The sequence below is a fragment of the Ornithorhynchus anatinus genome, chromosome 5 (genome assembly GCF_004115215.2).
Source record: "Ornithorhynchus anatinus isolate Pmale09 chromosome 5, mOrnAna1.pri.v4, whole genome shotgun sequence".
Taxonomy (NCBI): Eukaryota; Metazoa; Chordata; class Mammalia; order Monotremata; family Ornithorhynchidae; genus Ornithorhynchus; species Ornithorhynchus anatinus.
In genome coordinates this window covers 321,645-434,733 of record NC_041732.1, presented here as the reverse complement: position 1 = coordinate 434,733, position 113,089 = coordinate 321,645, and the positions used below count along the sequence as shown (strand labels likewise).

The window sequence follows — 113,089 nt, the reverse complement described above, 5'->3', positions numbered from 1 at the left end:
ATATGTACATAAATATTGTGGGGCTGAGGAAGGGGTGAATAAAGGGTGCAGATCCAAGGACAAGGGCAATGCAGAACTGGTCCCCAACCGGGGACAGAGTGCTGGGCTGAGCAGGGAAGCAGCATGGCCTAGTGGAAAGAGCACAAACCTGGGAGTCAAAGGACATGGGTTCTAATCCCAGATCTACCACATGCCTGCTGTGTGATCTTGGGCAAATCACTTCACTTTTCTGTGGGGGAATTAAAACTGTGAGTCCCATCTGAGACAAGGAGTGATGCCACCTGATTACTTTGTATCCCAGTGCTTAGAACAGTTCTTGGCACATAGTAAGTGCTTAACAAATACCACAATTATTATTATAACCTACTTTGGACAGAGCTCTGTAGTGGGTGCCTAAGCTCTGTAGTGGGTGCCTACTATGGACAGGGAGTTGTACTGGGTGCTTTACGAGGGCAGAATGCTTTACTAGGTGTCTACTGTGGGCAGAGTACTACGTGGTTGGGAGCATACAACAGAAGTGAAAGCTAGAATCTCTGCATTCAATAAGCAGGTGTAACGGTAACTGGCCTCCAGCCCCACCCCACCACTCCTCCGGAGGCTGTGGTTAGTTGTAGTTTTAGTATTATTCAAACAGTGGTATTTGTTGAGCACTTACTTTACTAAATCTTTGGGAGAGTGCGATAAAAGAGTTGGTAATAACAATAATAAAGTATTTGTTAAGCACTTACTATGGGCCAAATCCTGTATTAAGCACTGGGGTGAATACAAGCAAATCGGGTTGGACACAGTCCCTGTCCCACATAAGGCTCACAATCTCAATCTCCATTTTCCAGATGAGGTAACTGAGGCCCAGAGAAGTGATGTGACTTGCCCAAGGTCACACAGCAGACAAGTGGTAGATTAGCATCCATGACCTTCTGACTCCCAGGCCCATGCTCTATCCATTATGGTAGGCGTGGTCCCTGTCATCAAGGACAGGGAAGTAGCATGGCCTAGTGGCCAATCACTTGCTGTGTGACCTTGGGCAAGTCACTTCACTCCTCTTTACCTCAGTTCCCTCATCTGTAAAATGGAGATTAAATACCTGTTCTACCTCCTATTTAGATTATTAGCCCCATGCCGGGTAGGGACAGTGTCCAACCTAATTAACTTGTAACTACCCTAGCTCTTAAGACCAGTATTAGACACATAGTAAGTGATTAACAAATACCATGAAAAAGGATTTTACAGTTTGAAGAGGGAGACAGACCTTAAAATAAATTACAGACGGGAGAGGGAGCAGAATATAAGCAGTGTGAACACAGGTGCCTTGGGATTAGGGGACGAGTGAGCATGAAACTACATAAGGGCTATAGTATCGTTGTTATTATTATTATCTTCATCATCATAATCTCTATTATTGCTGAGGGACCTGGCTAGACCCATTTACGGGATGCAGGCTGGAGGAGGGGAGAAACCCCCGGGAATAGAGCATGGGCCTAGGAGTCCAAAAGACCTAGGTTCTTATCCCACCTTGGGTAAATCTCTTAACTTATCTGTGCCTCAGTTACATCATTTGTAAAATGGGAATTAAAACTGCGAGCCCCATGTGGGACAGGGACTCTGTCCAGTCTGGTTTCATCTATCCCAGGGTTTAGAACAGTACCTGGCAGATAGTAAGGCTTAACAAATACGATTTTTAAAAAAAGTTGGCTGGTGCCCGGATCATCTTTCTACAGAAACCCTCTGGGTATGTGACTCCCCTCCTCAAAAACCTCCAGTAGTTGCCTATCAACCTTCGCATGAAACAAAAACTCCTCACTCTCGGCTTCAGAGCTCTCCATCACCTTCCCCCTCCTACCTCACCTCCCTTCTCTCTTTCTATTGCCCACCCCATACACTCTGCTCCTCTGCCGACTCGGCTCCTCTGCCACTCACCTTCTCACGGTCCCTTATTGACATCTGTCCCGTCGTCGACCCTGGCCCACGTCCTACCGCTGTCCTGGAATGCCCTCCCTCCTCACATCCGCCAAACTAACTCTCTTCCCCTCTTCAAAGCCTTACTAAGAGCTCACTTCCTCCAGGAGGCCTTCCCAGAATGAGCCCCTCCCTTTCCCTCTGCTCCTCCTCCCCTCCCCATTCCCCCTTCCCCTCCCCACGGCACTTGTTCATACTTGCATATATTATTTATTACTCCATTTATTTTGTTAATGACGTGTATCTCTCTATGATTCTATCTGTCTTGCTGATATTGACGCCGGACTACTTGTTTTGTTTTGTTGTCTGTCTCCCCCGTTTAGACCGTGAGCCCGTTGTTGGGGAGGGATTGTCTCTGTGGCCGAATTGTACATTTCCAAGCGCTTAGTACAATGCTCTGCACGTAGTAAGCGCTCAATAAATGCCTTTGAATGAATGAATGAATGAATGCCATCGTCAGAGGAATGACATCAGGGGGCGGAGTCGAGGCGGGGCCGCAAGAAGGGACTCTTAAGCACCTGCCGGCTTGGGAGCCCGAGACCGGGGGACTTCGAGTCGCCTCCGCGGGGACCCGGACAGAGAGAGCGACGCTGGCGCAGCGCAGAGGCCGGGGGGCCCCGAGGGGGCTACAGCCTGAAGGTCGGAATTCCAGAGGTGAGTGACGAGTCAGGGCGGCAGAGGATTTCGTCCCATTACAGACCAAACGGCGGTGGGAGGAGGAGGGAGAATGTGTGTCGGGGGGTCCATTTGTTGTGAGGGAGGAGGGTGAGAGCGGAGGACAGAGTTGGGGATGAGGATTTAGGGAATATTGGCGAAGAAGGTTTGGGTGATGATTTAGGGGGAGGCTGAGGAGGTGGAGAGGATTCGGGTTGAGGCTGGGGTGTGATTTGTGGGGGGAGACTGAGGGGCCCGAGGGACCTGAGGCTGAGGAGGGGGTCATCTGGGGGGAGAATTTGGGGGTGAAGCTGAGGAGGGAGTGAGGCCGGGGAAAGGAATCCGGGGTGAGGCCGAGAAGGGGCTAGAGTTTGGGGTGAGGGTTTCAGGGTGAGGCAAGTAGGGGGTGAGGGTTTGGGGGTGAGGGTTTGGGGTTGAGGGTGTGGGGATGAAGCTGGGGCGGGGGGATGACGGGGGGATGACGGTGGGGAGAGGAGCGGGGTGGGGGAGGGGGAAAGCAGAGAGCCCAGGTCTCGGTTCGCCTCTTGGCCGGTCTTCCGAGTCAGGGTTCCCCCGGGTGGGGCTGCCGGCAGAAAGAGGGGGCTGCCCCAGGTCCCCATCAGGAGACCCCCCCGGGCGGGCAGTCCCCGCGGCCAGGGAAACCCCGGCTGAGAGCCACGAGCGGGGATTCCGCGAGGCCACGCGCCGCCGCCCGCCCCGCCCCGCCCCCGGGGAACCGGACACCTGGTGCGGGGCGGGCGAGGACAAGGAGAGGGAGGCGGTGTCGGAAGATTCCCCCGCGCGGGGCTGATGGCACCATGACGTCACCGCCTTCTTTCCGACCCCCTCCCCTTCCTCCTTCTCCTCCTCCTCACCCTTCCCCCGCCCGCCTCCGCCTTAACCCTCTCCCCGCCGGAGAAAAACGGGCCTCTCGGGCGGGGGGCGGGGCCCCGGCCTCCCCGGCTCTTCCGTTTCCACGACGGCAGGGAAAGAGGCATCACGGAGGAAACGGGGAGGCGCGGGGGAAAGCGCAGGAGGCGGGCGCGGCGCACGGAAGGACTGGCCCAGAGCGGGCCGTCCCGACGCCCTTTTTCCAGGCCGGAGGGAGCCGACTCCCCCGTCCCGCCTTCCCCCGAAAGACCTCGCCCCCAGAGGAGAGTCCTCCCTCCCTCCCTCTCTCCCTCTCTCCCTCTCTCTTTCCCTCCGTCCCTCCGTCCATCCCGCCTCCCCGCTTCTCTAATCCCGCGCCCTCCGTGCAGGCTGCAGGGCGGAGCGGAGCCCCTGTCCGTCTACGACGGTGAAGAAGCTTCTGGAGCAGCGCCGGCAGCAGATGGGAATCGACTATGACCCGGCGGCGCCGGTAAGGACCCGCTCCCCCGGAGCGCCTCGCCCGTCGGCCCCGTGGGAGCGGTCGAGGGGGGCGGTTTGGGAAAGAGGGAGCGGACTAAGGGAAGTCACCCCACCCTGGCCCCGGGGCGGCCTGGATTTTGAAACCAAAAATCCCGGGAAGGACAATTCATCCCTGGTATTTGTTGAGCGTGTACTGGCTGCAGAGCCCTGGATTACATACTCGGGAGAGTACCATACAGTAGAGTGGGTAATAGCAATACTATCAGCATTTATTAACCTCTTACTCTGTGCCAAGTACTGTTAATAATAATAATAATGTTGGTATTTGTTAAGCGCTTACTATGTGCCGAGCACTGTTCTAAGCGCTGGGGTAGACATAGGGGAATCAGGTTGTCCCACGTGGGGCTCACAGTCTTAATCCCCATTTTACAGATGAGGGAACTGAGGCACAGAGAAGTTAAGTGACTTGCCCACAGTCACACAGCTGACAAGTGGCAGAGCTGGGATTTGAACTCATGAGCCCTGACTCCAAAGCCCGTGCTCTTTCCACTGCGCCACGCTGCTTCTCCAAACGCTATGGGAGATATGAGGTAACCATGTCGAACACACAGCCCCTCTTACAGCTGTGTGACTGTGGGCAAGTCACTTCTCTCTGCCTCAGTTCCCTCATCTGTATTAAGACTGTGAGCCTCACGTGGGACAACCTGATGACCCTGTACCTACCCCAGCGCTTAGAACAGTGCTCTGCACATAGTAAGCGCTTAACAAATACCAACATTATTATTAAGTAGGAGGGAGAATAGGGACTGAATCCCCAGTTTACCGATGAGGAAACTGAGGCACAGAGACATTAAGTGACTTGCCCCAGGTCACACAGCATGCTAGTGGCAGAGCCGGAATTAGAACCCAGGTCCTCTGACTTCAAGATCCATGCACTTCCCACTAGGCCATGCTGCTTCTTGTAGTAGATATGATCGCTGCCCACAAGAAGCCTAAAATCTAGTGGGGGAGACAGACATTCAAATGTCCTGGCTGGATTATTGTGTCAGCCTTCTCTCTGATCTCCCTTGCTCCTGTCTCTCCCCACTCCAGTCTATTCTTCATTCCGCTGCCCGGATCATCTTCCTGCAGAAACGCTCTGGGCATGTCACTCCCCTCCTTAAAAATCTCCACTGGTTGCCTATCAACCTCCACACGAAACAAAAACTGCTCACTCTGGGCTTCAAGGCTCTCCATCACCTTGCCCTCTCCTACAGAGAAGCAGCGTGGCTCAGTGGAAAGAGCACGGGCTTTGGAGTCAGAGGTCATGAGTTTGAATCCCAGCTCTGCCACTTGTCAGCTGTGTGACTGTGGGCAGGTCACTTAACTTCTCTGTGCCTCAGTTACCTCATCTGTAAAATGGGGATTAAGACTGTGAGCCCCACGTGGGACAACCTGATTCCCCTGTGTCTATCCCAGCGCTTAGAACAGTGCTCGGCACATAGTAAGCGCTTAACAAATACCAACATTATTATTATTATTATTATCCTACCTCACCTCCCTTCTCTCTTTCTACTGCCCGCCCCACACGCTACGCTCCTCTGCTGCTCACCTCCTCACCATCCCCCTTTCACACCTATCCCGCTGTGGACCTCTGGCCCACGTCCTACCGCTGTCCTGGAATGCCCTCCCTCCTCAACTCCACCAAACTTTCTTCCCCTCTTCAAGGCCCTACTGAGAGCTCACCTCCACCAAGAGGCCTTCCAAGATTGACCTTCCCCTTTTCCCTCTGCTCCCTCTCTGCTCCCCCTCCACCCTCTGCTCCCTCCCCCTTTCCCCCTTTTCATTCAATAGTATTTACTGAGCGCTTACTGTGTGCAGAGCACTGTACTAAGTGCTTGGAATGGACAAATCGGCAATAGAGACAGTCCCTGCCCTTTGACGGGTTTACAGTCTAATCGCCTTCACCTCCCTTCAGCTAAGCCCCCTTTCCCTCTGCTCCTCCCTCTCTCCTTTTCCCCCCACAGCACTGGGCTCATTTGTATATATTTTTATTAACCTATTTATTTTGTTAATGAGGTCTACATCCCCTTGATTCTATTTATCGTGATTATGTTGTCTTGTTTTTGTCCATCTGTCTCCCCAGATTAGACTGTGAGCCCGTCATTGGGCAGGGATTGTCTCTATCTGTTGCTGAATTGTACATTCCAAGGGCTTAGTAAAGTGCTCTACACATAGTAAGAGCTCAATAAATACTATTGAATGAATGAATGACATAAATTAGAGACAAGGAAAGTGACAGAGTATAAAGATATGAACAAACTGCTTTCGGGCCGTGGGAGGGGTGAGTGTCAGCAAGGGTGATACAGAACAAAGGGAGAATAGGCTGGGGAAATGAGAGGTCAGTCGGGGTAGGCCTTCTGGAGATGTGATTTTAAGAGGGCTTTAAAGGTGGGGAGAACGGTGAACTGTCGGATATGAAGCGGAAGGAAGCTCCAGGCAGGAGGGAAGATGGGAGCAAGGGGTCCATGGTGAGAGACAGAAGCTCGAGGCCCAGTAAGTACGTCAGTGTTAGAGGGGTGAATTGTGCCAGTGGGAAAGGAGAAAAGTGAGCTAGAAGTGGAGAGCTGATGGAGTGCGCTAAATCCGAGGGTAAGGAGTTTCTGTTAAATGAGCAACCACTGGTAGATTCTGAGGCATGGAGAGATGTGTGAAGACTGACGATTTAGAAAAAATGATCCGGGCAGCAGAGTAAAGTGAGGACTGGAGTGGGGAGAGATAGGAGGCAGAGAGGTCAGTGAGGAGACTGATGCAGTAGTCAAGGGAGGACAAGATAAGTACTTGGATCAGGGTAGTAGCAGTTTGGACATAGAGGAAAGGGAGGATTCTAGTGATGTTGTGAAAGTAGAACCGACGGGATTTGGTGACAGTCCGAATAAGGCAGATTGAATGGGAGAGACGAGATGAGGCTAATGCCATGGTTGTGGATTTGTGAGACAAAGAGGATGGTGGTGTTGGGTGGAGGTTGGGGTTGGGTGAGCAGGGAAGGAGTTCTGTTTTGGTTGTGTTAACTTTGAGGTGACCGCAGGACATCCAGGAGGCCTTCCCAGATTGAGCCCTCCCTTTCCCTCTGCTCCTCCTCCCCTCTCCATTGCCCCTACTCCCTCCCTCTGCTCTACCCCTTCTCCCCACAACACTTGTGTATATTTGTACGTATTTATTACTCTATTTTATTAATGATGTGTATATATCTATGATGTTATTTATCTATTTTGATGGTATTGATGCCTGTCTACTTGTTTTGTTGTCTGTCTCCCCCTTCTAGACTGTGAGCCCATTGTTGGTTAGGGATTGTCTGTATCTGTTGCCAAACTGTACTTTCCAAGCACTTAGTAGAGTGTTCTGCACACAGTAAGTGCTCAATAAATATAAATGAATGACATCCAAGCAGAGATGTGGCAGGAGCAAATGCGAGACTGCAGAGAAGGAGAGAGGCCAGGACTGGAGAGGGAGATTTGGGAATCATCCTTGTGAAGATGGTAGTTGAAGCTGAGGGAGCAAATGAGAGAACTGAAGTGGCCCCAGAAATGAACCTTGAGGGACTCCTGCATTTTGGGGGTGGGAGGCAGAGGAGGAGCCAGAGACAGAGACTGTCTGGGAAGGAGAGACAGGACTAGAACCAGTGTTGGTGTGACTCAACTGGGGGCTGGAGATTTGGGGTGGGGGAGGGCAGATACAGAACCTCAGTTGGCTCATTTCTCATTCACCTTCCTCAAAGGGACCGATGCCGACTTCGTCTGGCAACACCACGGGAACAGGTGAGCATGACAGGACCTGGATCTTTCCTTCCCAACCTCGCACCCACCCCTCACCCCGCTTTCCCCAGCGCCCCATCCCTTCCGGCCACGCTGCGCCTCCCCCCTCCCCAACTCTTCTCTTTCCCCAGGCAACAGGCCGTTCTTAGACTCCGTGGAGGCCGCCGGAGAGAGTCTGGGGATGGGGCCTGGCCCCCCTCAGCTGCCTTCGTGGGACCCCGATTCCCACGCCACATACCCTGACTGCCACTACCACTGCTCCAGCTCTGCCCAGGCCTACTTCTCTGGCCCCGGTTCCGGACTCAGCCCCCTACCAGACCGTGGGGGCTACGGACCCCTCTTAGGCCCCCCTGAGGACCTGGAGGTGAGAACAGAAGTAGGGGGAGGGTGGGATGCAGCCACTGAAGCGTGCACGAGCGCGCCTGACTGGCCGGGGGTACAGGGTGGAAGAACCGTCGCCTTCACTGTGTCCCACCCCCACAGCTCCCAGCTGACTCTGCTGGCCTCTGCCTGGACCCCACTCCACCCTCCAGTTCCTGGGGAGGCTCTGGGCTGGGCCCCACACAGTTCTTCCAGGCCCCACCCCAGGACACAGGACCCGGCGGTCAGAGCCTGGAACAAGCCCGCGCGGAGGTGCGGGGCTTCGGACTAAGGCGGCTCCTGCAGCAGGATGAGGAGGGGGACACGTGAGTGGCTGCGTGGATGGAAGGGGTTGGGAAGGGGTCCCGCCTGGAGGAGTCCGGGAAAGGGGGTAGGAGGGAGGACCTGCCTAGGAGTGGGTGGGGTCGGAAGGGGGTTGGAGGGGGGATCCATCTGTTGGGGGTGCAGCAGCCGCTCATGCCCTCCGGCCCCTTGCCCCTCCCAGGCTCCTGCATCTCTTTGCAGCTCAGGGCCTGCGCTGGCTAGCATTTGCAGCGGCTGAAGTTTTGCAGAGCTGCGGCCAGTTGGACATCAGGGAGCACAAGGGCAAGGTAGGGGCTTGGCCGGGTCGGGTCGGTTCTGGGGAACGGGGGCCCGGCTCTGGCCTCTAATTGGTCTGCCCCCGCCAGACCCCACTGCTCGTGGCTGCAGCTGCCAACCAGCCACTGGTGGTGCTGGACCTGCTGCTCCTGGGAGCGGAGCCCAACGCCACGGACCAGCGCGGCCGCTCCGTCCTGCACATGGCAGCTGCCTATGGGCTCCCCGCCGTCCTCATGGTGAGAAGCATTCATTCATTCATTCATTCATTCATTCAATAGTATTTATTGAGAGCTTACTATGTGCAGAGCACTGTATTAAGTGATTGAAATGACCTGAAGGCTAGAGCTCAGGCCCGAGAGTCAGAGGGCCTGGGGTCTTGTCCCGGCTCGGCCACTTGTCAGCAGGGTGACCTTGGGCAATTCGCTTGACTTCTCTGGATCTCAGTTTCCTGATCTGTAAAATGGAGATTGACACTTGGAGCCCCACGAGGGTCACGGATCGGGTCCAACCTGGTTTAGACTGTGAGTCCTTCATTGGGCAGGGATTGCCCCTATCTGTTGCCGAATTGTACATTCCAAGTGCTTAGTACAGTGCTCTGCACATAGTAAACGCTCAATAAATACTATTGGATTAATTAATTAATTAGCTTCTATCTACCCCGGTGCTTAGTTCAGTGCCTGGCACAGAGTAAGCGCTTAACAAACACCATTAGAAAAAAGGGTGGGGCTGGGGGCGGGGCCGGGAGACCACCCCTTTCATCATGGCCCTTCCCCTAGGCTGTCTGCAACTCGGGGGTACCGGTCAACCTGGAGGCCCGAGACTTTGAGGGTGAGCTGGGGGGACGGGGGTCTCGTGCGGGGAAATGGGGTTATCGTGCAGTGGGGAGAGGGATCTTTCTTGAGGATGACCATTCCCAACGTCCGCCACACAGGCCTCACCCCCCTGCACACCGCCGTCCTCTCCCTCAACGCCGCCCTCTGCCCGCTGGATCCGCCAGCCGTGGCCCCGGGCCCCCTGCCCCCGCCGGCCCAGGACAGGCTGACCTGTGTCCAGATGTTGCTGCAGATGGGAGCCGACTCAACCAGCCAGGTGTGCAGGGTTTGGGGAGGGGTGGGGCCGGGATCCGGGGATTGGGGACGTGGTGGGCCGGGGCCTGGAGCCCGGGAGTCGGGGCCGGGCCTTAATTCCTCCCTCCCACACGGTCCCCGCAGGAGATCAAGAGCAACAAGACGGCCCTCCACCTGGCCGTTCAGGGGGGAAACCTGCCCCTGGTGCAGCTGCTCCTGGACCTGCCTGTGCCTGACCCGCCCGCCTTCGTCAACATGAAGGTGGGGGCCGGGGCCAACCGGGGAAGGGGCTCCCGTCGTCGGTCGGTCTGTCCGTCCGTCTGGGCGCGTGTGGGGGTCCGCGTGCGGGTGTGTGCGCGCCCCACCCCTCACCCCCGCCCCCTCCTCACTCCTCCGGTCCCCAGGCCCACGGCCACACGGCCCTGCACATGGCGGCCGCCCTGCCCCCCCAGGCCCCGCGGGAGCCCATCGTGCGGCGTCTTTTGGCGGCCGGCGCGGACCCAACGCTGCGGAACCTGGAGAACGAGCAGGCGGCCCATCTCCTGGGGCCCGGGCCCCAGGCCGAGCCGGTGAGGACCCCCCGCCCCCGCCCCCCGACGTCGCGTCCCGCTCCCTCGCCCCCTCCCCGCCCTCGCCCGCCCCGACGGCCGTCGCCTCACGGGCCGTGTCCTCTTTCCCAGCTGCGGCAGCTGCTGAAGCGGAGCCGGGGCCCGGCCCCCGTGTCCTCGTAGGACGTCGCCCTCAGACCCGGACTATTTTTTCTAGTCCCACTCGTTGCCTTCGTGGAAGGACACGGCGCTGGAACGGCCGTCCGGCGCCGGCTATTTAATATGCTAATTTATTCTAATTGAGCGGCCCTCTCCTTCCGCCTCCCCCTCCCTCCCCCCCCCCCCCCCCCCCCCCGCCGCCCTCGCCCCAACGGGCTCCGGTTCCGTTCGCCGGCCAGCCGGCGCTGTCCGGAGTCGGGGTGGGGGGACGGAGGGGACATCCCCAGGTCGGGGAGCGGCCTGAAGTACCCCAATATTTGGGCTCACCCCTATGTTTACTCCCTCCATGAGGAGGGGGTGATTTATTGACCGAGGACAAAAGAAGTGCTCGAGCTTCCTCAAGGGGCAGGCTGCTCGTGCCCCTAAAATGGAGGTCCCTGTCCCGGCTCCCAATTTCCTTCCGGTAAGGGGGGAGGGGCCCTTCCTGATTTCTGTGAAATTATGGCCCCTCCCCTTTTCTATCGTTTCTGTGAAACGGCCCCCTCCTCTCCTACCCCCTTTTTGGGCCGGGGCAGAGAAGTTCGCCCCCATCCCCGCCCCCGCCCCAGATAGGGGCAGCATTAAAAGAGTCACGGGTAAACAGCAGCCGGCCGCAGCCTGGAGTCTTTATTGGGGGAGAAGCAACAGCAGGAAGGGGGAGGGAAGAGGGGTCGACGGTCGGGGGGGAACTGCCAGGGCGGTGGGTGTGGGGAGGGGTCGGAGGGGAGGCGCCCACAGTTCAGCCGTTAACTCCTCACTGAGCCCCCCGCCCTCCTCCCTCCCCTCCAGTGCGGGCGCCTGGCTGGGCTGAGAGCGAAGGGAAGACGGGACGGATGGACTCGGGGAAGAGGCGGGACGAGGAGGCGGGACGAGGAGGGGGTTCCTCACTTACCCCCAAATTAATACAAATAAATTAAGAGCAATGAAGTGTGAGGAAGGGGGCGGGCCGACCGTGGGGGCGGGTGACGGAGGGCGGGTCCGGGCCGTTAGCCTCGCTCCTCCAGGCAGCGGTAGGTCGGGTTCTCGTAGCCGTGGGGCTGGAGAGCGCTCGGCTTCGGCTCCTCCAGGTTCAGAATCGGGTCCACCTGAGGACGGTGGTGAGACGGGGCCGGGGTGGGGGTTGGTTGAGGCAGAGGTATCTGGGGCCAGGTGGGGGAACTGCAGAAGGCGGGGGGAGGCTGGGTCAACTGGGAAAGACGGGGGGAGCTGGAGGGAGCCTGGGGCAACTGGGGAAGGCGGGGCAACTGGGAAAGGCTGGCGGAGCCTGGGGAAGGCGAGGAAGCTTGGGGGGAGCTGGGGAAGGCGGGGGAGCTGGAGGGAGGCTGGGGGAGCTGGGAAAGGCTGGCGGAGGCTGGGGAAGGCGAGGAAGCTGGGGGGAACTGGGGAAGGCGGGGGAAGCCGCGGAAGACTGGGGAAGGCCGGGGGAGGCCGGAGAGAACTGGAGGAGGCAGAGGGAGAGCTGGAGAAGCTGGGTGAAGCTGGGGAAGGGGGGGCCCACGCGGCTGACCTCCACCACGCCGTGACTGATGGCCCCGTAGGGTCTCCGCCGGCGCACCAGCAGCAGCGACAAGACGACACCGCCCACGGCCACAGCAACGACCAGGAGCCCGGCCAGCGCCCCCCGCGCCAGGCCCCCGCCCGGCCCCGGCTCCTGGAGGCAGACCACAAGTCCGGCGTCACTCCCGCTCCTCCGCCTCGGCCCCGCTGTCCCCCTACCCCCCCCGCCCCGTTCTCTCTCTGCCCACCCCCGCCTCTCTCCTCCCATCCCCGCTTCTCCCTCCGCCCCGTTCTCACCAGCTCGTCCCTCTGGATCTCGGGGGAACGGAAGGCGACCCCCCTCACGGCCCCCAACGATACATTCACCTGGGAGGGGGCATGGACCTTCAGGGGTGGGGAGAGGACGCGCCCAATTCCCAGCCCACCACAGGTCCCCCTCCCGGCTCCCCAAAATCTCACCTGTAGCTCCACCGAAGTGACTTCGCCCTCCGGAGGGGCCCCCTCTCCTCCCTCTCCTGCCGTCAACCCTACCCGCGGGAAGAGTCAGGGGCTCAGCCCAGCTGGGACGTTTCCCCTCGGGCTGGTCCCAGGTCGGGGACCACCACCCGCCCCCCGCCTCTGGTTGCCTCCAGGAGCCGGGGTTGGAGGGCGGGGCGAGGGAACACCAAGGGCAGATGGGGAACGGAGAAAGGGGGGCGCTGGGGGTGGGGAGTAGCCCTGAAGATGGGGGCGCTGAGCGGGAGGGAGAAAGTCAGGGGCACAGCTCAGCCCCCATGCTGGCACTTACCTTTTTCAGTGGCCGTTGCGGACTCTGCCATGGGGAGCGGGGAGAATTGAGGCGGAGACAGAGACGGAGAGAGACAGAGACAGACGAAGTTCCTTGGGAGGGGTCAGCAGCAGCAGGATGGGCCGGAAGCGAACCCAAGACACCGCCCCTCCCGAGTCACCCACGGGGTCACCTCTCCTCCCCCCCAGCCCTCCCCCAGCCCCGCACTCACCATCCTCAGGTTCTGGGAGACGGGAGCCCCCATCCTCGCTGCTGCCCCCCGAGGGGGTTAGTTCCTCTACACTGGGCAGTGCCCCCGGCCCCAGGCCTTCTGAGCGCAGGAGCTCTTCTGTGCGGGGGGAACCCGAACCCCCAAATGCCAGGTCAGGGGCGAGGGACAGGTCAGGGGAGTCATCGGGATGGACTCTGGGGGCTACCCTGCTGCCCTCCACCTGCTCTCCACTCCACCCTCTTCTTCCAGAAATCAGACCTACCAACCTTCCTTCCTTCCTTCTTTCCTTTCGTTTCCTTCTTCCCTTTTCTCTCTTGTCTCCTTTTTCTCTCCTCCCACCTTCTCCTTCCCTCCCTTTCCTCCCTCTCCCTCCCTTCCTTCCCTCTCTCAGGCACAGTCCCTGAGGGCCGCACACAGCTCGGCCGGGCGTCCCTTGTCCCGCATTCTTTTCCCCTCTCCCTCCTCCTGCTCCCGCTGATAGAAAGTGACTCGTGTCCGCCGCTCTCTCCGTTAGGTCGCGAGCTGCCCGCGGGCCGGCGATGGTGACTCCGAATTTTATTGTAGGGTTCCGGCCCGTACAGCGCTCTATCCACCGTCGTCCCGCTCCCCCCCCCGCGCCCCGACCTTGTATTGGGTGCTGGGGGAGGGGAGGGGGCGCGTTCGCTGGGGAGGAAGGACGTACGGACGTGAGGGTGAAGTCTCTGGGCGAGATGGCGGTTTTGGTAAAGCAGCCCCAAGCTCTGGTTCATCCGCTCTTCAATAACGCGCAGGTGAGTCTGAACCTGGGGGTGGGGAGGCAGGTGGGTCCGGGTGGAACCTCCCCTTCTTCCCCCTCCCCCAGACCGTGGGCAGAACAAGGGAAACGGGAAGTTGGGCGTTCTATCGACCCCACGCCCTCCCTCCTACCCCCCTTCCTATCCTCCTTTTCCCCTTATCCCCTCTCCCCAACTCCTTTTCCCCCTTCCCCATCCCAATCCTTCTTCCCCCCCCTTCCCTATCCTTCTTCCCCCCTCCCCTATCCTTCTTCCCCCCTCTCTCCTTCCTTGGTCCTTGGCCGCTCCCCATCCTCCTTCCCTCCCTCTCCGCCTGACCCCCGACCTTAACCCTTGCCCCGCCCGACTGCCGGTCTCCGAACCTGGAACCTCATCTGCTCGGCCTTCTCAGTGTCCACGGCCGCCACGTGCTGGTAATGGCGCAGCGTGTGTCTCTGATCCTTCCGCTCCGCCCGAAGGTAGCGCCGCAAGGCCTGCAGCACTCTCTCCGCCTGGTTGTGGGGGTTGAGAGGGGGGTATAATCGGCTCTCCCCCTCCGGGGTCGCGGCCCCGGAGCCCGCCCCCGCATCCCGCCCCTCCGACTCTCGGCTCCCTGACGGCCCTACCTGGGGCTGGGGTTCCTGCAAAGCAGCCAGGAAGGCCTCCAGGGTGGCTCGGCGATGGTCATTGAGGAGCGCGGCCACACGGGCCAGGTGTGTTTCCACCAGCCGCTGCCGCTCACCGGACACCTGCTCCTCCAGGGTCTGCAGGATCGACTGGAAGTGCTGGGAGGAGGGGGGCATCCCTGGGAGGGGGCTGGAGGTCTCCCCACCCGGAGTCGTCCTTGGGAGGGGGCTAGGGTCTGCCCACCTGGGCCCACCTGCCCACCGTCCCTGGGCAGGGTTGGAGGCTAGGCTGGGCCGGGACTCCTTGTTCCATCTTTGAGAGAGATTGGCCTGATCGGGAGTGGAGGGGGCCAGGATCCCCCTGCCCAGGGGTGGAGCAGATGTTCCTGAGAGGAAGTAGCTGGGGTCTCCCATCCCCCGGGGGTGGAGGGGGCGTCCTTGAGAGGAGGGGGGCGGACTCCCCCTGCCCGGGGGTGGAAAGAAGGACTCTCGCGGGGAGGAGGGCCGGCCTGGGAAAGAGGACTCACCTCGTTGAGGGCCTGTCTGTCAGCCTTGGGCAAACTTTTGGCCTGGTGGTCGGCCTCCGCCCACTCCTTCATTACCTGGGGGAAGGGCGGGGGGAAGCGAGCTGAAGCTTCTCTCCTCTTCCCTTCCCCTCACCCACCAACCCCTTTCTCCCTTCCCTCCTCTCCATCTCTCCTTCCCTCCCCATCCTTGCTCTTCCCTACCATCCCCTGCCTGCCACCTCACTCCCTCTCCATCCCGCCCTATCCCCGCCACCATTTTTCCATTCCCGCAGCCCGCGCCCCCAGGCACAGAGGGTGGGATGAAACAGGGGAGGGGCCCAAGGTGCGGGATCCGGGCCGGGAGCTGCTTGTCGGAGCGGAATTGGGCGTGGCGGACCCTACCTCGTTGATCTGCCGCATCCTTCGCTCCTCCAGATCCGTCTTAGCCTGCAGAAAGCCGGCGTGCTCCCCGCCGGCCCCCGGAGCCTCGAAGTAAACGTCCACCCCGTCAGTGGGCCGCGGCGTGGGTGTCACTGTGGGCACGGCGAGGGGCCGTGAGCGTCCAGGGGCGGCCTCCGTGCTAGCCGGACCAGGCTCCGCCTCCCGGCAGGACAGAGATGCCTCTGTGTCCGTTCCCCCCCCGACTCCCGCCCTCCCGCTCTCGCCCAGTGGGGCTGGGACTCCCTGTTCCGTGGGGCCGGGACTCCTTGTTCCGCGGGTCCCAGCTCCCTGTGCTTACCCTTGCTGACGCCTGAAGGGGGGTGAGTGCTGGGGTGCCGAGTTCCCTTCTTCTCCTCTTCCTCCTCCTCCTCCTCGGCTCCTGGCGGCTCCACAAAATAATCGTCCACTGGGGCGGGGAACTCTTCTCCCTCCTCGTCCTCTTCTTTCTCCTCTTCCCTCTCCGTTTCCCTGCCCGGGGTGGGCGCTAGGGTGGGGGTCTCGCTGGGGAGAGATCAGGGGGTTCTACTTGAAATCGCCCCCTTTGGACGGTAAGGTCTTTCAGGGCAGGGAATATCACTTTCATTTCCATCGTTGTCTCCTAAGCATTTAGTACAACGCTCTACACCCTGCAGGCTCTCTCTGAAGTGCCCTTCCACACCACAGGCGGTCCGCAGATTTCTGCACATAGCAGGATCCCGACAGGTGAGGTTCTAGTTGGGGCGGGGGGGTGTCCCCATATATTTGATTCTTATTATTATGTGGTATTCGTTAGCACTTACCTTATGCCAAGCACTGTTTTAAACGCTAGGGTAGATACAAGTTTGACGCCAGTGATGATGAAATGTACTCGCAGGTGGGAAATTCTGGCCTCTCCCCACAGACCTGGCCCTGGCCCCGGCCCCATCCTCCCAGCCCCACGCAACAGCCTCCCAGCTTCACCTGGGTCCGGGTTCCTGGGGGGTGGTAGGGGTCGGAGGTCCAGGAGGAGGACAGCAGACGTACTCGACGCCCCGGAACCGGCCGGGCCCACATGGCAGCAGCATCCCGGAATCTCGTAGTTCAAAACCCTCAGCACGACAAGCCTGGGGGAGGGAGAGCAACGGGTCGGGGCCGGGGGAAGCGGGGATTTTGGATTTTGGAGTGGAGGGGGACTGAAGAGAGGAGCCAAGGAGAATCGGCCGGGAAGTAAGGGGAGCTGGAGAGATGAGCCAGGGGAAACTAGAAATAATAATAATGGTATTTGTTAGCGCTTACTGTGTGCCAGGCACTGTACTAAGCGATGGGATAGATACGAGCAAATCGAGTTGGACACTGTCCCTGTCCCTGTGGGGCTCACAGACTCAATTCCTATTTTACAGATGAGGTAACTGAGGCACAGAGAAGTGAAGTGACTTGCTCAAAGTCACACAGCAGACAAATGTACAAATAGGGAAGCAGCGTGGCTTAGTGCAAAGAGCCCGGGCTTGGGGGTCAGAGGTCGTGGGTTCTAATCCCGGCTCCGCCCCTTGTCAGCTGTGTGACTTTGGGCAAGTCACTTCTCGTGTCCTCAGTTACCTCATCTGTAAAAGGGGAATTAAGACTGTGAGCCCCACGTGGGACAACCTGATTACCTTGTATCTACCCTGGCGCTTAGAACAGTGCTTGGTGCCTAGTAAGGGCTTAACAAATACCATCCTCATCATCCTCATCCAAGTGATGGAGCCGGGATGAGGGATGGAGTAGGGGGAGCTGGGGCAGAATGGATGGGTTGGACAGACGAGTCAGTGGGCACTGAAAGGTCGGGGGCAGTTGGGGGTAGGGGGGAGGCGCGCTGGGGGGCCAGGCATGGGGATGGGCCGGAGGGAGCTGGCGAGAGGTGTCCGGGCTGGGAAGAGCGAGAGTCCCTCACCTCCTGGGCCTGGCGCTGCCGATGGGCGGAGCTCTCACACTCCGCCATGCGCTCCTGATGCCCGAACCTGCAGTGCTCCGGCACAAGCAGCGCGTCGCTCACGAACTCGCCCGCTGCGGGGGTGGCGGGGTGCGGGGGAGGGGGGAGACACATCGTATAGCCTCAACCCAGCCCTGCTACCCGTCCTCCTGCTCCCACTCTTTGTAAATAACTGTTGTCTGTCTGTCTCTTCTTTTAGATTGTAAACTCCTGGTGGGGGCGGGAACGTGCGTTTTCCTTCTGCTGGGCTCCCCCCGGCGGTTAGGGCAGTGACTGGAACTCGCTAGGTGTTCAGTAGTAGCCACTGATAATGACTTCGGGTCCGGCCGCGTCCCTGGAGCCCGTCCCCCTTTCCCAGATCCACGTTCCCCGCCCCTCTCTCTACCCACCCCCGGCGCCGGCTCCCCCGCGCCCCCTACTCACGCAGGCAACGGTAGGGGACGATGACGTGGTGCGGACAGCGCTCCCCCGGGGCCCCCCGGCACCAGCGAGCCATGGGAATCGGCTCAGCCGCCTCCACCCGTCCCACCCGCAGCTCCGGGTACATCTGGGGACAGAGACGGCGCGGAGGTGGGTGCGCGCATGTGAGAAGGTGGAGCACGAAGAGGATGAGGGATGTTTCAGGGGAGGGGTCCAGGTCGAAGGTGGGTGGACCAAGGGGGACGTTGGGAAGGGCACAGTTTGAGACAGGAGGAACATTTAGTTACACGGGGAGGGGACACTGTGCCCCCCCGCCCGACGGGGTGGAAGGTGAGGGGGTTAGGTGCGGGTACCTACGGGTATGGGGGGAGGTGGCGTTATAGCGTCACCCTAGGTCGGAAGGGGGCGGGGTTAGGTGCGGGGTGGTCCGAAGCGTGTGCGGCCCGCTCCGTGTACCTGCTGGCAGTAGGCCAAGACTTGGTGAGGGCCCCGGAAGCAGCCGTGGGAGCGCTGGGGGTCCGGCTGCCACTGGCCCGTCCGCAGGTCCCGGTGCAGGGACAGCGTCCCGCAGCCCAGAGCCACCTGGGGGTCCCCCACAGCCTGGGACAGAGGGACAGGGACACGGGGGGAGGAGATGGCCAGCAGAGCCTCGCCCCCATCGCCCTAGCAACCCAACCAACCCAGGCATCCCGGATCCCACCCCCCACGCACCCCCGGACATCGGGGCCCCGCCCCCCTCTCCGTCGCCGCGGAGACGTTCGTTGCCACGGGAACCGCTCCCCGGTGGGGTTGCCCCAGCTCTCTCGTCTCCATGGCGACCGGGCCCCTGGTGGAAAGCGCAGCATCTCCTCCTCGTCGCCGCGGCGACGGGTCCCCGGCCTGTTGGACCCCCCCCCCCGCCCAACACACACACACACACACACACACCCCGCCCCATCCTCCGCGTCGAGTCCCTCCTCCTGGTCTTTGCTGGCCGGCGGGAGAGAGAGGAAGGGCAGAAAGCGGGACAAGGGGCTGAGGGGAGGTGTGTGTGTGTTGGTGGGGGGGGGGGGGGCGGGTATTCCGGTATCCTGGACCCAGCCTCCTAACCCCGATCCCCGACCCAAGCGACCCGGCTCCTCGCCCCGGTCTCCACCGCCCTCCCGCCCCCGCCGCCCGCTGACAGGACACGTGGGGAGCCGCCCACACCTCCGCGCCCCCTCCCTTAGATAGATCGGGGCGTGGGTCGGGATTAGAGGCTCGAATCCGCTTCTGCAGTCGGTCCGGGGGGTCGGAGAGGAAAAGGGTGGTGCTCCGAGAGGGCCCCGACCCCCCAACCTCGGCATCTGGGAGCTGGGGGAAGGTCGAGGCCCCCGAAGCCTGGGTCCCGCAATCTCCGGCTGTGTCACTCCGGTCCCTTTCCCGTGGCGACGGCGGTATCCGAAGGGGGTCCCCGCCCCTCTCCCGCCGCCGCCCCCCTCCCTTGCCTCCCCTCCCGGCCTCACCTCCCCGGCGGCGCTGGTGGCGGTGGCTCCGGCCGGAGCTCGGCTCCCGGGCCCCGGCGGTAGGAGCAGCAGCAGCAGCGGCGGGAACGGGAGAGGGAACGGGAGCGGGAGACGAAGGCGGCGGCGGCGGCGGCGGAGGGTGGGGGCGGCGGCGGCGGCGGCCGGAGAGAGTCCCATGGTTGAGCTGTGGCCGCGGCGGGCGGGCCCCGGTCCCGGTTTCGGTCCCGGTTCCGGCCCCGGTCCCGGCCCCTGTTCCTGGCGCTTCGGCTGGGCTCCCCGGCGCGACCTACGGCTCCGGCTGCGTGTCGGGTGTCCCCGCTGGCCGGCCCGGGCCTGGCGGTGACAGGAGCTCCCAGCGCCGCCGCCGCCGCCGCCGCCTCCTGCTCCCCCCGGCCCGGCTCCCCCGGCTCCCCCTGCCTGCGCCGGCGCCGCCCCCGCCCCGCCCCGCCCCGCCCCGCCCCGCCCCCGGCCCGGACAATAGCGGCGGCGACGGCGATGGCGCGGGCCCTCCTGGCCCAGACCCGGCCCCTTCCCTCCTCCCCTCCCTCCCTCCCTCCCTCTCTCCGCACCCCCAGTCCGGCCCCCTCCCCTCCTCCAACCCGACTGCGGGCCCCTTCCCACTCCATCTTCCACCCGCACCCCGGCCTCTTCCCTCCTCCCTCCCCATCTTCAATCCAACCCCCCCGACCCCTTTCCTCCTCCCCCTCTATCTTCACCTCCGCCCCCGGCCCCTTCCTTCTCCCATCTTCATCTTCAACCCGTTCCCCGTCCCTTCCCTCCTCCCCATCTTCAACCCGGCCCCAGGCCCCTTCCTCCTCCCCATCTTCAACCAGGCCCCCGGCCCCTCCCTCCTCCCCATCTTCAACCCGGTCCCCATCCCTTCCCTCCTCCCTCCCCATTTCAACCCGGCCCCTTCCTTCCCAGCCGGTCCCCATCTTCCCCGCCCCAAGCTCCCCTGCGGAGATTGAGGTTCATTCAGCGGGGAGGGGGGGAGGGGGAGGGGAACGGGCTCTGCAGATTCTCTGCTGACTTTTGTGGGTTTTTTTTTAATTAAATATAAATACAGTAGTTCAATCCCGCGATGTACAATTTGGAAACGATTCTTACGGTTAAACCACAGCCAACACCCCCTCTCCCCGCCTCCACTCGTTCCCAGCCCGATTGTTCAAGTCCCGAGAGCGAGAGCGTGGTAGAGTGGGGAGGGGCTGGTGCTCGGGGGCCCAAGGCAGTGACCCCTCCTCCTCCCACTGGCTGAGTTCCTTGTCCATTGTTTTCCCAGAGTCCCTGGGAAGCGGCTCAGTGGTCTCAGGGCCACAGAGAGGGGGAGATAAGGCAGAGACTCCCCCTCGCCCCGGCCGAGATCCCCCTGCCTCTCTCCTCCTGGCTCAGTGGGAGGAGGGTTGGTCAACCGGGATCCACCACCACGAAGGATCTCTCTTTCTGGACCAAGTGCCAGTTGATCAACCAGAGAGGAGGCACTTGGGGCCCTCTGGTGACCATCTATTCGGGCTGATGGCCAATGAATGGGGGTGGGGGAGGTCATGGAGACTACCCTCATCTCAACACTGCTCTGCTCCCTTCTACTATGTGTGACATCTGCCCGCTAACCCGGAGGGAAGAGCAGTCCAACTCATCCACCATCTTGGATCCCATTGGCATGAGGCAACTGATCCGAGGTTGGGCACCGTGTCTCGGCCAGGCTGCTCATTGACTAAGTCAGCTGTCCGTTGCTCCCCCCAAGGTGGGATGACCGCCCTCCTTAGCACCCCACACCTGTCTGCAGATCGATGGACTGTCACCAGGTGCTGTGCCGAGGCCCACCCCATACCCAGCACTTCTGCAAACTGGCCTCACCCGCTAGCGGCCAAACTCACTCTCATGCTCACCAAGAGGGAGGAAGGGTGGCACAGGAAGGGGTGGGAGCATGGGGCTGGCATAGTCAGCCATCATGATGCCGTTCGACCTTTCATTGGCTGACCCACCTCCCCTTTGGCCAGGGGAGAGGAACCTAGAGCAACTCACACGTGGGTCTGGAGCCGCTGGTGACCCCCCCAGCCCCCGTCCAGGCGGGGGAGAGTCGCATAGGAAAAGCGGGGGGCAGGGGGCCGGTGGGCACAGGTGGTGAAGGCGTGGCTGTAGGGTGTTGTGAGGTAGAGGCCACTGGGTGGGATGAGGGCTGGGGGAGGGGAAAAGCGTACGGTGGAGTGGTGGAGCTGGGACTCAGGGGCAAAGAGTGGGGAGGGTGGGGGGGGAGGGTACAGGGTCCGGGGTCCCACAGGGAATGGCCCCGGGAGGTCCTTGCTGACACCGCGAACCTTGTAGTAGCCATTGGTGGGGTCCTGTGGCACCGGGAGAAAGAGAGAGAGACATGGTTGGGGAAGTGAGGTGGCATAGACTTAGGAGAGGTAAGGGAGTAAGTGAGTGGGAGCCCAGAAGGAGAGGTGGCGTTCTGAACTCATCCCAGCCCCCATGATTTCCATCCCTCTCCCCACTCACTTTAAGCTCTGCCCCCAACTCCTCCTCCAGGATCTCACTCCTCTCTGTGTGGGACGTCCCAGGGGACTCGCTGCTGGGGCCCTGGAGGTGGGGACAGAGCCAACGCGGAGCCATTGGAGGACTCTGGCCGACCTCTGCTCCGGGGACCCCTCCTCTCTCCCAACAGGTGCCCCCTGGGCCGCCCAAGGACAGGGACTACACCTCCCAAGAGCCCCTAAGAAGCTCAAGAACAGACACAGAGCCCCTCAGGGCTTATGGGAGTTGTGGTCCTCTACCTCCCTGGAGGGAGTTTGGGCAGGGCTGGGGGCCTGGGCCGTACCCGGGCCTCTTTGGTCTCCTCCTCGTCAGGACCGGGGGCGCTGGAGCCACTGTCGCTGGCCTGGATCTGCACTAGGACATCCGGCTTGTTGAGGCGGCCGCGGGAACCTGAGAGGCAGAGGGGGCGGAGTCAACCCAGTGAAAGGGGACAGGGGGTGGGGTAACTGACAGGAGAAGCCAATGAGGAGTCGGGGTCCACAGAGAGGACCCACTGGAGGGAGAGGAATGGTGTGACGGAAGCGGGGGAGTTGGCAAAGGGAAGATGAGCAAGAAGCGACAGATCGGAGGAGGGGGCGGGTGGGGGAACAAGGCTAGGGGAAGGAAAAGGTCGACATCGTAAAAGGGCTCGGGATCATAGGTGAGGGGGAAGGAGCCGCCAGCCTCTTTCTCTGTCCCTGAAGTGTGCAACCTCTCACTCCCTCTCAACTGTCACCTTCGGCCTGTTGCTAAATCCTGCAGGCTTTCCTCCACAACATTTCCCCGATCCTCTCCTTCTTGAGAGAAGAAGCGTGGTCTAGTGGATAGAGCCCAGGCCTGGGGGTCAGAAGGACCTAGGTTCTAATCCAGGCTCTGCCACTTATCTGCCATGTGGCCTTGAACAAATCCCTTCACTTCTGTGTGTCTCGGTTACCTCATTTGTAAAATGGGGATGAAAACATTGCTAAAATTATCTTTCCTTTCCATCCAAACTGCTACTATGCTGATCCAAGCACTTATCCTATCCCGCCTTGACTACTGCATCTGCCTCCTCTCCTTCCCAGCCCTCAATCTTTCTCCACTCCAAAACATATTTCACTCTGCTGCACGAATTATTTATCACCAACAGTGTTCAGTTCATGTCTCTTCACTTCTCAAGAACTTCCAATAGCTGCCCATTCACCTCCACATCAAACAGACATTCCTCACCACTGACGTTAAAGCAATCAATCAGCTTGCCCCATCCTACCTCACCTCACTAATCTACTCCAGCCCGGTCTGCACACTCCGCTCCTCTAGTGCCACCTTACTCACTGTGCCCCAATCTCGTCTATCTTGCCACCGACCACTTTCCCACTTCCTCCTCCTAGCCTGGAACTCCTTCCCCCTGCATATATGCCAGACCATCACTCTCTCAACATTCAAATCATTACTAGGGTTACATCTCCTCCAAGAGGCCTTCCCCGATTTTCCCCGGCTCACTCTCCCTTCTGCTTCGTCTATGCACTTTGATCTGTGACCTTTGGACATTTGATATCACCCCATCCCCAACCCCACAGCGCTTATGTATATATTTTTTAATTATATATTATAAATTACTGAGTTATTCATATAAATGCCTGCCTCCCCCTCTAGACTGTAAGCCCATTGTGGACAGGGAACGTATTTGCTAATTCTGTTGTATTGTGCTCTCCCAAGTGCTTAGAACGGTGCTCTGCACATAGTCAGTGCTCAATAAATATGATTGATTGATTAAGACGGTGAACCCCTTGTGGGTCATTAGCTTATATATACCCCAGCACTTAGTACACTGTCTGGAGCATAGTTAGTGCTTAACAAATACCATTAAATAAAAACAAAAAACAGTCAACCCACTAGTCCAGACCCTTGTCCTGTTCCAGCTTGGCTATCGCATCACCCTCCTCATTGACCTTCCTGCCTCCGGTCTCTCCCCTCTCCAGTCCATAGTTCCCTCTGCTGCCAGGATCATTTTCTAAATCATCATTCTGCACACGTCTCCCCCTCCTTAAAATCCTCCAGTGGTTGCCCATTCCTCTTTGCATCAACCAGAGACTCCTGACTGTTGGCTTGAACTCACTCAGCTCTCCCCCTCCTACTTGTCCTCGCTCCTCTCCCACTCTACCCCAGCTCACGCATGCTTTGCTCCTCTCAAATTAATTTATTCTCTTTTTCTCATTCTTGACTTACCTGCCTTGAGCCTCTTGCTCCCATTCTGGACCCTTCCAGAACTCCCTTCCATTTCACATCTAGCAAACCACTGCTCTCCCCATCTTCAAAACACTTCTGAAGCCCCACCTCTTCCAGGACACCTTCCCTGATCCATTTTTTGTCTCCCCAGGTTACACCCTCTCACCTTCCATCTTGCAGCATTTCTGTGTCGAATGCACTTAGGCCCTCATAATCACCTTTGGCCCTTCTCTACTCATCAGTTTATGTCCATTTCTTTTTAAATTCTAACTCGTGATATCCCCTTTGGGTTTCTCCTATCTGTAAATAATTTCAGGGCCTGTCCCCTGCACTGATCTGTAAACTCCCTGGGAGCAGGGATTGTGCCTTCTTCTTCTCAAGTTCTGCACACAGTGGGCATTCAGTAAATGCTATTGGTGGATGGAATGCAGTGACCAGGCCACAGAAAGGATGGAAGAAGGTCAAACCACTGTGGGGAGAAAGGTGAGGGCGGGGCCAAGGGAAATGAGAGGGTGAGGATGGACGGGGCCCAGGTAAGCAAGTGGGGTGGGGAAGATCGCAGGTAAGCAAAAGGTGCGGGGAGGGAGTTGGGTCCAGGGAAGTGAGTGGGGCTGGAGTGGGGAGGGACGGGGCCCAGGGAAGCAAGTGGGGCCCCAGGAAGTGAGAGGGGTGGGTCCTCGGAGCGCACCTTGTCCTGGGGTCCAGCAGCAGAGGGTCCCACCCACCGTGGCCAGAAGCAAGATCGTGAGGCCCACGGCAGCTCCGGCTGCGGTCAGCAGCACAGGCAGGGTCTCTGTGAGGGAGAGGTTCTGGGTCAGACGGAAGAAGCTGGCCGCCCACGGGGTGCTCATAGTTCAGAGGATGATCCTCCCCCCTGGGGCTCCCCGTGCCACCCTCCCCACTTTACCCTGGCGGCGCAGAGTGGTCTGGGCCATGGCCTCCCCCAGGCGGTTGCGAGCAGTGCAGTTGAAGTCGTGAGCGAAGTCCGTGGCGTGTGTGGCGGAAATCCGCAGCACCGACAGCAGGGCCTGCTGCCCCTCCGTCTCGGGAGCCGGTCCAGTCTCCACCAGGTAGCGGCCCCGTGCCCCAGAGCCCAGTTCCTCCTCTCCCCAGGACCAGACCTGGAGGAAAGACAGAGGCAGGTGGAGCTAGCGGTCAGGAAGGGATCCCAGATCTAGGGTCAGGGGTCACAAAGGGAGAAACAGCATAGCTTAATGGAAAGAGCCCAGGGTCTGCGAGTCAGAAGGACCTGGGTTCTAATGCTGGTTCCACCACTTGTCTGCTCTGTGACCTTGAGCAAATCACTTGACTTCACTGGGCCTCAGTTTGCTCACCTGTCAAATGGGGATTAATAATAATGTTGGTATTTGTTAAGCGCTTACTATGTGCACAGCACTGTTCTAAGTGCTGGGGTAGATACAGGGTAATCAGGTTGTCCCACATGAGGCTCACAGTTAATCCCCATTTTACAGATGAGGTAACTGAGGCACCAAGAAGTTAAGTGATTTGCCCACAGTCACACAGCTGACAAGTGGCAGAACCGGGATTCGAACCCATGACCTCTGACTCCCAAGGCCGGGCTCTTTCCACTGAGCCAGTCTGCTTCTCTAAGACTGTGAGCCCCATGTGGGACAGGGACTGTGTCCAACCCAATTACCTTGCATCTACCCCAGGGCTTAACACAGTGCCTGGCACATACTAAGTGCTTAATAAATACCACAATTATTATTAGTAGTAGTATTAGGAAGGATGATTGGCAATAAGGAAGGACCAATTAGATGGAAAGGTGAGGGATGGGGTGGGAGAAGATGAGAGTTAAAGGGGAAATTATGAGCCCTTTGTTGGGTAGGGATTGTCTCTATCTGTTGCCTAGTTGTACTTTCCAAGCCTTTAGTAGAGTGCTCTGCACACAGTAAGCACTCAATAAATATGATTGAATGAATAAATGAACGAAACAGGGAAATGAGGGTGATGGGGAGGGCAGAGAGGTCGTTGGTCTCCTTACCACCGTGTCAGGCGTTGGGGAGCCGTGAACTAGACACTGTAGTTGGGCTGGGGCCCCCAGGGTGACCGGTGGTGGGAGAAGGGTGATGACCACAGGGGGACCTGATCCAGGATGGGGACAGTCAGGGAGGAAGCCTCGTGGCCCAGAGGCCTCTCAGCCCACCCCTCCTTTGCCACTTTCCCAGGCCCTGCCCCTCCTTCTCGACCCTGCCCCTCACCATGCACAGTCAGTTGAGCTTCCCGCTGGGCCAGGCCCCTCCCTCCAGGCCCCGTCTCCGCCTGGCACACGTAGCTCCCAGCATCCTCTGCGGTCACCTCGAGTAGCCGCAGAATCGGTCCCGTGCCCAAAACCTGCAAGGTGAGGGTCTTTAGACCGGGATCCCCGATCTCCATCTGGCCACGTCCCTGCCCGGCCCCTTGGCACCCCGCCTCCTGACCTGAGCTTCCCCTCGGCGCATCCAGGACACCCTGGGGGCCGGGTTTCCCCTCCAGTGGCAAGCGAAGGTGGCATCAGTCCCTGCGTCCACGGCTACTGAGTCCGGGGGCGTCAGGAGGAGCGGCCCGACTTGGGGGGGGGTGCAGTGGGGTCAGAGCCCGGACATACCACACCCCACTCCCCACCCAGCCCTCCCCTTAGCTACCCCCTCACATCACACACATGCTCCCCCCCACCAATCACTGCCCGGACAGGGGGGCTCAACCCCGCCACCCACCCCCCAGCAGGGCCCCGGCGACCGTCCCCCCCACCGCCCCCTGCCACTCACAATGCACATCCAGCACTGTGCTGAGGTTAGCGCTGCCCACAGGGTTGGTGACTTCGCAGGACACAGGCTCCGTCAGGAAGGAGGGGTCGGCCACAACTTCCAGTAGGGGACCCCGAGCGGCGGGGAGCAGCTCCCCACCCTTCGCCCACCTGCCGACCAAGGCGGGGTTAACGGCGGGTCCGTGGGCTGAAGGAGGGTCGGAGGGGTCCGACGGGTGGGGAGGAAGGGTCTGGCGGGGGCGGCCAGAAGGCAGCAGGGTCTGGCGGGGGCGGGCAGGGGGAGGTCAGGAGGTGGCAGGGTCCGGTGGGGGCAGCAGAGGAGAAAATCCAGTTTTTCCCCCTGCGGCCGCCAGGGGGCAGCGTAGGCTAAACTGAGGCCGGCGGCGGGGGCGAGGACGGGGGGCGGGGGGCGGGGACGGGGGGCGGGGGGTGGGCTCTCACCTGTAGCCGGTGACCGGGGGGTTGGCCGTGGCCCCGCACAGGAAGCTGACCCTGCCGCCGGCTGGCACCGTCTGGGGCTGCACCGACAGAGTCACTACAGGGGGATCTGCGGGGCCGAACGCAAGGTCGGGGCGTGGGCCCGTGCGCTCCCCCTCCCACAGTGCGCCCCTTCCCCTCTCCTCCCGCCCCTCGCCCCCCGCCCCGCCGCCGCCGCTCACACTGCAGGCTGACGGAGACGGCGGTGCTCCGGCCCTGGGGCAGGGCGGGACTCTGGGCCCGGCAGCTGAACGTCGCTCCGTCGTCCTGGGCCGAGGGCGTGAAGGGCAGGGAGCTCTGAGCCGCCTCCCGCACCCCGTCGGCCAGCACCATCTGCGGGCAGAGCGGCCAGCCAGGGTTCAGACCCGGCCCTCTGCCCCTTACCCGCAGCCCCCGGCCGGGCGCGTAGAAAAAGGGGGGACATTGTGGCCGCGCAGCTCCGCCCCCTCCCCACCCCCTCCGAGACAAGGCTCAGTGCGGGTCCCAGCGGGGGACAGAAAAATCCTAGGGGAGGCGGGGCCCGAGAGAGTTTGGGGAGGTCAAAGGGAGGCACCGAGGAAGGTGCGGCTAGAGGGTTTCAGGTCAGACCTCGACCTCTCTGCTGAGAGGGAGCCCACCGATGGGGGCCGGGGCTGGGAGGCAGGGGGAGGGACGGGTTGACCGCTCACCTTGCTGTAGGAGGCTCCCTCCAGCCGTACACCTCCCCGGAACCACGACAGCTCCGGAGCCGGTTTGGCGCCGTGACTGAGGCAGGTCAGGTTAGTCCGGGCTCCAGCGACCAGGGCCAGGACCGGGCCCCCTATCACCTCGGGAGCTTCGGGGGGAACTGAAGGGCGAGGGGAATCAGGCAGGCAGTCAGCTCCCTCAGGGCCTGGCTGACGCTACCGGGGAAGGGATGGCAGAGATGGGGAAAGGGGAGAGGGGCCGGGCCAGGGCTGCGAGGGATGGAGGGGCTCCCGGAGAAATGGGACCGAAAAGATTAGAGAGAAGTGTTGGAGGGGTTGGGGGGGGGGGGTGGCGGTCACTTACTGAGGACGCGCAACCGGGCGGGGCGGGAGCGCAAGGCGGCCTGTGTAGCTTGACACTCGTACTCCGCCTCGTCTCCCAACTCGACCCCCGCGATGTGCAGGTCGTGCCGCCCACCCGCTCCGTCCCCCGCGATCCAGTAGCGGGACCAGCCTTCGGAGGGGAGAGGAGGAAAGAGGGAGAGGGAGCCTCAGACAAACCCCTGCCGAGACTCGAAACCCCTCCCCTGGCAACCCCTCCCCTGGCAAGTCCCTTCTCCAGTCTCCCCCTCAATCAAACTCTGTTATATTTATTGAGCGCTTATTGTGTACAGAACACTGTACTGAGGGATGCCTGCCCGCCGCCCCCCGCCAGCTTCCCCGTCCCCAGTCACTACCCCTTTACCTGGCAGGTCCCGTTCACCGCCCAGCGCCAGTCCATCCTTTGTCCACTGTACCAAGCCCTTGTAGCCGTCCAGAGCGCAGCGCAGCGCCACGGCCTCCCCGAGGACCACCGTCCTGTCCTGCGGTTGTTGAATGAAGTGCGGGGCCCCGCCTGAGGCGGTGGCTGGGCAGGGGAAGATAGAGGGGACTGATGGTCAGAATCGCAGCGAAGCCCCCGACAGAAAATCCTAGAACCGCCCCCCCCCACACACACACACACCTCAGGGTCCCCACACTCTCCGTCCTCCCTTTCCCCGCCTCGCCCGGTGGGAGCCGCAGCAGAGGGAGGCGACACTGATGGATTCTTCGCCCTGGGGGACTCTTCCCCCTCCCTTACAAGAAGGCCGGATGCCTGCTAGAGGGCCTAGGCGTCAGAGTTCTGGGTAGAGGGCTAGGAGCTGGGTGGGGTGGGGGGAGGATGTTCCTGGGAGGATGCTAAGGTGGGGGGGGTCTGGATCCCCGGGGCTGGGGGGGTGCTCTGGAAAGGGCTAGGGGCTGGGGAGGTGCTCTGGGGAGAAGCTAGGGGCGGCTAGGCACCTGGGTTCCGGGTGGGGGGCTAGGGGCGAGAGGAGGCGGCCCCTGGACTAAACCCTTCAGGTACAGTGAAGCGGGCCTGGCATGCGGGAAACAGGCGGAGGGAAGAAGCGGGGACCGACTTTATGACCGGAACCACCCCGCCCTCTCTCCCCTCCCCAAATCCCTCTTCTCCCACCACAGCCCGCCCCCTTCCCCCACCCCCATACCTGCGCCCACCGCACCGCAGCCGAAGAGTAAGAGAATCTGTAGCATGGTGGGAACCGGGATCCCCCAGACCCAAACTTCTTTGTCGATACCGATTCTTCCCAAGGAGGCCTCCCTTTCTCTTCACGCCGAGGCTCTCGACCCCTGTGACCCCTCCGGCTGCCCTGGACTCTGACTGCTGCTCCCCTCCCCTCGGCTACTTGGCGAGCCCCAGAGGGGAACCCTGGGCTGGACTCTCCCTTCCCTGCTCTCCCGGCTCCGACTGTCGTCCCTCCGCCCGGCTGCCTCTACTCTGTCCCCAGGGCCCGGCCAAGTCACTTACGAGGACGAAGACACGCCCCGCCCCGCTCCCGGCCCCGCCGCGCTCCCCGCCCAGCGCCCGGCACCATTGAGAAAAGCGCTGAGGGCGCCTGGTGGGCCGCACGGCCGGGGGAGGTGGGGGGCGGGATCCAGGCAGGGGAGAAGGGGAGAAAGAGGAGGAGGAGAGAGGGCCCCACCCCGGCCGCGAGGACCGCGGTGGGGGGCGTAGCGGGGAGCGAAGCGGGCACCGAATCAATGGAACAAACGAGCTCAGCCGCCCCGGGGGGCAGGAAGCGAGAGGTGCCCCCGGGGGCTCCGAATGGAAAAGGAGATTGAGGCGGCCGCAGAGGACTGTTGCGTCACGGTGTTTGCTCGGGGGCCCCCAGGGACCCTGGCACTATTCTTGGCTCCGGTCGGGGCGGGGTCAGCCGGGGGTCAACCCGCCGGGGCGGACTCCTGCGCCTCGACCCTTGGGCGGGACCGCCGATTTTCCGCAGGTCCTGGACCCCTCGTCCTACGCTCCCGCGCCCTCGCCAAGCGAGGTCCCTGGGCCCCCCGCTCCCTGTCACCCAAGATTTCCTTCGTTCAATCATATTTACTGAGCGCTTATAGTATGCAGAGCCCTGTACTAAGTACAATATCAAGTCAATATCAATATAAGAGTGTGAGCCCTATGCAGGACAGGGACTGTTTCCAACCTGACTACCTTGTATCTACCCATGCTTGAACAGTGCTTGGTACATAGTAAGCGCTTAACAAGTACCGTAATAATCATTATTATTATTATCTTCACAATAAACAGACACATTCCCTGGCCACAACGAGCTTAAAGTCTAGAGGCCAGGGGTTCACTGACGAGGGGAGAGGGACGCTTTCCTAGCCCCCAGAAGCGGTATAGGGGATGCCCGCTGAAGGGTTGGCTTTCCCAAGGGCAGCGGGGCCCTTGTTCGCCCTTCGGCTCTGGACTCCCACGATGGGGGTTGTTAGTGGTTACAGTTTGCTGGAGGGGAAGAGGAGGAAGAAAGGGAGGAAGAAGGGAGGGAGGGGAGAGGTGGAGAGGCAGGGGGGAGGCGGGTCTCGGGGCAGGGTTAGGAGAGCCCCAGGGAGGAGTGGCGTGGCTGGGATATCAGTCCGCTGGGCCTGGACATTTAACCCCGGATTTTCCGAGCCCCCCGCTCGGGACCGGATCCAGGGAGCAGGGGGGATCGGTGGCGGGCCCTGGAGACAGCCCCCACCCTGCCCCGTTCCCACCTGCCGGGCCCAGCTGCCCCAGCGGCGTCCCCACAGGATCCTGCGTGGGAACCAGCCAGGCTGCAGCCGCTTTGAGCCGTCAGCACAAGCTGCTTCGTTCCCAGCCGCGCCGACCCCTGTCCGGGGCGTCTCCCAGGAGACGGGGGCGGGGCCCGGGGCCCGGAGGCGGGAACAGACCGGCGGGAAGCTGGTTCTGCAGGGCTAGCTTTGGGGGTCGGGGGTCGGTGTCCGGCCGGGGGCTGGGGCCGGGAGTCTGGTACCGGGGGCCTGGGACCGAGGGCTGGGGACGGGGGTGCTGAGATTGAGGACTAGGCCCGAAGGCTGGGGCCGGGGGCAGGGTCTCAGGGTTGGGGCCCGGAGAGGGCTGACTGCTCGACTCCTGGGCTCCTCACTTTCCAGTCTCCCTCCCCTCCGGGCCGAGCCGCTCTCAGAACGGAAAGAGGAGGCGGGGAATTTGGGGACCGTGGCCGGCGCCGTCACCCGGGAGCAGAAAAGGGAGGCGAGAGAAGAGGAGGGGAGGGAAGAGGGCGGGGAGCCGGAGCGCGTTAAAGGCCTCGGGCTATGAGGATCAGCGCGACCCCGGGAGCTTGTCCGGCTGTTTGCTCAGGACTGGGCCGGCGCTGGGACTACTGATGTTGGGCGCTGAGGGTTGAGTCCTGGGGCCTGAGGCTGGTGCTGGGCTCTTAGGGATTGAGGCTAGGGATTGGGGGCTGGAGGCTGAGGTTGAGGCTGGGAGTTGGGGACTTGAGGCTGGGGTTTGGGGACTAGAGGCTGAGGTTGAGGTGGGGAGTTGGGGGCTAAGGCTGAGGTTGAGACTGGGGATTGAGGACAGGAGGCTGAGGTTGAGAGTTGGAGGCTGGAAGGTGGGCATTCCGGGTTAGGGCTGGGTGTATGAGGTTGGGGACTTGAAACTGGATTTAGGGGCCATGGGCTGGAGCTGAAAGCTGGGGACTGGACTTGAACTCTGGAAACAGGGGCTTGGGACTTGGAGGTTGAAGGCTGGGGTTGTGGGCTGGAAGCTGGGGTCATGGGCTAGGGCTGGACTCTAAAGGCTGGAAGCTGGGGGCTAGGAGCTGGACTGGGGCTGGACTTTGGGGACTGGGGGTTGAGGTCTGGGGTTGTGCAATGGATTCTGGGGCTAAAAGTGGGGGGTGGGGTTGTGGGCTGGGGTTGGACACTAGAGGCTGAGGGCTAAGAGATGGGCTGGGAGCTGGGACTGGACTTTGGGGACTGGAGCCTGGGCCTGGGGCTTGGGGCTTGGAAGTGGGGACTCACAAGCTGTTAGTACAGTGTTCTGCCCATAGTAAGCACTAAATAAATACGATTGATTGGGTCCGGAGCCTGGGGGCTGGGGCTGGGGCTTGGGGTTAGCAAGAGAAAATCATCCATGAGTGTCCAGCTGGACCTCTTCCACTCCACCTGGGCCAGACTCCAGCAGCCAGATCGTCAGTTATCTCATTCTGCTTCCCTTTCCCTCCTGGAGACAAGAGACGGTAGGCTTGCCCCAATCAGGACTGTGTAATAATAATAATAATGTTGGTATTTGTTTAGTGCTTACTATGTGCAGAGCACTGTTCTAAGTGCTGGGGTAGATAGAGGGTAATCAGGTAGTCTCCATATTCTCCCGGACGACGGGCCCCAGTGCCTGTCACCTGTTCCTCCCCCGGCTTCGGCCCCCAACATGCCTTTGGACTCTGCCCAGATCCACCTCCCCAGCCCTGATCCCTCAGCCCATCTTGCCTTGGCCGCCAGGACGTCTCCACCAGAGGGCGCCCACCCGCCAGCCCTGCAAACTCAACCGCTCCAAATCTGACTCAACTTCCCTCTTCAACCTCTCTCCTCCTCCCAACTTTCCCGTGTCCGTTGACATCCCCGTCACCCTCTCAAGCCCCCAACTTTAGTACCCCCTTGTCTCCTCACCCGTTGTGACTTCACCTCCAACCTACTGCCAAAACTGCACACTTTTTCTTAAATTTTGCAGACCCTTACACACATACACACACACAGATCCTCCCCACCCACATAGCCACCACCCTGGTTCAAGTGCTTGCCAGAGCACAAATGGACTATTGCCTCGGCTTCCTCACCCACCTCCCTGCCTCCACACCTGGCTCCCTGGCTCCACCCTCTCCCCTGTTCCGTCCATACTCCACGTTGCCTACTGGATCATCTTGCTGAAACTTTGCTCAGCACACGTCTCCTATAACAATAATAATAATAGTATTTGTTAAGCACTTACTAGGTGCCAAGCACTGTATTAAGCACTAGGGTAGATTCAAGATAATCAGGTCCCACATGGAGCTCACAGTCTAAGTAGGAGGGAGAACAGGAATGGAATCCTCATTTTGCAGATTGAGGGAACTGAATCGCAGAGAAGTTAAGTGACTTTGCCCAAGGTCACGCAGCAGACATAGTGATGGACCAGGGATTCGAACCAGGGCCTCTGATTCCCAGGCCTGGGCTCTTTCCATTAAGCCCTGCTGCTTCTCCTCAGGCCTTGCAGTGGTTGCCCTTTTTCCCCTCTCCCCTCCAACATCCAGCGCAGGCTCCTGCCCATCAGCCTCAAGGCTTTCTGCCAACACTGTTCATTTTACCTAAAGGTTCTCCATTCTCCTCAGCTATTGCCCCCTGGCTTGCACTCCCTATTCCTCCCAAACCCTCCCTCTAGCTGTTATTTATTCATTCATCATATTTATTGAGCCCTTACTCTGTGCAGAGTACCATACTAGCACTTGGGAAAGTACAGTACAAACATAAACAGTGACATTCCCTTCCCACAACGAGTTTACAGTCTAGAGTGGGGAAAATAGACAACAATACAAATAAATAAAGTTACAGATATGTTCAGAGGGTCATGGGGCTGGGAGGGGACAAGAGCAAAGGGAGCAAGTCAGGGTGATGCGGAAGGGAGTGGGAGATGAGGAACAGTGGGGCTTAGTCTGGAAAAGCCTCTTGGAGGAGCTGTGCCTTCAGTAAGGCTTCGAAGTGGGGGAGAGTCATCTGTCAGATTTGAGGAGGGAGAGCATTCCAGGCCAATGGCAGGACTTGGACCAGGGGTAAGCGGTGAGACAGGTGAGACTGAGCCACGGTGAGAAGTTTAGCACTAGGGGAATCATAGGTGACCTTTGAGAGGATGGTTTCTGGAACAGAAGCCAGATTGGAGGGGATCAAGAAGAGAATTGGAGGAGAGGAATTTGAGACAGCGGGTGTAGACAACTCGCTCAAGGAGTTTGGAGAGGAATGGTAGGAAGTCCGTGTTGTTGGGAAGCTCGCGTTGGGAGTTGGGGAGGGAACAGGGACAGGGGCTGGGGGACGGGGAGGCGGGGGGCGGGGGAGGAGGAGCGAACCTGTTAATCCCCCACACGGCCCACCCTCCGCGACACAGCCCCTTAATCCCAGGCCCGGGAGTCGGGGATACGCCACCATCTGCTCGCTTTCGTCTGTTTTTCTGGCCCGGGCTGGGGGCAGGGCCTGGCGGGGAGCGAAGGCGGCGTTTTGGGGAAGGAGGTCGGAACCTGAGTTAGGGGATGGGGTGGTCCGGGACGCGGACTTTCCGAGTCTGCCCGCCCAAGCCCAATCCTTTCAGCTCATCAATTAGGAGCCTAATGGATCGCCGGGCAGGGGGCGTGGGGGAGGGAGTGCGGGAAGGCGGGGAACTGGTGGGGCGAGGGGGAAGGCCTTGGGTCGGCCCTCGGAGCGTCGAATAAAGTGGAGCAGCCCCCCGGACCCTCCTTAGCGACCTGCTTGGCGCCTCTGGATTCCCAGGGGGTGGTGGGCCGGGGAAGGAGGTGTCAACTCTCAAACTGAACCTGCCCTGGAAGCTGCTTACTTCAGCCACACAGGATATGGACTGCTATTATGGGATGCCATGAGGAGGGTGGGTAGGGAACACAGGCATCTCACCCTAACTCGAACCTCTTTCTCCCAAATTCAATCCTGATCACCCCCTACCCTCAGCCTTTCCCCCAGAATCAGCCCTCCCCCCAACCTGGCCCTAAGCCTCTTCCCCAAATTCAGTTCTCACCCCAACTAGGCCCTCTGCCTCTCCCCCTAATTCAGTTCTTGCCCCAACTCTGACTGACTGAACTCTGTCTCTCCTCCAAATTCAATTCCCATCATTCCCTGCCCTCAGCATCTCCCCTAAATTCAGTTCTCCTCCAACCTGGCCCTCTGCCTCTCTCATTCATTCATTCGTTCATTCAATAGTATTAATTGAGCGCTTACTATGTGCAGAGCACTGTACTAAGGGCTTGGATTGTACAAAATTGGGCAACAGAGACAACCCCTGCCCAGTGATGGGCTCACAGTTTAATCAGGGGAGACAGACAGCAAAGCAAAACAGAACAAAACAAAAAACAAGACAACATTATCACAATAAATAGAAACAAGGGGATGTACATCTCATTAGAATAAATAGGGTAATAAATAATATAAACAAATGAGGACAGTGCTGAGGGGAGGGTAAGGGGGGAGGGGGAGGAGCAGAGGATGAAGAGGGAGCAGAGGGAGAAGATGGGGAGCTCAGTCTGGGAAGGCCTCTTGGAGGAGGTGAGCTCTCAGTAGGGCTTTGAAGAGGGGAAGAGAGTTAGTTTGGTGGACGTGAGGAAGGAGGCATTCCAGGAATGCCCTCTCCCAAAATCAGTCCTCACCTCACCCCACCCTCAGTCTCTCCCCTGAATTCAGTCCTCACCCCCCGTGACCTCTGATCCCACACCAACTGTCCCAGACTATCACTCCCCTTCCAGACTCTCTTCCCTGCCACGATGACCAATCTTTGTCATCCACATCACCCTGCCACCAAATTCAATCCTGTCACCCTCGCTCCCACCCATCCATTCCTCCCTCTCACCCACCGACCCAGAGCCCCGAGGCACCCCTCAGGCCACTCCCTCAGCTCCGGCACCCGTGCAGCTGAATGTTGCCATTGGGTTCCTGACGCTGGCCCCACTTCTGCAGCCTCAACCTCCCTCTGTCCTGCTAGAGTTTGTCCCTCTCTTCCACTTGCCCAGTCCTCCATCATGCCCTCATGGACTCCCTCATCCTTGACCCCTGCCCACTGACCATTCTGATCCTTTAACTCCCTCCTGATTCCTCGAGACCCCTACCCTGCCTCCCCTGATCCCTGACAACCTCGCTGACTGCCTCGTCAGGAAAATAGACACAGTCAGGCATGAACTTCCCACCGTCCCCACTTCACTTCCTCAGCACTCTACTCCTCTTGCTTCTCTTCCTCTGCCTTTCCGGCATCTGCTGGCTCCCTAACTCATCCCCTCCATCTGCTTCTGTGAACCCACCCCCTCTCACCCCATAATAATGATAATAACTGTCATTATTATTATTATGGTATTTGTTGAGGGCTTACTCTGTGCCAAACACTGTTCTAAGTCCTAGGGTGGATACAAGCAAGCCTGGTTGGACACAGTCCCTGTCCCATGTGGGGCTCTCAGTTTCAATTCCCATTTTACAGATGAGGTAACGGAGGCCCAGAGAAGTGAAATGATTTGCCCAAGTACACACAGTAGACAAGTGGTGGAGCCGGGATAAGAACCCATGACTTTCTGACTCCCAGGCCTATGTTCTATCCACTAGGCCATGCTGCTTCCTTCATTCTTTTGGAATAAGCATGCTTTCTCTGAGCCCCTCTGTGTCATCCAATCACCACTGCACCCCTTTCTCCCATTCCTGTCCATCCTCATAGAACAGATGGTTTGTTTACCTCTCAGATGCCTTTAACTGCAAATGGCCCCCTTCTCCTGGAAACACTATCAAATCTTGGTTTTCCTGACCCTGTCTTTCCTATTTTCCAGACATTGTACTAAGAGCTGAAGTAGATACAAATTAATCAGGTTGGACACAGTCCCTGTCCAACTTGGGGCTCACAATCTTAATCCCCATTTTACAGATGAGGGAACTGAGGCACTGAGAAGTGAAGTGACTAGCCCAAGGTCACCCAGCAGACAAGTGGCAGACCTGGGATTAGAACACAGGTGCTTCTGACACCCTGACCTATGCTCTATCCTTTAGGCCATGCTGCTTATATATATACATGCACTTGATATATATACCCTGCCCTCAGTCCCACAGCAGTTGTGTACATACCTGTGATTTATTTATTTATTTTAATGTCTATCTTCCCCTCTAGACTGTAAACTCCTTTTGGGGGAGGGAACATATCTGCCAGCTCTGTGCTATTGTACTCTCCCAAGTGCTTACACAGGGCTCTGCACACAATAAGCACTCAATAAATACCATTGATTGATTGACAAGAGGTTTTTGAGTAGTGGGGACATGTGAAACGTGGATGATCTGAGCCATAGAAGGAAGTATGGATTGGAGAGGGGAGAGGCTGGAGGTCTTTGAGGAGGCTGATGCAGGAGTACAGTTGGGATTTAGCAAGTTCCTGGACCAGGGAGGTGGCCGTTTGGATGGAGAGGAAAGGGGAGGATCCTGGAGATGTTGCAAAGATAGAACTAACTGGGATTTGGAGACAGACTGAGTGAATGGGGTTGAAAAAGATAAGAGTTCGGGATAATGCTAAGGTAGCCAGCTGGAGTCATCAAGTAGCCAAGAATCTGGAAGCTCAGCCTAGAGATCCCCAGCTGTGCTGGTTCTGGAGCCGAGTGGGGTTGGGGGTGGGGAGCGGTGGGGGGCACGCAGATCCGGGCTGTAACCCCCGCCCCCACCAGCAACACTCCCGGGGAGGCGAGTGCTGTCTCAGTGTGCACAGCTCCTGTGCCCTGCTGGTCAACGCCAGGGGGACTCCGTGGCTGTGGGGTCGTGGGGTCCCGCGGGGCAGGAAGGCCGCCCGCCAGTTCCATCCTGGCTAAATTCCTCAGCCCCTGAGGCGCCGGCTCAGCCCCGGGTCCTCCCCCATCTTGGACCTGGACCTCTGGACATTTGTCTTAATTAACATCTTATTCTTATCAAGTTGGCGGGGGGGTTTTACGGTATTTGTGAAGCACTTACTATGTGCCAGGCACTGTACTAAGCGTTGGGGTAGATATAAGATAATCAGGCACATAGTAAGCGCTTAACAAATACCAACATTATTAGGTTGGACACAGTCCATGGTCCTACATGGGGCTCACGGTCTTAATCTCCATTTTACAGATGAGGGAACTGAGGCACAGAGGAAAGTAACTGGCTCAAGGTCGCACAGCAGGCACATGGTGAAGCCGAGATTATTCATTCATTCATTCATTCATTCAGTTGTATTTATTAAAAATTGTGTCCTCTGATTCCCAGGCCTGTGCTCTATCCACTAGACTGCAATACTTCTCTATCATTCCATCCTGGTGTGTTTGTCCTGCTTTCGTCTGTATCCTCTCATTCTCCCTTGGTTTTCCCCTGGCTGTAACTGACTTCCGGCCGACCAGCTGGGCCACTGATTCCCCCGCTGAACTGGGCGCTCCTTGAGGGCAGGGGCCGCGGGTGGGGGGGGGGGCTCCTCTCTCAAGGGCTGTACTCTCTCAAGAGCTCTGGACTCTTTCCGGCTCCAGGTAAATGTGGGGCAGGGGATCGGAGTGGGGGAGGAGAAGGGAGAGAAGAGGAGAAGGAGGAGGAAGAGGAGAAGGAAGAGGAAAAGGAGGAGTGTTCGGAAGAGGAGGAGGAAAAGGGAAAGGAGGGGGAAAGGAGGAGGAGGAGGAAAATAAGGGAGATAAAAGGAGCAGAAGATGGGAAGGGGGAGAAAGAGGAGGAGGAGAAGGAGGAAGAGGAGGAAAGAGGAGGAAAGAGTAGGTGGGATGGGTCTGGGGAGTCCCTGAGCCCGGCTCAGCGGTATTTCCTTCCACTAGATCTTCGGGAGGCGGCAGCGGGCCCTCTGACCTGCGCCCCCGGGGGAGGGGAGGCTGCGGCGGGAGGATCCCTTGTGGCATGTGCTGACAGGGGACTCCGCGCCTCGAACTTCGCCTCCCCCAGAATCGGGGCGGGCTGCGGGAGGGGAGAGCGGGGAGAGCGGACCGGCGACGAGAACAACAGGCGGGAGGAAAGAGCGCGGGACGGCCGACGGACAGGGCGGCGGGAGGGTGGGCGGACGGAGCTGACGGACGGACGGACAGAAGGAAGGACGGACCGAAGGCCGGGACTCGGAGAATCAGGCTCAGGAACCCGCAGAATGGGCGGGGAGGGACCCCTACGGAAGGCGGCCCCCCTCGCAGCCTGGCTGGTCCTTGTCCTCTTGGCGCTGCTCGGGGGCGGTGAGTGCCCCCTTCCCGGCCCCAGCCCCGACCCCCAACCCCCAGTCCTCTGCTCCGGCCTCCGGCCCCCGGCTCCAGGCCCCCGATCCTGATCTCGGGTGATTTCTCGAGAGGAGCCCAGGTGGTCGGGCCCAGCGCTCCGAGCGCCAGCCTTTGCCCTCTCCCAGCCCTGCCCTCCTCCCGGCCCGGCTCTGGAGCAGCCCCGCTCATCCAGGGCTCCGTTCGCCCAGGAGTGGGGGCCCAGGCCTCCGAGGCGCAGCCTGCCCAGGCCTTCCGGACCCTGCCGGACAATGTGACCGTGAAGGAGGGGGACGACGCCGAGCTGCGCTGCGGAGTGCAGGGCGTGCAGGGAGACGTGCAGTGGGCCAAGGACGGGCTGCTTCTGGGCACCGACCCCCGGATCCCCGGCTTCCCTCGCTACAGCATGACGGGGGACCCCCGCAGAGGTGAGGCCCCCGCGCCCACGCCCCCCGCCGGCCCTCGCCTCGACCCAGTCACGGGCCCCCACCTCCCGGCCACCCCCCTTCCCTCCTCAGGGGACTTCAACCTCCGCATTTTGTCCTGCGAGCTGAGTGACGACGCCACCTTCCAGTGCCAAGTGGCCAGATCGGAAAGTAGTCCCGGGCTCGTGTCTCCCAGCGTCCTGCTTACGGTGCTAAGTAAGAGCCCGGGCTCACCTCCAGCCCGGTCCAGCCCGGCCCTGCTCCCTCTCCTCCCCTCCCGCCGGGCCCTGGGCCTCGCCCTGTTCCAACCCCGCATCCTTCCTCCTCTTGAGATCCTGCCTTTCCTTCTGCGGTGAGGGTGGGGAGGGGGAGGGGAGCCTGGGGAGCCTCTGTACTGTGACAGAGCCTTTTAGTTCCCCCTTTTAGTCCCCCCTAAAGATGTGCAGCTGAGCCCCGAGGCCGGGACCATGGTCACCTGGGTGGCTGGAGAGGCGTACCCGGTCACGTGCGTGTCTGGAGGCGCCAAACCGGCGGCAGAGATCTCCTTCCTCCTCAGTGAGTGAAGGGTGCGGAGGGACGGTGGGGGCCAGAGGGACGGAGTGGCCAGAGGGACTGAGGGGACAGAGAGAGTATGGGGCAGAGAAAGTGAGGGAACAAGGTAAGAGGACAGGGATAGTGAGGGAACAGAAAGAGTGAGGGGACAGAGAGTGAGGGGATAAAATGAATGAGGGGGACAGAGTGAGAGGACAGAGTGAAGGTACAGAGAGAGTGAAGGGACAGAATTTGTCAGGGGACAGAGTGGACAGACTGAGAAGATGGAGTGTGAGTGGGGAGAGTGAGACAGTGAGTGTAGAGTGGGAGAGGACACAATGGGGGGGGGGGGGCGTTTTCTATCCCTGGGGGAGCGATGGCGGTGTGTCAGTCCCGGCCCCTCAGAGCCCGGAATGTTCACCAGGCGGCCGGCTGCTTCCCGACCCCTCGGTTGACGTTGGTCCCGGACTCCAGGAGAAACTCTTCCGCACTACAGCTGAAGTCAGGTGCGGGCCGGGCCGAGGCCTGGACGCGAGAGCCTTCGGCCGAGAACCCCGGCCTTCTTTTCCTGCCTCCCTCACCCTCTCCTTTGCCCTTGCTCCTGCCCCCCGCCCCCGCTCCCTGCCCCTTGTCCTCATCCCCCGCAGCTCCCCGTATCGCGCAGCTCTCCTCCGCTTCCGGCACCCCACTGCCTCCCCCAGGGCCCCCGCCGCTCCGCGCCGCCCCCCGGACGCCCCGCTTCTCCCCGCCGCCCCCCGCAGCCCCCGGCCGCTCCCCGCAGGGTGACGCCTTCGGCGGCGGACGACGGGAAACAGTTGGAGTGCCAGGCGCAGCACCCGACCCTGGGGACTCCGGTGGCCGCGGCTTTTACCTTGAACGTCCTGTGTGAGCCCGGACTCGGGCGGGGCCAAACTGGAGATCGCGGGGGGCGGGATCGCGCGGGGGTGGGGATCCCGGGAAAGGGGACGGGGAGGGAGCGGGTCGTTTGAGGGAGGAGGGGCCTCGGGGTAAGGGGTGCCCTCGGCTGGGAAGGGAGGCAGAGAGCGTCGGGGCCCAGGTTGACCCGTTTCCCGGGCCCCCGCAGTCCCCCCCGAGCCCCCCACTATCGAGTGGACGGGGGAGCTCCGCGGCAAGGCCGGGGAAACCCTAGAGCTTCCTTGTGTGGCCCGTGGCGGGAACCCGCTGGCCGCGCTGCAGTGGTTCAAGGTAAGGCTCCAGGGAGCCTGGCCCGGGCAAGGTGGGCCAGGGGTTCGAGACAGGGGGTGCGGGACACAGGGGGCATGGGCCGGGGAGCGGGGTCGGGAGAGAGGAGATACAAAGGGTCCTCAAGGGGAGAAATCCCCTCCCGCCTCGGTCGTGCGCTCCATCTGTTCTCCTGCCCTCCCTCCCGCTCTCCCTCTCTCCTTCCTCCCGGTCTGACTCCCTCGGTCCCTCCCCACAGGACGGGCAAGTGGTCTCCACAGTCTGGGAGACAGACCACGTCCAGGGCCTGGCCCGCAGCGTCCTATCCCTGAAGCTGCAGGCAAAGGACAACGGGGCCCAGCTCAGCTGTGAAGCCCAGAACAGCGTTTCCCCGGCCCCGCAGACCTCCAGCCTCATTCTGCGGGTACTCTGTGAGTGCACGCCCCGCCGATCCCGCCGACACCCCCCGGCCCCACCGCGGCCCCTCTCCTCTCCTCCCAGTCCCGAGTCCCCACCCCCAAGACTGCAAGCTCATCAGGGGCAGGGAATGTCACTGTTTATTGTTGTAGTGTACCTTCCCAGGAACTTAGTTCAGTGTTCTGCACACAGTAAGTTCTCAATAAATATGAACGAATGAATAATATCAGGGTTGCGGGGGCGGGACAGTGCCGGCGGAGAGAGGCCGGATTCCAGCTTCTCCCAAGCCCCTGATCCAGACAAGATCGGGGCCAGGACGCTGAGGTCCCTCCGCCCCCGCCGCAGTCCCTCCGGAGCAGACCCGCATCCAGTCCGTGTCTTCCGACACCTTCTCGCTGGAGGAGAACAAGACCAAGACTCTGCTGTGCATCAGCGAGGCCAGCAACCCTCCCGCCCGCCTCACCTGGTGGCTGGGCTCCCAGGAGCTGCGGGCCACCTTCTCCAACCTCACCGAGGTATCTCGGGCCGGGCCGCCCCCGGAGGGAGGCGGGGAGAAGCCGAGAAGCCGGCCGGAGGGGTGGGCTGGGAAGAAGGGGGTGAAACGCCAAAGGACCTAAGAGGAGGGGTGGAAGTAGGCCTGGGAGAAGCCCCGAAAGGATGGGGCAGCGAGAAGCGGGCAGGGGGTTGTGGTCCGGGGGAAGCCGGGCAGAAATGGAGAGCAGAGGGAGGTGGCGAAGAGCCCAGGAGAAACGGGTAGAAGGTGGTGACCACTGACCAACGGAGACTCCCAGGCCCAGCACGGCGGCCAGGTCAGCCGCTCTGAGGTGTCCTACACTGCTCGGAGGGAGGACAGTGGGCTGAAGCTGACCTGCGAAGCTTTCAACGAGGATTTCAAAGAAGAGATCTCCAAAGAACACCGCCACGGCCTCCCAGAGCGAACCCGGGAGAAGCCCAAATGGCACAAATCCGTGACTCTCAGTGTGACTTGTGAGTGCTGCCTCTGCCCCTCATCCACCCATCCCTCCATCCACCCATCCACCCACACATCCATCCACCCATCCATCCATCCATCTACCCATCCGTCTACCCACTCACCCATACCTCCACCCGTCCATCTACCCATCCATCCAATCAGGAGTATTAAGTACTGTACTAAGCGCTGGGGAAAAGAAATGTCAGGGGGCACCAACCCCAAGTGAGCCCTCCCTGGACCCCACCCAGCATCCCCTTGGTTCCCCGGGCCAGACTGACGGGTGTCCCCATCCCGCAGACCCCATCCAGAAGCTATGGATTGATGGCCCCCCCCAGGGCCGCACCTTCCGAGCAGGGACAAGGGTGAAGCTCGTGTGCCTGGCTAGTGGGGGCAATCCCGAGCCCAGGCTCTTCTGGCTCAAGGTCAGCCCCCGCCGGGGCCCCGAGGGACGGAAGGCCGGAAGGGGGCTTAGGGGGAGGGGGCGGGGACGGAATGGAAAGGGATGGGGCTAGAGGAGGCGGGACAGTGGGAGGAGCCGGAGAAGCAGCCCCAGCCGGGAGGCCGGATTTGGGAGCTTGCGGGAGCACGGACCGCGGGAGGCATTGGGGTCCCGGTAGGGCCGTTAGGGCAGGCCCACGGGTGAGGACGGAGCCGGACCGCACTGCACCCCTTTCCCAACCTTCTCAGAATACCATGGACATCAAGGATACGGACCCGCAAGTGAACTCGGGGAACACGGTGTCCCGGGAACTGCTCCTGACCCTGGCGCCCAGCGACAACAAGCTCAACTACACGTGCAGGGCCAGCTCACGGCGGCCCCAGTTCCGAGTCACCACCTGGTTCCATGTGCAATGTGAGGGTGGGGCCTGTCGGGAGGGGCGGGGGCAGGTGGGGGTAGAGGCGGGGCCAGATGGAGGTGGGTCGGGGCCAGGAGATGGGGCCGGCCGAATTGGGCAGGGGAGGATGGCGGTGCGGAGTGAGGGCGGGCTGGGCCGGGGTGGATGCGGACTAGGGCCCGGGGCGGAGCGCTGGGGAAGCCTTGGGTCTTCTGAAAGGGGAAGGGCCGTCCCCAGTGGGCCTTTCCCCCCGTCGTGACCAGTCCCCCCGCTCAACGTGACCATCCGCCCGGACAAACCCGTGCTCCGGCGTGGGGACAACGTCACCCTGACCTGCTTCAGCCGGAGCAGCAACCCACCGGTCAACCTGTCCTGGGACAAGGAGGGAGAGAGGTAACTCTTAGTCTCTCCTCTCCAGGAGGGGAAGACATGACCCTCAGCCCACGGCCCCCTTACCCCCAAAAGGGGAAGAGGCCACCTGGTGAAAGAGCCCGGGCCTGGGAGTCAGAGGGCAGGGGTTCGAATCCCGGCTCGGCCATTTGCCTGCTGGGTGATCTTGTACAAGTCACTTCACTGTGCCTCAGTTTCCTCATCTGTAAAATGGGGATTCAATACCTACTTGTCCTCTTACTTAGACTGCGAACCTCATGTAGGACAGAGACTGTGCCTGTCCTGATTATCTTTTCCTTACTCCAGCGCTTAGTACCGTGCTTGATACCCAGTACTTTACAAATACAGTGATTATTTTCTTTCTAATCCCGGCTCTGCCGCTTGTCTGCTGTGTGACCTTGGGCAAGTCACTTAACTTCTCTGTGCCTCAGTTACCTCATCTGTCAAATGGGGATGAAGACTGCTAGCCCCATGTGAGACAACCTGATTACCTTGTATCTTCCCCAGCGCTTAGAACAGTGTTTGGCACATAGTAAGCGCTTAACAAATACCAACATTATTATCATTATTATTATTATTATTAGGTGACCCACAGCCTCCTCATCCACCCAAGAGAACTAGGGGATCCTCAGGCCCGGCCACCCCCCGGCCCTCCCCTACAGGGCTGTGCCTCTGATAAGCTCCTTCCGCATAGTCTGCAGGGGAAGGACTTGAAGAGGGAGAAAGGTTCCTTTGGCAGTTTCTCGGTCACGGAGAAGCTGAGGCTCCTGGTGTCCTCGCGCGACAACGGGAACCGTGTCACCTGCCGCGCCCACAGCGCCGAGCTCAGGGAGACCGTCAGCGCCTTCCACAGGCTCAACGTGCTCTGTGCGTGCGGCTGCCAAGGCCACGGTCGCCCCACCCACCCACCCACCCACTCACCCAGACCCACGCTGACCCCCTCGCTCGGCCCTGACCCCTCATCCTCCTCGCTCATCCCCACGCCCTATACCTCCCTGCCCCCTCACGGACCCCTCCCTTCCCCTTCCCTCCCCTCTTCAGACCCCCCGGAATTTACTGGGGAGCAGGTGCCGGTGGTAGAGGCTCGGGAGCACGGTGGGGCGGTGCTGTCCGTGTCCGTGTCCGCCAACCCGCCTCCGCGGGCTTACAACTGGAGTTTCCGGGGCTTCGAGCTTAACTCAGGTGGGGGGCCGGGCCGCGGAGCCCCAGCGGCGGGGGGTGGGGGGCAGGGATTCATTCATTCGTTCAATAGTATTAATTGAGCGCTTACTATGTGCAGAGCACCGTACTAAGCGCTTGGAACGTACAGTTCGATAGGGGGAGGGGGCGGCAGTGGGAGCTCCTCTCCTCTCGGCCCTCCCCGCAGACGGGGGTCCCCGCCACCGGGTCCGGCCAGGAGGGGCCTTAGAGCTGTGGAACCTGACGCGGAGCGACAGCGGTCAGTACCAGCTGCTCTGCCAGAATCCCGAGGGGGTCAACCGGACACTGATACGGCTGGACGTGCACTGTGAGGGCCTGTCCGGACGGGCTATAGGCCAAGGGGAGAAGAGAGGGGATGGGAGAAGAACGAGGAGGAGGGGGTAGAAGGGAGGTGGGGAGGGAGAGAGGAAGGGAGGAGGAGGGATGGAGGGGACTCCCGGCCTTGCTGCGGCCCGCGGTGCCCAGTCCGTTCTCCCCGCAGACGCACCCACCATCCGCAGCATCCGGGACCCCATTGAGGTGGATCTGGGGGGCTCGGTGGACATAATCTGCATCGCCGACGCCAATCCCGTCCTTCCGGGGATGTTCCGGTGGGCGTGGCTGGTGAGGGAACCCCCGCCCCACCGAACTCTCTCTCTCTCTCTCGCCCCTCACCCCAGTTCTCCGGCACTCCGGTCCGGAGCCTTGAAGGGAGGGACGGAGACGAGGGGTGGGCGGACCCAGGACGGTGGGCGGTGCAGCCGGGGTGGAGCGGTGGGAGGGGCTGGGCCTGGGGGGCGGCCGACGAGAAAGTGGCTGTGCAGGGCGAGGAGGAGCTGAGCCTGGAGGAGTTGGAGCGGACAGCCGAGGGGACCAAGGGGCGCTTGCACATCCGGGGGGCCACGCTGGCTCAGGCCGGGGGTTACCAGTGTGTCGTGGACAATGGCGTCCCCCCACCGGCCCAAGCGCTCACCCGACTCATCGTCAGATGTGGGTTCCTCCCCCACACAGCTTGCATATCCCCAGGCCCTGTGCACCCCCTCCCCAGCTTCTGTGCACCCCCTCCCCAGCCCGGCACGGACCCCGCCTCTGCTCCAGCCCTGCAGCCTCTCCCCGCCCCAGCCCGGCACAGACCCTGCCCCAGGCCCCTGCCGATGGTCATCAGCTCTCCCCCCAGGAGCGATGCCCCTCCCCCGGCCCTGAGAGGCCCCCACCGTCGGGTGACCCGGGCCTCGCCCTGCCCTCCCTCGTCCCCCGCCCCCGCAGTCGCGCCACGGGTGGAGAGCACCGTGCCATCCGCCAAGGTAGCAGTGACCGGAGACAGGACCGGCTCAGCCACGCTGCACTGCCGGGCCCACGGCGTCCCCGACGTCACCTTCAGTTGGGCTAAAGGGGGCGTCAGCCTCGACCTCCAGGATCCCAGGTGGAGATCTCTGCCCAGCAGACACTGGCTCCTGCAGCCCCTCCCCTGCAGTCCCTCCACTGCCCCGCCCAGCACAGTAATTACACCACTTTCTGCCAGCTCGGACACAGCTGCCCCTCCCCATCACAGACAGTTTCCCCCCAGCACGGTAAAATCACAGCTTTCTCCCAGTTCAGTCCAGACACAGCCTCCTCCCAACTCAGACACAACTTTCCCTCCCCTTTGCGGAGAGCTTCCTCTGAGCATAATACATTCATAGCTTTCCCCCAGTCCAGCAGAGACCCAGCTTCTCCCCAGAACAACCCAGCACAGATCCAGGTTCCCTCTAGCATTATACAAGACATTCTCTGCATCCACCCTGTCTCAGGTTTTTTGCTACAGTCGGCAGGCCCAACCGTGTCATTCATCCCTCGTGTCTCTCCACCACCCTTGTCTCTCTCCCTCCATGTCTCCCCTCCATCTTCATCTCAACTTCCATGTTCCTCCATGACCCTTGTCTCTCCTGTCTCCCTCCCCGTACCTCTCCCGGCAGGTACACAGAACACACATACCACCAGGGCACAGTGCACAGTAGCCTCCTCACCATCGCCAATGTCAGTGCTGCCCATGACTACGCCCTGTTTACCTGCACAGCCACCAATGCCCTGGGCACGGACCACACCCACATCCAGATCGTCAGCATCAGTAGGGAGGCCTGGCTGGGGGAGTTGGGGGGGACCTGGCTGGGGGTAGGAGGCCTGGGGGCTGTGAGGAGGAAGGGAGTTTGGAAATGGGGCAAGAGGGAGGGGAAATGCTGGCTGGCTGTCAGTGAACTGGCCAGCCTGCCAGGGAGGAGATCCCTGCTGATGGACCTTTCTGTGGGGAAATGAGCAAACAACGGGAAGCTGAGGGCCATGGTTTGCTGGTCTTCCCGGAAGGTCGCCCGGATCCCCCAACGGGGTTGAAGGTTGTGAGTGTCTCCCACCACTCGGTGGGACTGGAGTGGCAGGCGGGATTCAACGGAGGCCTGGACCAGCGCTTTCGGGTCAGGTAGGAACCAGGGGCATGTTTGGGCTGGGGTTGGGAGATGGGGGTGGGCCTGGACTGGAAAGCAAGCTTGGCTTAGCGGATAGAGCATGGGGCTGGGAGTTAGAAGGACCTGGGTTCTAATTCCAGGTCTGCCACTTTTCTGCTGTCCATTGTGGGCAGGGACTGTCTCTCTTTATTCTTGTATTGTACTTTCCAAGTGCTTATTACAGTGCTCTGCACATAGTAAATGCTCAATAAATATGTTTGAATGATTGAATGAATGACCTTGGGCAAGTCGCTTCACTTCTCTATGCCTCAGTTACCTCCTCGGTCAAATGGAGTTTAAGACCGTGAGCCTTAAGTGGGAAATGGACTGTGTCCAACCTGATGATCTTGTACCTACCCCAGAATTTAGTACAGTGCCTGGCACATAGTAAGTGCCTAACAAATACCATTTGAAAAAGTCCTCTGGCTGGATCAGGGCTGGGTTTGGGCTGGGGCTGAGGAGGGCTTTCACATGTTGCCCAGAATTCCAGACTACAGGGCCCAGCTCCAGGAACCGTTAGGATTTTCCTGGAAGTTGGTTTGAGATCATTTTGGAGGTACAGAGGCTGCTACTGCACAGCAATTCATCTATTTGCTGAGTATCTGCTGGGTGTAGTATGCTATGCTGTATGCCTGCTTTAGGCAGAGCACTGCACCTTGTGCCTCCTGTACCTCCTATAGTAATAACATTAGTTCTAAAAGTAGCGATAGTAATAATAATAGTAGTAATACTAGGAAGAGGAGGAAAAGCAGAAAGAATAATAGTATTTAGTAGTAATAACAGTAATAGTAGTAGCAGGCAGCAGCATTTATTGAGCACCCACTTGGAAAGTCCAGAATAATGAAGTGACATGTTCCCTGCCCACAAGGAACTTACATTCTAAAAGGAGAGACCATCATAAAGACATCCATAACACTGACAAGATAAATCTACAGTGCACCCAAATATATACATAAGTGCTAAGGACTAGGGGAGAGGCTGGAGGTGGGGAGATTGGTGAGGAGGTCGATGCAGTATTAGCAAGGAGACCGGAGTTCTGAGGAGGGCGGGAGCCATTTGGGTGGGGAGGAAGGGGAGGGATCCCCAAGGGGCTAGAGCTGAACCAAGCCTCTCCCTGCCCACGCCCCTTGCCCTCCCGCAGGTACGAGGCTCTGGACACCCCCGGCTTCCTGTATGTGGATGTCCACCCCCAGCAGGCCACGACCTTCACACTGACTGGCCTGCAGCCAAGCACCCGTTATCGCTTCTCCATCCTGGCCCTCAACGCCCTGGGCGAGAGTGACTATGCCGACAGTGGGGCTCAGCTCCCCGTCACTACCCAAGGTGCTGGAGAGACTTCGGGGGTGGGAGTCCAGAGCCCATCCTCCTGGTTCTGAAGGCCAGGTGGGGCCTGGGCGGCTGCCTGGGATGCCTTGACCCTCTGACTCCCTCCAGATGCGGAGCAGACGACTGAGGAGGACAATGCAGAGTTCCCCACAGAGCAGCCTGAGGGTGAGATGTTCCTCCTCCCCTCCTCCTCCTCTTCCTCCTCTCCCCAATTCTCCTCCTGCCCCCAATTCTCCCCTCACTCCTCCCTCCTCTTCTTTCTCCCCACTCCTTTTCTTGCTCTCCATACCTTCTGGGTCTACATACCCACTCCACATCACCCTCTCCATTAATCAATCAGTGGTATTTATTGAGCACTTACTGTGTGCAGAACACTGTACTAAACTCCTGGAGGAGTACCATACATAAGAATTGGTAGACAAGGAATTTACGTTAAATTACAGATGAGTGGAAATGGCAGACTATAAGGATACGTACGAAAGTGTTGTGGGGCTGAGAGTGGAGTGAGTATCAAGTGCTCGGGAGGTACAGATCTAAGTGCTGAGGTGACACAGAAGAGAGGGGGCATAGGGGAAATGAGAGTTTAGTCGGGGAAGGCCTCTTGGAGGAGGTTTATTTTTAGGATGGCTTTGAAGATGAGGAGGATGGTGGTCTGTCGGATATGAATGACGAGGGAGTTCTGGGTCAGAGGGAGGAAGTGGTGAGGAGTCAGCAGTGAGATAGATGAGATTGGGGTAGAGTGAGTAGGTTGGCATTAGAAGAGTGAAGTGTGCCAACTGGGCTGTAGTAGGAGAGCAGCAAGGTAAGGTAGGAGGGGGCGAGCTAATTGAGTGCCTTAAAGCTGATATAAAAAGTTTCTGTTTAATGCTGAAGGTTTTTGAATAATGAGGAGGTATGGACTGAACTTCTTCTAGAAAAATGACAGGGACAGCCAGCAGAGTGAAGTACAGACCGAAGTTAGGAGAGGCAGGAGGCAGGGAGGTCAGAGAGGAAGCTGTTACAGTAGTCAAGGTGGGATATGATAAGTGCTTGGATCAGCGTGGTAGCAGTTGGGATGGAGAGGGGAGGGAGGATTCTTGAGGTGTTGTGAAGGTAGAACTGACAGGATTTGGTGACACTGAATATGCAGGTTATATAAGAGAGATGAGTCCAGGATAATGGCAAGGATATAAAGCTTGTGAGACAAGGATGATGATGATGATCATAATAATAATAACAATAATAATAATACTTTGTGGTATTTGTGAAGCGCTTACTATGTGCCAGGCACTGTATTCATTCATTCATTCAATCGTATTTATTGAGCACTTACTGTGTGCAGAGCATGTACAAGAGGAACAGGAAGGCTCAGTGGAAAGAGCCCGGGCTTGGGAGTCAGAGGTCATGCGTTCCAATCCTGGCTCTGCCGTTTGCCAGCTGTGTGACTTTGGGCAAATCACTTCACTTCTCTGTGCCTCAGTTACCTCATCTGTAAAATGGGGATGAAAACTGTGAACCCCACGAGGAACAACCTGATTACCTTGTATCCCCCCAGCGCTTAGAAAAGTACTTTTCACATAGAAAACGTTTTACAGATACCACCATTATTATTACTAAGTGCTTAGAAAGTACAATACAGCAATAAAGAGAGACAATCCCTGCCCACAACGAGTTTACAGTCTAGAGGAGGGGGAGACAGACATCAAAACAAGTAAACAGGCATCAGTACGAATAAATAGACATAGATATAGACGTAAGTGCTGTGGGGCAGGGGGGAAGAACAACTAAGTGTTGGGTTGGATAAAAGCAAATTAGGATGGAGGTGTTGTCTACAGCAGTGGGAAAGCCAGGGGAGGACTGGGCTTGGGTGGGAAACTGTGGAGTTCCGTGCCTTTGCGGTGTCTCCTAGACTCCACCGCGGTTCCCCTCCTGCCTCTGCTCCTCGGCCTGGGGGCGTTGCTGCTCGCGTCCAACGCCTCCATCCTGGGATGCGCCCTTTGGAAGAGGAAGCAGCGCCCCCTGGAGGGTGAGGGCGGACTCGCACCCTCGGGGATCCGGCCCACGGGTCACCTCGGGGATCCGGCCCACGGGTCACCTCGGGGATCCGGCCCACGGGTCACCTCGGGGATCCGGCCCACGGGACACTTCGGGGACCTCGGGGATCCGGCCCACGGGACACCTCGGGGGCGGCTCCAGACCTGGGCTGGGTGAACCCTGGGGTCACCGCAGGGGGCTCTCCCTGCCCACCATCCATCTTGGAGTGACCTTAACGCCTCCCCCCACTCCCTTCTGTCTCAGAGGCAGTCAAGGATAAAGAAGAGGGGTAAGAGGCTGGTAGGAGTGCGGCGGGGGGGTGGGTGGGAGGTGATGGCTGGGAAGAAATAGGGGAGGGGAAGGGGCTTTCGGTGGGCGGGCTTGGCAGACGGGGGCGGGGGGAGAGGTGTCGGGCCCGCAGCAGTGAGAAGGAGAGGCCCATTCTGGGAACGGACACCTCCCCCGCACACACTTCCCTGCCTCCGCAGCTCGGAGCCCCCCGCCGGGAATGAGTACGAGGAGAACCAGGGTCGGGCCCGGCGAGACAGCGGCAGCTACAGCGGCAGCTACAGCGGCAGCGACTCCCTGAGCACCGCGGTGAGGGACAGAAAGCGGGAGGGGGTGGGGGTGGGGGAGGGGATGGGAGGGGCTGGGGCAGGGGCATCCTGACCCCCCATCCCCCGCTGTCCCCGAGCAGGGCAGCAGTGCGGAATCCTGGCCCCATCGCCCCCGCCCCCGCCGGGACCTAGCGCTGCGGCTTCTCCCGGCCCTGGAGGAAGAACCCCCACGGCGAGGTGATTGGCAGAGAGCCTCCCCCCCTCCCCCGCCCACCTCCACACTCCCAGGATTCGCCCTTAGGACCTACCTGGGGAAAGCCTCCTCCCCCGCCTTGGGTCCCAAGGACCCCTTTTGGACCCACCTAGGGCTCCTCCGGCCTCCTCTACCAGGGGTCATTACGGAGCTTGTGGAGGGGGCCTCGTCCAGTGCCCAGGAAGGTGCTTCAGAGGGCTGGGGCAGCTGTGAGGTTCGGGAGCGGGACCCAGGCTCTCAACCCGACCCACTCCACCTCAGGCCTGGGGCTAAGTACACTACGTCCACCCGTTCTGGCCCCCAGGACCATACTGGCCTGAACTGAGCTCCAGACTGTAGGTCCCCACCCTGCCCTATGACCATAGAGGGGAGAACCCCAGCTTGCAAGTGGGAATACGGTCCTGAGAATCAGAAGCACCTGGGTTCTAATCTCGACTCTGCCACTTGTCTGCTGGGTGACCTTGGGAAAGTCATTTCACTTCTCTGTGCCTCAGTTGCTTCATCAGTAAAATGGAGCCCCATGTGCGGCAGGGACTGTGTCCAACTTGATTACCTCGTATCTACCCCAGGGTTTAGAACAGTACCTGGCCCATAGTAAGCACTTAACAAATGCCACTGACAAAAAAAAAACCTCCACCCCACCCCATCCCCGGAACTCTACAGGAGCAAACCTAAACTCCCCCCGGCTCCGACCCCTGGGTCCCTACTGGGCCAAGATCCAGCCGGGAACCCCCAATTCCCACCTCTAGGGCAAAGGTTGCACGAGTACGAGGAGGTGGGAGGGCCAGGGCCCCTCTACGCTGAGGTGGAAGGGGCTTATCTCCCCTACGAAGACCCCTATGTGGTGAGTTCATTCATTCATTCATTCTATCTTATTTATTGAACGCTTACCGTGTGCAGAGCCATTTCTCTCTCCCTTCGGCCTACCCTGCCCTGGTCGGTCCACCCCCATCCCTTCATTCTGGCCCCTCCTCCACCCCTGCCACTCTTCCCCCCTGACCATGCCCCCTCCTCTCCGTCCCGCCCCTCGTGGTGGTCCCCGGGCCCAGGACAAAACTGTATTCCTAAAGGGATCCGAATGGAAGGAAGCCGGTGGGCGGGGAGAGAAAGATCAGGGCTGGGAGAGCAGGCTGGCTCGAAGAAGGCAGAGAGGGATGAATGCCTCCGTCTTCGCCGCTCGCCGGCGCCCCTGGGACTGAACCGGTGGAATTAACCTTTTTGAATAGACAGACCACCCTCTTTTGGACCCCAGTGGTACCTTCCTCCCTCCCCTTCCCCCTCTCCCCTCCCCCCCAGTGACGCCCTCCCCCTCTCTTCTGCCAGGGAGCCAATCAGCCAGGAGGATGGCCAACAGGCAACTACGAGGAGCCACTGAGGGTCTACGATGCAGTTGCAGAGGACCCTCCTCCTGGGGGGCAGGACTATCTGCCTTTTGAACTGAGGGGAGAGCTGGTTTGAGGGGCCCAGGACCAATTTTGGCTAATGTCCAGTCCTGAAATCACCACTCTGCTGAGCTGGGTGGCACCTTCAACCCCCACCTCAATTCTCCCTTCTGCCTCCCCCAAACTCCTTCTTTTCCTCGCTGCCGCCCCAGTCCCCAAGACCGGTTGGCCAGGATAGGTGATGTCTTTATTTTCCATAAATACCTCCCGGCTGGAGGTCCCATGCCCTTCCTGGGGGCCGGTCTAGTGCTGACCATACCCGACCATCAATAAAAGTAGTGTCATCCACTCCCCCCACCCTGTCTGCTGTGACTGAATTCACTAAATCCCCCCACCCCCTCCCACCAGACTCACCAGCCTCCAAGCACCTTGGAGTCTCATGTTCTAGTCCCTGGCTCTCCACTGGACCCCCATTTTCAATCAATTAACCAATCGTATCGATTGACCACCTACTGTCTGCAAAGCACAGTTCAAGGTGCATTGAAGTAAGTGTACAATGGGTTAAGTAGGAGCCATCTCTTCCCTCAAGGAATTTACAAACCAGCAAGAAAGAGAGATACTAAATTAAATGACAGGTAGGGGGAAGCAATAGGGTGTAAGAGAGATAAATGCTATAAAATGTTTTAGGGAGTGATGGGGGTTGGTAGCAGGTTAGACTTACCCTAAGTGTCTAGTCGACCCGGAAGTGCTGAAGTGGCAGTTGTGGGGATACAGGATGGGGAGAGGAGAGATTAATCAGGGAAGACTCCTTGGAGGAGGCGGGATTGCAGAAGGGCTTTAAAGGTGGAAAAAATTGTAGCCTGCTGGTTGAGAAGGGAGAGGGAGGTCCAGGCAGGGACAGGACAGGGGCAAAATGTCGATGGTGGGAGAGGTGAGAATGAGGTGCAGTGAGTAGGTTGATTTGAAAGGAATGAAGTGTGAAGCAGAAGAGGAGGGAGGATAAATAGCGGATAGAAAGCCGAGTACCCTCCGCCAGTACAGCACTTATATTGTACTCTCCCATGTGCTTAATGCAGTGCTCTGCCCATAATAAGTGCTCCATAAATACCAGTGATTGATTGATGGATGGATTCTGCCTGAGATGGAGGTGGACGGGCAGCCATTGGGGTTTTTTTGAAGAGTAGGGAGACATATGCAGAGCAATGTTGAAGAAAAATGATTGGGTCAGCAGAGGGAAGTCTTGACTGGAGGCAGAGAAATGCAATCAGTGAGGAGGCTGATGAAGGAGGGAAGCTGAGTGTGCCTACTCTTTCCTGCTCCCTCCCAGACCTAGCGGTCCCGGCCTCCCCATCCCCTTATATTCAAAGGTCTAGTGCCCTGGGCAGCCCCTAGCCCACCTCGGGTGGTCACCTCATCTTCGGGCACCTGACGGACCGGCCCCTCCCGGGCACTGCCCCAGCCCCGCACCCCGGCATCTCATCCAACAAGTCACCCCGCCATGCGGCGCCCAACTAGAATTTCAGGTTCGGTGGCCATCTCCCTCCCCCGACTTCCCGCTCCCCACCTGCCACTCTCCCGTCCGCCCGGCTCCATCTCTTCCCCGGTTCCCCATCACCCCTCCCCCCGCCCCATGGAAGCCAAGCTCTGGCCAATCCTCTGGCCAGCCCCAGCCTCCGTCTCTCCCCCTTGCCTCGATACCTCCCCCTTCCCCCATCCCCTCTCTCTTTCCCCTTGCCCCAGTCCCAGCCCTCGCTCCGGGCCCAATCTCGGCGGGGCAGCTCAGAGCCCCACCCTGGGGAGCTTTAAGGAGCTGCCCAAGGTTCCCGCCAGAGGAAGAAGGGCCGTGAGGAGCGGAGAAGGCAGATAGCGGAGCCCCGAGAGAGCAGCGGGAGGGCCGCCCCCACCCCCCGCCCCCCGCAGCTGGCAGTGCAGCTGGGTAGGGGTCGTCCAGGGCAGCTAAGCGGGTGGGAGGAGGGAGCCGCGAAGCAGAAGTGGGCATGGAAGACGAGAAGGGTTCACCTGCGCTGGTCGTCGCCTGTCTGATAGTGGGGAACGTCGTCGTCCTGGTCAGTGCCCTGCCCCGGGCCGGGTTTCTCCGAGGGAGAGGTCGGGGCGGGGGGCGACTGCGGCCTCCCTGGAGGGGCAGGGCCCCGGGAGAAGGCTCGGGCGAGCTCCCAGGATTGGGGAGAAAAGGCTTCCCCAGCTGTGGGAAGCAGAAGGTTGAGAGGTCATGGGGAGAGAGAGGCTACCCCCACCCGCCCCCCAACCCCAAGAAGGGCGCAGCCCTACTTCCCCTGGCTGCCTGCCCAAGGAGGTGAACGAGGATAGCAGGACCCCCGCCCCGCCCCACGAGGATCGATGATCCCCGAGATTGACGGTCAAGCCTAGATTCTCTCGAGGCCCGGGGGTGCGAATCCAGGAGGAATGGCGGTGGTAGAGGGGGTCCGGCTGCACACTGACCCCCGCCCGCTGACCCCCCGTCCCCAGCTGTCCGGGCTGGCGCTGTTTGCCGAGTCCGTGTGGGTGGCGTCTGACCCGTACCGCGTGTATCCGACGCTCGGCGTGTCCGGGAAGGACGACGTCTTCGCCGGGGCCTGGATCTCCATCTTCACTGGTTTCGCCTTCTTCCTGGTGGGCAGCCTCGGCCTCGTGGCACTGCTCCGGCGGAGTCGGCCCATGGTCTTGACGGTGAGAGCGGGGACCCGACGGGCCGGCGGGAGGGTGGGCAGAGGAGGAGAGGGCAGAGGGAGGCCAGGGACAACAGCAGGAAACGAGAAGTAGGGGCAGCTGGGGTTTAAGTAAATACTCTCCCCTTCTCCCCCCATCCCCGCTGAGTCCCTTCTGGGTTCTCATGCCCCCCCCCACCCCACGAGCCCCACCACCCATCTGACAAGAGGGCGTTGCTGTTCGAGGCCCTCTGTCATCTCTCCCTCCCCCAGACAGATAGCCAATCAATCAATTAATCCTCATTTCCTCTTCTCCCACTCTCTTCTGCTTCGCCCTTGGATTTGCACTTTTTATTCACCCTTCCCTCAGCCCCACAGCACTTGTGTACATCTCCGTCATTTACTTATATCTGTTAATGTCTGTCTCCCCCTGTAGACTGTAAGCTCGTTGTGGGCAGGGAACGTGTCTGCCAACTCTGTCATATGGTACTCTCCCAAGCGCTTAGTACCGGGCTCTGCACATAGTGAGGGCTCAATCAATACGACTGATCAACGGTAGTGGCAGGGCGCCTACTGAGAGCTTAGCCCCCTAACGAAGGGCTGCGCTTTCCGGAGCGCCTCGCTGGGTGCTGGGCACAGAGTGAGCGCTCATTAGGGCTGACTGAACCGGGTCTGACCGGCCCCGCCCCGCCTTTCCCAGTATCTGGTACTGATGCTGATCGTGTACGTGTTTGAAAGCGCCTCATCTATCACCGCACACACCCATCGGGACTACGTGAGTTGGGGTGGCGGGAGGAGGAGGGAGCCGGCGACCTGGGCAGGGGTGGGTGTGGAGCTCAGTTTCCCCCTGTGGGTGGTGCCGCGGAGGGGGAGGGGGCATTCTCGATGCGAAGGCTCTGCCTCCCCGCCCCGTCAGATGGTCTCCGACCCGTCGCTCATCACCAAGGAGATGTTGACGCACTATGGCGCCCCCAGCCGCCAGGGCCGGGAACTGACCCGCCTGTGGGACAGCATCATGGTGGAGGTGGGACCGGCAGGGCGGGGGCTGGAGTGGGGGGTATGTGAGGGTGGAAGACCATGGCTGGGGAGAGGCGCGGAAGGGGGCGGAGCGGAGGGCAGCGGGCTCTGGAGGAAAGGCCCTGACAGCCCAAGTCAGTCAATCAATCAATAATCAGTCGATAATGTTTATTGGCACCCTGTCGTTCTCCCCACTCCCTCACACCTCTCCCCTTTTATCTCCTCTGCCAGGGTAGCCCCTGTGGACAGGGAACATGTTAACCAACTCTCTTATTCTGTCCTCTCCCAAGCACTCAGTACGGTGCTCTGCACACAGTAAACACTCAGGAAATACCTTTGATTGATTGATTGGGTCCTGGGTGAGGCACCCTTGGTCTCCCTGCTTCCCTCCCTCCCTCCTTCCGTCCCCCCAGAAAGAGTGCTGTGGGACTTTGGGGCCTCTGGACTGGGTGCACTATACATCGACATTCCGCACCTCGATCCCTGAGGCGGTGTTCCCCTGGCCGCCTCCCTGCTGCCGAAGGGACCCCAACTTCATCCCGCTCAGCGAGGAGGGCTGCCGCGTCGGCCATCGGGATTATATCTTCACCAAGGCACGGACACGCTGGTGACCCCCCAACCCCGGCCCCTGATCCCGGATCCCTGGCCCCAGCACCCCATCTCCGGCCTCGTCCCTGCCGCAGCCTCTCACCTTCCTGTTCCAATTATAATAATGAAATTTATTAAGCGTTTACTATGTGCCAGGCACTGTTACTAAACGCTGGGCTGGACACAAGCAAATCAGGTTGGGTACAGTCCCTGCCCCACATGGGGCTCACGGTCTCAATCCCCATTTTACCAATGAGGCAACTGAGGCACAGAAAAGTGAAGCGACTTGCCCAAGGTCACACAGCAGATAAGTGGAAGAGCCGGGATTAGAAGCCAGGTACTTCTGACTCTCAGACCCGGGCCTCTATCTAGACTAGGCCACGTGGCTTCTCGGCCTCCTGGCCCACCTCTCCTTCTCATCTTCCCGCAGGGTTGCTTTGAGCACATTGGCCACGCCATCGACAGCTACGCTTGGGGGGTTTCCTGGTTCGGATTTGCGATCCTCATGTGGACCGTGAGCCGGGGAGCCGGGGAGCCGGGCGGCAGGCGGGACCGGGAGGGAGGGGGGAGTCCGGGGCGGGAGTTGAAAGGGAGCTCCGGATGGCTGCCTTCTCTGATTTCAGGCCCTTTCCCCGCAGTTGCCTGTCCTCCTGCTGACCCTGTACCATTACACCACCCTCTGAGCCCCCGGAACGCCAACCCCTGAACCCCCGGCCCCCTCCCAAGCCCCAGAAATCCCGCCCCTCGAGACCCCGAACCCCTACCCCTCGGGCCCCCCGGCACCTCTCACTATGAACCCCCAAAATGCGGCCCCCGAACCCCTGGCTCCCCGCCCTCTGATCTCCCTGGAAAGCCGCCTCCTGAGCCCCTGGGACGTCTCTCCTGAACCCCCTGTAGCCCACCTCCTCGGCCTCAGGAGTCACTTGGCAGCCGCCAATCCCCCGCCTTTTCCCTCCCCGTCTCCGCCCCGGCTTCGTCAGTCTCCCCACCGACTGCAGAAGTCCCTCCTCACCGGGGCCGTCCCTCTCCTCCCCACCCCCTTGCTCTCCCTATTGGCTCTCTCCTCTAAAACGCCCTCGTCCTGTGGACAGAGGGAACTCTCCCCGCCCCTCTCCTTTCCAATAAAGCTCTGTCGCCCAAATCGTTGGTTTCGCCTTGGCTCTGTAGGTGTGTGGCTGAAAGCCTCTTCCTGGACCCTCTCCTGCACCCCCTTTTCCCAGGCCTCCTGGGTGGGAGCAGCCTCGTTCGCTTGCCTCCTTCTATCGGAGGAGCCGCATCGGCCCCTGGGGATCGGCCTCGTCTTCGCAGAGCCAGGCGGGGACTGGGGAGGAGGAGACGGCTCAAAACCTCTAGAGGAGGGGTGGGAATGCCAGGGTCCTGACCTCTCCGGGACTCTCCCGCAGGACTGAGAGGCAAGAGGGTGAGCATGGGGCATGGTGAGAGAGAAATGGGTCACCCTCGGGGAGAAGCGAGATTCTGCAGCCTTGGTGGGGTGTGGAGAAGCTCCAAGAAGGCACAGTGAACCAGATGCACATCTGAGATCTGGGGCTTAGGGAAAGGAAAGACAGCCAGGGGGAATGCCATCCCCCACTTTAGCCACCCCCCCAACATCTCCCCCATCTGAATTTAGAGAAGTCAGGTAGCCTAGTGGAAAGAGTCAGGAGATCTGGGTTCTAATCTGGGCTCTGTGACCCATCTGCTGTGTGACTTTAGGAAGGTCATTTAATGTCTCTAAGCCTTAGTTTCCTCATCTGTAAAATGGGGAGAAAATACCTGTTCTCCTTTCTCCTTAGACTTTGAACCCCACTTGGGACAAGGACGTGTATGATCGGCTTGTAGTGTATTTACCCATGGGCTTAATCAATTAATCAATCTGTGAGCAGATCGATCGATCAATTACTACTGAACTGACAGATTCACCCACAGAAACACTCTCTCCACTCTGAAAGAGTTTACAGTGTAATGAGGCCGGCAGGCAGGTCCAGAGAAGAATCATTTGCAAACAGTGGGGGCAGGTGGGAGAACTAGACTAGAACAGGTAAGTAACAGCTGGAATGTATTGGGATGAGTAGCTGCTTAAATGACTGGATGGACGAGAAAATAAATTAGAGAAGGAGTCCGTTAGCCGAGGGTGGTGCCGGGCTCGTGGGACTCCCGGGGGAATGTGGAAATGCAGATTGGCAGGTTTGGGGACGAGGGAGTGGCAGAAGCAGTAAGGTAAAGGTTTGGAAGGGGCAGGCCAGGGGGTGGAGCGGCAGGGGATGAAGCCTGGGCCGCTCTGGGAAATAATAATAATGGTATTTGTTAAACTCTTATATGCCAAGCACTGTTCTAAGTACTGGGGTAGATACCAGGTAATCAGGTTGTCCGATGTGGGGCTCACAGTCTCAATCCCCATTTTACAGATGAGGTAACTGAGGCACAGAGAAGTTAAGCGTTTTGCCCAAGGTCACAGAGCAGACACGTGGTGGAGATGGGATTAGAACTCATGACCACTTCCAAGCCCCTGCTCTTGCTCCTAGGCCATGCTAGACACCGTGAAAGGCAGGGAGGTGTTTGGGGCAGTAGTTCTGTCTTTCACCCTTCCACCAAGAACCACCCCACGCAGGGCCGCCGCTGCCTTCCCAAGCCCGGCTAAGGCCCCGCACCCCGAAAAGGTCCTGTCGGGGTGCAGGTGAGGCAAGGAAGCCAAAGCGGGACCCGCAGTTGCTATTGCACATTGCGCCTAAACAGGCCACCCTCCACTGTCGTGAACCTTGAGGGCTTCAGCGTTTCACGACCCTGAGGGGCAGGATTCCTGACCCTCCCTTGCCTAGATGGGGACGCCGAGGCACCGACAGAGGAGGTGACTTGCCCAAGGTCACAGAGCAGGTCAGTGGCAGCGCCGGGACTGGAACCCTTGTCCCTTGACTGTCAGCCCGGGCTCTCTCTCGATGAGCCCGTGCAGTGACCCTGCTGCCGTCCATTCTCCGGGCTCGACCCATCCCCGCGGGCCATCCTCCGCACTTGACCTCGCCGCTAGATAGTAGGAGACTGACTGTCCCACGCTGGGAGCCCCGGGGGAGCCCCAGGTTACCGCCCCAACCGCCTCGAGGCGGGGAAACGGCGGCTCCCCGAGCCCGCGGCCCTGCGGCCGCCTGGGCGAGGGCCCGTGCAGTGACCGCGTGTGACCAGCAGGGGGCAGCAGAGCGCGCAGACCGGCCTGAACGACGGCAGGTGCAGGGGCAGAGAGCGGCCAGCAGGGGGCAGAGGAACGCGCGGACCAGCCTGGGAGAAGTCACGTGCAGTGGCGGCAAGAGGCCAGAGGGGGGCAGCAGGGCGCGCAGCCCAGCCCGGGCGCGGTTATTGGTGCGGCTATTTCATTCCGTCCTCCTCGAGCTACTGCTACCTGTTCTCTCCAACTTCTCCTCTCTCCTGCTCCCACTATTTATAAATAATTCACCGTCCGTCTCCCCCTTTAGATAGTAAACCATTCTGAGCTGCGGGTATCAGAGCGAGTTGTCAAAGAGGCAGATTTTGGGCTGTGTTTCCCCATGCCTCAAAAACCTCCAGTTCCCCTCTGCATCGAGCAAAAACTCCTCACCATCAGTTTGAAGGCACTCTAGCAACTCACCCTTTTTTACGGTATTTCTTAAGCGCTTATTATGTGCCAGGCACTGTACTAAGCACTGGGATAGGTACAAATTAATCAGATTGAACACAGTCCAAGACCCCCATGAGACTCACAATCCTAATCCTCATTTTACAGATGAGGGAAAAGAGGCACAGAGAAGTTATGTGACTTGCCCAAGATCACACAGCAGACAAGTGGTGGAACCAGTATTAGAACAATTAGAATAAATTGTAATTTATTTATTTATTAGTCTCTGTCTCCCCCTCTAGACTGTAAGCTTATTTTGGGCAGGGAATGTGTCTGTTCATTGTTATATTGTACTCTCCCAAGTGCCTAGTACAGTGCTTGGCACACAGTAAGCACTCAATAAATACAGTTGAATGAATGAATATATGAATGAGAACCCAGGTCCTTTTGACTCCTAGGCCCCCATACTCTCTTTTCTTTGACTTTCACTTCCCCCATATTTATTCTATTAATTGTGATATTTGTTAACTTACTATGTGCTAAGCACTATACTAAGCACTGAGGTAGATGCAAAATTATCAGGTTAATACAGTCCCTGCCCCACATGGGGTTCACAATCTACAGAAGAAGAAGAACAGGTATTAACCCCTATCTGACACAAATCCACAGCCCTGGATTACCTCCACAGTCTGCTTCCCCTGCTCCTGTGCACGATCTGTGGAGTGCTGCTGGCACAAATCCAGGTAGCCTCATCTGCTTTAATACCATCCTCTGTTTTGCCCAGCAGCATTATTTCTCCATCTTTATTAATAACAATAATACTAAAATTGTGGTATTTGTTAAGCACTATGTGCCGAGTACTGTTCTAAGTGCTTGGGGAGATACAAGGACGTCAGACACAATTGGGGCTCACGGTCTTACTTCCCATTTTGCAGATGAGATAACTGAGGAATAGAGAATTTAAGTGACTTGCCCTGAGGCGGAGACCTGACCTGAGACCTGAGACGGAGCTGGAACTAGAACCCACGTCCTCTGACTCCCAGGCCCATGCTCTTTCCAATAGGCCACGCTACTTCACTCTGCCTTCCATGTCCATTGCCTGTGCTTGCTGTTTCAGTAGTTTCCCTCCTCAAACTCCCTGTCTTCCCGATCTCCCCCCTTCTCTTTCCCCTATTTACCTGGCCACATACTTTATTGAAAAGATTGAAACCGTCATGTGCAGTCTTCCTAAAATCTCCCCAATTCCTCTCTAGTCCCCTTTCCTCCTGCCTCTTCTTGGATTCTCCCATCATTCATCGTTCCCATCATTCAAGAGATTTCTTGCGGCCTCTCAGAATTCACCCTCTCCACCTGTACCTCCAACCCCATCCTTTCACACCTCATCAAAGTGGTAGCCCCCTCCCTTCTTCCCTTCCTAATCACCTTGTTCAACTGTTCACTCTCCACTGTCTTTTTCCTCACTGCTTTCAAACATGCTCACGTCTCCCCATCATGAAAAAACTCTCCCTTGACCCCACAGCTCCCTGCAGTTATCGCCCCATCTCCCTCCTACCATTCCTCTCCAAACTCTACACCCGCTGCCTCCACACACTCTCCTTGATCCCCTCCACCTGATTTATACCTCCTTCATGCCACAGAAATTGCCTTCCATGACTTTCTTCTTGCCTAATTCGACAGCTTCTATTCCACCCTAATCCACCTTGACCTCTCATTTGCCTGTGACTCTGTGAACCACCCCCTTCTAGAAACATCATCCTACCTTGGCATCCTTTCCCAATTCTCCTTTTGTCTCTCCAATCACTCCTTCTCAGTCTCTTTCACGGGCTCCCTCCTCTGACTTCCACCCTCTTGCTGTGGGAGCTCCTCAAAGCTCAGGTTCCCTTCTGTTTTCCATAGGTACCCACTCCCTTGGAGAACTCACTCACTCATTCCCACAGCTTCAACTACTATGTCTACGTGGATGATTCCCAAATCAACCTCTCTCCTCTGCACTCTTGCATTTCCTCCCGCCTTCAAGAAGTCCCTATTTGGGCATCCTGAGCTACTAACTGTGCTTCACTCTTGCCTCTCTCACCCTGGACCCCTTGCTCATCCCCTCCTTCCTGCTTGGAACTCCCCCTTGCACCACCACCACTTAATTTCTGACAGACCACTGCTCTCCCCATCTTCAAAGCCCTACTAAAATCATATCTCTTCCAAGAAGTCTTCCCTGACTAATCTCTCATATCACCTCTAGACTGTTAGCTCGTTATGGGCAGGGAGCATTTCTGCCAGTTCTGTTTTATCGTATGCCTCCAAGTGTTTAGTACAGTGCTCTGCACACAGTAAGCACTCAATAAATACGATTGTTTGATCATCACCGTATCCCTCCCTTACTATGCCACTTAAGAATTTGAGTCCCCTCCCCCTAAGACTTGAAGGTATTCCCTCTTATGTTCACATCTTTACCCTCTTCTGCTTCTCCTTGTCTTGTCTTATGCTGTCGAGTCATCTGTGATATGTTTTAGTGTCTAAGTCCCTGCTAGATTGTAAGTTCCTCAAAGGCAGGGGGTCATAGCTATTCACTTTACTGTACTCACCCAAGTGCTTTATAGAGAAGCAGCGTGGCTCAGTGGAAAGAGCATGGGCTTTGGAGTCAGGGCTCATGAGTTCGAATCCCAGCTCTGCCACTTGTCAGCTGTGTGACTGTGGGCGAGTCACTTAACTTCTCTGTGCCTCAGTTCCCTCATCTGTAAAATGGGGATTAATAATAATAATAATGTTGGTATTTGTTAAGCGCTTACTATGTGCCGAGCACTGTTCTAAGCGCTGGGATAGACAGAGGGGAATCAGCTTGTCCCACGTGGGGCTCACAGTCTTAATCCCCTTAATTAATCAATTAAGACTGTGAGCCCCACGTGGGACAACCTGATTCCCCTATGTCTACCCCAGCGCTTAGAACAGTGCTCGGCACATAGTAAGCGCTTAACAAACACCAACATTATTATTATTATTATTAGAGTGCTCTGAAAGGAGTCAGTGTTCAAGAAATACCACTGATTGACTTTGAACCCAGGCCGCGCTCCCCCTTTTCCCTCCCTCTCCTCCCCCTCTACCCCCCTTCACCTCCTCTCAGCTAAGCCCTCTTTTCCCCCGTTTCCCTCTGCTCCTCCCTGCTCCCTTCCCCTCCCCTCAGCACTGTACTCGTCCGCTCAACTGCATATGTTTTCATCACCGTATTTATTTTGTTAATGAGATGTACATCACCTTGATTCTATTTATTTGCTATTGTTTTAATGAGATATTCATCCCCTTGATTCTATTTATTGCTATTGTTTTTGTCTGTCTCTCTCCCCCGATTAGAGTGTAAGCCCGTCAAAGGGCAGGGACTGTCTCTATCTGTTGCCGATTTGTACATCCCAAGCGCTTAGTACAGTGCTCTGCACATAGTAAGTGCTCAATAAATACTATTGAATGAATGAATGAATGAATGAATGAACCCCCCCAGGGAGGCCTCAGAGCTTCCTAACCACCTGTCCCCCCCCATCTCACCCTCCAACCACCAAGGATGATGGGAGGAGACGGGAACTAACTGCCCCCCTTTGTCCTTCCAAGAGCAGTCTCTGCCTCCCACAGGGGATCTCTGTGGGGTTTCTGGGTTTCTAGTTGTCTCTGAGAGTCTCTGGCCCCCAAGAATACCTCTTCGAGGTATTAAGGTCACGTCTCCTCCAAGAGACCTTCCCCAGTGAAGCTCTCTATCCCTTCTGCGGCATCTATGTATATGGATCTGTGAACTTTGGACTTGGTTATTCAACCCACCCCCAGCCCCACAGTACTTATGGACATATCTTTAAAAATTACATTTTATAAATTATTTATACTGATGTCTGTTTCCCCTTTTAGACTATAAGCTTGTTATGAGCAGGGAACATGTCCAGTAATGCTGTTGTACTGTACTCTCCCAAGCACTTAGTACAGTACTCTGCACAGAGTAAGTGCTCATTAAAGCAGCCTGGCCTAGGTGATAGAGCATGGGACTGGGATTTAGAGGTACCTGGGTTCTAATCCCGGCTCTGCCACATGTCTGCTGTTTGGTCTAGGGCAAGTCACTTCACTTTTCTGGGCCTCAGTTACCTCATGTGTAAAATGGGGATTAAGATCGCGAGCCCCATGTGGGACAGGGACTGAGTCCAATCTGATTATTTTATATCTACCCTAGTGCTTAGATCAGTGTCTGGCATACAGTAAGCGCTTAACAAATACCATTTTTAAAAAAAATAGCACTGATTGATTGAGTGTCTGGATCCTTGGGTGTCTCTGTAGGTTCTTTGGGCCCATAGGTGTTTCTGTGAGACTCTGAGCCCTGAGGAAATGTCTCTGTGGGTCTTCTGCCTGCCACCCGCCCCAGTTCTCGCCCGACTCTCTGTCTCCGTCTCCGTCTCCGTCTCCACCCATCATCCGGGGGAGGGGGAGTCGTCAGGACCTGAGAGGGAAGTGGTTTGTGGCCCAGGGAGAAATCCCAGGTGTGGGGAGGCCCCCACCTGTCCTTCACCTCCCCCCAACACCTGGGGCTCCCTGAAACCTAGATGGGGTAGGGGGATTCCTTGGTTTGTCCTGGTCTCCTTGGAGATCCCCCAAGCAGGGCCTGGCTGAGCCCCGGAGACTGAGGGGGAGAGAGGGGGTTGCTGGGCACATCTCCTCCGGGCACCGTCCTGACTCATGAGACACTGAGGCGTCCTGGGTCAGTCCCGGACAGCCCCGAGGCGGGGGAGGGAGCCGGAGGGGCGGGCAGGAAGAGATGCGAAGAGCAGAAGCCCGCGGGGCTGAACGTCGCCTCGGAGGAGAGAGGTGCGAGGGACGGGCCCTGGCTACAGTTAACCGATTTACATTTTCCCTTTCGCTCTGAGTCACCTTCCCGTCCCCTCCCCGCCGCTCCACCGTCCGCCCGCCCAGGAAGGGGTTAACCCTCGCCCTGCGCGCGCGGGAGCCTGAGCCTGGCCGGGGGAGGGGGGGAGGGGGGGTCGAGGGGGTCCTTGTCCTGCCCTGCCCTGCCCCGAGGAGACTCGCCCCTCCCCCTGTCCCGTCTTCCCCCCCACCCCCCCGCTTCCCTCCCCGCCGCCCCCTTCCCCGGTGCGCTCCCTGGGGCAACAAGGGAACCGCGCTGAGTCTCGTTTTCAGAGAAATGCGACTCGTCACGGGCTCGGAGAAGGGAAAGTGTCGTCCTCAGGGCCCCCAGCGCCCCTTCCCGGGGCTGCCCCCCACCCCACCCTCACCCACCCCCCGACACCGTTGACGGGAGACAGTGAGTCACCCTGCTCTTCCCTCTGCGGGAGGGGGCACCAAGCTAGGAGCTTGGAAGGGGCACAGGGGCACTAGGCTGGGGGCGGGGCGGGGGCATGGGAGGGAGCAGGGAACGGGAGCACCAGGTTGAGGGGTATGGAGGGGGTAGGAAACGGGGGCACCAGCTTAGGTGCGTGGAGGGGGCACCAGGCTAGGGGCTTGGAAGGGGCAGGGAACGGGGGGACTAGGCTAGGGGGGCATGGAGGGGAGCAGGGAACGGGGGCACCAGGTTGAGGGTTATGGAGGGGGCAGGGAACGGGAGCATTTAAGCGTGGGGGTTGGAGGGGCCATAGAATGGGAGCAGTCAGGCTGGGGGGTATGGAGGGGGCAGGGGACGGGTCACCAGGCTGGGGGATACAGTGGGAGCAGGGAATGGGGGCACCAAGGGGCTGGGGATGGGTGGGCCACGGAATGGGAGCACCCAAGCTGGGGGGTACGGAGGGGACAGGGAACGGGGGCATCAGGCTGAGGGGTATAGAGGGAGCAAAGGAGGGGAAGCAGCATGGCATGGTGGATAGAGCACAGGTCTGGGAGTCAGGAGTTCCTGAGTTCTAATCCTGGCTGTGCCACTTGTCTGCTGGGCGACCTAAGGCAAGTCACTTCACTTCTCTGTGCCTCAGTTACCTCATCTGTAAAATGGGGATTCAGACTGTGAGCCCCATGTGTAACAGGGACTGTGTCCAATCCAGTTTGCTTGTATCCACCCCAGCGCTTAGTACAGTGCCTGGCACGTAGTAAGACTTTAACCAACACCGTAATTATTATCGTTTTTATTGAGGGGCACCAGGCTGGGGGCTATGGAGGAGGCAGAAAACAGGGGCACTCAAGCTGTGGGGTACGGAAGGCCCAGGGACTACGTAGGGGGCAGGGGAGAGGGAGGCTCCAACGGGGTCCATCATCCCCAGCTCTTCCCCAATCCAGGTGTCCCGGTCCCCAGCCCCGCCCCCAGCCCCCGGGCCTCCCTCTCCGGGGATGGGCGAGGGAATGCCCGAAGCCACGGCCAAGACGGAGTACCGGGGGCGACGAGGATGGACACTGGCGGGGTAGGAGCCAAGAGGGGGTGGGGTGAGCGGAGGGGAGCCCCGCACCCCTCGTCCCACAGGGCGCCCAATCGGGGGCTCCCGCACAGGAGGGCGGGGCCCGGCTCCGGGGCCCAGGGTCTCCCCGGCCTCCCGACTAGCGCAGGGCAGAGCAGAGTAGAGCAGAGCAGAGCAGCGTGGCCCGGCGTCCGAGGAAACCGCAGGAGGTGAGTGAGAGTGACGGACAGTGACTGTGACGGACAGTGACCGACGGGCTGACAGTGGCTGACGGACTGAGTGAGGAAGGGTCATCCCTCCCGGCCCCCACCGACCCCCTCCGGGCCTGGACGGTCCCGCCCCGAGCTCTCCACGCCGAGCCCCTGCTCCCACGATCTCGGAGTAGCAGGCCGGGGGCGGCTTTGTGGTGCGGTGGGGGCTGGGGCTGGGGCTGGGGCTGGGGCTGGGGCTGGGGCTGGGGCTGGGGCTGGGGCTGGGACTGAGGCTGGGCCGGGGCCTCACCGGATCCGCCTCGAGCCCCTCCCCATCTTCCCTCTCCCCTCCCCGTCTTCCTCGAGCCTGAGGCGCCGGAGTCTTTTCCCCGGCCGCGTAGCCTCCCGTCCGGACGGACGGACCTACGGACGGACCAATGGACCGAAGGAGTTCCTTCCCTCTCAACCGCCCTCCCTGTCGGGGCTGGTTCCTCTGGGGAGGGGACGGGAGGGAAGGGGAGGAAGGTGCTTGCCCCGCGCCTGCCTGCTCGTCTTCCGGCTGGCAGCATCTTGGTGGACAGGAAGGTTTTGCGTTGCTTTCTTCTAGACAGGCAAGGGTTACCACGGCGCCTGGTCCTTCCAATAGCAGAGTAATAATAGTACTCGTAAAGTGCTCACTATATGCCAAACACTGCTCTAAACTCGGGTCCTGCCCTTTCCAGGTTCAACCCCAGGCAGGTACCTGCCCTGCTCCAGCCCCTGCCCTGACCTCCCCTGTTCTAGCCCCTGCACTGCCCCTATTCCAGCCCCCGCTCCAACCCCTGCTTTGCCCTGCCCTGCCTCTACTCCAGCCCCTCTCTAGCTGCTAGATTGCCCAGCTCCAGCCCAGCAACAGTCCTTGCTTCGGCCCCGGCTCAGCCCGGCTTCCCCAACCCCTCCATGACCGTCTCTTCTCCCCTACAGGCCGGAGATCCTGCACGCCCATGGGCCCCTGTTGCCCAGCCCCCTGACCCCTGACCCCTGGGCCCAGGCCCGGGGCCATCGATGCCTCTCCCCACGGAGCGGGTCCCCAGCCCCGCGGGCTCGGAGCGGCTGGCGTGGCTGACGTCCACACTGTGGCCCGCGCGGGGGGACCCCCGCATCGGTGTGCGGCCCCGGCGCGTCTCTGCCCACCGGCTAGTCCTGGCGGGGGCGGAGACGTCGCGGGGCGACGGGGGCGGCGGGGACAGCGGGTCCGGCCCTCCGACCTCGGCGCGGCTCCTGGTCCTGGCCTCCGGGGAGAGCGTGGAGCGGAGCGGCGAGGAAGCGGGGCGGCTCTGGAAGGACGAGGGCCCGCCGGCAGCGGGAGGAGGGACCGTCCTGCGGCGGCGGGACGCTGAGGCGGGGGCTCGGGGGGAGGGGGCTCGGAGCTCGGGGGCGCCCGGCAGGCGGGGAGGGCCCCCCCCGGGGACCCCCGGAGCCTTCTCGGTCTGGGGTCCGGGGGGCGGCTGCAGCGCGCGCTCTCGCTCCCGGGGCGAGGCCCGGGTCCCGCGCCCCCCGCCCGGCGGGCCCGGCCGGCCCCGGGGGCCCGGGTCTCCGCCGCCGGGGGAGGGGCCGCTCCGCCGCGGGGGGGGTCCTGCCCCTGCCCCCCGACCCCAGCGCCCCGTCCCCCTACGGCACCACCGACCGCCGAGCCTGGAGGGAGACCCTGCCCCTGGAGCAGACGTGAGTTGGGGCGGGGGACGGGAGGGAGGCGGGGCGGGGTGGGGTGGGGCTGAGCCCGGCGGGGGGCGTCGGGCGGACCCTGGTCCCGTCTGTATCTCCTGAGGAGTGGCCCCGGGGCTGGCCCGGAGTGGCCCCGGGGCTGGCCCGGAATGGCCAGCCGTCTCCCGGCTCACAGGGTGTCCACTGCCCCGGTGCTCAATCGGTCAGTCAGTCGCGTTTATTGAGCGCTTACTATGTGCAGAGCACTGAACTAAGCATCTGGGAGAGTACGATGTAACAATAAATAGCCACATTCCCTGCCCACAACGAGCTTACAGTCTAGCTTGCAGGCTCCTGGTCTACCCCATCGGCCTATGGCCCCCAGACTCCTGGCACAGCTCGGGACTCGGCTCCTCTGCCGCTTCCGCCTCTGGTAAGTGACACTTCTCCTTCGCCCCATTTTCTTTCTGGCCGGCGCTCCCTGGGCCAGGACGTTCCCAGGACAGTGCTGCCCCCTGATCCCAGGCCTCCAAGTCCAAGGACCCTCCCTGGACGGTGCTCTTCCCCCAGCTGGGATGCTCCCGGGACAGAGCTCCTCTCCCAACCGGGATGTTCCCGGGACGGTGCTCCTCTCCCCAATCCCACTCTGTCCCTGCCCTCCAGGTCCCCCGACCCCTGGAGCAGCTCGGCTCGGCTCCGCAGGCCGAGAAACTCCGGGACCGCCGCCAGGTGAGGAGGAGGGGCGGTGGTGGTGGTGGGGAAGGGGCTGTCTCCGGTGGAACCGGCCTCCGTGACCCCGGCTCCCTCTGTCCCGCACCAGGGTCGGCCCTGGCTTGCGGGGGCGGCCCCGGGCGGGAAGGGGCGCCTCTTCGGCCCCTCCGACCTCCGCGGCCCGCCCGGCCTCACCCCTGCCCGCGATGCGGGAAGAAATTCTCCCTGAAGCACCAGCTGCAGACGCACCTCCGCGTGCACACAGGTGCCTCGTGTCCCCCCGGTCGGGAAGCCCCCCACCCCCTCGCCGGGACCCCCCGCCTCTCCCACCGACCACCCTGGGGTCAACCCGGCCCCGCCGCCGCCTCCCGCGCCCTCTGGCGGCTCCGTGTGGAAATGCGAGTTGCCCCCCCCACACCCCACCCCCCACGACCCTCCCTCCCCTTCCTCCCTTCTCCCCTCCTTTGCCGCTCCTCTCCCTTCCTTTGTTTCTCCCCGCCCTCCCTCTCTAAACTCGATGCGGGCAGGGAATGTGTCTGATAGACTGTTACACTGTACTCTCCCAGGCGCTTAATAATAATAATGGTATTCGTTAAGCACTTACTACGTGCCAAGCACTGATCTAAGCGCTAGGGTAGAGACGAGGTAATCGGGTTGTCCCCCATGGGGCTCCCAGTCTTAATCCCCATTTTACATTTGAGGTAACTGAGGCACAGGGAAGTTAAATGACTTGTCCAAAGTCGTGCAGCTGATAAGTGGTGGAGCTGGGATCAGAACCCACAGCCTCTGACTCCCAAGCCCGCGCTCTTGCCACTCAGCCACGCGGCTTCTCGCTTAGTACAGTGCTGTGCAATAAATATGACCGGTGATTCTCTCCCCCTTTCCGCCCTCCAGGAGAGAAGCCCTTTGCCTGCCGCCTTTGCCCGCAACGATCCCGGGACTTCTCGGCCATGACCAAGCACCTGCGTACCCACGGGGTGGCTCCGTATCGCTGCCCACTGTGCCCGGCCGGCTGCCCCAGCCTGTCGGCCATGCAGGCCCACCTGAGAGCCCATCCTCCCGGCCAGCTGTCCCCCGGATGCACCGTCCGCTGCACGTTCCTCTACTCCTCCTCCTCCTCCTCCTCCCCCGCCTCCCATGGCCCTCCTCCCCCCCGCAGCCCTCCTCCCCAGGCCCCGACGGGGAACCCCAGGCCTGAGTGTCTCCCTCCGCCCTCCCCGAGTGAGGCACCCACGCAGGACCCCGGGTCCGACTGCTGTGATGGGCCCCAGGCCCCTGAGCGCGAGGCCTCTGAGACGATGGGGGACAGAGACAGGGACTCCTCTGCTTATCCCGCATCTACCCCGACGCTTAGCACAGCTATTGGCCCAGAGTGAGCACTTCATCAATACCATCGTTATTGGGACCGGCAGCCAGATCCTCTCAATAAAGAGTTTCCCCCCCGCCATCGGTTTTCTGGTTTGGACCTCCCCCACATCCCTCTCTGCCCCTGCCCTTGCCTCACAGCTGACTGTTTTTTGAGGAATCAGCCCCAGCCTCCTTTCCCTAGAGCTCCCTCCCCCATCTCCCTTCATCCTAAACAGCATTGGTTCATAGGCAAGGTGTTTATTCAGCGTCTACTATGTGCTCAGCCCTGGGAGAGAGATAGGAGGCTCAGAATTGACTCAATTTCTGTTCCACTAGGTACTCAGTACCTAAGAGGTTGACGCTTCTGCTGTGGACAGAGCCCTGGATTAGGTCCTTGGAAACATGGATCAGTGGTATTTGTTGAGTGTTTACTCCCTGCAGAGCATGGTACTATGTATTTGGGAGAATAAAGGAGGGTTAGTAGACATACAACACGCAACAGATGCCCAGACCTTGCCCTCAAGGAGCTTTTGCTCTAATGGAGAAGATCAGCAGAGCCAGCATCCAAACCAGGCAGAGCTAAACAAAGAAGAGCAAAGTGGTAACTGGTAAAAGCAAAAGGAAGCAATTGACCAATCAGTGATATTTATTGTGCATTTAACATGGGCAGAACACTGTATTAACTGTATTTATTGAGCGCTTACTGTGGGCAGAGCCCTGTACTAAACACTTGGGAGGATACAACTCAACAATATAACAGACCTGTTTCTTGCCTATTAAGTATTTAAGCAATGAATAAAACAGCAATATATAGGGCAGGAACACAGATTTGGGTTGGAGAGGGAGAGGGGTGACCCGGGCTGGAACGTGAGGGAAGAGGGGGCCGCGGGGTTACGTGGAGGAGGAGGAGGAGGCTTTGGAGGTGGGGAGGGATGGGGCTTTGGAAGTGGGAGGGAGCTCTGGGGAGGGAGAAGAGTGGGACCAGTGTGACAGTCAGTAATGAATGAATGAATGAATGAATGAATGAATGAATGAATGGAGGCACAAGCAAGGCCCAGGATGACACGGGGTGGATAGGAGTAGCATGGCCAAGGGTTTAGAGCCTGGGCCTGGGATTCAGGAGGACCTGGGTTCTAAGTCCAGCTCTGCCACTTGTATGCTGTATAACCTTGGGCAGGTCACTTCACTTCTCTAGGCTTCAGTTACCTCATCTGTAAAATAGGGATTAAGATTGTCAGTCCCATGTAGGACACGGACTGTGACCAACTGATTCTCTTCCCCTCTTCAAAACCCTACTTAAAACTCACCTCCTCCAAGAGGCCTTCCCAGACTGAGCTCCTCTTCTCCCTCTACTCCCTCTGCCACCCCCCCTTTACCTCTCCACAGCTAAACCCTCTTTTTCCCCTTTTCCCTCTGCTCCTCCACCTCTCCCTTCCCATCCCCACAGCACTGTACTCGTCCGCTCAACTGTATATATTTCCATTACCCTATTTGTTAATGAACTGTACATCGCCTCGATTCTATTTAGTTGCCATTGTTTTTACGAGATGTTCTTCCCCTTGACTCTATTTATTGCCATTGTTCTTGTCTGTCCGTCTCCCCCAATTAGACCGTAAGCCCGTCAAACGGCAGGGACTGTCTCTATCTGTTGCCGATTTGTTCATTCCAAGTGCTTAGTACAGTGCTCTGCACATAGTAAGCGCTCAATAATACTATTGAATGAATGAATGAATGAATGAATTGTCCCCCCGACCTATCAATCACCTCTTTTCCCGCTCTCACACTTCATTCTTCTCAAACTAACCTGTTCACTAGACCTTGTTCTCATCTCTCCTGCCCACATTTACACCCTTCCCCCTGCCTGGAACTTCCTCCCCTAAAAATGATGATAACTGTGGCATTTGTTAAGCGCTTACTATGTGGTGTCAGGCACGGTACTAAGCGCTGGGATGGATACAAGCAAATTGGTTGGACACAGTTCCTAACCCACATAGTGCTCACAGTTTACAGGTGAGGTAGCTGAGGCCCAGAGAAGTGAAGTGACTTGTCCAAGGTCACAGAGCAGACAGGTGGCAGAACGGGGATTAGAACCCATGACCTTCTGACTCCCAGGCCTGTGCTCTATCCACTATGCCACAGACCCGAGATCTAACCGACCACTAGTCTCTTCATCTTCAAAACCCTTCTGAGATTATTATTAATAATAATAGTGGTATTTGTTAAGCTCTTACCATGTGCCATGCACTGTAGTAAGCGCTGGGGTGGATCTATCTTTATCACCCTATTTATTTTGTTTATTTTGTTTAATGAGATGTACATCACCCTGATTCTATTTAGTTGCCATGGTTTTTATGAGATGTTCTTCCCCTTGACTCTATTGATTGCCATTGTTCTTGTCTGCCTGTCTCCCCCGATTAGACTGTAAGCCTGTCAAAGGGCAGGGACTGTCTCTATCTGTTGCCGATTTATACATTCCAAGCGCTTAGTGCAGTGCTCTGCACATAGTAAGCGCTCAATAAATACTATTGAGTGAATATAAGCAAATCGGGATGGACCCACTCCCTGTCCCACATGGGACTCACAGTATCACTCCCCACTTTACAGATGAGGTAAATGAGGCCCAGAGAAGTGAAGTGACTTGCCCAAGGTCACACAGCAGACAAGTGGCAGAGCCAGGATTAGAACTCATGACCTTCTGACTCAGGCCTGTGCTCTATCCACTACACGGTGCTCATCTCCTGCAGGAGACTTTCACCAATTAAGATCTCATGTCCCCACGCTACTCTTTCCCACCTGCCACTTCAGAGGTTTGCCACCTAAACCCCCCGGAGTGTTCGTCCATACGCTTTTGCCAGTGCCTCGGAACCTCACACTGCTCTACGTTGTAAGCTCATGGTAGGTGGAGATTGTGCCTGCCGACTCTATTGTATTGTACTCTCCCAGGCATTTAGTACAGTGTTCTGGACACAGTAAGTACTTAATAAATGCTGTTGGTGATGGTTACTACTGTTTGTAATTTATCTTGGGGCCCTTGTCCCCCACTAGACTGCAGACTGTTTGAGGGCAGAGCTAAGTTCTACTAACTGTACTGTAAGAGAGTACTCTACAGAGAAGCAGCTTGGCCTAGGGGAAAGAGCACGGGTTCGAGAGTCAGAAGGACCTGAGTTCTAATCCCAGCTCTGCCACTTACATGCGGTGTGACACTGGGCAAATCACTTCACTCCTCGGTGCCTCTGTTATCTCATCTGTAATCTGTATGCCCTTTGTGGGATGGGGACTGTGCCTGACCCCATTATCTTGGATCTACCCCGGTGCTCAGTACAGTGCCTGGCCCGTATTCATTCTTCATTCAACCGTATTTACCGAGCACGGTGTGCAGTAGTAAGCCCTTGGGAGAGTACAAAGCGACAATTAAAAGACATATTCCCTGCCCTCGGACTTACAGTCTGGAGGACGAGTTTAGTAATCTTGTCAGCTGTGTGACTGTGGGCAAGTCACTTAACTTCTCTGTGCCTCAGTTCCCTCATCCGTAAAATGGGGATGAAGGCTGTGAAGCCCCACGTGGGACAACCTGATTCCCCTGGACCTCCCCCGGCGCTTAGAACAGTGCTCTGCACATAGTAAGCGCTTAACAAATACCAACATTATTATTATAATCGCTTCACAAATGCTATCATTATCACTGCTGCCTTCTCCCGAGGGCTCCGTGCCAGGCTTCGCTGCACCCGGTGAGCACTTCTTGGGTACGAATGACGGGTGTATGGGTCCCACAGCACGGGACTTCTGCAGGCGGGGGGGGGGATTCTTTCGGTAGCGCGGGCGCCGGGCCGTCCCCGCAGGATCCGCACCCCGCCCCGCAGAGTGGCTGAGGGCCTGCGGGACTTCCGGAGGCCCCGAACTACATCTCCCAGCATGCCGCGGGGCGCGGCGGCCAGCTTCCCCTCGCGCTTCTCCCGCCTCGCGGGACGTCACGTGGCCAGCGCTCCAGCAGCGCGTAGTTCCCGCCCACGTCTCCCCACCTGGACCAGGCCCGGGACTTCAACTCCCAGACGGCGCCGCGGCCCGCGCGCAGGCGCGCTAGCTCGCCGGCTCTTTCCCCTCCCCCCCCCCCGGAGAACTCCCCGCCCCCCGAAGACGATGGCGGCTGGACAACGCCGACACCTCCCGGCGCTCCCCCCGCCCCGCGCTGGAAGAGTCTCCTAGACGCCCCCTTCCCCTCGCAGTGTATATTAATAGACACTCCCCCTGGCCCGGGCCGTGAGGAGTCACTTCCCCCTTCCCGATGCCACGTGCCCCCTCCGCCCCCCTGGGAGTTGTAGTTCGCGGTCCCGGCGGTGCCGCGGCCGGGACAATGGAGTCAGCGGCGAGGGAGAACTATAACTCCCAGCGGACTGCGCGCCCCGGCCCCTCCCCCGGGCCTCGCTGTGGAAGTGGTAGTCGGCGCCCTCGCCCCCATCGCAGGACTCCACGGCGAGGCGTCTGGACTCCAAGTCCCGGCGGCCCACGAGCTGCTGTCCGGCCGCGCGCCCCCGCCCCGCTCGGTCTCTCTCCCTCCGCCTCCCTTCCCCTCCCCCCCCTCCCCCCCGCGCCTCCTTCGTCCTCCTCGAGTGCCCCCGCGCTCGTCCCCCTCCCCCGACGTCGTCCCGCTTTCCCCGCAGCCCAGCCGCCTCCTGGGAGTTGTAGTTCTGCGGTCGGCTGGGGTGGGCCCGGCGGGGCGGGGCGGGCGGGCGGGCGGACTCCATCTCCCGTGGTGCCCCGCGGCGAGGGGAGGGGAGGGGAGGGGGGGGACGGACGGGCGGGCGCAGCGCCTCCCGCCGGCCGGGGCGGGGCGCTGTGGCGCTTGTTATTGTGGTGGGCGCCCCCCCCTCCCTTCCCCTCCCCCCCGCCCGCCCTCCCTCCCTCTCTCCCTCGCCCCCGCCCCCGCGGCCGCGGCCGGGCCGCCCCTCCCCCCGCCTCCCCGGCCCTCTCACGGTGCCAAGATGGCGGCGGCGGCGGCGGGCGGCGGCGGCGGCGGTTGCCCGGGGCCTGGCTCGGCGCGGGGCCGCTTCCCGGGCCGCCCGCGGGGTCCCGGCGGGGGTGGCGGGCGGGGCGGCCGGGGCGGCGGCGGCGGCGGCGCGGAGCGGGCCCGGGTGGCGCTGCGGCGGGGCGGGGCGGGGGCGGCGGCGGAGCAGCAGCAGCAGCAGGGGCAGGGGCAGCAGCAGCAGCAGGGGCAGCAGCAGCAGCAGCAGCAGCACCCGCCGCCGCCGCCGCCGCCGCCGCCGCCGCCGCCCGGGGAGGACACGGCCCTGCGCCGCCTGCTGGGCCTCCGCCGGGGCCTGCGCCGCCTCCGCCGCCTGTGGAACGGGGCGCGCCGGGGCCGGGGCCGCGGCCGGGGTCGAGGCCGGGGCCGGGGTCGAGGCCGCGGCCGGGGCCGGGGGCCGGGCTCCGACCCGGACCCGGACCCGGCGGGCGGAGGCGGAGAGGCCGACGACGATGAGGACGAGGACGACGATGACGACGAGGAGGTGAGCGCAGGGCCCGGCCGCGCCGAACGGACCGGTCCTGACCGCGGCCCGGCCCGGCCCGGCCCGGCCCGGCCCAGCAGACCAGACCAGAGCAGAGCAGAGCAGAGCAGAGCAGCAGGACCGGACCGGGCCGAGCCGAGCCGAGCCGAGCCGAGCCGTGCAGGCCCGGGCCGAGCTCAGCAGACCAGGGCCGAGCAGCCGGACCGGACCGAGCGGGGCCCAACCGGGAGCGTCTTGGGGGGACGCTCAGGGGGAGGCAGCCGGCGTGCGGAGGAGGAGCAGGAGGAGGAGGACATCTCGGGGAGGGTGGAGGACCGGGGGGCTCCGAGGATGCCGGCCGAGCTGCGAGGGGATCCGGGGGGGCCGCGGACACCGTGGGAAGGTCGGGGAGGGGCGCCGAGGCTACACAGGGGGCGGAGAGCGAGGGGCCCCGAGGAGAGCTTGGGGGGACCGGGGAGGGGGGTCCGGGAACGGGCCGAGGGGCGGAGGCCGTGGGGCGAGGAGGGGGCCGGGCTAGGAGGAAGTGGGGCTTTAGGGTGGGGAGCTGATGGGGTGGGCGGGAGCCCGAGGCTGTCAGGGGGCTCGTATTAGGGGGGAGCGGGGGTCTGGCGGGAGAGGCGATGGGGCGGGGGGTAGCCCGGAGGGGTCAGGGGGCTGCATAGGAAGGAATCGGGCGGCTCCAGTGGAGAGGTGATGGGGCGGGCGGGAACGGGAGGGTGGTGTCACAGGGCCCGGCCAGGAGGAAACGGGCCTCTCTGGTGGGGAGACGATGGGACGGACAGGGGCCCGGGGGGTGGGGGACGTCAGGGGACCCGGGTAAGAGGAAGTGGGGATCTCGGGTGGAGAGGCGAGGGGCCGGCAGGAGTCCGACGACGGTGGTCGGGCCCGGGTTAGGAGGAAGCAGGGGATTAGGGTGGGAAAACGGTGAGATGGACGAGAGCCTGAGACGGTGTCAGGGGGACGGGTTAGGAAGTGGGAGGTGTAGTGGGGGTAGGGGTCTGGGGGGGGGGGCAAGGTCAGGAGGCCGGGTGAGGAAGAAGGGGAGGGTTGAGGGTGGGGCGGCGATGGGGTGGGCGGGAGCCGGGGGGTATCGGGGAGCTGTGTTAGGACGAACCTGGGGTGGAGAGGTGGTTGGATGGGCAGGACCCTGGGGGTGGCGTCAGCTGGCCGGAGTAGGAGGGAGCAGGGGTTTGGGAGGCGATGGGCTGGACGGGACCGGGTAGGGGGAATGTCGGGGGGCCAGAGTAAGCTCGAGGGGATGTCGGGGCTGGGTAAGGAGGAAGTGGGGAGGTAATGGGGTGGACAGGAGCCTGGGGGTTTGAGGGGTCTGGGTTAGGAGGAGGCGGGAGTCTAGGGTTGGGGGCGCGGGGAGAGGTGAGCACGGGGGGCGCCACGTCAGGGGGGCAGGTTAGGAGGAAATGGAAGTCCCGAGCCACACCTCCGGGGCCCGGCTGGGGCTCGGCCCTCTGCTGAGCCACAGATACTGGTTGGGGCAGACCCAGAGCGGGAAGGAGCAGTGGGAAGCTCGGAGGTGGGAGCGCAGGGAGCACGGGGCAGGAGCACAGGGAGCACGGGGGTAGGAGCGCAGGGAGCACGGGGCAGGAGCACAGGGAGCACGGGGGTAGGAGCACAGGGAGCACGGGGGCAGGAGCAAGGAGCAGGAGGAAGAGCAGGCAGGAGCGTGGGGAGTTCAAGGGCAGGATCAGTGAGGGGAGCAGCGTGGGGAGTTCAAGGGCAGGATCAGTGAGGAGAGCGGGCTGGAGCGCAGGGGCAGGATGGGCGGGGATGGCCTGGAGTGGCGGGAAGAGCCCAGGGGGCAGGAGCAGAGGGGTCCGAGCGTAGGGACGTCACCTCCATTGTGGGCCTGGAGCCGGCTGGGCCATCTCCCCGTTGCAGTGACAGTGTGAACAGAGGGCGGGCGGGGAGCGCTCCTCGCCTCCAACTCCACCCCCCCCCCAAAAGCACCGTTCCCCCCCCCGCTGAACCCCAGCCGAGCCCCTGAGGCTGCCGTGACAGCTGGAAGCCTCAAGGCCCGCCGGGTGGCTCGTGCCAGCCCAGAGCGAGGGCCGGCCAGAGCCTGCCTGACCTCTGACAAACAAGTTGACACACTCCCCCCCCCCCCCCCCATTCGTTCATTCAGTTGTATTTATTGAGTGCTGACTGTGACTAGAGCGCTGTACTGAGTGTTAGGGAGAGTACAATACGATGGAAAGCAGGCACTACCCACAACGAGCTTACAGTCTAGGCCGGGAGACAGGTGGCAAGGTAAATGAGTAAATGAGAGGTAGGGGATTAATTTTTGTGTGGCTGGGAGCGGGGTGGGGGGGAATAAAGGGTGCACATCAGGGCGATGCGGAAGGGAGTGGGAGAAGAGAAAAGGGGGGCTTTGTCAGGGAAGGCCTTTGGGAGGAAATACATCTTCGATAAGGCTTTGAAGGAGGGGAGAGTAATCATCTCCAGGCCAGAGATAGGACATGGGCGAGGGGTCGGCGGCGGGATAGGCGAGATGGAGGCGCAGTGAGAAGGTTAGCACCAGAGGAGCGGATTGTGCGGACTTCCCACCCCCACCATCCGTTCCTCCTTAGGAAGAGTTTCAGGGGTTCCACTCAGAAGAGGATGAGCCCCCCAGTTCCTTGCGCTCAGCACTCCGGTCCCAGCGAGGTGAGTGAGGGGCGGGTGTGGCGGCCGAGGTCCCGACCCCCGCGAGCTCCCCCTGACTCAGTGCCCACCCGTCTTCCCGCAGGCCGGAGCCCAAAAGGCCGTGGAGGCCACAAGCGCAGGAGCACACCCCCGCCCGGCCAGCTGGGAGAGGTGGCCTCTGCCCCTCCACCGCCCCCGCCCCCACCCCCTCCTGCCAAGCCCCCGGGGCGGCGGCGGGGAGAGGCCGGGAAGGAACGGATGGTGCAGGCCCTGGCAGAACTGCTGCGCCGAGGGCAGGACCCCCCGGCCCCCCGCGGCCGAGCCCCCCAACAGCCCCCACCTGCTCGCCGGCCCCGCGGCCGGCCCCCGGGCTCCTTCAAGAAGAAGCCGCCGGGAGTCCCGCCTCCGGCAGCCACCCCGGCGACGGAAACCCCGACACCCACGGCCCCCCGGAAGCGCAGGGCCAGAGGCTGGAAACGCCAGAGGAGGGTGCCCAGCCCCGCCCGCAGCCCGGCGCCCAGCTCCTCCCCGAGCCCCGTGCCCAGCCCCGCCTCCAGCGCCGTGCCCAGCCCCAGCCCCAGTCCCCAGCGGCGAGGCGGGGAGGCGTCCGGCCACGGCCGGCGGGGCGGCCGGGGTGGGCGGGGTGGGGGCCGAGGCCGCATCCCCCTGCTGCTCAAGTTTGTCTCTAAGGCCAAGAAGGGGAAGAGGAGCACGGCCCCCGAGCGCGGGCGTGGGCGCGGGCGAGGGCGCGGCGGCCGGCGTGGGCGGGGCGGGCGCGGGGCCGCCTCCCCCGGGAGGGGCCCGGCCGGACGCTGGGAGCGCTGGGGGCGGCCTCGGCGGGGGCAGCCGCAGCCGGGAAGGCCCCGGGGGCCGGCGGAGAAAGAGGAGCGGGCCCCGCCCGAGGCCCAGGACTCCGCCGACCCTGCGGCCCAAGGCCCGGCGACGCCTCCGCCGGCCGGCAGCCCCGCCCCATCCTGCCGCAAGAGGGGACGCCCCCCCCTGACCCCTAGCCAGCGCGCCGAGCGAGAGGCGGCCCGGGCCGGGCCCGACGGCGTCTCCCCTCCCCGGCCCCCGCCACCGGGCCCCCCCGCTGTGGGACCCTCCGAGGAGAGCCCAGCCCCCTCCCCAAAGTCGGGCACATTCCTGAAAAACATTCGCCAGTTCATCATGCCTGTGGTCAGCGCCCGCTCCTCCCGCCTCATCAAGACCCCCCGCCGCTTCATGGACGAGGAGCCGGCCCGGCCCTCCCGGACCGAGGTGGAGCAGCCGCCTCCTCCTCCTCCTCCTCCTCGCCCTCCTACTCCTCTTCCTCCTCCTCCTCCTCCTCCTCCTCCTCCCCCTCCTCCCCCCACTCCCGCCCCCGAGCCCCCAGAACCCCCAGAGGCTCCCGGGTCGCCTCCTCCCCCTCCCACAGCCGCATCCCCACCGCCGATGCCCCTCTCCCCGCCGGCCCTCCTCCCGCCGCCTCCACCGGCCCCACTCCCCGAGAAGAGACGCTCGATCCTCCGGGAGCCCACCTTCCGCTGGACCTCGCCCAGCCCCGACCCGACGCCCGCCCCAGCCCCCGGCCCCCCGGCCCGGAGACCCCCGCTCCTGCGGGCGCCACAGTTCACCCCCAGCGAGGCCCACCTGAAGATCTACGAGTCGCTGGCTGTGGCCCCCGAGGGGCCGGAGCCGGAGCCCCAGCCACCCCCACCCCCACAGCCACCCCCGCCCCCACCCGCCGAGGTCCCGCCCCCCGCGGAACCCGAGACCCCGGCCCGCCCCGGCGGCCGCACCAATCACCTGAGCCTGCCACGCTTTGCCTCCGCCAAGGCCGAAGCCTCCGCCCCGCCGGGCTCCCCGGGCCCGGGCCCCCCCTCAGACCTGGGGCCCAGAGAAGGGGAGGGGGCCGCCGGCCCACCAGCGCTTTCTGGGGTCGAGGAGAAGATGTTCAGTCTCCTCAAGAAGGCTAAGGTGCAGTTGTTTAAGATTGACCAACAGCAGCAACAACAGCAGCAGCACCACAACAAGGCCACACCTCTGCCGGTGAGGAGACGGTTCTGTGTTCTCACGCCTGTCCCAGCGAGGCCCCCCGATCCAGCCGAGCCCCAAGGGTGTGTGCTTTTGCGCGTGGGTCCGCTGCCTCCCTCCGACACCACCCCCATCCCTGTCCCCCCGACCCCCACTGTCCTCCTCAGCCGAGTCCAGGCGTGAAGCCAGAGGAGGCCGAGGGGTCTCCGGGCCAGAGCCCTGTGAAGCTGGAGGAGGAGCCGACGGACACCAAGAAGGAGAGAAGCGCGGTATGGGGCGTGGCGGCCGGATGAAAGGGTGCGGGGGGTGCCCCCTCCACGTCCCTTGACCGGTCCGTCTCTCTCCCTGACCCCCGACCCCATGCAGGGCCCCGAGTCCCCTGTGCAGGGTCCCCGAATCAAGCACGTGTGTCGGCACGCGGCGGTGGCTCTGGGCCAGGCGCGGGCCATGGTGCCGGAGGATGTCCCGCGGCTCAGCGCCTTGCCCCTGCGGGAGCGGCACGACCTGGCCGCTGCAGAGGGTGAGGCCCGCAACCGGGGGCGGGGAACGCAACCTGGCCGGGGCTGGGGAGGGGTCCAGGGAGTGGGTACTTGCAGGCCACCGCAGAGGGTGAGGCCCTGGTGGTGGGGTGGGGAGGGTCGGGGCAGGGGGGCAGCAAAACCCGGTCGACTCTGCTGGGTGACAACCTTTCCCGACATCCGTCCGTTCTCCCCCCCACCCCCAGATACCTCCTCGGCCTCAGAGACAGAGCGATCGGCGATGCGTCAGCAGCGGCTGAAGGCGGAGCCCGCGGGTTGCGGCACAGCCCCCGGGGGGGTAGGGGCCCTGGCCACTGCCCCCTGCCGCTCCCTGAGCTCCCACGGGGGCAAGAAGATGCGCATGGCACGGTGTGGGCGCTGCAAGGGCTGCCTGCGACTGCAGGACTGCGGGGCCTGCGCCAACTGCCTGGACAAGCCTAAGTTTGGGGGTCCCAACACCAAGAAGCAGTGCTGCGTGTGAGCCAGGGGCGGTGGCGGGATGGGGATGGGGGCCGGCGGTGCAGACTAGAGGCCCCGGAGACTCAGACTGCGCTAGGAGGAAGAGGAAGAAGAGGAGTAGGCTGGGGCATGCGGGCTGGTAATTTGGTGGCCAGGCAGCGTGCACCTGTGCACACACACACACACCTAGGTACATACAGATGCAGTCCGGGGGGGAGAAGGAGTCCTGAACTGCTCTCCTGAAGCCAGAGAGGCAGCTGTAGGGTGTGCTTAGCTCCTGGACCATCTCCTGGCCTCCCCCTCTCCCCGTTCACTCATTTATTCACTTAGTTGTATTTACTGAGGACTTAACTTTGTGCAGAATACTGTACTAAGCGCTTGGGAGAGCACCGTACAACAATAAATGGACACATTCCCTGCCCACAACAAGACGGCAGTTTGGGGAGGGAGACAGGCATTAGTAGAAATAAGTAAACTCAGCCCCCCCCCCCCCCCCCCGGTCCCTGCATTGATGCTTCTGGCTCTGCCTGCCCAGGTACCGGAAGTGCGATAAGATTGAGGCCAGGAAGATGGAGCGGCTGGCGAAGAAAGGTCGCTGGATCGGGGCGGGGGGGCGGGAGCCGCGGGGGGGTGACCTGTGGCGGAGGCTCAGCGGCGCTGGATCATCAGGGGCGTGGGGGTGAGAATGATCATCGCCCCCTTCTCACAGGCCGCACCTTGGTGAAACCGCTGCTGCCCTGGGACTCGGATGAATCTCCAGAGACGTCCCCAGGGCCCCCTGCCCTGCGGCGGAGCAGCGGGGGCCGGGACGAGGCTACGGCCGCCCTCCACACCGGCCCCGAGGACCACGACCCCCTACTGCTACAGCGCAAGTCTGCCCGGCGCTGTGTCAAGCAGCGGCCGTCGTACGACATCTTCGAGGACTCTGAGGATTCAGAGTCAGAGGCTCCGCCGGCCCCTCCCCGCCGCCGAGCCGCCCGGGAATTGGGTGAGGGGCACCGGGTCACTGAGCATCGAGGGTGCGGGCGGAGTGATGGGCGTGGTGTGACAGATGAAGCGGTGGGTGCAGTGTGAAAGGCGAAATGACAGGCGTGGGGAGACAGGTGAAGTGGTGGGCTCGGTGCGACGGATGAAGTGGATGCGGTGTGACAGGTGAACTGGTGGGTGCAGTGACGGAAGAGGTCATGGGCACGGTGATAGACGTGGTGAGGCACGCGGTGACGGAAGCGGTCCCGGCACGGCGGTAGACTCGGTCACGGGAGGGGATGGGTATGGTGACGGGTGCGTCTGTAGACACAACGATGGGCACGGACGCAGAGGAGACAGGCGCGCGGTGGTGGCCGCAGTAGTGGTGGACGAGTTGGCGGGTGGCGGTGGCCTGGACGGACGAGACGACGGACGTGGTGACGGGTGTGGTGATAGGACGCGGCGTGATGATGGATCAGGTGATGGACGCAGCGCTAGACACGGTGACAGATGAGGTGATAGGCACAGAGCTAGATGCAGTTATGGATGTGGTGACAGACATGCTGACCAGCGCACTGACAGAGGAAGTGAAGGATGCGGGGATGGATGTGGCGGTGGGCGCGGCAGCGGGCAGGGTGGCAGACCTGATCCCCTCTAACAGAGATGGCCCTGCCAGAGCCCGCGGAGGAGCCCAGCCGCCCCCGGAAGGTCACGCTGCAGCCTGTGGTGCAGCTCAAGGCTCGGCGGCGTTCCGAGAAGGTGAGACCCTCTCCCCTCGCACCCCCGAAACCCTGCCCCACGGACCCCAGAGCCCGTCTGATGGACACCCTCCACCTCAATGCCACCCACCAAACACCTCCCTCCCCCAGGATGCTGCAGCTGCTGGCCCATTTCCCTCCTTCCCCAACGGCTGGGCAGGGAAGCAGAAGTCACCAGACGGCGTTCACCGCGTACGGGTTGATTTCAAGGTGAGAGAGGGGCCTGTTGGGAAGGACGGGGCGGAGCGGGGCTGGGGGGAGTCCAGCGGTCTCACCGACCCCCTTCCCTGTCCCCCAGGAGGACTGTGACCTGGAGAACGTGTGGCTGATGGGTGGATTGAGCGTGCTCACCTCTGTGCCCGGTGGCCCCCCCCCTCGTCTGCCTGCTCTGCGCCAGCAAAGGACTGCACGAGGTCAGGACCCCTGCCCACCGGGCAGCCCCCTCCCCACCTCGTCCCTCAAAATCTCCATGTCCCACTTTCCCTGTGATTCCCTTGTCCCTGGGGTTTCTTGGTCCGAGAGCCCCCTGTCCGTGATGCCTTTGTCCCTGAGGTTCCTTGGCCAGAGAGCCCCTTGCCCCGATCCCGTCATTCTTGGGGTTCCTGTTGCTCCTGGGACTCCCCGGTCTGTGATCCCTGTTCCCCACCCCACCCCACTCCGTGACCTCTTCGAACACAGGGAGGGTGGCGCCCGGTCCGATGTTTAATTGTGAGGGAATTCCAGGCAGAGGGGAGGATGTGAGCAAGCAGTCGACGGTGGGAGTGGTGAGAATGAGGCCCGGTAAGCAGGTTGGCCCGAGAGGACCGAGGTGTGCCATCTGGTGTGGAGCGGAACGGGAGCGAGGATAGGCCGGGGAGAGAGAGCTGATGGAGTGGCTTAGAGTCGGCAGTCTTGAGTTTCTGCTTGGTGCGGAAGAGAGCGGCTGGCCGTCGGAGGATTTCCAGGCGCGGGGAGATGTGCGGAGAGCGATGTTTTAGGAAAACGATCCAGGCGACGGAACGCAGTGTGGATTGGAGAGAGGAGAGGCCGGTGGCAGGGAGGTCGGCAAGGAGGCTCACGCCTCAGTCGAGGTGAGATAGTGCCCGGGCCGGCGTGGTAGCAGTTGGAACGGAAAGGGACGGATTCTGGAGGCCTTGTGAAGAAAGAACTCATAGGATCTGATGACTTACGGAATGTGGTTGTTGGCCGAGAGAGAAGAGTCAAGGAGAGTGCCAAGGTTGAGGCCTGAGACGAGGAGAGGCGATCTGGGGCTCGTCTGCGTTGAGGCGCGAGTTGAAGCCCCGGGAGCGAATGAGTTCTCCGAGGGGGTGGGTGTCGGAGGAGGAGAGAAGGTGAGCCAGAACCGAACCTGGAGGGCCACCCCCACCCAGCTAGGGGGGTGGAGGAGGCGGAGCCTGTTGTTTTAAGACCCCTTGTATTCTCCACCCTCACCCACTCCCCTGAAGATTCCCACCTTTGGCTACCCTCTCTCTGTGCGGATGATTCCTAGACGGCCCTCCTTCCTTTTCAGTCTCGTCTGTTCTCCTGCCTTCAGGACATCTCTACTTGGATGTCCCTCCGCCACCTCATGCTAAACGCGTCCAAAACAGAACCCCTCCTCTTCCGGCCCAAACCCCATCCTCCCCCTGACCTTTCCGTCACTCACTGCGGACGACGCCACCGTCCTCCCCGTAACCTTGGCGTGGTCCTCCATTCATCTCTCTCACTCAACCCACATATTCAATCTGTCACCAAATCCCGTCGGTTCTATCTTCACAGCGTCCTTAGGATCCGCCCTCTCCTCTCCATCCAAACTGCTACTACGATGACCCGAGCCCTTATCCTTTCTCGCCTTGACTACTGCCGTCGTCCTCCTCGCTGATTTCTCTTCCTCCTGTCTCTCCCCACTTCAGTCTTTTCTTCGTCTGCTGCCCGGATCATTTGCCCCAAGAGAAAGCTCAGTCCGGGGTATAAACTCCTTGGGGGCAGGGAACACGTCTACCGAGTCTGCTGAGTCGTACCCTTCCAAGCACTTAATGCCGTGCTCCGCGCACAGTCGGCGTTCAAATTCTATAGATCGGTGGATTGAATGATCCTTACGGAGACGGAGAATGAGTGTCCGCAGAGGCAGGAGAAGAACTGGGAGAGGATAGTGTCAGGGAAGCCGAGGCTAGCCAGGTAGCGTTTTCCAGAGAAGGGGGTGGCCCACGGCATCGAAGGCTGCCGAGAGAGAGGTCCCCGGCCACCGGGACGGAGGAGAGTCGGATGGATCTGTCAGAAGGAGGTGGTAGATGACCCAGGGGCAGGGCCGGGCAGAAGCCGCACTGCCGAGAGTTGAGGAGGGAGTTGGAAGAGGGAAAGTGGAGGCAGCCAGTGGAAATGACCAGAACTTACCGCTGGTGCCTTCCCAGCCGATCTCCGTGTGGTCCCCGAACCTTACCCAGGGGCGCCCCGCCCCAGGAACCCAATCTGTAATACCCACCCCCGGCTGGCCCCTATGGTCCCAACCCTGACCCTGGGGCCTCCTGCCGATCCCCGGGGGCCCAGACGTGACCGAGCAACCCCCTGGGCCCTGCCTCTGGCCCCCCAGGTATCCCCCCAAGGACCCCACCCTCTGACCCCCATGTGTCTCCCTTCCCCCCCACACTGAACCCCACGTTTCCCAATCTGAGCCCCGAGCCCCACGTGTCGTATCTGCCCCGGCCGTTGGCCGCGCCCTCTGACCCGGTGCCGTGGACGGGCCCGCAGTTGGTGTTCTGTCAGGTGTGCTGTGACCCGTTCCATCCGTTCTGCCTGGAGGAGGGGGAGCGGCCGGCGCCCCAGCACCACGACGCCTGGTGCTGTCGACGCTGCAAGTTCTGCCACGTCTGCGGGCGCAAGGGTCGCAGCACCAAGGTGGGCCCGCTGGCTGGGCTCCGGAGCGGGGAGGGGACCGGGAGGCCCCGGCGGGGGGGAGCGCTGGGTCCGGGTTGGGGGGAGCGCGGGGAACTGAAGCCAGGTGCCGATCCCGACACCGGTCCCCGTCCGGTCTCCCCCTCCACCCTCTATCCCCAGCACCTCCTGGAGTGTGAGCGCTGTCGCCACGCCTACCACCCTGCCTGTCTGGGGCCCAGCTACCCAACGCGGGCTGCCCGCCGACGGCAACACTGGGTGAGAGCCGAGCCCTCACCCCTGACCTTTGCCAGCCTCCCCCTCCCTGCCTTGGCCCTCAGCCCCGCCCCCCCACCCCGGGCACCAGCGACGCCTCCCCATCCCCGATCCCTCGAGCCTGTCCCCCATCCGTCTCCCCCATCCCCCCGTCCCCCGGGGCCCCCCTGACATGTCCCCATCCCCGGCCCAGATCTGCTCAGCCTGCGTGCGCTGCAAGAGCTGTGGGGCGGCCCCTGGGCGCAACTGGGACAGCGAGTGGCAGGGAGACCTGAGCCTGTGTCCTACCTGCACGCAGCTCTTCGAGAAAGGTGGGTGGGGGCTGGGAAGGAGGTGGGCGGGGTGGGCACCTGAGCCGTGGGTTAGGGAGGAGGGAGGGAGGGAGGGAGCGAACGACGATCCGGACCTGATCTTCATGGGTCCGTCACCCTTCCCCCGAACCGCCACCACCCCCCACTCCGGCCCCCAATCCGGCTCCTGCATGACCACCTCCCGCCTGGCTCTCGCCCCAGGGAACTTCTGCCCGATCTGCACACGCTGCTATGAGGACAGTGACTATGACAGCAAGATGATGCAATGTGCCCAGTGTGACCATTGGGTGCATGCCAAGTGCGAGGGGCTCTCAGGTGGGTGACAGCCCTGGGCCGCGGAGCCCCAGAGCAGGGCGGGGGAGCGCGGCGGGAAACGGACTCAACAGCCACAGCCCTTATTCCCTCTCCATCTCTCCCCGCGCCCCCCCCCACCGCAGACGAGGGCTACGAGATCCTTTCGGGGCTGCCGGACTCGGTGCTGTACACCTGCGGTCCCTGCACGGGGACCGTGCCCCCCCGGTGGCGGGAGGCGCTGGATGGGGCCCTGCGGGGGGGTCTGCGCCAGGTGCTGCAGGGGCTGCTGGGAGCCAAGTTGGCCGGCCCTCTCCTTCAGTGCTCCCAGGTAAGGGGCCGGCGGGGAGGTTCAGTCTGGGCTCTGGGAGGGGAATTCCAGCCTGGGTGGGGCTGATGTTCCTCAGTCGGTCAATCAGTGGCATCTATTGCATCCTTACTGCGTGCAGAGCACTGTACTAAGCGCATGGGAGAGTATGGTGCAGTTGAGTTGCTGCCTCAATCCCTGGAGAGGGTGGGGCGGGCTGGGGTTGGGGGTGAAGGGACCCCCTCCCCACCAGACCCCGTCCCGGGACCGTTGCAGTGCGGAGCAGCCGGCTCCCAGCAGCCTGCGCATCGGCGGCCATGTGACCTGCGGGCGGTCAGCCAGCTGTTCGAGGACGGTCACTACAGCTCCGTGGTGAGGGAGGGTGACGGGGATGCCGGGAGGGATGGGGGCGACGGGGGCCCAGAGTGGGGCCGACGGCGGGGAGGGAGGCTCCTGGTTCTTAGGGGCCCTCTGACCCGCCCACCTCCACCCACAGCACAGCTTCACCGAGGACGTGGTGGGCATCCTGCTGCGCCATATAGAGGAGGGGGATGCGACCGAGCGCCGGGCGGGGAGCCAGGCCAAGGGGCTGCTCATCAAGGTCCGTCCGTCCATCCGTCCCCATCTCCTCCATCCATCCTTCCTCTCACCCGCCCCACCCCCAGATCTGGTCATCTGTGTCCCATCTACCCATCCCTACCTAGCCCTCTGCTTGCTCCCCGGGCCTTGGGGCCTCTTGACCTCGGTACGCCGGTCTTCTCTCCTCTCCTCCCCGCCATCCCCACCCAGCTCCTGGAGTCGGCGTTCTGCTGGTTTGACGGCCACGACCCCAAGTACTGGAGACGTAACAGCACTCTGCCCAAGTGAGCTGCGGGGGCACTCGGGGCAGGGGTGGGGGGCTCGGCCGGTAGGGGCTCCCACAGGGCGGGAAAGGGGACCCCTCCGGTCACCCCCACTCACCCACTCTGCCCCTCATGCCAGCGGGGTCCTCCCCAATGCCGTGCTGCCCCCGTCCACCGATCACATCTACGCCCAGTGGAGACAGCAGGAGCCGGAAACCCCCGAGTCCGGGCAGCCCCCTGGGGGCATCCCTGTGCCAGGTAGCCGCCACTGGGGCCGGGCCGGCCGAGGGGAGGGGGAGGCAGGGGCACCCCAGGGGGCCCGAGGGTCTGACTCTTCCCTTCCCCCTCCAGCCCTGCCATCCAAAGAGACCGCTCCCCACCTCGAGGACCCCCGGCAGTGCGCACTCTGTCTAAAGCAGGGTGACGCTGACTCCAAGGTAACGCCCCCCTCCGCATGGGCCGTGCTGCCCTGTCCCCGCCCCTCTCGGCCACCCCAGGTTGGCCTTGGGCCCCATGGGTCCTGTCCCCTGCCCTCTCCTCTCCCACCTCCAGCTGCTCACTCTGCCTACCCTGTGGGCCCGGCGGCCCCCCTCCTGTCCCTTGGGTCGCCCATCTCGGCCGCCCCGGGATCTCAGTGGCCGGCCCGACGGCCCCTCTCCTCTGCCCCGTTCCCGCCTCGTGCCGGGGGCAGCTTTCCTGACGCGTGCCCCCTCACTCCCACCCCCCCCGGGGGCGGCCCAGGAGGCCGGGCGGCTGCTGTACATCGGCCAGAACGAGTGGACCCACGTCAATTGCGCCATCTGGTCGGCCGAGGTGTTTGAGGAGAACGACGGCTCGCTCAAAAACGTGCACGCTGCCGTGGCCCGCGGCCGCCAGATGGTCAGCGGGGGGCGGGTGGAGGGGGCGGGGTGGAGAAGCGGAGGGGTGGGGACGGAGGAGCGGAGGGGCGGGGCCGCCCGCCCTCCGTCTCCTGATGGGGCTGTGTCCGTGCCCCTGGCAGCGCTGCGAGCTGTGTCTGCGGCCCGGGGCCACCGTGGGCTGCTGCCTCTCGTCCTGCCTCAGCAACTTCCACTTCATGTGCGCCCGCGCCAGCTGCTGCGTCTTCCAGGACGACAAGAAGGTCTTCTGCCAGAAACATACCGAGCTACTGGACGGCAAGGTGCGTGCCACCCCCCCCCCCAACATTTTCTCCCCTCCCTCCCTCCCTTTTTCCTCCTTCCCCTACTCTCCTCTGTGGCCTCCCTCCCCTCTTCTTCCCCCTCACCTCTTGCTCCTCCTGTCTTCTTTCCCGTCCCCTCTCTCCTCTCTCCCCTCCCTCCTCTTCCCCCTCCCCCATTCCTCCTCCCCCTCCCCCATTCCTCCTCCCCCTCCCCCATTCCTCCTCCCTCCCTTCTCTCCTCTCCCCTCTCTTCCATCCCCATCAGCCGCCACCTCCTCCTCCTGACCTGCCCAGCCACCCCCAACACTCTCCGCCTCTGCCAACCCCAACCACACCTTCCCCTCTGGACCCCGCCCCCCTCCCCCGCCCCCCCAGGAGATCGTAACTCCTGACGGGTTTGACGTCCTGCGCCGGGTCTACGTGGACTTTGAGGGGATCAGCTTTAAACGCAAGTTCCTGACGGGGCTGGAGCCCGACGTCATCAACATCCTCATCGGTGAGGCCTTGGAAGACCCCACGGTGGGGGGGCGGGTGGAGGGTGCCTCCAGGGGCTTCTGGGAGACAGAGCCTCAGGCCTGGAAGGGGGCTCTACCAACAAACACCCCCCCGACCCCGCCCGACCAGGCTCCATCCGCATCGACTCCCTGGGCACGCTGTCCGACCTCTCCGACTGCGAAGGACGCCTCTTCCCTGTCGGATACCAGTGAGTCCCGCGGGGCCGACCGGCCGGTGGCAGGCGGGGGTGGCAGGCAGGGGAGAGGGGGCTAGGTCCCCACTGTCTGTCCCTCTCTCTTCCCCTACAGGTGTTCCCGCCTGTACTGGAGCACGGTGGACGCCCGGCGTCGCTGCTGGTATCGCTGTCGCGTCCTCGAGTACCGGCCCCGGGGGCCGCGGGATGAAACTGACCACCTAGGGGTGGCCGAGGATAACCGGACCATCGCCCACGGGCCCCCGCTCCCTGCTGGTAACGTTTCCCTGCCATCCCCTCCCGACCCCTGGCTGTGTCCCCCCTCCCCCCCCGCCCCCACTCCTGCACACACTCAATCTCACACTCTCACAGTCCCTGGTGCACACACATGCAGACACACCACCCCATTCTGGTACACAGTCACACACTCTCCCAGGCTCTCGTCCCCTCACGTTCAGTCTCACACGCGCTGTGGCGGCGACAGGCCTCTGACTGAGGGATAGTGGCTGCCGTTGCAGGGCCGCTGAGGCTGGACTCACCCCCGCAGTCAGAGCCCGCCAACCCCCCGGCCTCCGAGCGCCACTCACCGGCCCAGAACCCGGGCCCCCTGCCGCCCCCGGGCCCAGCCGGCGTCCCCCCTCCAGCCCGGCCGGTGTCCGGTGCCCGCATCAAAGTGCCCAACTTCTCGCCCTCACGCCGGCCGCCGGCGGGGGCCTCCTCGCGGCCTCTCCCCTCGCCTGGTGAGTTGCGGGCAGGGGGAGGAACGGAGGTGCCGGGTTAGCAGGAAGGATCGGAGGGAGGGGTGGTGGGGGTTCTTGGATCCAAACTGATGGGGTCTCCTCCTCCCCACTGCAGGGAGCCCCTCATCGCTGACCCACCACATCCCCACCGTGGGGGACCCCGACTTCCCGGCCCCCTCCCGCCGCTCCCGCCGCCCCAGCCCCCTGGCCCCGCGGCCATCACGGCGGGCCCCCTCCCCGCCCCCCAACTCCCGACCTCCCCCTCTCCAGCTCAGGGCGCACCCCCCTCTCCCGCCCTCCCCCCTCTCACCCCCACCCGCTCCTACCTCGGCCGCCGTGGCCCTGACGCCTACCTCAGCGGGGCCGTCCCCGTCCCCCCCTGCCCCGTCCCCGTCGCCGCCACCTGAGGACCTGGGTCCCGACCTGGAGGACATGGACGTGGTGCCTGGCCTCAGCGCGGCCGACCTGGACTTTGCCGCCAGCCTGCTGGGCTCCGAGCCTTTCCAGGAGGAGGAGATCGAGGCGGAGGGGGCGGGGGGCGTCCGGGGGGCCGCCCCGGGAGATAGCTCGGAGGAGGAGGAGCCGGCCGCCTCGCCGCCGCGCTACGTCCACTTCCCCCCGACCGTGGTGCCCGGCATAGCCGGCCCGATCCCGTCCCCCGGCCCACCCCGCATCGAGCAGCTGGACGGGGTGGACGATGGCACGGACAGCGAGGCCGAAGCCGCCCGGCAGCCCCGGGACCAGGGTCGTGCCCCCACGGGGCCGGGGGGCAGCGGAGGCGAGGAGGCCCGTCCCCCCGAGGACCTGCCCTCCGACATCGTCGACTTTTGTGCTCAAGAACCTGGGGGCTGGGGAGGGGGCGGGCCCGACCAGACCCCGCCCCGCCGGCCCCCCGCGCCCCGCCCTGCTGGCCAACGGCGACCAGCCCGGCCCGCCAGCCCCCGCCGAGCCCCCGCGGACGTTCGCCTGGCTGCCCGCACCCCCGGCGTGCGGGTGCTGAGCCTGGGCCCTCCGGCCCGAGCCGCCCCAGGCCCGCCGCCTCCAAGGTCATCCTCGTCAACAAGCTGGGCCAGGTGTTCGTCAAGGTGCCGTGGAGGGGCGGAGCCCCCGGCGCCGCAGGGCGGAGGCCGCCCGCGCTCCCGCGGCCGGCACCCCCGCCACGCCCCCGCCCCATGGGCCTGCCGCTCATGTGCTGCCCGTGATGGTTTTGGTGCGCCTCCGGGACCCCCGCCGCCACCCCCTGCCCCCGCCCCTGCGTGCCCCCCGCCGCCTCCCTGCCCGCGCCCCTCACGTTCCTGCTGAGCGACGCCTCCAGCCCCCGCGCCCAGCCACCCGCACCAAGAGGGTGTCGACCTTCGCTGGCCACTCGCCCCGACCTACAACCCCACCCCCTGCCAAGGCCCCGCGTCTGGACGGCGACCCGGAACCCACGGACGACGACGGCGCCGGGTACTGGGGGTGCTCCCAGGCTGGGGGGTCGGGGGAAAGAGGAGGGGTCGGCCCTATGCCCGCTCACCCCCCTCTGCCCTCTCCCAGGCCAGGCCACGTGCGGATGAAGACCCCCACCGTGCGGGCCGTCCTGGACCTCGATATCCCGGCCGGGGAGTCGGAGGGGCTCGCTGGGGGTGAGGGCCCGAGGTGAGCCGCTTGCCCTGCCCTCCCCGCCCCAGCCTTACTGACCCCTTTCAACCGCCCGCTGACCGACCTCTCCTCCTCAGTCCCAGGTCATCCCCTCCGCTGCTGCCCCTGCCGGACTCCAGCCCCCAACCGTCCCCACCACCACCACCACTGGCGGCAGACATCTCCCTGGATGCCCTGCTGGAGCCCCAGTGGCCTCGTTTCTCAGGTACGGATCCTTGGTGCCACACTCCCCCACCCCACCCTGCCACCCCCCCGGGAGGGATTGGGGGGCCCGATCTCCCCCCTGCCCTTTCTGGAAGATCTCGTGTCCCAAGCCCATCCCCTCCACCCCCCGCAGGAGAGGTTTCCAGCTCTGAGGAGGAGCCCCTGTCCCCCGAGGACAAGGAGAACGTGGGGCCGCGGAGGCCCGGCCCCCACCTGCGCTTTGAGATCAGCAGCGACGATGGCTTCAGCATCACCGCTGAGAGCCTGGAAGGTGAAGGCGGGGGCCGCTCAGCGAAGGGGGACGGGGGCTGAGCAAACCCTTGCTCAAAACTGACAGGTGTCAAGAAACCGGGTGCGGGGGACCCGAACCAATGGGTCTCATCCCACGCCGGTCGCCAGCGGACCGGGGAAAGAGGTCCGAGCGCACTTTCTCCCCAGGTGCCTGGCGCACGCTGATCGACAAAGTGCAGGAGGCACGGGGCCACGCCCGGCTCAGACACCTCAGTTTCAGCGGTGAGTGGGGAGGGGGCGCGGGGCGTCTGCGAGGGCTCCAGGTCTCCCCGGGCCCCCGTCCCCCCCGCCTGCCTCTGACCCCTGCCCGCCCACCCCCAGGCATGAGCGGGGCCCGCCTGCTGGGGATCCACCACGACGCAGTCGTCTTCCTGGCAGAGCAGCTGCCCGGCGCCCAGCGCTGCCCCCGCTACAAGTTCCGCTACCACCAGCGCGGGGAGGACCAGGAGGAGCTGCCCCTCAACCCCCGGGGCGCGGCGCGGGCCGAGGTCTACCTACGGTGAGGGACCGGTGGATGCGGCGGGGCACCCGGGGGCGGCGGGGCCTCGGGGGCGACTGGGTGCCAGGCTGAGCCCGAGTTCCCCCTAGGAAATGCACCTTCGACATGTTCAACTTCCTGGCGTCTCAGCACCGCGTGCTGCCAGAGGGGGTGGCCTGCGATGAGGAGGAGGATGAGGTGCAGCTGAAATCCACCAGGTACAGCCAGCCGGCCCAAGCCCCCGGACACCAGGACCACAGGATGGGCCTGAGGGTCTCCCGACCCCCCCCGAGGCCTGGGCCCCGGCCGCTACATGCTTGCTCGGGTCTGGCCTGACTCCCCTGTCTCTTGGCCTGTCCCTTGTTCCCGCATCCCCTCTCCCTGTCCCGTTGTCGACTCTCCCATCCCCACCCCTCTCCCCTCTCCCCTCTCCCCGTCATGTCCCCCTGGCCTGACTTCCTCGTCTCCACCGTCCCGTCCCCCCCACCTTGTACCCGCAGACGCGCCACCAGCCTGGAGCTGCCCATGGCCATGCGCTTCCGTCACTTGAAGAAGACGTCCAAGGAGGCCGTGGGGGTCTACAGGTTGGGGGCGGAGCGGGGCTGGGAGGGGGGAGCGGAAGAGGGGGCCAGAAGCACCGCCTCTCCCGGGGTCCTAGCCAGGTCCCCCGGCTGACCGGGAGCCCCCGCCCCCTCAGGTCGGCCATCCACGGGCGCGGACTTTTCTGCAAGCGCAACATCGACGCAGGCGAGATGGTCATCGAGTACTCGGGCATCGTCATCCGCTCCGTGCTCACCGACAAGCGCGAGAAGTTCTATGATGGCAAGGTGGGGGTCGCGGAGGCTGAGAATGCGTGAGACACCTTCCCTGGCACCCCTAGTGGCCCGTCCCCCGAGACCCCGGGTGACCCCCTTCCTTGGACCCAGTGTGACCCCCTAGGAGTTAATGTCTACAGGGAGGACAGGCTCCCCCCAAGGTTGACGGGTAAGCATTCCCCTGGTGCCCAGCTCCTGTCCCAGTGTGTGTTTGCAAGCCTCGTGGCTTAGTGGATAGAGTACGGGCCTGGGAGTCAGAAGGGCTTGGGTTCTAATCGCGGCTCCGCCACGTGTCTGCCGTGTGACCTCGGGCAAGCCACTTCGCTGCTCCTTGCCTCTCTCCGTTACCTCCTCCGTCAGATGGGGATAAGAGCGTGACTCCAGTGTGGGGACGGGGACCATGTCCGACCTTAGTAACTCACATCTACCCTGGCGGTTAAAACGGTGCTCGGCCCCTAATGGCGCAAGCATCGTTATTATTACTCCCGCCCGCCCCCAGGGCATCGGCTGCTACATGTTCCGCATGGACGACTTCGACGTGGTGGATGCACCATGCACGGCAACGCGGCCCGCTTCATCAACCACTCGTGCGAGCCCAACTGCTACTCCCGCGTGATCCACGTGGAGGGCCAGAAGCACATCGTCATCTTCGCGCTGCGCCGCATCCTGCGCGGGGAGGAGCTCACCTACGACTACAAGTTCCCCATCGAGGACGCCAGCAACAAGCTGCCCTGCAACTGTGGCACCAAGCGCTGCCGACGCTTTCTCAACTGAGCCTGCTCCACCCCGGACCCCGACCCGGCGACCCTTACACACACGCACGCACACACACACACACACATGCCAGGTCAACCCCCGGAAACCCCCCCAGGTGCAGGGGCTCCCGCCTCCCCCCTCCCTGGCCCCCACCTGTAGATATCTGTACAAAGGTTTCTAAGCCTGTTCTTTTCTATGCACTTTTTTATTTAAGGGGCCCCGTGGCCGAAAATAAAGCCCCCATATTTGGACCCGGCTCGGCGGCGTGCTCCCCCCGCCCCTTCCTCCCCAGCGACCCCCCCCCAGGCCAGCCGTGCCAGCGCCCGCAGCGCGTCCCCCCGGCCCAGGGCCTCCAGGTGGGCGGCCAGCTGGCCCAGGTGGGCTGCGGGGTCTCGGGCGACTACAGTCTCGAGCAGGGCGCGCAGGGGGGAGCGGGCTGGCCGCAGCGAGTAGACGAAGGTGACCCAGGGGGCGGGGAGCCCGTAGCGGGCTGCCAGGTGCCGTGTTGTGCCCCACGCGCTGCCCCCGCCCCCCGGGCCCGGCTCCGGGTCCAGCAGCAGCACCAGCTCCTCTAGCACCTCCAGCTGGTCCAGCAGCCGCGACAGGGGCAGAGCGGCCAGTGGGGGCCGAGCGATGGGGGGCGAAGGAGGTCCGACGCCCGGGTGGGATGGCGGCGCGCTGGGCTCGACGCCGGCACCGCCCGCACGCAGGACCGTGGGCTCTGCTGGCTTCAGCACCCACTCCTCAGTGGGGCCCGGTTGGCCGGGCGCTGCGGGGGAGGAGGAGGCTGGAGGAGGGTGAGGGGGATTGGGGTCAGGGGGCGGGGCCGTGTAGGGGTCCGGGCAGGGGTGGTACTTACCCTGGCCTCGGAGCCTCCAGGCGTGGAGCAGCAGCAGCAGTGCCACGGTGCTCCCGAGCACCAGGGAAGCGGCCAGCACGTACCCGGCCACGCTGCCTGCGGGGAAGGGGTGTCTCGTCGGGGAGGGGGATGCAGGGGCGGGGTGGCTTCGGGGTTCCTTACTTAGGTCTTCCTCCTTCTCCTCCTCTTCTTCCCGATGGGACTTCTCCAGCGTCGGCCCCCCGGGGACAGGGGTGGGGCCGTGGGCCGCAGTTTCAGTTCTGGCTGTCCTGGTCACCGGGGTTCCGGAAGTCTGGGGGCAGTGTGGAGAGTCAGGGTGGTGGAGGTGCCCCAATCAGTCCGGTCGTATGTATTGAGTGCCTACTGTGTCACAGAACATGTGCCAAGCGCTCGGAAAAGTATAGTGCTAGTAGACCCCAGTCTCTACCTTCGAGAAACTGGAAGACGGACTCTTAAAGTAAGCTCGCGGGTAGGAGAAAGCAACAAGAGGGTCAAGACGTGCCAAAGTGCCACGGGGTGGGCTAGGATGGGTGAGAGGAGGAGGGAGGGAAACCCGTGGCCTGCGGTGACGCCGAGGGGGTGTCAAGGAGATGAGGGATGAGGCAGGGAAGGCCTCCCGCAGGAGATGGGGTCGGGAGAGGGAGTTAGGCGGAGCGGAGGACAGGGGTCACTCCCGGCCGAAGCGTCGGACGCCGGAACGAGGACTGAGCGTTGTGCAGAGGGGCGGAGGAGGGAGGAGCAGGGGCTCGGGGACAGCCTTAGAGGCGGGGGGAGACTTCTGCTTGAGGCGGAGATTGGAGAGGGCCGGGGGCTGCTTTGGGGGTGAGGAGGGTTGGGGGGGCAGGGGTCTGGATGGGAACCTGCGGGGGTGCGCAGAGCCGGGCCCGCCTGCCCCGAGGCAGCGCGGGGGGCCCGCGGGCGCGGGGCTCTCCGATCCGGTGGCACAGCGCGTCCCCGTCCGGGTTTTCGTAGCCGGGCTTGCAGGCTGCCAGCGGGGCCTCCTCCCTGCCGCCGTCGTCGCGAACCCCGCAGTTGGGGGCAAACTCAAGGCCTGGGGGGCGGCAGGAGGGGGGGCTGCGCCCGAGCCCGCCGACCCGGGCTCCCCCCCCCCCCCCCGCCCCCCCCCCCCCCCCCCCGGCCCCGCTCACCCTGGCGGGGGAAGTGCGAGAAGTAGTGTTGGCAGAGGTGACAGCAACGGGCCCGCGGGGCGTAGAACTCGAGGCGGCCGCAGTGGCCGGAGCGGGAGCCGGAGGCGGCCCCCCCGGGCAGGAGCAGCGCCAACCCCGCCAGGAGGACCCCCGGGCTTCGCCGCATGGCGGAGGGGCGGCCGCTGCGGGACCAGGGTGCGGGGCGGGAGCCGGGGCCTTATCAGGGCGGCGGCTTCCGCCCGCCCCGCCGCCTCTTCCTCTCCGCCGCCCCCGGCCCGCGCCCCGGGGCTCCCGACCCCCGACTCCCCGCCCCCCGCCATCTAGGCCCCAGCCCATCGGCCTCCCCCGCTCGGTCCCTGGTCCCCACCCCTGGGCGGTGGAGCCCAGGCGGTCCGGCCCCCGGGCCCTGCCGGAGTCCCAAGCAGCACGGTCTCTCAGCCCCCCGGCCCCTGCTGCAAACCAAGCAGCCCCGGTCCCTCCCTCCTCCAGCTGCTGGGATCCGAGCAGAGCCGTCCCCTTCTCCCTCCCCTTACCGCTCCACACGCGCCCCCGTGGGAGCCAGGAGAGCCGGTCCCCCCTCCCCTCACCTGTCTCAATCGCCGCTGTCGCAGCCCCCGCCCCTTCCCCTTCCTGTCGGGCTAGTCGGCCCCGGGGGAGTGTTTAGCTGGCGACCGCGGCTGGGCCGCACGCCTCCCCCACCCCATCACACAGGCTCCCAGGCTTGCGAAGAGGAAGCTTTATTGGCGGAGAGGTGAGGGGAGGGGGTTGGAGGGGCTCGTGGATTTCTCCTCCTCCCCAAGCTGGGTTCTCACTGCCCCACGGCTAGGGGGAGGATGGTCGGAGCCGGCGGCGGGGGCGGTCTCAGAAGCGTCCGTGCCGGTGGTCCGGGGAGCGCCTCCGCTTCCTCTCCCGAGGACGGTGTCCGGCCTGCGGCCTGGGCGGCGGAGACAGGCCCCTGCGGGGGGAAGCGGGAGGGAGTGGGGGGTCGGGAGGCCGCACAAGGGAAGGCGCGGGGAGGCGGGGGGGGGGGGGGGGGGGGCGCTGCCGACACGGGGGAGCGGGGGCCCCGGCCGATACGGGGAGGTGAACAACCTGTGTCGGCGACCTCGCCCGTACAGCTGCCGCCGGAGGTCCCGCGATATGGGTCGCAGGTGCATGAAGTTACAGAAGCCACCACGGGTGCACTCCCTGGGGAGGGGAGAAACGGAGAGGAGACATGGGTGTCTTTATCTTCTTCCCTTCCCTCCCCCCCCACCAACTTCCCTCCCTCTCTTCTCTCTCCCCGGAACCCGTGGCTCACCCCATCTCATACTGCCGGCAGCACGACTCTCGGAAGTCGGTCACGGGGGACAGCTCGGCCTGCACGGCCTGCCCGTTGAACCAGCGGTTGTTGAGCTCACTGACGGCCCGTTCTGCATCCTCCTCCCGCCGAAACTGCAGGCACGAGTGGGGCGCCCGGGTCATAATAATGGTATTTATTAAGTGCTTATTACGTGCCAGGCACTGTACCAATCACTGGGGCAGATACAAGGCAAGCGGGATGGGCACAGTGCCCGTCCTATATGGGGCTCACAGTCTATGTGGAATTTAATACCCATTTTACCGAGGAGGACACTCAGGCCCGGAGCAGCTAAGTGAACTGCCCAGGGTCACACAACAGGCAAGCGACAGGGCCAGGATTAGAATCAAGGGCCTCTGATTCCCATCCCCACACTCTATCCACTAGGTCACGCTCCAACACAGGGGTAGAAGGGGGCTCTCAGGAGTGTTGGATGGTACATGCTGGGTTATTAGGGGAGAGTCGGGGCGTGGGATGGCCCCTGCTGGGTCACTGGAGGTGAAGGACTCAGGCAAGTGGCATGTTTCAAACCTAATCATAAAGGGGGGCGTCCAGGGAACTCAAACCTCAAGTGTCCTGGCATCCCTGGGGAATGCAGGGTCCTGGGTTGGGCGGGTTGAGAATGAGCTGGGAATAGGTGGGTGGGTGGGGAGGGACGTTCCTCAGGGGCTGAGGGTCTTTCAGCCCTGGGGCTTCGGGGACAGACCCGAGAGGGCTTGAGAACACAACACCTTCACGTAGACGTTGCCCACTAGGTGGTCCCCCAGGTTGTCACACACGTTCATCTCCTCAATCTCCCCATACTTCTCCTGCAGCTCAGTGAACACCTCCTGGTGGGAGGGGGAGGGTGTCAGGAGACCCCCCCCACTGTCTATCCAACCCATTCCCCCGCCCGACCTCCCTCTGCCCTTCCCTCTTCCCAACCTCAAAGAAGCTGTCGTAATGCTCTTGCACCTCCACGTCGCTGACATGGCCTGGAAGGGACAGATGAGAGGAGAAATGGGGGGAGACTGTTAAGACGGGGGCGGGGGAGCACGGGTCCCTCCTTCCCCCCTCCCTCCCTCCCTCCATCCCTCCCTTCCCTTGCTCTCACAGTGGGAACCGTCTGCCGTCTGCGCCGTGTTCTGCGGGTTGCGATAGAGGTTGAGTAGGACGATGGTCTGGGGGTAAAACGGAGGCGTCACCTTGCGGAGAAGCAAGGATGCCAACCCCGAGAGAGGCCCGCGGAGGGGGGTTTCGGGGGCGCCGGGGGCGGGGGAGGACCCCCCCACCCCCACAGCCGGGCCTCACCTGGCTAAAAGTGGGCTTATTGTGGAGTCGGGAGCACCGGTCCCCGTGCCGGCAGGCCCCGATCTTAAAGTAAAAAGAGCAGTTAACCCTGGAAAAGGTTCAAAAACACGAGTGAAACCGCGGCCCCCGCCCCTCGACCTCATCAGCCCCGCCCCCACAACCTCCTCGGCCCCGCCCCCCACCCGGCCCCTTCCCAGTCTCACCGCCCTCCCGCTCCCCTCGCCCTCCCCCGCCTCTCCCCCAGACTCACTTATCCTTTTCGGTGCCGAAAATCGAGGCTAAATACTCGGCCATTTTCACCCGCCGCCGAAGCCTCTGGCTCTCCCTCTCTCTCCGCTCCCGTCGCCACTTCCGGTTTATCACACGGTCCTTCGGGACTCCCCCCCAGAGCACCCTGGGAGTTGTAGTCCCGCGCCGTCGCCCCCGGCCCCCCCCCCCCCGAGGCTCGGCCTGCGGGGGGTCGGAGGGAAAGCCGAACCCTCGCCCGCGCCCGGGGGGGGCCGCCTTGCCTTCGGCGGGGCGACGAGACCTCCGGAAGCCAGAACCGGCAGCGATCTCCCGCGTGCGGGCCCGGGGCTGCCCCCGCGGGAGGACTACAAGTCCCAGAACGCCTTGCGGCTCCGACAGCCTGAACGGGAGGGCGGGGCGGGAAGGGGGAAGCGAGGGGGGGGGCGGGGGCGGGGCATGTCGCGACTGGGCCGGGGCCGCGCCGCGACCCTTTGAGCGTTGACGTCCGGGTTCCTCGTCTGTCTTTACACCCGCGGCCCGAGGATGAATCTGGAGCGGGTCTCCAACGAGGAGAAACTTAATCTCTGCCGGAAATACTACCTGGGTAGGGGCGAGGGAGGCCCGGGCGGCCTCCTACCGTAATTATCATTAAGGGGGCGCGAGGCGCGGCCGGGGGGCACGGGGTCGAGCTCCTCAGCTGGGCTCCTCAATCCGTGATCGCTGCCCCGTCTCCCAAGCGGGACAGGGACTGCGTCCGATTTGCGCATATTGTATCTTATCTACCCCAGCGTTTAGGACAGTGCTGGGCACATGTTCATTCATGCAACCGTATTTAGTGAGCGCTTACTAAGTGCAGAGCACTGTACTAAGCGCTTGGAATGTACGGTTCGGCAACAGTTAGAGCCAATCCTAGTAAGCGCTTGGACTGTACAGGTGGGCAACAGCTAGAGACAATCCCTGTCCAATGACGGGCTCCCAGGCTAAACGAAGTAAGCGCTCAGCGAGTCCCCCAGTTGCAGTAGTAACAATAATGATTGTTGTGGTTATAATGGCCTCTTCTCGACTCCTCAGGCGGCTTTGCCCTCCTGCCCTTCCTCTGGCTGGTCAACGTTTTCTGGTTCTTCAGAGAGGCCTTCCTGGCCCCGGCCTACTCGGAGCAGGGACAGATCAAGAGCTGTGCGTCGCGTGGGAATTCGGCCCGAGGGCAGGGGCGCGGGAGGTGCAAGGGGAGGGGAGAGGAGGGGAGACCACCCTACCCTTCCCTGGGGGGAGGAAAGTACGATACTCGGGGGGTGGGGCCCCCAAGAACATGGTCCTGTGTCGGGGGAGGGGAGGAGAGTCCGGTACTTGGGGAAGGACACTCGGGACGGGGAGGGGAGGAAGGAGAATTGGGTTTTCTCCACCCTGGGAGAAGAAGGGAGAAGTGCGTAGGGCCGTGGGGGCGGGGTGACCATCCCCACGGGGAGGTAGAGTGGGGGAACGTTGCTCCGATGGTGATACTTTCTCTGGTCTGCCCTGAGCTGCTCTCTCTGCCCTTCCTTGCTCCCTTCAGATGTGCAGCGGTCAGCAGTCGGGCTCCTGTTCTGGCTGGTGGTGTTGACCGCTTGGATCACCGTATTCCAGACACATCGTGCACAGTGGGGAGAGGTTGGGGACTACCTCTCCTTCACCATCCCCCTGGGGCTGCCTTGACCCCCCTCCCACACAACCCCTGGGCCAGCTTCTCTCCTCCACCTTTCCGTGTCCCCCCCACCCCCCGACCCCGTCCCGGCATCCCTTGAACACGCACTCAGATCCCCGAAGGGAAAGGCAGACTTTGCCTGGATGGAGCAGACAGCCCCTCCCTGACCCCCCCAGCCCATGAGACTGCAATAAAGAACACCGCTGGCCTCGGCTCCAAGCGTCCCGGCCTTGAAAGGACTGGAGGGGAGGGGAGCCAGGATGAGGTGGGTATGCAGCAATCCCCCAAATTCCCAAAAGGGCAGGGAATGCGCCTGTAGCCCAGGGCTGCAGCATTGGAGCCCTGGTCTGGATCCAGTGGCGAGGCCCTGGCCCTGGAAAGCCAGAGAACTGGCTTCTAGGCCTAGTTCTCCCTACTGGGGCTGGCCCAAGACAATTTCTGCCCGAATCCCACCCAAGGCATTCTGCATAGACTGTGAGCCCGCTGGGTAGGGACTGTCTCTAATGGTTGCTGAATTGTACTTTCCAAGTGCTTAATACAGTGCTGTGCACACAGTAAGTGCTTAATAAATATGATTGAATGAAGGAATGAACAGGGCCCAGGCAGAACTACAGAAAAATAAAAATATCTGGCTAATGGGGACGGCAAAGACTGCAGTGGTCTCTCGTGCTGCTGGATTGTAGTGCCTGGGACACTTTGGCCATCAGTGTGTTTTGCATGTAAAACATTTTCATGTGTTCTTGGCCATGTGCTGGACCCCAGCCCTCTTGCTTGCTCATACTCCCAGTCCAGGCAGGGATGAGAGAATGTGAGTGGCCCTGGGAAAGCTGTCGACACTAGGCTTATAATAATTATAGTATTTGTTAAGTGCCTACTGTGTGTCAAGTGCGGTACTAAACGCTGGGATAGATCAGCGTTTGAGAAGCAGTGTGGCCTAGTGGGTAGAGTACGGGCCTGGGAGTCCGGAGGACCTAGGTTCTAATCCTAGCTCTGCCACTTGTCTGCTGTGTGACCTTGTGCAAGTCACTTCACTTCTCTGGGCCTCAGTTCTCCTATCTGTAAAATGAGGATTGATCCCATGTGGTACAGGGATTATGTCCAACCTGATTAATTTGTACCCATCTCAGTGCCTAGAACAGTAGTTGGCACATAATAAGTGCTTAACAAGTACCATAATTATTATTAAAGTGACTTGTATAAGGTCACACTGATGGTGAGGGACAAGTGTGGAATTAGAGCCCAGGTCCTCTGAATCCCAAACTTTTTTTAAAAAATTTTCTTCAATGGTATTTGTTAAGTGCCTACTATGTTCCAGGCACTATACTAAGAGCTGGCGTAGATACAAAATAATCAGGTTGGGTACAGTCCATGTCCCACGTGGGGCTCACAGTCAATCCCCATTTTACAGATGAGGTAAGTGAGGTGCAGTGACACAAAGCAAGGTCACCCGGAAGACAATAATAATGTTGGGATTTGTTAAGCGCTTACTATGTGCAGAGTTCTGTTCTAAGCGCTGGGGTAGACACAAGGGAATCAGGTTGTCCCACGTGGGACTCACAGTCTTAATCCCCATTTTACAGATGAGGGAACTGAGGCACAGAGAAGTTAAGTGACTTGCCCAAAGTCACACAGCTGACAAGTGGCAGAGCCGGGATTCGAACCCATGATTTCTGACTCTCAAGCCCAGGCTCTTTCCACTGACCCACGCTGCTTCTAATGGGGTGGAGTGGGGATTGGACCCACGCTGCTTCTCATGGGGTGGAGTGGGGATTGGAACCCAGGTCCTTCTGCCTCCCAGGCTGGTGCTCAATCCACCAGGCCACGCTGGTTCCCTAGTGCTAGTCTGCGTTCTTTGCACTAGGCTATGCTATTTCTCAGTTCGGCCACGCAGTCACTCTGACCCGCAGCACCAGGCCTGAGGCTCGTCCCCAACGAGAAGCAGCGTGGCTCAGTGGAAAAGAGCCTGGGCTTCGGAGTCAGAGGTCGGGAGTTTGACTCCCTGCTCTGCCACTTGTCAGCTGTGTGACTGTGGGCAAGTCACTTCTCTATGCCTCAGTGACCTCATCTGTAAAATGGGGATTAAGACTGTGAGCCTCGTGTGGGACAACCTGATTCCCCTGTGTCTACCCTAGCGCCTAGAACGGTGCTCTGCACATAGTAAGCGCTTAACAAATACCAACATTATTACTTAACTTCTCTGTGCCTCAGTTACCTCATCTGTAAAGTGGGGATTAAACTGTGAGCCTCACGTGGGACAACCTGATTACCCCGTATCTCCCCCAGCTGTTAGAACAGTGCTCTGCACATAGTAAGCGCTTAACAAATACCAACATCATTATTATTATTATTATTATTAACCCGTCGCTGAGCGCCCCGACCCCAAATGATTTCCCTCTCCCAGAAGACTACATGTCCCACGGGGCAATGCGCGTGCCTGTCAAACCCGGGGACTCTTCCCGCGGTACCGCTTCAGGAGTCGGGGGGGCGCTGCGGAGCACGGTCTTTCGTCTCCCACAACGCCTCGCGCGGGGGGGGGGCTCGAACTACAGTTCCCAGAGGGCGCCGCGCGGCTGGGTTTGGGCGGACGTTAGATGACTTCCGGAAAACGGCCTCGGAGGGCGGAGCAGCTCTGCTCGGGGCCTCTGATTTGTGGTTCCAGTTAATGGACGGCGACTGGAGCCAATAGGAACGAGGGGACGAGCCGGGCCGGGGGCTGTGGGGAACTGGCCAAGAATCAGGGAGTTTTCCCACCCGAGATCCCCGTCTGCCTTTCCCCTCGGGGACTGGAATGTTGCCCCGCGGGGAGACCGCCGCCCTCTTCTGGGGTCACCCCTGGACCTGAAAGACGACGTCAAGGCGCTCCATCGACCTGATCTGCCGCTGCTGCCATGTTCCCCGTGAAGGTGAAGGTGGAGAAAGCAGGTCGGTGGAGGGGAGGAGGTGGGGCGGGGCTGCTGCGGGCGGGGTCATGATGCCAACCGAGGCGCTCGTCACTTCACACCTTCCTCTCCCTCCCCCGGACCCCCGTCCTGCCCGCGGCCCAGAGCTGGAGATGACCAAAGCCCGGAGCCACCTGGACGCCGTGCTGCAGTGCCTGCTGGAGAAGAGCGACGTGGACCGGTGAGCGGGCAGGGGGCCGCGCTGGGATGGCATCAAGGGGGAGAGGGGAGGTAGGGGGTGCGGCCCTCCGGCGAGGTCGGCCTCGCCGGCCCCATTCCCCCCTCCCTCCCTCCCCACCAGGGAGCCACTGGAAGATGAAACCGGGAAGACACCCGCAGATGCCCACAGCAAGTGAGTTTCGGGGGCGTGTGGAGGGGATGGCGGGCCCGGTAGCCGGGGGTGGCCCGGGGCCGGCCGGAGCAACCCTCCCCACGCCCCGGCCCGCCGGGATCCCCCGTCGTTCCCGAGCGGGGGCGGAGGCAGGGAGGGGCCGGACCCGAAAGGAATCCCGCGTGTTCCCGCCTCCCCCCCCACCCCGGCTCGTCACCGAGACTGGAAAAAACTTGGCTCTGGTTTTCTTTGCAGGGAGATCTCCCCCTCGGCAGCCGGCAAACGGTAAATTGGAAGGACGGAGTTGCGGAGGCTGCTGATGGAGGCGGAGAGGGGAAGAGGGACGGGGCAGAGGAGTAGGGAGGGTTGGTACTCTGGGTCGGTCTCTCCTTCCCCTAGCCCTTCCGCCCGCCTCTCCCATCACCGGCGGAAGAAACGGAAAGAAATGGAGGAGGGTCTCCCCGAGGGGGGACAGCAGCGATCCAGTAAGTCCGGGAAGAGGCCGTTGGGTTTATGGGGGAGAGGGTGCGCCCACATCACCCCCTCCCGTCCCCGCTCTCCACACCGCCCTCCCCCCAACTGCTCAGACATACACACACACACCCCCCACACACACCCCCCACACACACCCCCCTCACACACACCCCCCTTCTGCTCTAGACACCTATGTCATCAAGTTGTTCGACCGCAGCGTGGACCTAGCCCAGTTCGGCGAGAACACCCCCCTCTATCCCATCTGCCGCGCCTGGATGCGAAACAGCCCCACGGTGCGGGAGCGCGAGGCGTCCCCCAGCCCCCCGCTGCCCCTTCTGCCCGAGGACGAAGAGGTGCCGCCAAAAAGGGGGGAGACGGGGGAAGGGAGGGACGAGGGGGAAGGGAAATGGGGGGAGGGGGCGGAGTCGGCCCCCACCCCCCTGACCCCCGGCCCCTTCCGTTCGCAGGGGGCCGAGGTGTTGAACGGGAGGAACCGGGATGTGTACAGCTTGCCCCCCCCCGCCGCCCCCTGCCCGGGGGGGGAGGTCTCCAGCCCCCGCATCCCTTCTCCCCTGCAGCCAGAGGCCCAGGGGGCCCCAGACGCGGTAACCCCCGCGAGGGCGACCGACGAGAAGGCTGGGGGCGGGGGAGGATGCGGGGGCTGGGGGGAAGAGGCCGGGAAGGGTTGCTTTAAGGCCACAAGGAGAAGGGTCCCGCCGGCGGGGGGCGGGGGAGGGGGGCACTTCCGTGATCTTCGTTTCCCGTCCCCCCGACCAGACTCCGGAGTCGGACCCTTCCATGTCCGCCCTCATCCACCGCAACATGGAGCGCTGGAGAATGGTCCGCCAGAGGTCTGTGACACACCTACTCCTCCCCTTTTGGCTCCAAGCCGTCCTTCCAGCTGATCACAGCAGCCCCCTCCCACCCCCTTGGGCCCTCCCCTCGTTCCCCCCCCCCCCCGTCTGCCCCTCCGCTCCCTTACCCGCCTCCCCACCCACCGGGCCTCTCTCCCTCCCTCCCCCAGGTGGAAGGAAGCATCCCAGAGGAACCAGCTTCGTTACGCGGACAGTATGAAGATTCTCCGGGACATGTACGAGCGGCAGTGACTGCTCCGCCCCCTCCCCCGCCGCCAATAAACTCGTTCCTCTCCCCCGGACCCGCCCCTGCGGGGGGAGAGGGAGACACGCCTCACACCTCGCCGTCTGCTCAACGCTTTATTGGGAGTCCTACGGGACAGATCGCCTGGCGGCGGGGGGCGGGGACAGCTCGCGGAACCCCAAACGGGGGAGGGGGTGTGGGGGCTGGGTCAGAACACCCCCCCCTTCCCCGCCGGCTGCCCAGAGGGCGAGGGGCAGCCCGGCCCAAACCCCCTAGGGGGGAGCGGGGGTGGTCCCTTGGGGGCTGGGGCTAGTGGTCCCCTGGGGGCTGGGGCTAGGGGCCCCCTCGATGGCCAGGATCCCTTCCGGGGAGAGGGCCGAAGTCACACGCGTGCCGTCCACGCCGGGGGGCAGACGATAGCGGCGGTGAAACTCCCGCCTGATGAAGCCGTGTTCGTCCTGGGGGGGCCAGGGAGGGAGGGAGGGGCTGAGGCCTTGCTCCCCTCCCTTATCCTAGGCCCGTTCTCTGGCTCACCCCAATCACCGCCTCCCTTGGCGCTGCCCCCCTCATCCCGTAACGGCTCCCTCCCTTCCTGCCCCCCCCCGCCGCCGCGGCCCGGTACCTGGCGCTCCTCGTGCCGCGCGTGCACCTCCACGTGCCCGTCGGCCACCTTGACGCTGATCTCCTCCGGGGAGAAGTGTTTGACGTCCAGCAGCACGGAGAAGTGGCCCTTGTGGTGGGGAGGGAGGGAGGGAAGGAAGGCGGAGGTTAGGGTACGGGGCTCGCGCGGCCGGGGGGCGCGGGGGCGTGGGAAGGGGGGGGTCCCGCGGGGCTCCCCATCAGACCTCGGTGGGGCCGGGTTCGGGGCGCAGCGCCACGCTGGGGGCCCGCAGGATGGTGGGGCCCAGCCCGGGGACGCCCAGGGCCGCCAGCTCGGCCTCCAGCAGCCCCTCCCCGAAACGCTGGTCGAAGAGGCGGGAGGGGACGGCCGGGCCCGGGGCGCCGAGCGGGCGGCGCAGCCACGACGGCTGGAGAGACACGGGCACGTCCATCGGGCCGCACGGAACGTCTGGCGGTCTCTCTCTGTCTGTCCCTCTCTCTGTCTGCCTGCCTGCCTGCCTGACACCCGGCCGGTCCTTTATAGTGCAAAGCCGCGCCCCGGGCCTGGCCCTTTAAACCGCCCCATCCCCCCGCAAACCCCCGCACACACACACATACAGAGCCCCCGCCAACCCCGCCCCGCTCGTCCCGGCTCCGATGCGGCCCCGGGTCCGGTTTCCCTCGGAGCCCGGATTAGCGGAGCCGAACGACGGGGCGGGGCTCAGGGCTCGGCCCCTCGGGGTCCAGCGGCCCCCAGCTCCCCCTTTCCCTCCCCTCTCCTCCCCTCTCCCCCCCCCCCCCCCCCGGAGGGGGCAGGTGCCCGGGCTGGGGGCGAAGAGCGGCCCGTTCCCCGCACCCCCGCCCCTGCCCGCGGGGAGCCGGCGGAGCTTGGAGGTCAGTGGTTAATTCTGCCTCCGTGACTCAGTGCCGGGGGGACCAAGGGGTCTGGCCCGAGCTGCCGGGGGCCGGACTGTCCTGTGACCGCAGGGCTGAGGGCCAGGGGTGCCGGGAACCGGCCTCTCCCCTGCTAATTGTCCTCAAAATAGCCTCCACCTGACCTAGCTGACTGGGGCGGGGGCGGTGGAGGGGGGGGCTGCGGAGGTTCCCCCCCAGATCCCGGGCCGACGGTCAAACAACCCCCCACCGCCGGCCCCCTTTCTCGGGAGGGCAGAGATCCACACCAATCTCTTCACCATCAGCACCAGCGAGGGCAGAACCGCAGGCAAGAGGACCCGCGGCATCCAGGACTGGGGCTAGGCTCAAGAAACACCTTCCCAGGGGCTGCGACTCCGAAGCCTCGCAGGAACGAGGAATCCACCGCCCCTCCACGGAGGGCCTGAGGGTGAGGCAGGAGGCCGATTGCTCCGGGCAAGAAAACAATCAATCCATCGATGGTATTGATTTGAGAGTTTACCGTGTAGAGAGCACTCTACTAAGCGCTTGGGTGAGTACACTACGACAGAGTTGGCAGACATCTTCCTTGCCCACACCGGAGGGAATCAGACTCAGCTGCTGGAGCCTCGCCCTCCAACCTTCCCAATCGTCTGCTCAATGACCGATGAGACCCGTGAAGGCCGAATAAAAAGATGTGATGAGGATGAAGAATTGTAACAAAACGGCCCAGGACGGGGGCTCAGCGAGCCGCCCTCCCCCAGCACGGCTCCTGGACCTCACTGACCCTGGGCATGCACAGCTGAGTCCCAAGGCACCGGGGCCACCCCTGCCCCTGGCGGGTGGGAGTTCCCGGGGTCCTGCTGGTTGGGCCATCGCCCACCCACCCCCGTGGTACTGAATGGGTAGCCGACCTCCAACAGAACGGACCCAGCGAGGCCAGCTAACCCTAGCTAACCTAGCTAACCCTAACCCCGGGGGGGGGGGCAGACCCCCAGGTAGGTTCCCCCCAGGGGCTGGAAAAAGATGGGGACTCTCCATCCATAGGACAGTTATTGACAGGGAGCATTAGGGTTTGGCCCTGGGCGGAAGGGGCTGGAGAAAAAGGGGTTCAGTCCATAGGCTTATCCTAACAAGAGGGGGCCCAGGGTAGAGGAATCCCTCCTTCCTCAGCTCATCCAAATATATGTATGAATGTATATATGGGTAAGTACTTATGCATGTGTATAGGTATGTATGGGTATGTATATGTTTATGGGTGATTATGGATACATATGTATGCTTGGAAATATATATACATGGACATATATATATATATAATGTGTTTGGGAGCTATGTGTGTATATAATAATTGTGGCATTTGCTAAGCACTTACTTTGTGCCAGGCACTGTACTAAGCGCTGGGGTGGATACAAGCCAATCAGATTGGACACAGTCCCTGTCCCACGTGGGACTCACTCTGTTGATCCTCATTTTACAGATGAGGGAACGGAGGCACAGAGAAGTGAAGTGACTTGCCCAGAGTACAAATCAGACAAGTGGCAGAGCCAGGATTAGAACCCATGACTTTCTGACTCCCAGGCCTGTGCTCTATCCACTATGCCATGCTTCTTCTCTTATACGGGGGAATGCATATGTGTATGTGTAAATATACATCAAAGTATCTGTGTTTGTGCAGGTAGTTAGACTGTGAGCTCCATGTGGGACAGGGTCTATGTCTGACCTAATTAGCTCAGACTTACCCAGTGCTTAGAACAGAGTTTGACACATAGTAAGTGCTGACCAAATAAGGTTTGTTTAAACTTTGTATCTATATGTGAGTGTGTATGTTGTGGGGGAATAGGTATTTGTGTGCATGTGGGCATGGATGGGTATGGGTGTAGTGTGTATGTACATGTATATGGGTGTGAGTGTGTGTGTGTGTGTGTGTGTGTGTTTATAAAGATGGAAAGAAAACAGGACTGGGAGCCAGGAGACCCAGATTTAAGTCTCAACTCTGCCAATGGCCTGCTGTATGACCTTTCCGTTCTATTTATTGCTATTGTTTTTGTCTGTCTGTCTCCCCCGATTAGACTGTAAGCCCGTCATTGGGCAGGGACTGTTTCTATCTGTTGCCGATTTGTACATTCCAAGCGCTTAGTACAGTGCTCTGCACATAGAAAGAGCTCAATAAATACTATTGAATGAATACCTCACTTATCTGGGCCTCAGTTTCCTCATCTGTAAAATGGATCGTGAGCTCCATGTAGGACAGGGACTGTGTCTGATCGCATAGCCTTGTATCTACCTAAATTAAGTGCTTAATAACTGCCATACCTCCCGGTCTCCAGCCTCTCCCCTCTCTAGTCCATATGTGACTCTGCCGCCTGAAGCATTTTTCTAAAATACTGTCTGCACACATCTCCCCTCTCAAGTATCTCCAATGATTGCCCATCTGCATCAAAGTCCTCATCAGCTTTAATGAGCTTCATCTGCTCTCTTCTTGCTACTTATCCTCCCTCCTCCCCCATCACACCCAAGCTTGTACATTTCATTCTAATACCAACCTACTCACAATGCCTGGCACTCTTCTCTCTTGCCTTGGACCCTTGTTCATGTCCTCCTTCCTGTCCGGAATGCCCTTCCCCTTCCTATTGGTTAGGCCACCACTCTCACCTTGTCCAAAGCCCTTCTAAAATCACTTCTTCAGGAAGCCTTCCCTCAGTAAGAAGCTGTGTGGCCCAGTGGATAGAGCATGGCCCTGGGAGTCAGAAGGACCTGGGTTCTAATCCCAGCTCTGGTACTTGTCTGCTGGGTGACCTTGGTTGAGTTGCTTAACTTTGCTAGGACTCATTTACCTCATCTGGAAAATGGGGATAAAAACTGTGAGCCCCATGTGGGCAGGGACTGTGTCCAAATTGATTAGCTTGTAATAATAATAATAATAATAATAATGTTGGTATTTGTTAAGTGCTTACTATGTGCTGAGCACTGTTCTAAGCGCTGGGGTAGACATAGGGGAATCAGGTTGTCCCACGTGGGGCTCACAGTCTTAATCCCCATTTTACAGATGAGGGAACTGAGGCACAGAGAAGTTAAGTGACTTGCCCACAGTCATACAGCCGACAAGTGGCAGAGCTGGGATTCGAACTCATGAGCCCTGACTCCAAAGCCCGTGCTCTTTCCACTGAGCCACGCTGCTTCTCCTAGCCACGCTGCTTCTCCTGTGTCCACTCCAGCTTGTATCCACTCCAGTGCTTAGAACAGTGCTTGGCACATATTAAGCACTTCAAAACTACCATAAAAAACTAATTTCTCATTTTATAGTATATTATTCCAAGCATTTAGTACAGTGCTCTTCACAAAGTAAGTGTTCAGTAAATACCATTGATCTTCCCACCCTATTCTCCCTTTCTTCTGTGTCACCTATGCATCTGAATCTTCACCCCCTAAACATTTAGGTATTTGCCCATCTCGCTTACAGATGTCCTGATAGTGGTTCCCCATACCTTAATTTATCTCAATGTCTGTCTCCCCTGCTAAACTGAAAGATCCTTGAGGGCACGGATCATATTTACCAACTGTATGTACTTGCCAAAACGTTTAGTACAGTGCTGGGCACCCAACAAGCCCACGATGAGTACTATGGATGAATATATGTAAGTGTCTGTGTAAATAATTGTGTCCATCCCCAGCATATATGTACCTATGCATTTCGATATCTCTACATTGGCCTCTCCCGTTGGCCAGGAAGCTCCCTGTAGGCAGGGAAAGCCCCTCGGGCTATGTTGCGGAGAAGCAGCGTGGCTTAGTGGAAAGACCATGGGCTTGGGAGTCAAGAGGTTGTGGGTTCTAATTCCAGCTCTGTCACTTAGCCGTGTGACTTTGGGCAAGTCACTTAACTTCTCTGTGCCTCAGTTACCTCATCTGTAACATGGGGATGAAGAATGTGAGCCCCACATAGGACAACCTGATGACCTTGTATCTACCCCAGCGCTTAGAAGAGTGCTTGGCACACAGTGAGCGCTTAACAAAAACCATCATTATTATTATTATTATTATTATCCTGCAGCACCTAGCTCCGGTCACGGCCCCGAGGGCAAGGATGTGTCTGATAATTCTGTTGTACTCTCCCAAGCATTTAGTGCTCCGCTACCTGTCAGCTGTGTGATTTTTGGGCAAGTCACTTCACTTCTCTTTGCCTCGGTTACCTCACATGGGGATTAAGATTGTGAGACCCACGTGGGACAACCGGATAATAATAATAATAATAATGATGGTATTTGTTAAGCGCTTACTATGTGCAGAGCACGGTTCTAAGCACTGGGGTAGACATAAGGTAATCAGGTTGTCCCACCTGAGGCTCACAGTCTTAATCCCCATTTTACAGATGAGGTAACTGAGGCACAGAGAAGTTAAGTGTCTTGCCCACAGTCACACAACTGACAACAAGTGGCAGATCCAGGATTCGAAACCATGACCTCTGACTCCCCTCACTCCCTGGGTGAACTCATTGAATCCCACGACTTCAACTATCATCTCTACGCCGAT

General features: G+C 61.4%; 12 protein-coding genes and 1 long non-coding RNA gene across 16 annotated transcripts; 7 read left to right on the top strand and 6 right to left on the bottom strand.

Annotated features, from left to right (window-relative positions):
- The first annotated feature begins 2,344 nt into the window (after positions 1-2,344).
- Positions 2,345-10,512, top strand: NFKBID (NFKB inhibitor delta). Its single transcript, XM_029065257.2, has 12 exons — positions 2,345-2,610; positions 3,870-3,970; positions 7,718-7,757; positions 7,886-8,118; positions 8,238-8,440; positions 8,620-8,725; positions 8,804-8,950; positions 9,491-9,542; positions 9,646-9,803; positions 9,926-10,042; positions 10,186-10,350; positions 10,462-10,512. Exons 1-12 carry the CDS (start codon positions 2,400-2,402, stop codon positions 10,510-10,512), a joined length of 1,584 nt encoding a protein of 527 aa, XP_028921090.1. The 5' UTR covers positions 2,345-2,399.
- Positions 10,513-11,124: 612 nt separating this feature from the next.
- On the bottom strand, positions 11,125-19,567 carry APLP1 (amyloid beta precursor like protein 1). The gene is made up of 17 exons (XM_039912230.1): positions 19,179-19,567; positions 18,151-18,294; positions 17,698-17,821; positions 17,236-17,348; positions 16,287-16,429; positions 15,646-15,848; positions 15,309-15,439; positions 14,928-15,002; positions 14,401-14,559; positions 14,158-14,286; positions 13,705-13,804; positions 13,023-13,139; positions 12,812-12,835; positions 12,484-12,551; positions 12,322-12,390; positions 12,035-12,178; positions 11,125-11,612 (listed from the first exon to the last, which is right to left on the bottom strand). The coding sequence occupies exons 1-17, from the start codon at positions 19,353-19,355 to the stop codon at positions 11,514-11,516; spliced, it is 2,019 nt and encodes a 672-aa protein (XP_039768164.1). The 5' UTR covers positions 19,356-19,567; the 3' UTR covers positions 11,125-11,513.
- A 637-nt stretch (positions 19,568-20,204) lies between these two features.
- On the bottom strand, positions 20,205-29,666 carry KIRREL2 (kirre like nephrin family adhesion molecule 2). Its single transcript, XM_029065227.1, has 15 exons — positions 29,333-29,666; positions 28,552-28,713; positions 28,171-28,320; positions 27,810-27,967; positions 27,324-27,474; positions 27,106-27,211; positions 26,666-26,814; positions 26,339-26,466; positions 26,120-26,252; positions 25,903-26,003; positions 24,805-25,018; positions 24,586-24,690; positions 21,994-22,100; positions 21,675-21,755; positions 20,205-21,517 (listed from the first exon to the last, which is right to left on the bottom strand). Exons 1-15 carry the CDS (start codon positions 29,376-29,378, stop codon positions 21,197-21,199), a joined length of 2,112 nt encoding a protein of 703 aa, XP_028921060.1. The 5' UTR covers positions 29,379-29,666; the 3' UTR covers positions 20,205-21,196.
- Positions 29,667-38,898: 9,232 nt separating this feature from the next.
- NPHS1 (NPHS1 adhesion molecule, nephrin) lies at positions 38,899-53,392 on the top strand. The gene is made up of 29 exons (XM_029065201.2): positions 38,899-39,076; positions 39,307-39,522; positions 39,613-39,735; positions 39,946-40,074; positions 40,475-40,556; positions 40,832-40,935; positions 41,135-41,256; positions 41,492-41,663; positions 41,995-42,164; positions 42,441-42,636; positions 42,920-43,044; positions 43,310-43,475; positions 43,722-43,851; positions 44,543-44,715; positions 44,890-45,030; positions 45,215-45,355; positions 45,530-45,651; positions 45,852-46,017; positions 46,294-46,450; positions 46,983-47,134; positions 47,368-47,479; positions 48,646-48,827; positions 48,939-48,995; positions 50,719-50,835; positions 51,108-51,132; positions 51,332-51,440; positions 51,541-51,637; positions 52,403-52,497; positions 52,977-53,392. The coding sequence occupies exons 1-29, from the start codon at positions 38,995-38,997 to the stop codon at positions 53,109-53,111; spliced, it is 3,798 nt and encodes a 1,265-aa protein (XP_028921034.1). The 5' UTR covers positions 38,899-38,994; the 3' UTR covers positions 53,112-53,392.
- On the bottom strand, positions 50,236-58,271 carry LOC114812139. Its single transcript, XR_003759773.2, has 4 exons — positions 58,209-58,271; positions 55,577-55,716; positions 55,055-55,238; positions 50,236-50,298 (listed from the first exon to the last, which is right to left on the bottom strand). It is a non-coding gene; the product is annotated as an uncharacterized LOC114812139 (long non-coding RNA).
- UPK1A (uroplakin 1A) lies at positions 54,945-57,989 on the top strand. The gene is made up of 7 exons (XM_029065317.2): positions 54,945-55,101; positions 55,523-55,723; positions 56,402-56,476; positions 56,618-56,725; positions 57,132-57,311; positions 57,737-57,820; positions 57,945-57,989. The coding sequence occupies exons 1-7, from the start codon at positions 55,033-55,035 to the stop codon at positions 57,987-57,989; spliced, it is 762 nt and encodes a 253-aa protein (XP_028921150.1). The 5' UTR covers positions 54,945-55,032.
- Positions 58,272-67,793: 9,522 nt separating the features above from the next.
- Positions 67,794-71,271, top strand: ZBTB32 (zinc finger and BTB domain containing 32). Its single transcript, XM_029064934.1, has 5 exons — positions 67,794-68,813; positions 69,387-69,549; positions 69,780-69,845; positions 69,937-70,092; positions 70,722-71,271. The coding sequence occupies exons 1-5, from the start codon at positions 68,478-68,480 to the stop codon at positions 71,201-71,203; spliced, it is 1,203 nt and encodes a 400-aa protein (XP_028920767.1). The 5' UTR covers positions 67,794-68,477; the 3' UTR covers positions 71,204-71,271.
- Positions 71,272-76,153: 4,882 nt separating this feature from the next.
- On the top strand, positions 76,154-95,932 carry KMT2B (lysine methyltransferase 2B). Its single transcript, XM_029064933.1, is given in 45 exon segments — positions 76,154-76,238; positions 76,575-76,678; positions 79,264-79,339; positions 79,422-80,575; positions 80,702-81,346; positions 81,499-81,600; positions 81,698-81,851; positions 82,056-82,326; positions 82,844-82,899; positions 83,018-83,296; positions 83,936-84,033; positions 84,144-84,242; positions 84,331-84,399; positions 84,401-84,445; positions 86,760-86,906; positions 87,066-87,161; positions 87,352-87,469; positions 87,671-87,784; positions 87,907-88,091; positions 88,344-88,439; positions 88,564-88,668; positions 88,857-88,930; positions 89,049-89,167; positions 89,261-89,346; positions 89,651-89,788; positions 89,910-90,068; positions 90,444-90,564; positions 90,693-90,771; positions 90,872-91,032; positions 91,275-91,496; positions 91,612-92,321; positions 92,323-92,470; positions 92,473-92,507; positions 92,510-92,644; positions 92,749-92,945; positions 93,033-93,134; positions 93,215-93,342; positions 93,475-93,612; positions 93,780-93,854; positions 93,954-94,131; positions 94,221-94,328; positions 94,611-94,694; positions 94,808-94,937; positions 95,425-95,470; positions 95,473-95,932. Coding segments are annotated over 45 exon segments (7,698 nt in total). The 3' UTR covers positions 95,700-95,932.
- IGFLR1 (IGF like family receptor 1) lies at positions 95,871-97,854 on the bottom strand. The gene is made up of 4 exons (XM_029064924.2): positions 97,689-97,854; positions 97,401-97,591; positions 96,541-96,832; positions 95,871-96,468 (listed from the first exon to the last, which is right to left on the bottom strand). The coding sequence occupies exons 1-4, from the start codon at positions 97,852-97,854 to the stop codon at positions 95,891-95,893; spliced, it is 1,227 nt and encodes a 408-aa protein (XP_028920757.1). The 3' UTR covers positions 95,871-95,890.
- A 555-nt stretch (positions 97,855-98,409) lies between these two features.
- On the bottom strand, positions 98,410-100,748 carry U2AF1L4 (U2 small nuclear RNA auxiliary factor 1 like 4). 2 transcript variants are annotated; one of them, XM_029065325.2, is made up of 8 exons: positions 100,568-100,741; positions 100,318-100,405; positions 100,121-100,187; positions 99,952-100,001; positions 99,759-99,857; positions 98,989-99,122; positions 98,781-98,876; positions 98,410-98,643 (listed from the first exon to the last, which is right to left on the bottom strand). In XM_029065325.2, exons 1-8 carry the CDS (start codon positions 100,609-100,611, stop codon positions 98,550-98,552), a joined length of 672 nt encoding a protein of 223 aa, XP_028921158.1. In that variant the 5' UTR covers positions 100,612-100,741; the 3' UTR covers positions 98,410-98,549. The 2 variants fall into 2 exon arrangements, with proteins under 2 accessions (XP_028921158.1, XP_028921160.1); XM_029065327.2 differs by lacking the exon at positions 99,759-99,857 and having other exon boundaries at positions 100,568-100,748.
- A 240-nt stretch (positions 100,749-100,988) lies between these two features.
- PSENEN (presenilin enhancer, gamma-secretase subunit) lies at positions 100,989-102,877 on the top strand. Its single transcript, XM_029065352.2, has 3 exons — positions 100,989-101,149; positions 101,617-101,721; positions 102,098-102,877. The coding sequence occupies exons 1-3, from the start codon at positions 101,089-101,091 to the stop codon at positions 102,235-102,237; spliced, it is 306 nt and encodes a 101-aa protein (XP_028921185.1). The 5' UTR covers positions 100,989-101,088; the 3' UTR covers positions 102,238-102,877.
- Positions 102,878-104,805: 1,928 nt separating this feature from the next.
- On the top strand, positions 104,806-107,161 carry LIN37 (lin-37 DREAM MuvB core complex component). Of its 3 annotated transcripts, none has more exons than XM_029065319.2 (9): positions 104,806-105,129; positions 105,271-105,346; positions 105,467-105,517; positions 105,752-105,781; positions 105,896-105,981; positions 106,157-106,323; positions 106,438-106,575; positions 106,748-106,821; positions 106,995-107,161. In XM_029065319.2, exons 2-9 carry the CDS (start codon positions 105,279-105,281, stop codon positions 107,074-107,076), a joined length of 696 nt encoding a protein of 231 aa, XP_028921152.1. In that variant the 5' UTR covers positions 104,806-105,129; positions 105,271-105,278; the 3' UTR covers positions 107,077-107,161. The 3 variants fall into 3 exon arrangements, with proteins under 3 accessions (XP_028921152.1, XP_028921151.1, XP_028921153.1); XM_029065318.2 differs by having other exon boundaries at positions 104,808-105,148; XM_029065320.2 differs by lacking the exon at positions 106,438-106,575 and having other exon boundaries at positions 104,808-105,148.
- Positions 107,162-107,171: 10 nt separating this feature from the next.
- Positions 107,172-108,236, bottom strand: HSPB6 (heat shock protein family B (small) member 6). The gene is made up of 3 exons (XM_029065332.2): positions 107,914-108,236; positions 107,691-107,798; positions 107,172-107,526 (listed from the first exon to the last, which is right to left on the bottom strand). Exons 1-3 carry the CDS (start codon positions 108,118-108,120, stop codon positions 107,341-107,343), a joined length of 501 nt encoding a protein of 166 aa, XP_028921165.1. The 5' UTR covers positions 108,121-108,236; the 3' UTR covers positions 107,172-107,340.
- Positions 108,237-113,089: the final 4,853 nt, after the last annotated feature.

What these genes read in the sequence shown, in the direction of transcription:
- ZBTB32 (XM_029064934.1), top strand. Translation starts at nt 68,478, where the DNA reads ATGCCTCTCCCCACGGAGCGGGTCCCCAGCCCCGCGGGCTCGGAGCGG. An exon ending in TGCGGCGGCGGGACGCTGAG is followed by an intron (nt 68,814 to 69,386) that starts GCGGGGGCTCGG and finishes GCAGAGCACTGA; the next exon opens with ACTAAGCATCTGGGAGAGTA. An exon ending in AACTCCGGGACCGCCGCCAG is followed by an intron (nt 69,846 to 69,936) that starts GTGAGGAGGAGG and finishes GTCCCGCACCAG; the next exon opens with GGTCGGCCCTGGCTTGCGGG.
- IGFLR1 (XM_029064924.2), bottom strand. Translation starts at nt 97,854, where the DNA reads ATGCGGCGAAGCCCGGGGGTCCTCCTGGCGGGGTTGGCGCTGCTCCTG. An exon ending in CTCGCACTTCCCCCGCCAGG is followed by an intron (nt 97,592 to 97,688) that starts GTGAGCGGGGCC and finishes GCCGCCCCCCAG; the next exon opens with GCCTTGAGTTTGCCCCCAAC. An exon ending in GGCTCTGCGCACCCCCGCAG is followed by an intron (nt 96,833 to 97,400) that starts GTTCCCATCCAG and finishes CACTGCCCCCAG; the next exon opens with ACTTCCGGAACCCCGGTGAC.
- LIN37 (XM_029065318.2), top strand. Translation starts at nt 105,115, where the DNA reads ATGTTCCCCGTGAAGGTGAAGGTGGAGAAAGCAG. An exon ending in GGTGAAGGTGGAGAAAGCAG is followed by an intron (nt 105,149 to 105,270) that starts GTCGGTGGAGGG and finishes CCCGCGGCCCAG; the next exon opens with AGCTGGAGATGACCAAAGCC. An exon ending in GAGAAGAGCGACGTGGACCG is followed by an intron (nt 105,347 to 105,466) that starts GTGAGCGGGCAG and finishes CCTCCCCACCAG; the next exon opens with GGAGCCACTGGAAGATGAAA.
- KIRREL2 (XM_029065227.1), bottom strand. Translation starts at nt 29,378, where the DNA reads ATGCTACAGATTCTCTTACTCTTCGGCTGCGGTGCGGTGGGCGCAG. An exon ending in AGGGAGCCTCCTACAGCAAG is followed by an intron (nt 27,475 to 27,809) that starts GTGAGCGGTCAA and finishes CTCTGCCCGCAG; the next exon opens with ATGGTGCTGGCCGACGGGGT. An exon ending in AGGAGACCAAAGAGGCCCGG is followed by an intron (nt 21,756 to 21,993) that starts GTACGGCCCAGG and finishes CCCCACCTCCAG; the next exon opens with GGCCCCAGCAGCGAGTCCCC.
- APLP1 (XM_039912230.1), bottom strand. Translation starts at nt 19,355, where the DNA reads ATGGGACTCTCTCCGGCCGCCGCCGCCGCCGCCCCCACCCTCCGCCGC. An exon ending in GGCAGCGCCAGGCCCAGGAG is followed by an intron (nt 16,430 to 17,235) that starts GTGAGGGACTCT and finishes TCCCTCCCCCAG; the next exon opens with GCTTGTCGTGCTGAGGGTTT. An exon ending in ACAGACAGGCCCTCAACGAG is followed by an intron (nt 14,560 to 14,927) that starts GTGAGTCCTCTT and finishes CCCTCCTCCCAG; the next exon opens with CACTTCCAGTCGATCCTGCA.
- PSENEN (XM_029065352.2), top strand. Translation starts at nt 101,089, where the DNA reads ATGAATCTGGAGCGGGTCTCCAACGAGGAGAAACTTAATCTCTGCCGG. An exon ending in CTGCCGGAAATACTACCTGG is followed by an intron (nt 101,150 to 101,616) that starts GTAGGGGCGAGG and finishes TCGACTCCTCAG; the next exon opens with GCGGCTTTGCCCTCCTGCCC. An exon ending in GCAGGGACAGATCAAGAGCT is followed by an intron (nt 101,722 to 102,097) that starts GTGCGTCGCGTG and finishes TGCTCCCTTCAG; the next exon opens with ATGTGCAGCGGTCAGCAGTC.
- HSPB6 (XM_029065332.2), bottom strand. Translation starts at nt 108,120, where the DNA reads ATGGACGTGCCCGTGTCTCTCCAGCCGTCGTGGCTGCGCCGCCCGCTC. An exon ending in CCGAACCCGGCCCCACCGAG is followed by an intron (nt 107,799 to 107,913) that starts GTCTGATGGGGA and finishes CCCCACCACAAG; the next exon opens with GGCCACTTCTCCGTGCTGCT. An exon ending in CGCGGCACGAGGAGCGCCAG is followed by an intron (nt 107,527 to 107,690) that starts GTACCGGGCCGC and finishes TGGCCCCCCCAG; the next exon opens with GACGAACACGGCTTCATCAG.
- U2AF1L4 (XM_029065325.2), bottom strand. Translation starts at nt 100,611, where the DNA reads ATGGCCGAGTATTTAGCCTCGATTTTCGGCACCGAAAAGGATAA. An exon ending in ATAAGCCCACTTTTAGCCAG is followed by an intron (nt 100,188 to 100,317) that starts GTGAGGCCCGGC and finishes TTTTACCCCCAG; the next exon opens with ACCATCGTCCTACTCAACCT. An exon ending in ATTACGACAGCTTCTTTGAG is followed by an intron (nt 99,858 to 99,951) that starts GTTGGGAAGAGG and finishes CCCTCCCACCAG; the next exon opens with GAGGTGTTCACTGAGCTGCA.
- NFKBID (XM_029065257.2), top strand. Translation starts at nt 2,400, where the DNA reads ATGAATGCCATCGTCAGAGGAATGACATCAGGGGGCGGAGTCGAGGCG. An exon ending in GCCCCCCTGAGGACCTGGAG is followed by an intron (nt 8,119 to 8,237) that starts GTGAGAACAGAA and finishes CCACCCCCACAG; the next exon opens with CTCCCAGCTGACTCTGCTGG. An exon ending in GGAGGCCCGAGACTTTGAGG is followed by an intron (nt 9,543 to 9,645) that starts GTGAGCTGGGGG and finishes TCCGCCACACAG; the next exon opens with GCCTCACCCCCCTGCACACC.
- NPHS1 (XM_029065201.2), top strand. Translation starts at nt 38,995, where the DNA reads ATGGGCGGGGAGGGACCCCTACGGAAGGCGGCCCCCCTCGCAGCCTGG. An exon ending in CTTGGCGCTGCTCGGGGGCG is followed by an intron (nt 39,077 to 39,306) that starts GTGAGTGCCCCC and finishes CCGTTCGCCCAG; the next exon opens with GAGTGGGGGCCCAGGCCTCC. An exon ending in GACGGGGGACCCCCGCAGAG is followed by an intron (nt 39,523 to 39,612) that starts GTGAGGCCCCCG and finishes TTCCCTCCTCAG; the next exon opens with GGGACTTCAACCTCCGCATT.
- UPK1A (XM_029065317.2), top strand. Translation starts at nt 55,033, where the DNA reads ATGGAAGACGAGAAGGGTTCACCTGCGCTGGTCGTCGCCTGTCTGATA. An exon ending in TGGGGAACGTCGTCGTCCTG is followed by an intron (nt 55,102 to 55,522) that starts GTCAGTGCCCTG and finishes CCCCGTCCCCAG; the next exon opens with CTGTCCGGGCTGGCGCTGTT. An exon ending in GTCGGCCCATGGTCTTGACG is followed by an intron (nt 55,724 to 56,401) that starts GTGAGAGCGGGG and finishes CGCCTTTCCCAG; the next exon opens with TATCTGGTACTGATGCTGAT.